This window comes from Pezoporus flaviventris, unplaced genomic scaffold (assembly GCF_033815535.1).
Source record: "Pezoporus flaviventris isolate CSIRO_AGI_PZ_B2104156 unplaced genomic scaffold, CSIRO_AGI_Pfla_v1 ptg000213l, whole genome shotgun sequence".
In the NCBI taxonomy this organism is placed as follows: domain Eukaryota; kingdom Metazoa; phylum Chordata; class Aves; order Psittaciformes; family Psittacidae; genus Pezoporus; species Pezoporus flaviventris.
This window is the reverse complement of record NW_026892761.1, coordinates 15,904,558-16,044,174: the sequence shown is the minus strand read 5'-3', so window position 1 is coordinate 16,044,174 and position 139,617 is coordinate 15,904,558. Positions and strand designations below refer to the sequence as shown.

General features: G+C 48.5%; 6 protein-coding genes across 18 annotated transcripts in view; all 6 read right to left on the bottom strand.

Annotated features, from left to right (window-relative positions):
• LOC133262569 (E3 ubiquitin-protein ligase RBBP6-like) overlaps nucleotides 1–14,078 on the bottom strand; it is a 15,200-nt gene extending 1,122 nt beyond the window's left edge. For 2 of the 3 annotated variants that reach the window (XM_061441861.1, XM_061441860.1), the window contains exons 1-10: nucleotides 9,412–9,903; nucleotides 8,157–8,253; nucleotides 6,741–6,782; nucleotides 6,053–6,089; nucleotides 5,351–5,431; nucleotides 3,300–3,388; nucleotides 3,090–3,186; nucleotides 1,913–2,052; nucleotides 1,185–1,354; nucleotides 344–447 (exon numbers count right to left, since the gene is read on the bottom strand). In XM_061441861.1, coding sequence (XP_061297845.1) covers nucleotides 344–447; nucleotides 1,185–1,354; nucleotides 1,913–2,052; nucleotides 3,090–3,186; nucleotides 3,300–3,388; nucleotides 5,351–5,431; nucleotides 6,053–6,089; nucleotides 6,741–6,782; nucleotides 8,157–8,253; nucleotides 9,412–9,577 — 1,023 coding nt within the window. In that variant the 5' untranslated portion in view covers nucleotides 9,578–9,903. Of the gene's footprint in view, nucleotides 1–343; nucleotides 448–1,184; nucleotides 1,355–1,912; nucleotides 2,053–3,089; nucleotides 3,187–3,299; nucleotides 3,389–5,350; nucleotides 5,432–6,052; nucleotides 6,090–6,740; nucleotides 6,783–8,156; nucleotides 8,254–9,411; nucleotides 9,904–13,976 lie in introns of those variants that run through there. The other variant, XM_061441862.1, reaches the window with a different exon arrangement.
• Nucleotides 14,079–30,987: 16,909 nt separating this feature from the next.
• LOC133262568 (E3 ubiquitin-protein ligase RBBP6-like) lies at nucleotides 30,988–46,187 on the bottom strand. Of its 3 annotated transcripts, none has more exons than XM_061441859.1 (14): nucleotides 46,086–46,187; nucleotides 40,266–40,362; nucleotides 38,850–38,891; nucleotides 38,162–38,198; nucleotides 37,460–37,540; nucleotides 35,409–35,497; nucleotides 35,199–35,295; nucleotides 34,022–34,161; nucleotides 33,294–33,463; nucleotides 32,453–32,556; nucleotides 31,842–32,027; nucleotides 31,683–31,761; nucleotides 31,538–31,595; nucleotides 30,988–31,346 (listed from the first exon to the last, which is right to left on the bottom strand). In XM_061441859.1, exons 5-14 carry the CDS (start codon nucleotides 37,505–37,507, stop codon nucleotides 31,256–31,258), a joined length of 1,062 nt encoding a protein of 353 aa, XP_061297843.1. In that variant the 5' UTR covers nucleotides 37,508–37,540; nucleotides 38,162–38,198; nucleotides 38,850–38,891; nucleotides 40,266–40,362; nucleotides 46,086–46,187; the 3' UTR covers nucleotides 30,988–31,255. The 3 variants fall into 3 exon arrangements, with proteins under 3 accessions (XP_061297843.1, XP_061297840.1, XP_061297841.1); XM_061441856.1 differs by lacking the exon at nucleotides 46,086–46,187 and adding an exon at nucleotides 41,521–42,012; XM_061441857.1 differs by lacking the exon at nucleotides 46,086–46,187 and adding an exon at nucleotides 41,521–42,012 and having other exon boundaries at nucleotides 30,988–31,595.
• A 5,875-nt stretch (nucleotides 46,188–52,062) lies between these two features.
• MYBL2 (MYB proto-oncogene like 2) lies at nucleotides 52,063–69,930 on the bottom strand. Of its 2 annotated transcripts, none has more exons than XM_061441393.1 (14): nucleotides 69,823–69,930; nucleotides 69,052–69,145; nucleotides 67,873–67,944; nucleotides 67,434–67,526; nucleotides 65,176–65,396; nucleotides 64,860–65,016; nucleotides 63,833–64,102; nucleotides 62,206–62,592; nucleotides 59,917–60,056; nucleotides 58,832–58,931; nucleotides 58,101–58,214; nucleotides 57,448–57,564; nucleotides 56,877–57,023; nucleotides 52,063–52,199 (listed from the first exon to the last, which is right to left on the bottom strand). In XM_061441393.1, exons 1-14 carry the CDS (start codon nucleotides 69,924–69,926, stop codon nucleotides 52,179–52,181), a joined length of 2,037 nt encoding a protein of 678 aa, XP_061297377.1. In that variant the 5' UTR covers nucleotides 69,927–69,930; the 3' UTR covers nucleotides 52,063–52,178. The 2 variants fall into 2 exon arrangements, with proteins under 2 accessions (XP_061297377.1, XP_061297376.1); XM_061441392.1 differs by lacking the exon at nucleotides 52,063–52,199 and adding an exon at nucleotides 54,362–55,099.
• Nucleotides 69,931–75,159: 5,229 nt separating this feature from the next.
• On the bottom strand, nucleotides 75,160–88,463 carry IFT52 (intraflagellar transport 52). Of its 3 annotated transcripts, XM_061442007.1 has the most exons (13): nucleotides 88,283–88,463; nucleotides 86,761–86,848; nucleotides 86,386–86,515; nucleotides 85,371–85,446; nucleotides 85,217–85,288; nucleotides 84,269–84,395; nucleotides 81,588–81,674; nucleotides 80,755–80,823; nucleotides 79,938–80,092; nucleotides 78,886–78,973; nucleotides 77,411–77,519; nucleotides 76,735–76,880; nucleotides 75,160–76,205 (listed from the first exon to the last, which is right to left on the bottom strand). In XM_061442007.1, exons 1-13 carry the CDS (start codon nucleotides 88,399–88,401, stop codon nucleotides 76,122–76,124), a joined length of 1,350 nt encoding a protein of 449 aa, XP_061297991.1. In that variant the 5' UTR covers nucleotides 88,402–88,463; the 3' UTR covers nucleotides 75,160–76,121. The 3 variants fall into 3 exon arrangements, with proteins under 3 accessions (XP_061297991.1, XP_061297994.1, XP_061297992.1); XM_061442010.1 differs by lacking the exon at nucleotides 86,761–86,848 and having other exon boundaries at nucleotides 88,283–88,416; XM_061442008.1 differs by lacking the exon at nucleotides 76,735–76,880 and having other exon boundaries at nucleotides 76,121–76,205.
• A 1,064-nt stretch (nucleotides 88,464–89,527) lies between these two features.
• SGK2 (serum/glucocorticoid regulated kinase 2) lies at nucleotides 89,528–111,182 on the bottom strand. 6 transcript variants are annotated; one of them, XM_061442016.1, is made up of 14 exons: nucleotides 111,145–111,182; nucleotides 99,834–99,903; nucleotides 98,606–98,663; nucleotides 97,718–97,767; nucleotides 97,069–97,126; nucleotides 96,387–96,470; nucleotides 95,965–96,096; nucleotides 94,447–94,559; nucleotides 93,879–93,915; nucleotides 93,233–93,319; nucleotides 91,469–91,564; nucleotides 90,948–91,103; nucleotides 90,478–90,567; nucleotides 89,528–90,304 (listed from the first exon to the last, which is right to left on the bottom strand). In XM_061442016.1, exons 3-14 carry the CDS (start codon nucleotides 98,639–98,641, stop codon nucleotides 90,149–90,151), a joined length of 1,095 nt encoding a protein of 364 aa, XP_061298000.1. In that variant the 5' UTR covers nucleotides 98,642–98,663; nucleotides 99,834–99,903; nucleotides 111,145–111,182; the 3' UTR covers nucleotides 89,528–90,148. The 6 variants fall into 6 exon arrangements, with proteins under 6 accessions (XP_061298000.1, XP_061297995.1, XP_061297999.1 ...); XM_061442011.1 differs by lacking the exon at nucleotides 111,145–111,182 and adding an exon at nucleotides 104,083–104,227; XM_061442015.1 differs by lacking the exon at nucleotides 111,145–111,182 and adding an exon at nucleotides 102,661–102,711.
• A 4,295-nt stretch (nucleotides 111,183–115,477) lies between these two features.
• SLC32A1 (solute carrier family 32 member 1) lies at nucleotides 115,478–119,151 on the bottom strand. Its single transcript, XM_061441629.1, has 2 exons — nucleotides 118,329–119,151; nucleotides 115,478–117,780 (listed from the first exon to the last, which is right to left on the bottom strand). Exons 1-2 carry the CDS (start codon nucleotides 118,704–118,706, stop codon nucleotides 116,593–116,595), a joined length of 1,566 nt encoding a protein of 521 aa, XP_061297613.1. The 5' UTR covers nucleotides 118,707–119,151; the 3' UTR covers nucleotides 115,478–116,592.
• Between the last annotated feature and the right edge of the window lie 20,466 nt (nucleotides 119,152–139,617).

Here is a 139,617-nt window from a genome sequence, read left to right as displayed (position 1 = left end):
TGTGTATTCCTGGAAATGCAATCCAAGGCATTCAACCACAGCTACATAAACACACCACATTAAACACTCATGTCAATCATGGTTAACTCAGGGTATCTGTATTTAAAATACTTCAGTGTTAACACCGAATTTGAAAGTGAGGTGACTGTGTTAAACAGAAGTGTGGCCTGAATTTGCCAGATGGTCTCTAAAGAGCTGTCAGAGATAAATGTGCTTGAAAAGTACATTTAGCCTTTTTCAATTTGGCCTTGCTTAAGGCTAAATTAATATTACAGTAATATTGTCTTCTCTCTCAGCTCCTTACAAGCTCTTTGTACGACTGATGTAAAAGTCATCACACTACCTGGCGTAGGCTCTGGTTGGCAACTAAAGCATCAGGAGAAACATCTGTCTGATGACACGCTGGGCATGTGTATTCCTCAGACTCCAGCAACGCCGTTCTAATACCTGTGCATAATTAGTATAATCACAATACAACAGTTTTCAGCCAAACTAAGGAAAGTTGTTGGGTCTAATCAAAACACGTATATGATTCATGGGTGAATGTGGTCTTGAGTGTATAGCATGAAGCTACAAATGTTCAAGAGTGTAAAAGATTTCTAGTACGCAGCAAATAGTTACACAGTTTTGACATTTCACTGTTGTAATATTTGAAGATGGAGTGTAGGCTGTGTCTTCATGATTCAACTCATCCTTTTTCCACTGTCCACTACAGCAAGAAGTCATTGACCCCAAAGTTAATGAACAAAGTGCATCTCAAAAACAAGCGTTGGTAGGCCTGAGTTCTGAAGGTTTGAACCAGCTCTCCCGTGGAGAAGAATGCGGATTAAATGCCTAACTATCCGTTTGTTGCAGACCACAGTCAGTCACCAGAGGTGGCTGTATAATTTTGTATGAGAGAAAGGGCTGTGGACAAATATTTGATAGCTAATACTGTAATCACCTGCACAGCTAGGCACTCCTCTGCATGTAAAGAGGATGCAACCGGATCTGTAGAAAGAGAAGCAAGTTTTCTGCCTTTTGGTTTTTGTTTTTTTACTTTATACGAGATGAGTCCTTTCCTAGTCAGGGTATACTTAGGTTTTCATTAGAACAGGTAACAAAGCAATTTTGTTATCTGCTGTTTTTGCTTTCAGAAGATCAGATGTGATGTTTTCAATTAACAACATGGGAATAACACTTACATTCGTCACAATAACTGCTTCCACAGCAGGGAAGAATAGCTGCATCAGTCATTATATCTTTACAAATGAGACATAACAGCTCATCCGGAGCAGGACCGTCAGAAGAGGAGGAGGATGGCTCCTTTGGTAAAAATGGAGGTCTTTCCCTCTTTCCTCTAGCATAAGCTTCCCTGAAGGACGTGTGGGGAAGGAAAAAGAACAAATTTAAAGATGGGTAAAGGAATACTTTTCCAAGCCTTGCATTTTATCAAAAGAAGATACTAGACAGAATTCTTCTCATTCCACACTAGCCTTCTGAACTGTAGGCACTGACCTGAAACTACTTTCCTATAGCCGTAACTCTGTAAAATAAAAACTCGGAGGCGGATGAAATCTCAATCCAACAGCTGTTGGTTAAATTTTTGTAAGAAACGTTTGAAACATAAACCAGAAGCAAAATGACCTCTCAAAGAGAACGAGTCCCCTGTCACCACTACTGAAGCTTTTTGCAGAAATACAGATCCTTGGTGCACCACAACCTGAACCAGCTTCCAGGGGCATGACAAATATGAATGACCACCCTCTTTTCAGATGAGCAAGTATCACAGGTTTTAAGGTTAAAATGCAATGACTGCGCTTCCTCTCCCGTAATTACAGATGCAGTCCAACTTGGTTGCATGGCCACTCAGATGTTTACGCATGCTTTCTCTCATTCGCTTTTTGGTCAGTCCAATTAATTCCATACTTACGCATTAATAATCGGTATTGCATATTTTCCAGTGTTTGTCAGCATTGCACCCTTTGTGTTGGGATCTTTCACCTCTATCATGAAACTCCTTGGAATTCCTGTGCTCCTTTTCAGTCTGGGAACAGACTCAACATTTTTGTCCTGTTAAGCACAGAAATGCAGACATACCTCATCTTAAGACCTACACTTAAAATGACAGTTCAGTGATGACTGTAAGAAGCAAAAGCCTTTAAATCCTCTCCTTCTACCCAGCGTGAAGGTTGTTCAACTGAAACACTTCTTTTCCTAGGGTGTTCCTAGGTCACCTATCGTTCCTAAGTCACCTATCGTTCCTAAGAAGCTAAGAAGCTTCTCAGGGAAGTGGTGGAATCACTGTTCCCTGAAGTGTTCAAAAGAACACGTACGTGAGGCCCTTAGTGACATGGTTCGTGATGGATTTGGCAGTCCTGAAGTATCAGTTGGACTTGATGCATCCCTTCCAACCTAGGTGGTTCTCTGATTCTGTGAAAGCCTTAAGCAGAGTTTTGATCTGAGTCGACATTCTTTGGCTTAACAACAGGTTTCTTAAGGGTGAAATATCCCTTACCTCATGATGCACTGGGAGAAGAGACACAAACCTGCCTCCCTCCCCCCCTAAAGCACAGTTCAGAGGGAAAGCTTAAGTCAGGGTCAGCCACTGGAGAAACATCTATTCACCAGCTATAGATGAAGCTTGAATTCATACCTCACGCGTATACATTCAGTGACCAATGTTAAAGGGCATGAACACTCAACCAGAGACTTGTGTCAGTAAAACACACAAATATTCAATAGATGGGGTCAACAGAAACATCTTGGTTTCGTACAAAATCCTGAAAACGTGAACTGTCATTAAAAGAGTTAAAACAGAAACATTTCCAGGAATATTGAAATACACCAAAATATGCATGTAAATTCACAGACAAAAAGATCTATGGACTTATTTCAGGTCTGTGGCTTAGAAAAAAGAAAAAATTACATTTATAATCCCGGCTTTCCCTTGAACTTTGAAGGGCTTTTCAGCATTGCCATGTAACCTCTGTATTTCACCTCGAGAGAAACAGTTCTTAATACGATTATTCCTCTGTTTGTTACTTGACTCCCAAGGTCAGAAATTAAACAAGGTCAGAAAGTAACCCCGGAAGCCCCCAAAATCTTACCCCATTTCTTGGGCAGTCCTTTCTATAGTGGCCAGGTTTTCCGCAGCAAAAGCAAACATATGATGGTGGAGGTGTACCCAAGGGCTTCTTTGTGTGACTAGAAAGGTTTCAGGAAGAAAAAGGTATGCATGTGTCTCTCCTGTTAAAACAAACATCTACACAATTTTTCCATAATCATCAAAGAACTGATTTGACATTATCAACACTTACTTGACTGGACCATATTCACGGAAAGACTGTATCATCATGGCTTTTATTTTATCTTCTTCAGAAGCATTGGCTTCAGCCAGGTTGGCAGTCTGTTTAACACGGAATTATTTGACACACACGTTAGAAACACAGGCAAGCTCACCCAGGCAAAGACAACACCACTTGCTCAACCCTGTAAAGCGCACCACAATGCTAGCTGATGTTGCCTGAAAACACATGCTTCTATAAAACAAACACAGTTGTCCTGAGAGCGCGCTGGGGAGACTTTGTGCTTGTACGTGACGCTTATGTGCCTGCTAGCCTACTTGAAAAGAGCATTCTTGGGCACTCAAAACCTTAGGCTTGACATAGACTTGTGTAACCGATCCACTTTTCTTCCAAGTGGATTCAGCCAAGTGGTGAGTAAAAGAAATGACACTAGCAGCAGTTTTCAACTGGTTTTGAAGCTCCAGCCCATTTGAAGGAGAAGACAGCTACTGTGCATTTAATTGAGAAAGATTTCTGCAAGTTATATTATTTACACTTTGCAGCACTAAAAAGAACACACAATGTTAGTGTCAGGCCTGTAGTTTTTGCTTGCTGAAATTCAGCATCAGACACAAAAGCACTGAAAGGAATCTTCCTGATCCCTCAGCAAGACACAAGGTTCTTTTCAGTAGAAATGTGACCATCGTGTCCTGTAGGCAATCCAAACTGCATTTCCCCCCCCCTACTCACTTCTTCCTACTGAGGGACTTAACTACAGAGAGCACAACCTGCAGACTTTTCCAGGGGACTGTGTCCTTTTAATGGACATATTGTAATACCACCCATGTGCAGAACTAGATCTTGAAGCCAGCTGATTTTTCTGATGTTTTTATTACACACTAGTCCATATACAAGAAAGGTCTAAGGGAGTGACTGTAAATGATCTGGACCAAAATTCAACTATGGCATTTACTGCACTGTAATAATAAAACCAAAAATATTTCACAGCACACTGCCCCTGTGCTAAGCCAGCCTGAACAATGTGTTTCGAGTAAGTAACAGGTTTGAGCTGCTTTTATGTGTTGTTCACGCGTTTCTCAAAAGATTCAATGTGCGCACCACTTGGACAGTTTTTCACATTTGAGAGTAAAACTTCACATGGGTTTACAGAACAAAGGACACATGCAGGGACAGCCAAAGGCACAAAATCTCATTCCTTCAGTGAGAGAGGGAAGATGCTGCCGGTGGGAAGCCCTCTCGTTCTTAGAAATGAACTCCTGCCTCTCTTCTTAGGAGAAAGAACTAGCTCCCATCTTTTTCATTTAATTGCCTAGCACTACGCTTTTTCACAAAGGGCAGTCATTAGTGTCTTGCCAAAGTTACACAGTGTTGAGCCAAAAGAGCAAGCAGTTCCATCCCAAAACAGGCCATTGCAACATTTTCAGGTGGTCACATCTGCTAACACACCGTAGATACACACTGGTGTATTCCTCTAAACAATCAAGTACACAATTTACACTACTGACAGTCTGCATTCAAACAAATTTGACTGTGTTCTCCACTGTCCAGAGGCTGGAATTTACGAGACTGTGCAGTATTCAAAGAATGCTTCTAGGCCTCTAATGACTAGAAATTCTAAACCAGCCATGCCATTGCCCAAGTTCCAGAAACACTTCTACTTCAGCTGTTGCAAACTGCCCTGAAATGTCCATACCATACAGCCAATCCAATTCTTTTGTAAAAATGCTGTTAGATTCCAACACAAAATTAATGAAACATAGGAAACAGCTTCTGAGGTACTGCTGCTTTATGTCCTGAAGATGAGTAACGCTGCGATGCTATATTGAGGCTGAGAAGGTACTCCCATTCTGTCTTCCCAAACTGGCAAGTACTCCTTACAGCACAGTATCGAATTAGACATACTTTTTAAAGTTAAACTAAATACTTTATTAAAAATTAAAGTTTTGTTCACATTACAACTGTTATCCATCCACAGACTGCAAGTAAGGCTTAAAAGTATGAAGGAAACACTTATTTTTAAGTATTTTACAACTATATATATATATATATATATATACACACACCTTTGAAAGCTGGGCCAGAGAAACAGATGCAGAAGACTCATCCTTCATTTGTTCAGCAAAAAATAAATGCGTATTCAAGTTCTATAATCAAAACATAGCAAGAGTTAACCTCTACTGCAGTCTGAAAATCTGCACTATATCCTCTGCGTGTCATTGAAAGAGGCATTTCCAACCTACTGTAATTTGTATTTGTTCAGAATAAAGTCCAAACCTGTGACAGCTGAAAAGTGCCTATATGTGGTTAATAAGACGAAACTAAACTAACCAACTCGCTTGAGATGGACTTACTGCTCCAGAATATCTCAGAGAGGGGCCCTTGTGAAAAATGCTGAAGTTTATTTGAGAAGGAAGCATCACTACAGGAAGCTTGCTTGCAGTGTAGTTTGTAAGTTAGTCAGTTAATGTCTCATCATTTCAACATGCACTTACACAGTTATGCTTTGATGAACACAGTAGCTGCCTGTCAAGATAAAAAGCAGCCCTGAAACATGAACTCTGCCCTTCTTCTCAAAAACTGCAAAGATGCCAAACTCACCATACCCCACCAAACCCAAACACCAATCTGAACATCTGAATTACAGTCTGGACTATGTTTTACTGGAAGATAGATGAAGTTAATGTTTGGAAAATTAATACAAGGCTACACTGTTTAGAATTCAGCGCAGTGTGTAGAAAAAAGGGTGAGATTGGGTTTTTACATACTGCTTCTGATGTTCTGCTCGCTGGCTCAGTTCCGCTTCTAGGAGGAGACAGAAAGGTGATCAGAACTTCAAATAAAGCACTTGCACCCAACAGAAAGCACCGAAAATCAACTATAAAACCCGAACATCAAAACATTATGTTCCGACAGTACAGTGAATATGGAAATTTATTTGTATACACAAACTGTTATCTCTTGGTCATTCAGTGCAACTAAAAAAACCTCCAAAATCCCATTTCTACTTTGTCAGAAGTCAGCCTTACAGATACAGAACACAACAGTGCAAGAGAAAGTCCTCAGATATTTTCTCTGCCACATAAGTATCAAATATATCAAGTCTGTACTACAGCTTTGTGTTCTTAAATAATCAACCCTCAAACTATCAACGTAACTTCAGGCAATCTGTACATCCCTAGGATTACAAACAGGTGTCACATACAGTACTTTAGTTTCTATGGCAGAACAGTGATAGTCCCAACACTTCAAAGGCAAGTTTACTTCAGTGAAAACAAATCAGTCATCTGACAAAGAAATAACAAAACTGTCAGCAGCTTAGTCTTTAGAACAGTGTTTCTTTGTGGAAGCCCAAGCACTGTGTTCAGGTATCTACCATGCTTAGCCGTGGAAGTGCCAAAGTACTAGACATGTTACATATGCTTTATTGACTAAAAATAGTAGTAGAAATGTCACCTGAAAGAAGCTGCTCCTGGGATTTTGCGTGACTGAGGAGCCCTGTGACCCAAAAAAAAGTCTTAGCTGCCAGAATTTGCTTTACAATAATGCTGCAGTATTTTAAGAAATACTTATTCCATCTGAAAACTTGCTGCAATTCCACATACTCACTGACCTGCATCTATCTATCATGAGTCAGAGATGCAACCTTGATACAGTTAACAAACAATTCACACATCATCCAAAGTGTCCCAGGAGCAGAGGCAATTCAAAGGCTGCTCTGGAATTCAGGTACAAACAGTAAGGCTCCTGTTTACATCCACCTACTTCCCAAAGGGAAGTAAGTACTTTAGATTGGGACACAATGGTTGTTTCATCCATTTACCTTGAAGAACAGACTACAAGGCAAGTAACAAGGCAAGTTTTTAAATGCCTCTCCACCATTCCATCAGACTTTCAACTTGCCCAGGCATTAAGCACTCTACCAGCGGTCTCTGCGCTGTTTCCAGCTGAAGGAATAGAAAGCTGATCTGCCTGATACATTTTCAGTGCTAGAAGAGCAGTGCCGTTCTTTCCTTAGCCCCACATACAGGTATGTATTTGATCTTTGGTGCTAGCAGCATCTAGCCTCTCCTTTTACGGCAGCACTACAATATGAGGAAAGGGTGCCATCCACACGCCTATCAGCTTAGGGTAAAAACAGCCTTAGGAGGATAGCTACCAACTTTTGGTAATGTGCTAAGTTGCTTATTGGGTTTCAGGTTTGGAAAGGATTACCTATTCCTTCATTGTACTTGCACAAGAGGCAATACACTTTATGAGACTGTTCTTTTTCTCTTGCCCAAAACAGATACCGGCTTTGGGAAACTTAATAGGAATCACTTTTGAATGGAACTTCTTGTTTGCATGCTTTGCCAGCTGGCAAGCGTCGGTCTTTCCTCCATGGCTAGTATGCAAACCCCACGCATCTGGGGCATGAGAATACCTGACGTATCCTGTCCCTCTCCCCCAAGTGCAACAAAAAGTCAAACACTAAGAATCAGACTCTTCAGAGACAGGAGCAGGTTTTAAGTTTACACTACACTGCAGAACTGTTTTCGCTATAAAAGCCATAAAAGCAAACACATATAACAAGGAATCTCTCCACGCAGACAAAACAGGACCTACAACTTGGCTCTCAGAAAAATTAACCCCAAGAACAAACCCTATAGAATCATTTTAAAAGTTTCCATTGTTGGAGTTTGAACCCCATATCCCAGCAGGCCTAAAAGCGTAAGTCTGCTTTGGGACCGACACATTAAAAATCTACTCAGTGACAACAAAAACTAACGGAACCTTTAACAAGAAAGAAACAATCTGAATGCCTCATATGCATTGAAACAGTTCACACACTGAAACCAACAGCCAAGAATGCAATGCTGTGTGGACACTTACGTGACATCTGTTTTGCTGCCAGCTTTAACTCCTCCGGCAGGGATTCTTTTAACAATTACCAATGAGTTTTTAGGAATCAGGGCGTCTTCTGTGTATTCTGAAACCAACAGAAGTACAGAAAAAGACATTCAAAAGGACATGTATTAATACATACTTAACTACACAGCGCTTCAGAGAAGGCCTTTACAGATACAGAAGCCAAATTTTGTATGTAACGTCGTGCTTTCATTGCCTGAACACACTAACAGTACCTTTCAAGACATTCTCAGGTTTGATAACGGAACACCAGCAGCTAAATCTTTTTCCTTTTTTGAAAACAGTTTGAATGCCAACAGCAAAATGGTCGCAGAGGTCACTACAGGACAGCCTGCTAAGACAGTTAGCAGGCTAACTAACTGAAGTTGCTTTTGCTTCGATTAGGCTACAAAACTGATAGATCGCTGGAGAAAAACAAACCACTACAAAGTCTCACCTGCATAAACCAGGTTCGAAGGTCTGCCTAGCTTGCTCTGAAACAAGCCAGGCATTAGTGAAAGCATGAAAATTCAGATCCACTGCTTTCGCCACTGTTAACTGAGTCACTTCTGCTGCTGGTGCTCCAGAGTGAAAGAATGCAGAAGAGAGCCCGCCACCTTTGTCTGTTTCTTGGAGCTTAATCCACCCAAAGCCACACTTCTCATCTGCTCAGTGCTTTACATTTGCTTGATCAAGTCTGATACTAAGACTAGATCCAGCCACACCTAGGCTCCATCAGGAGTTTACAAAGCCAGGGGGTCCACTCTGAACTTTGTGTCTCAGTGGGAGGGTCTCCTTTTTTTCATCTTTGGTTTCTATGCAAATCATTTTAGCTTGATTCTACCTTGATTTTCTTTTCTGACACTCCATTAGACATAAACCACTGACCAAGCCGGAGACTAAGGCTAGATCTAGCTTCACCTAGGCTCCCCTCAGGGCTTTAGAAAGCTCGGGGCTCTCTTCTGGACACCGTGACTCCGTGCACACATTTGGCAAACTGGTGTAGCCAGCAGGATGCTAAATCAGATTTCATGACACCACCCCACTTAATCCCTGGCACTGCTTACCCTCTTGGTGCTCCTGCCACCTGGTGGGATGGGCCCCAGGCTCACTCGTGCTATGTGGCGATGAGCCACAGAAGGCAGGATGCGGCTTCTGCTGGCTGCGGCCATCATGGGGTGGTCTGCAACGCTGCCAGCCAGGACATCCCCAAAGCCCTGCCCATGCTGCGAACACGTACCTTCTTTGGTCTGGGCATTGCTGATCTGCAGATCACAGTTGGCTGCCTTCAGCTTCTCCTTGCGCATGATCTTGCACTTGAGGTCGCAAAGGGAGATGTCGAGGCCACTGAAGGTGACCATATCATAGTTCAGCTTGGAGAAGAACTTGTAGTGGATGCAAGACATGGTCGGGGCCAGGCAGTGCCTGCTCCACTACCGGGTCTAGCTCGGCAAATGACAGATAGAGGCCTTGCAGCCTCTACCAAGGTGAGGGCACGCGGCAAAGCCCACCGAGGGGACTGGGCTGAGCAGCACGGGCTGAGCTTGCGCTGGCCAACGGCGTTCAGAGCCTGCAGCACTCTGCCACAGCCAGGCCCTGACACATCAGGCAGCCTCTGCGGACAGAGCCTCAGGCCTCCATCGTGGCGTAGTGAGGCCCTGGCTTTGCCACCTTAACAGCTCCAGGCTATGGCCCTCAGCAAGTGAGCTGTGCCGTGATGTCGGCACCTGCCCCCGTCCTCCTCAAAGCCCTAGCTTGGCCTCAGTGTCCTCTCCCGCATGCAGCACTCTGAGGCCTGACCAACCTCTATGGCGACTCAAGCACCTCTGCCCCAGCCTTCACCAGGTGCGACAACACAGCGCACCCAGGCAACCCAGCGCATTGTGACAAAAGGCCCGTGTCACGTGCAGGTCCAAGAACCCCAAGGGGAGGGGGACCCATCACACCTGGGCCGGTCACCGCCCTGAGCTGCTCCTGTCCCTGCTGTCACCCCAGCCTGACCTCAGACAGTGACCATCCTGTCATCCCCACGCTGTCACTATGGCGACCCTCCCGTCAACATCCAGCCAGGGTGAAACATCCTGGGGCGGATGCAGCCCCACTGTGGTGCTCAGCTGCCCGTGCCACAGAGCCAGCAAAGGGAGGGGACATAACGAGCTGTTTGAGTGCATCTTGAAGAATCACAGACTTCAGTCAAAGCAGCCAGTGACCATTTATGTTTATTGCCATCAACCAACGGACTTCCCCAGTGTCCCACATCCACAGTTGCTTGAACTCTGGCGAAAAGGACTAAAAAGTAACAAAGGAACCATCGGCACTTGGGAGAGGCTCCAGGTTAGAATCAGTATCTCTTCTGATCCATCACTCTTAACTACTGATAGCTACAGGAAAGAGTGTTGCAGCCCTCTGGCAGAATGTAGCTCTAAATTCCCCCTAGCTTTTGTATCACAGCTAGGGGTTGCAAAACTAGAACAAGCTATATAGCAAACACGTCAGGGCAACTAGAAGAAGCCATTCCTGAAAGCGCAAACAGCATTACAGCCCTACAGGAAGAAACCAAATCATTATCACAAATGGTAATACGGAATCAATCAGCTCTAGATCACCTTTTAGAACTCCAGGACAGAGTATGTGCATTACAGAGAATGTGCAGTATTGACTAATAGCCACTGGGGGTTTTATGTGAATCAGTACCAGAAAAACAAAACTGGCAGAAACAAGATAAAGACTCATTTAAAAATATTCCATGAAGTAAGGCAGGGATTTCCACTACACCTATCTGGGTGGCTAACTTCCTGACTCCTGACAAAGGTAGAGGGCTGTGAACTGAAAGGAGCTGAGTTGTTGTAGTCCCTCTCTTGTTTTGCTTTGTAACGATGCATGTCTGTTCTCAGGGTTGCGTGACCTTATGAACTCAACTTATGCCTTGAACAGTGAATAGTACAGTGTGACCCTGATGGTCAAAAGAAAAGGAGGGACTGCCAGGAAAGTATCTCCCTAACTATTGTAGCAATTGGTCTTTAGAGTATGAAGCTGTATGAACTTTCTTCAGGTATATATACTTGACGTTGTAAACTGCATAGCTGTGGTTCCGTCAGCACAACTGAAGAACCCCAGCTCACTGCAAGGGGGAGAAGAACAGCCCCAACTCTGAAGAAGAAAGGATACCTCTGCACTACCCAGAACAGAGCAGCAGCCCAACCCCTCTGACATCTCAGTGAAACCTCCCCTCACCTCGCAGCAGAGATAAGGTACGGCAGCAAGACCAGTTGCAGGGATGTCCCGGTCAAGAAAGAAGCAGATGGATGACAACGCCACACAATTAGAGCTGCTTTGCAAAACAGCAGTATATGTGTGTGTTGAGTAGGCACTGGTCAAACCACTGAACACTTGAAAGGCTGTATTTTGTGTCCTAGCCTCAGTGCTACCCAGTGGCAGGATGAGGAGCAGTGGCCATAAACTACAGCACAACAAGTTCCGTCTCAACATGAGGAAGAACTTCTTTACACTGAGGGGGTCAGAGCACTGGACCAGGCTGCCCAGGGGGGGCTGTGGAGTCCCCCTCTCCGGAGACATTCCAAAACCACCCAGACACATTCCTGTGTAACTTGCTCTGGGTGGCCCTGCCTTGGCAAGGGGTTGGACTGCAAGATCTCCAGAGTTCACTTCCAACCCTAACAATTCTATGATTCTGTAAAGCCACATTCAGGATGCCCCAATTTGACTGGTACACCTCATGGCCACGAACAGAGAATTACTCTCAAAATTCTGTATTTTGTGTCCTAGCCTCTCTCCTTGGACAGCACATGCCAGTTGAAGAATTTTTAGACGCTACTCCTCTCCCCATTCTGAAAGGTGTCCTCCAAGGCACTGCCCCTGTGGAGGCCCAGAAGCCTTCCGCTCATGGGGTACACTTTACCTCCATCATCGCACTATCCTCCCGGGAAATGATCACTCCGGAAGGACTCTCACTGAAAACATAACTTGAATAGGACTGCTGCGTGATGTGGGTCAGGTTGGCTATGGGGACTGGGCGAGCCATTCTGTGGTGAACTGGAGACAGTGGGGGGAAGTCCAGGGTACTCAGCTGCCAGTGCTGGGGCTCAGCAGGCTGCAGGACACGCAGAAATTCCCAGCTGCTCACCAGTGCTGCTGACAGACATCAGGGTTTCTTGAGCTCCCACTGCTGGTCAGAAGGCTACATGCAGCCAAACATCTGCCCGCGTGATGACGCCTAAAGCAGAAAAACACGGTTAACAAAAGCATCGACGTGCGCAAGGGAACCCTCCGGCTTCTCCCCAGAAAAATCAACTGCATCCTTAGATGCATGATTTCAGGAGACAGAGGCTTCAGCAACAAGCCCAAGAACTTCTGACTTGTGCACCTGGCCACCTATTTTCAGTGCATGTTGCAAATGCTCTAAGGCAGCTCACTACCCTGATTCAGGTTTGAGAAAGCTGCACAACTACAAACCTCCTCCACTTACGCCCTGAGCCACAGAAAAGCACACACAGGGCAAGGGGGATATGCTGACACCCTGATTAAGCCATTCACTGCTCACTGGGCTGCTCCAGGGAGTTGCACTGGCATGAAAGGGCACACTGTACTGGGGGACAGGAAGGCAAGGGGCAAAAGGGAACACCAAACTCCTTAAACCAGCAGTGCCACCACAGTCCCTGCATCATGCAGCATCTTTTCTGAGATCTCGAAGAAGCAGCCGTGGCTAATATGCCTCCTGGGACAGTGTGCACAAAAACCCTCTACCGGAGCAGAAAACAGGATCCTTACGGGGCTCTCAGTGAAAGCCCCCACGTCTCCAGGCTGCTGGGATATCAGCAGCACATCCGCCCCTTTGATGGTCGGGGTCCACTACAAAGATGGTTTCCATTCTGTCACATCCTCTGAGCTTTAACAGCCGGCAGAGCTGGCTCACCCAGGCTCTCGGTACCACCCAGGCACATCACCTGCAGTCCAGCAGTACCGCTGAAAAGACCCCCATGGCCTGCGTTAACACACTGGCACACAGCTGGGATGTAAATACCGCCAAATCATCTCTCAGTTGTAACAGAGTACCAAATTTAGCAAAATTAACCTTACTTCTGAGGAAGCTTTCCTTACAGACAGCTCATCTTCCTTGTTTATAAACTACAGTATCGACCTGTTCTAGCATGAAGACTCGAACCCTGCCTGCAGTGAAGCAGCCGTTCAGACAGCCTGCACTATTTTTTCCCCTCATTCCTCCTTCCTTCACAGAAATCAATCCCTACCAAAAGTACCAAAAACTCTGCACAAAGACTGCGTAGAAAAGCCAACTGCAAGTGCCTTTACCTGCTACTATTTTATCAGGCAGCGTTCTAGGAAGAAACTAGCTTTTCACGCTAGTTTTGCTACAGCTTCACTACCTTTGAAGACAACGCCTGTTACATTTACCTAGCCAAGGCAACCTCATAGCTCAGCAAAATCATACTTCCTGTAAGAAACCTTCACCATAAGGTGAAGACAGACACGCTATAGGAACAAGTTACTCTCAAGAGACTCTTTCAACCGCTCTTCCCTTTGCTTACCAAAGTTCACAGAGCATTAGAGAACATCAACAAAAAAAGCAGGGCTCTCTCTCTCTCATTTGACAGAGCCCATTATACCACGCGTTCGGTCCAACTCCAGTGTGAACCCCAGAATAAGAAATGCAGCCTTCAAGTTTCTGGAAAAAAAGGAAGAGCTTTGAAGCGGCAAGACCAGAGAATGTTCATGAAAGCACCAGCACCCAAGTACACGTGCCTTACCACAGACCACCCGCCCCATTACCAAAGTGAGTGATGCCGTCAATATACTTGCAGCTCAGGGTCTCATGATCATTACTGCCAGCAAAGTCAGCTGGAATTGGAGACGGGAAGAAAACCAGATGCAATCAGTCTGATTTCATGCAAGCTCAGGTAAGTTCAATTTCACATTGACTGGGATTCACAGCAGGTCCCAGGCAAACCTCCAGATCCCAACACCACCCGGGCCGGGGGATGGAGAGGGAAAGATGAGGAAAGGGAGCGGGACACAGATTCTCCAAGAAAAGCACAGGCAGCAGGACAGGTGAGAGAGAGGGAAAAAGGGACAGGAAGGCAGGAAAAAGGGAAAGACAGGCAAAAATGGGGGGGACAGGGCAAAGACAGGGATTCAGGACAGAAACAGAGAGAAAATGAGAGGGACGGAGCAGGGCAGAGGTGGAGAAAGAAGAGAAAGGCAGCAGAACTAAGGGAAGGAGAGACAAGAGCACGGACTGAATGCAAGACAAAGTGACGGAACAGAAAATCCTGATGGGCTTCAGGCTCAAGATGAAGGAATGAAAAAAATGGGAAGAGAGAGCAGGCCAGAATGACAGAGAGAGAAGGAAGAGAGAGCAGGGCAGCACTGGAGGACAAAACCAGCTGCTGGGCATCAGGACAAGAGAGAGGAAAGAAAAATTCCAGAGCAAGAGTGAAAGAAGGCACAGCCAGCTGGACAGAGAGGCTTAGCAAGAAAGGATGGGACAGGGAATGGGACAGAGAGAAAGACAGGAAAAAGGGAAAGAAGGACATGAGAGGGAAAAAAAGGGTAGGGATCTGCACAGAGATGGAAAAAGAAGCAGTAGGGAAAGAGGAAGAGAGGCAAACAGAGGGAGAGGGAGCAGGGCAGAGAGAAGTAAGGACTACGGGATTGACAGAGATCACCACAAGATGTGGTGGGTAGAGGAAAGGCGAGTGGGTAAATAGGGGCAGGGAGAGCTTGCTAGAAACACCAAGCTGCGTGGTTTGGTCAATACGCTGGAGGGAAGGAATGCCATCCAGAGGGACCTTGACACGCCTGAGAGCTGGCCAATGCCAACCTCATGAAGTTCAACCAAGCCAAATGCGAGCTCCTGCACCTGGGACGGAGCAACCCCAGGCACAGCTACAGGTTGAGCAGAGAAGAGATTCAGAGCAGCCCAAGGAGAAGGACTTGGGGGTGTTGGTCGATGAGAAAACGAACATGAGCCGGCTTCAGTGTGCGCTCGCAGCCCACAGAGCCAACTGTATCCTGGGCTGCATCTGAAGGAGCCTGACCAGCAGGGCGAAGGAGCTGATCCTGCCCCTCTACTCTGCTCCTGTGAGACCCCACTTTCAGCACTGTGTGCAGTTCTGGTGTCCCCAACATAAAAAGGACATGGAACTGTTGGAACAAGTCCAGAGGAGGCCACGAGGATGATGAGGGGCTGAAGCACCTCCCGTATGGAGACACGCTGAGAACACTGGGGCTGCTCAGCCTGGAGAAGAGAAGGCTGCGGGGAGACCTCAGAGCAGCTTCCAGCGTCTGAAGAGAGGCTACAAGGACGCTGGAGAGCAACTCTTCATCAGGGACTGGAGTGATAGGACAAGGGGTGACAGGTTCAAACTGAAACAGGGGAAGTTTAGGTTAGATATAAGGCAGAAGCTCTTCCCTGTGAGGGTGCTGAGGCGCTGGCACAGGGTGCCAAAGGAACTTGTGAATGCTCCACCCCGGAGGTGTTCAAGGCCAGCCTGGACAGAGCCTTGGGTGACATGGTTTAATGTGAGGTGTTCCTGCCCATGGCAGGGGGGTTGGAACTAGATGATTTTAAGGCCCTTTCCAACCCTAACTATTCTGTGATTCTAAAACCAGAGCAACAAACAAGAATAACATCTAAGAGAAAGAGAAGTGCAGGAGCAACGAGCAGCTCAGAGGGATGCAGAAAGAAAGAGAAGTATCAGAAGGCCTGCAGAGCGATGGAGGAAGGGTCTGGGAGCAGCAGACACAGCCAGCAAGAGGAGAAGCATGCAGGGAGAAAGAGAGGGACAGTGGGATACAGAATGACCTGCAAGAACGAGAAGGGGCTGGTCGAGTGAGAGAGAAAGAAAGACCTGAAGAACAGAGGGACGTGGAGGACAGCACAGTAATAGAAGAGAGGTATGGGGAAGAGAAACAAACGACAGCAAGGGAAAAGGGAGCGGGGAGCTTGGAGAGATGAGAGGCAGATGATGCAGAGGGCTGACCAATGTACAAGGGGGTTGTACAAGGGGGTTAGAGCAATCTGCTTGCTTAAACAGAAGTATTGCCTGTTGTAAATACCTATCATGCCTACTAAGCAGAACAAAGACACCTGGTTCTATTGATAAGGGAAAGCAGACACCCGGTTCTATCGACAAGGAAAAGCAGACGCCTGATTCTACGGATAAGCAGCTATTGATAAGGAAAAGCAGATGCCTGAATCTACTGATAAGGGGGAGAAGCAGATGGTTTATGGCTGGGACACCGACCAAACCCTAAGGCCACACGTGAAGACTAAAAGGTGAAAAGTTTAAGAAGAGGAAGACTCATTTACTTCATCTTGAAGGCCCCTACTCACAGGAGGAAGACTCAGTTACTCCATCTTGAGACCCCTGCCCACGACCAGAGGGGGCACTGCGCAGCCCCTTCTAGCTCATTATAATACGAAGCGGGGATAGGACATGATAGGGGTATTGTGCAACCTTATGAATATATATAACTTTAGAGAATAAATGTAGAGGGAAACAACACTGAGGCACGCGTGACTTTGAGGAATTATCCCCGTGCGTCTCAGCGCGGAGTGAAAAGCATACCTGCTTTACGACTTTCACCGAGTTGTGGAGTCAATCCGCGTCTCACAGACACGGCCCCAAGGGCCGGGCACTCACCACAGCTCCCGCTCTCCGTCCTGCCAGGGAAACTCTTCAGCCCAGGCCCTTCTTTCTCTGCCTCTCTGTGCTCTCCCCTTTCCTCCTGGGCAGGCCCAGGGCCAGCTGCAAGGCGCAGGCCGGGCGGGGGCAGCTCGGGGGGCTCTGGCAGTCGGGGTGCCCGGTGCCTGTGCCCACAGCGGGACTGTCTCCATCTCCCCGGGGGCTCGCTCGCCTCAGCGCTGGTCCTGGCCCTGGCCCCGGCCCTCCCCTGAGCTGGGCCGCAGCCCCAGCAGACGCTGCAACACCCAACACCAACATGGCCGCCGGCAGCCCCTGCCCTAGCACTACAACTCCCAGCATGCCCCGGGGCGCTCCTCCTGCTTCCAGGCCCTGCTGGGCCACCGTCCCCTGGGCATAGGCCAGAGGGAGCCGGAAGAGCGGGTGGGAGAGGCCGCGGGAAGTGAGTACGGGGAGGAGCAGGGCAGGAGCGAGCCGGAGAGGCAGCAGCAGCAGTGTGGGTCGGGGGGAGGAGGCGGAGAGGGAGAGAGCAGCGAAGGCCTCCAGGGTAGAAGAGCTCAAAGGGCGGCGAGCAGGATGGAGCGCAGAGGGAAGCACGGCCTGGCGAGGAGGGAATCCAGGGGGAACGGGGGAGGCAGGCTGCGAGACAGGAAGGGAAAGCAAGGCTTGAAAGAGGAGAAGGGAGCGGGAGAGAGAGATTTGGAGAAGGGGGGAATAGCAACAGGCTACACAACACGTAGGGGGGAATCAGAAACTAAAGGCAGGGAGTCAGGCAGGGGAGGAGAGGAACAGCGAGGGGCACTGCTGGGTGTGGGAGGACTCTGGCCGAGAGCTGGTGACTGCCGGAGGACTGTGTCCTGGAGTCTGCAGACTCCCACATCCATGCTCATTGCTGCCTTGTGGAAGAGCCGTGTACTGTAACCAGAGGCTCTGCTGGGGAGGAAGTCTCCAGTCCCCTTCATGCTGTTTCCATGTTCATGAGAAGAGTCTGGCAAGAGTTTTTGGCCCTAAGGTGATGGCAGTTTCTCTTCCAATGACCCTTCTGCTGACAGTGTGCACGTTGTCCCGGCCCTACCCTTCCAGTTCCCCTCTTCCTGGGTCCTTGACCCATGCCTCACGCCATTTCAGGGAGTCTGCACTAAAGTGCTGGTAGTTGGGTTACGGTAAGTCTTCCAAAGCAATAGTAAAGGGACCACGGCATCGTTGCCTACAGCTTGCCTCAGAGGAATGGTAAGTGTCCTCGCTGTCCACAGTGTCAGGACTGGCAGGGGGGATGATGTCCTCCATGGCTGCCCTGTTCTTGCTGGAGGCCACCTCCTGTCCAGGGGCACAGGGTCACTCTCTGCTTTCGTAACCAAATGAGCAGGCGTTTGCCCTCCCCTGCGTGATGCTGTGGCGAGTCCTTCTCTTCTGCCTTTCCCATCACTCCCAGAGGAAGTAGCTGCTGTGAGGAAGGAAGAGGACTGGGATGCTTCGGCCTCATCCCGGCCCACAGCCAGCTCTCTGGTGTAGCAACGCTCCCTGCACGGTGGCACGAGCTGAGAATAAGCCTTCAGACCAGAAATAGCTAATAGGGACAAAATGATCTCCTGGGTCAACATGGGTCCAGCGTGTAAATCTGGGTGTTAATGCAGTTGCGTTCCCCCAGCGTGGTGCTTACCAAAGCCTTCTGGAAAAAGATGCCTGACATCAAGAGAAGGGTGATAAAAGATTTTCCTCCGTGTGAGGGAAGGATGCCAAGTGCTCCCTGAAGGCAGAGTAGGGTTGGTTCTGCAGGAGGGGTTCAAGCTGCAGCCCAGCAGCCCCATGCCTAGGGGTAGGGCAGGTTTCACCCCTTCCCTCTGCCTCCATCTCCCTGGGCACCCTGTGCCAGTGTTTTACCACCCTCATTGTACAAAATTTGTTCCTCACGTCCAGCCTGAATCTCCCTCTTTTAGTTTCAAACCATTACCCCTCGTCCTATCACAACAGGCCCTGCTGGAAAGTCTCTCCCCATCGTTCTTATGGGCCCATTTTAAGAACTGAAAGGCTGCAATAACTATTCTATGATTAATAAGGTCTCCCTGGTGTCTTCTTCAGGCTGAACAACCCCAACTCTCTCAGCCTTTCCTCACAAGAGAGGGTTTCCAGCCCTCTGATCATTTCTGTGGCTCTAATGCTCTGCAATTTACTTAGTACCTAATCAAATGGCAGAAGTACTGCACATTTGCAAGGTCAATGGGGCAAGTCTGGGCTGCGCAGAATCAGTGCTCACCGTGCACCTGGCCAGCACTGAGCCCTTTCACAGAAGCAGGCCCAGCACCTGCTTTACCAGAGCTGGTTTTGAGGGTACATCACTGCAGTTGCCTCTCTCTTATTTCCTGTTTCTTATTTCTTTCTAGTTATAGGACATACCCAAAGTAGGAAAAAACACTTTATTCACCATTTGCATTGCTCTGCAGCTGCGCACAGGGGAACCTCATGGGTGCTGTGCCAAGAAGCCACCTGGAGCAACCTGCTGTTTGTCCCCTGCTCCAGCAGCATTTGCTGTGAAAACAAGACAAAAAGGCTGTGAAATCCCTCCAAGAAACACAGCAGCTCCCGCTGCCGGCCACTGACACTCAGCACCACCCTGCCCCATCAGGCAGCCATCCTGAAGGAAGCCTGTCAATAAAAAACCCTTGGGGTCCTCTCTTTTTCTCATTTCCCCGGTATTTTTGTTGTCCCCAGTTTTTTCTAAGGCTTGTCCCAGCTGGAATCAACATCCTTGCCAGCAGCCGGGGCACTGCCATGACCCAGGAGCTCCAGGTCTGTTGTTCCCCTTCCATCCCTGATTAAAAATGAATAAATAAAATCAGTCCTTTCCCATGTCTGGATTCACAAAAAGCAACGCCTCTGTTGGAGGAATGCAAGGGAACGAAAGCAAATAAAGTGTAAAATAAAACAGCAACCCAGGGTTTCTGCAGCTTCTCAGCGAGGCAGGGCATTGGGAGGGGGTTCCTCTCCCAAGTGGCAGAGGGTCCTGGGACTCTTTCATCCATGTCCTTTGTTGAAAGCCAAATTAAATGTCCAGATTTCTCCTTGTGAACAAAAGTACAGCCCAAGAGGGCTGCTCCTGCAGAGGCTTCAGAGGGACCACAGCCAGGGACATGGAGCTCCATATGGAGAGGAGTCTCCAGCAAAACTCCCTCCCGGGGTCTGCAGCTCCAGCCATGGGCTCTACAGCCAGCAGGAAGTTCAGCCTCTGAGAGGCTTGTACTGGAAACAAAGCAGAGAATTCAAATGAACATGAAAGTGAAGCGAGTGGGGCTTTTCCCCACCTTGTGGTGCCTATTATTCATGAGCCCCAGGACAGCCAGGCTGGGCTGGTAACACCAACACCAGCAGCTCCATTTCCAATTATAAGCTAATTGTCCTTTTACTCATCAACTCTGCTAGGACTTGCTCATTTTCCTTGGTATTTTTCTGCCCCTCAATCTTTCTTAAGAAGTGCTCTGCAACACAGGACACTGGGTGCTGCCTGTATTTACAGCATCAGAGCAGCAGTTAATGCTTCCCAGACTCAAAATCCTTTAGTTCAGGGGCAGCTTCCAAGCATCTGTGCTGGTCTCACACATCAACTTCTTCTCCAGCAGACCCGGCCTGCTCAGGGCTCCCAGGTCCTGTCGGCTCCAGGAAGAAAATGCAATTCTGGGCTTACTTTTGTAAAGTCACCCAGGGCAAGAACGGCCCAGCCTGCTAAAGGCCAAACAGGGGATGGGTTTATGATGATTTCTCTTAAAATAACCAGATAGGAGCTGCTGAAGCCAGGCTTTCAGCCCAGTGGTCCCAGCCCTCTTCCCAAAGCAAACATTACAGCACTGAGAAACAGAAAGGAAAATTACTTCATGGATTTGCCAGGGCCCTAAGCTCGTAGAAATTATAAATGAGCTGGGCTTCCAAAACTTCCTCATTTCCCAGGATCACAGGCTTATTAACAAGTTTCTCAGCAAGGATTTCTTTTTACTCTACATCCAACATAAGCCACAACCTGAAGTGACATTCATATAGCCCTGTTCTGTTTTCCCACCCTCAAAAGGACTGGGGACAGCAACCCCAGTAAGAAGCACAGGCTTGAACAGGCACCCATGGCAGACGTGCCATGGCTGCCTTCAAACAACAGCATAGCACAGTGGTGTGAGATTGCACCAGCTTTTGCAATAAGCCTGGCTAGAGGAGAGCTCAAGCCCTTCTCTCTGCTGCCAGCACAGCTGAGAACATGAGCAGGGAACTGACCCACCTGAAAGCTGCTGCCTGTGCATAGGGCAGTTTTTTTCCTATTTACAGAAGGTTAGTTTCCCAGTTCAGTTCATAGCACAGCTGCTGCTCCCACACACAGAGGGGACAAAGAAGCTGGGAGTAGCTCTGGGGACAGATGAATGAAGTGACTGTCACCTAACACCAAACCATAGTCTTTGGCACATCAGCACAGCTGGACACACTGGACGCAGGGCTGAGCTGAAAGCAGATTAAAAATAACGAGACCGATTCAGAGATCACCTGCTTCACAGCTCAACCCTACCAACAGCCAAAGTACCATTCAAGCAGGCCCCCAAGGACGCCCACATGGGCCATTAAGCCTTGGGAAAGGACTCTCAGTCCTCCTGTACAAATGCAAAACGGATCCTTCAGAGATAATCAGCTCATAAGCTCCTTAGGCAGGCTGGGTGCTTCAGAGGCATCTTCCCTCTGAAGGCAGCAAAGTGCTCTGTTGGTTCTAGCCAGCCTCTCATCCTGGCATGCCTGTCACCCTAGGGACCTCCAGCACTGCTTGACTGGCCCATAATAACTAGTTTCAGTAAAGCTACCTCCATTGAAATCAAATGGTGTCTTCATCCCAGTGTCTGTCCTGCACACTACAAGTAGACCTGGCCCACTCCCAGTCTGTCCTGTCCTATCTCATATCCCATAAGAGGAAAAGTAAAGCCAAGAAGCACAGGCCTGAACCCTTAGGAAAGGGAGAGCTGGGGACACTGCCTGATAAAGGAGGGTTGAGATCAGGTTTACCAGCATCTACAGCCTCCCACGCCAGCAGAGCCCACGCACAAGGACATCAGCCTAGGAGAATTTGCAAGCCCAGAGCAATACTCACAGAGCTGGAAAGGCCTAATCTAGCCCTAGCAAAGAGACAGGGCTCACAGCACACAGTGGGAACCCACAAGCCAGTGACAGACCCAGTCATCCTCAGGATGCCTATGGTGATGAGCAAGGGGAAAGGATGAGATTTGGTCTCTCAACATTGCCTGGAAAAGCACGGATTGTTACTTACAGATTCAATCATGTCCAGAGCTTCACTGAAGGCTGGTCCAGATGCTGGGTACAAATAGTTGGCAGCTTCAACAACCCATTTGTACGGTGATGTGACAAGTGAAGAGGCATCCTCAGGCACCACATCATCCGGGGTCCCCTCAGCGTTATGCTCTGCTAGTTCCGTGGCTGGCAGCTTTGAATGCAGCTCCTGTACACCTGCCACTTCCTCGTCACTGACATCCTCTTCCTTTATGTCAGAGATATTGACTGGCCAGTTGGGCAGGATGCTCTTTGCACATACAACAAAGAAGTCCAACCTTTAGTACAAACTAAGAGAATAAACGTCCTAGGGACAAAGACTGGGTCCCTGGACACATTCTGCTCCACCTGCTTTCCCACCAGCCATTCAGTTGGTTTCCCATTCCTATTCTTCCTCACTGCTCTGTCCCACACACCGTTCAAACAGAAGTCCATAAAGGATAAACATGTTTAATTAAAGATTTTACTTAACAGCATCCCAGGAGAAAGTTAAACATAGGCTAAGCAGGCAGCACCAGTTCTGCACTTCCTAATTACCAAGAGCCTGCCTTGGAAAACTACATTTTTTCTTCATGAAAAAGGTTCACTTTCCCTGCTTCACTTTTTTTAGTGGAAAGGAACAAAACACCTCTTCATCAAACCTCCCCCATTGTCTGGGGCAGCCTCCTTCTTCCACCAGTGACAGCACTACAGGGCCAAAACAAAAATAATCTGTCTCTGAGACAGATCTGGTACTGGAGTTGGCAAGATACCAGCACTTGCAGACTGCTGTTCTCCACCTGAATAACACACTCAGGCTCACATTACACCTCTGGCTCCTGGAGGGAGAGATCTCCCAAGAGCCAGTCTCTTGGAAAAGGCTGGGAGAAGGCACAGACTCTTTCTGAAGACACCAGGCTGTGCCAAAGGCAACGTGAGAGGCAGGAGGGTGGATGAACAGCTCTGACCTACATTGGCAGAGCAGGGGACTGGCCCAGGCACATGCTGCATAGGTGCTGGTGCAGTACCTGGCTCCCAGCTTTTGTTTGGCTTTGGCTTTCCTTCTCATCCACCTCCACAAGCAAGTAGAGTGACCTGGACTCCTTAGTTTCATTGAGGAAGCCTCCTGTGTCTACCTGTCGCTTGATGGTGGAGTTCCAGTGATTTTTCACAGCATTGTCAGTCCTGCCAAGAGATCATAAGGAAAAAGAAGTCGCCATTTACAGCAGCTTTAAAGCACAGCTAACAGCTCCTACATGCTCTCCAGCACCGTCCTTGAGCTCAACACAGGGGTTTCCACAGGCCACCCAGCTGCGAAGGCACCAGTGAACAAAGAAGTCCTACAAGAAGGGCTACAAGAGGCTCCTGCTTTTATACCCTTAGAAACACAAGGGGCTTTATGCCAGCTCTGTCACTGTTTACTGGTGGGGCCGTGCAGTTTCTCATCATCTCAGTGCTGGTTGCACTGAGAGCGTTGGCCAGGCACCCCGGCGTGCCCAAGTGGGAAGCTCATAGAAGAGCTGCACCCTCATGATTTCCTGCCTCTTTCTGACAACAGTCACCATGAACATACACACATGGACTCTGCCAAATTTTGGTTCCCTGGGTTCATTTTGGGGGGGGGGGGGGGGGGGGGGGGGGGGCGGCTGTGGTGATGGTGGGCTGAGGATCACTTTGGGGGTGCTACGGGCAGCGCAGATGGGCTGCAGCTAAGGGGTGACCTAGGCAGAAGTAAGAAGGGAGCAGAGAACAACACAACCTCCTTGGACAGGGGATGCCCTGCTTGCAATGACAGCAATGACAAAGCCCCGGTCCCTGCCCACAGGGTTCCTGGGTGAGAAACTCAGGTCCCAGCATGACCATGCCACCTCAGCCAGCACAGAGCCTCTTCCCACATCGCTCCTCACATGCAGCACCCACTGCAGTGGCCAAAAAGCCAGGGCAAGAGCCAGGCCTAGCGCTCACCTGCCAGCGAGCCCATGGCAGTGCTTGCCAGCATCATGGGCTGCCACCTGGCAGTGCTGGGGACTTGAGGATGCCACAGAAGCACGCAATGGTTTGGGGTGGGAGGAACCTTAAAGCTCATCCAGCTCCAATCCTGGCCATAGGCAGGGACACCTTCCCCTAGAGCAGCTTGCTCCAAGCCCCTGTGTCCACCAATGGAGCAGCCACAGCTACTCTGGGCACCCTGTGCCAGTGTCCAACCACCCTCACAGGGAAGAACTTCTAAGATCCCATCTCAGTCTCCCCCCTCTGTCAGGTTAAAGACATTGTCTTGTCCCATCCCCACAGGCCCTTGTTCTCCCCACAAGAAATGTGGGCATGTGTTCTCAGAAGCCCCAACAGAAGGTGGGGATGCTCAAAGGCTGGTAGTTGTAAAGCAGAGCAGGAGAGGTGGGCAGGCTGCCTTACCTTTCCTGGGCGGTAGTCTGCCTGCCCCAGCTTTGCTGTTTTCTCTCCTCCAAGGCTGCTTTTAATTCCATCGTGTACATGGGAGGCCCTTTTTTGTAGACGTCCAGTTCCGCCTTGGGGAAAGCAGCAGGACCTGGTGTCTGTAAGAGAGGCAGGGAGGTTGCTGGGTACACAAGTGTTCTTCTGACAGGCAGGGTACTCAACAAAACAATCACACACTAGCTGTATAGCATGCACAGTGTATTAAACAAGCACACTAAAGCAAAAAAGCACAGTAAAGTGGGCAAATAATTCTATACAGTAAATAAGTACAAGAGAAGAAATTATGTACACGTATATAAGTGAAGTACAGAGGACAATTAGCAATGCATCAAATCAATACTGCATAGAGAGAACAGAGATCAAGAAACACATCACCAGTCATCATCGAACCATTCTCCAGGCACATGCTTCAGCTGGGAAGCCCCGTTGCAGCCAATGCTGGGAGTCTCAGGTAATTGGGAAAGCTCCTGCACTGCACATCCACCCACAGCTGAGGCATCGAATTGGGCTACAAGAGGCTCCTGCTTTAATACCCTTAGAAACACAAGGGGCTTTATGCCAGCTCTGTCACTGTTTACTAGTGGGGCCGTGCAGTTTCTCATCATCTCAGTGCTGGTTGCACTGAGAGCGTTGGCCAGGCACCCCGGCGTGCCCAAGTGGGAAGCTCATAGAAGAGCTGCACCCTCATGATTTCCTGCCTCTTTCTGACAAACAGTCACCATGAACACACACACATGGACTCTGCCAAATACACTGTGACAAAACCATACTGTGTTACGTTTCTCAGTCATGGGAGGGAATCGGCTCTCAGCTAGGTTCCCAACCATTACATTGGTTTAGCACCTTCCCAGCAGGCAGGCTGCCAATTTGTTGATTAACCCATAATTTCCATAAATTTGGAGTACCCTGACCTGTCCTGCTTTCTTTCAAGTGACCACTGCCTCAGGAGTTCCCAGAAGGGCTGTCCAGTTCTGCAGCCCTTGGAATATTCCTGTCATGGGCTCCACCATTCAACACTAAGCCTAGATTCTTTGGTCCCCCAAGTGCTGCATTTTCCCTCCTCCTTTTTTTTTTTCTTTTTTTTTTTTGTTGCTCTCATGGATATAAGGAAGCTGTTCTTCCTTATAAGGAAATAAGTGTAAAAAACATCAGAAGAGAAGGGGACAATGAAGGATACCCCAATTCTGAGTCGTTAGAAGGTTTGAGAAAACCAAGAGAGCCAGTTGCAGCAGCACACATTGAAATGGACTCTGGGCTCATGCTCCCAAGCAGAAATGATGCCACCCACCCCTGTGAGAGAAGAGCCTATGGAAGCAGATTCTGTTGCTTTCAAAACAGTATCTGAAATGGAGAAAAAAGAGAAGGATAAGATGAAAGTAAAAATTGACAAGAGGAAAGTAGAAGTGGCTGTTAATCCCAAGAAAGACAGTATACTAAAACCAGCTAAAGCTTAAAAAGGTGTTATGTTTAAAGCCCAGCTGGTTACTCAGCACCACACAGCCATTTGCTCATTCCCCTCCCCTTTCCCTTTCCAGGCAGGATGGGTAAGACAACTGAAAGAATGTAAACCCCATGAGTTAAGAACAATCCAGTAACTAAAATACAATATACTATTACTACTACTAATAATAATGATACAGGAAATAACAAGAGGAGAGAATATAAAACTGAAAAGAAAAGAAAATCAAACGACTAAGCAGCAGTGATGCCCAATACAATTGCTCAGCACCCACCAGCTGATACCCAGCCCGACCCAAGCAGCGATCTGGGCCTTCCGGGTGACCCCCCCAGTTTCTATACTGGACATGGTGTCCTATTGTATGGAATACCCATTTGGTTAGTTTGGGTCAGGTGTCCTGTCTCGGCTTCCTTGTGACTTCCCCTCCTCCCTGGCAGAGCATGAGGGACTGAAAAGTCCTTGAGCAGGGTACTGAGCAGCAACTAAAACATCAGTGTGTTACCAGCATTATTGTCAGGCTAAAGCCAAACAGCACTGCTCCAGCTGCTAGGAAGGAGAAAAAATAACTGTTACAGCTGAAACCAGGACAAAAGGGAAGGAGGAGCTGCCAAAGACAGACAATGTTAAAACATCTTCCACTTAAAAGGATGAGAATATTTTGATACTGTCATGTAAATAGTTGTCAGTATGGGAAGACAGGAATGCCTTCGCAGCCTCAATGTAATGTGGCGGTAGTAATTAACTTCCAAGACAAAAAAAAAAAGAGCATTATTTCATTTGATGTTTACTGTTTTTCAGAAGTTTCATTAATTGTGCACTGGAAGCTAACACTAATTTTACAGAAGAATTTAACTGGTTGCAATTTATGTAATTGCCAGGGGGGTTGCAACAGGTGAAATAGAAGCATTTCTGGAACATGGACAGTGGCATGGCTGGTTTTGAATTTCTAGTCATTAGAGCCACAGAAGCATTCCTTGAATCCTGCACAGTTTTGTAAGTTGTAGTATACGTATAGATAGTGGACAACAGAATTGGATTTGTCTGAATGCAGACTGTGTGTACGTGTGTGGCTTAAAGTACAGCAGTGAATGCACACATTTTTCACAACTCAGCAAATACTTGCAGTGCAAACCATTTTCGTTGCAGTAAGGTGGAAAAAGAGCAAGTCTTATTACAGTGCAGTATCAAACATAAAGACCATTTATCTTGAAGGCAGTAAAGATAAGTTTTAAAATGACAGCTTAGACTACAACATGTTTGGTAATTAGTACAAGATGCAAAATATTTGTACTGCAATCCTACATACAGGACTGTTTAATCAACACTTCTACCAGATGTCCCAGCAAAATTTTGCACGTACCTCTACTTCGAATCAATGACAGAAACTGCAGTTCAAGAAAAGTCATATTTAAAACTTGTAAACTCAGCTTCCACTAATACAGCTCAAAGCCATTACTGTAGGAAAGATACTGGCAGCGTTCAGATTCCTGCCCAAGTAATTTTTCAGCATAGAAATCATCAACTATCCTGAGAGATTTCTTCACAAGCTTATTAAGTCTTAAAGAACCTGTCCTGGTATTGGCTGGAATGGAGTTACTTCCTATTTCACATTATTCCGCATATGCTCATTAGCACCTTTCCTCTTCTCAAAGATCTTCAGCAGTTTAAGATTTCCTTACAAACAAGTCTGATCCTAACCCCTGTGACACATCTTGGAACCCCTCCCAGCATTTTCTGGCATCACAGATCAATAACTCAGGAAGGACTGACTCCAGGGATCAGTAGGCAAGCAGCGAGAACGCTGAAAACCTAGAGTTGCTTTGCAAAGTTTACAGGGATTAGTAATTTGTAGTGTGGGTGCTGGTGATTAGGCAAGTCATCTTGTACCTGAATGATTGAAGGGCGTAAGGACTCTCTGTAGAGGCACATTTATGTGCTCCAATGGGGCTGGGGCATGACACGCGCATGAAAAAATATTTGTTCTTGTAATTCTATACTTTGCATCCTAGCCTCTTGCCTTGGTCTTCATGGGTCAGTTTGATTTTTTTGTGACACAGGCTTGGGGCTCACCTGTGGGCTGGGGCTTTTGCTGGGTGACGCCAAGGCAGCGTTGGATGAGGCCATAAAAGGATGGAGCAAGCTGGGCAGCCACTGCAGCGCCAGCTCTGGAAAATCAGTGCGTGAGCCCCAGCCAGCAATTCTCACCCACCAGCCAGGTAGGTGTGAGCTGAGTTTCCCATGCTCAGCCAGTCTCTGCCTGGCACCTGGGGCAGCCGTGGTTCCTTCCCAGGGCCGGATCCAGCCCGCCGCAGTGGTGCTGGTACTGGGGCAGCGATGGAGGTCTCTATCCTCCTGGCATTGACACTGATCAATGTGGTTTCTCCCATGGCTTCACACCACCCGGAGCAACGCCCCAACTACCCATCCTCTCGGTGGCCATCCCCGTCCCAGCTCAGCCTCCTGCAGGGTGGGCAGGGGCTGCATTAACCCCCTCCCCACTTCCCTCTGTGCAAATGACTGCAGGCAGAGAGAGGTGCTGTGAAGCGAACACCCAGACCTTTTAATGAATTAAACAAGAAACAGGGATGGGGGAGAGGGCTGGGGCAGGTCCTTCACCATCAATGGTGTCTTCTTTCTAGGGGTGACCTTGACCTTGAACAGTGATGACCATGTGACCTTCTCCTGGAAAAACAGTCACGACTCTTCCTTCTGCTGCCTCCTGGATACCGTGGTGATGCCAAGCTGGAATGTGAATGGGAACAACTGCATGATCCGGAGTAGAGACTCCCACTCAGCAAGAAAGCGCATGTGTAATTCAAATGCAGATATTAGAATTGGTTTCTGGGAATCTCGTGAATATGTAAATAACCTCCTGGGAAAACCGTAAATATGCATGAGTATGCTAAATACAGAGCTGCTGCCGCCTGCAAGGAACGGGCACGCTCACCTTTGAGTGTGCGCCCAGCGCTGCAATAAAGAACGCTGCTTTCTGAAACTCCAAATTGAGCCTTGGAGAGTTTCTCCAACGGACTTTTGCGGTCAAAACTTTGGTGCCCGAACACGGACCCTCTGCCGTGCTTCCTGCTGATCTGGGGAGTCTCTGGGACCTTCACGCCAGTGTTGGGGATTTCCCTGAAAGGAACCACAGATCCCCGGACCAACTCGGGACCTTGGTCAGGCCCTGATTTTATTTCTTTAAAAAGGCGTTCTTTTTGGTAACTTGTCCACGTGAGTCACAGGAGATGCCCTGTGCAGTGGGTAAGGATTTGTTTGGTTGTCTGGACGTTGTATTTGGAGGGAGGTCAGGACCACTGCCTCCAAAGGGAGGATTTTGAAGAAATCCCCATTGGGTTGCATTTTGCAACACTGAAAAGAAATTGGTGGACCCCCAGGTGGGCTCAGTCACTCAGGAGACTTTGATAAAAGTATTGTAATCAATGGTGGCCATTGTACAAGCTGGAGTCTTCGGCGAAGTGGCCTGTGAACCCTACAATTCATTATAATTGATTGATTGATGCTGGCTTGCCGAAGGGAGGCGAAGTGGGATGAGTTACGGTATATTGATTTATTCTTTGATTGGCAGAATAATTCGGACTTGTGAAAGGGGTGTATGCATATACCTAAAGATCTCCATTAGCACTGGAGAAGGATAATAACAAACCGCTCAGGAGTTGATGTTCTGCGTGTAGTATTGGTAAGTGGTGTGTTAGATGTAGGTAGGAAAAAGAGGATGTGGAATTATTAGTTGGACCACAAATTAAAACAAGGAACGAGCGGGGCGGGGCGGGGGGGTCAGGTTTGGATGCAGGTGGGAAAAGAGCTCTAGCCCCATCATGAGGTGAACAACGAAAGGTGCTCTCCGAGGTATACAAGCTCCTTACGCCAGGGAGCAGGAGTGGAGGGACTGGTGACTATCAAGGTGTCGTTTTCTGTGTCAGATTTATGAGCCTGGAAAAAGTTAGCCAGACCCTATAGGGAAGATCCTGAAAAAGTAACTAAAGTGATGGAGACGATTATTAGAACACAAGATCCAGACTGGAATGTTTTACAAGTAGTACTGGATACTTTGGTAACGTACGATCATAAAGTATAGTGCTGGCAAAAGCAAGGGAGGAGGCAGAAAAGATCCATATGCAGGGGGCACAGGGCAGTGCCAGTGGCTGACCACTTTCCCTCCGCAGACCCTACATGGGATCCAAGTGTTCTGCCTGAGCAGGATCTATTAACCAAATATCAGCGGTTGGTTTTGTTTGGAATGAAACGTAAGTACACAGGTAAGGACCCTGAAAAAGGTGCAGCACAGTTATCTTATCTTTTTATTGGTCCATCAGACCCAGGTATTAAATGCAAGCTGCAAAAACTGGGAGGGACAGACTCTCGGTCACTCAGTAAATCACTGCAAACAGTCTGGAGAATATACAGTAACAGAGAAGTCGAAAGGGAGAAGGAAATAATAGGGAGAAAAAAAATGTTGCTCTCACCCAGGAAAGCAGGAAAGGGGGGAGCGACCTGGGAGGAAAGGGTCAGAAAGAAGGATTACATGGAAAGGCTTGTGAACAGACTGCACGGGTTGCACTTGGAGAATGATCAGAGTGCAGTCTGTAAGCAGAGGGAGCGCTGGAAGAGAGAATGATCAGAGTGTAGTCTGTAAGCAGAGGGAGCACTGGCAGAGAGAATGCCCTCAGAGACAAAATAAACACCGGAGATTTAGTGGAATGTCAGGGCCTGCCCTGACATACTTTAGATGAAGATTGAGGAGGAGCGGGGGAAGATTCGAAACCCTCCCCAGCAGAGCCCCTGGCTACAGTTAGGTTGGGGAACGATAAAGTAAAATTTCTTGTAGAAACAAAAGCTACTTATTCTGTTATAAATTCTTGTGAAGTGCAAGTTATCTATATAGAAGTTTCTATATAGAAAAGCTATCTATAACAATCTACACCAAACGGAAGGACTAACATGACACAGAAACAGGCTCTTCTCTCTCCACCTGAGAGAAAGCAGCTTGGCCGTTTGAGATGCCTCAGTGGAAAAAATTCAGAATTGTCATAAAACGACAGCACTGATTTTCCCAATAACTGCCTCAATCAGTATCAACTATGTTGTTAAAACAAGAATGTTGGACGATGATTTCTACTGAAAACCCCATTTCTTCAGCCCTACTCAGCCAGTAATCCAAAGCTTTCCATCTGATTCTTTAATCGTGTTTAATTTTTATATGTACTTATGGTTTTCTCAAAAAGCATCCTTCTTTCAGTCTTCCTTTTAATCATGTACCAGAGTTTTAGTTGAAATAATCTTACTGCAAGCACGCAGTATCCCCTTTCTTACAGCCAATTCAAACTGAGCCATTTAAAAATCAGTTACCAATTGTATTCCCCGCAGCTCTCTGTGCATGCTTATTTGATTATCGATCAGCTGTTGTGTAAGTCATACCTTACAGCCTAGGTTGCAAGTAGTTATGTACTGAATTTCTATAGCGTACTTACAGTCCACAGCTTGTTCTGGCACCTGGTGAGCGGATGGTACTGTCTGCCCTCGGAGGACCTTTTGGAGAGGGGAGAAGAAAAAAAGCCCATTCAGCTTATCTGAAGGTAATTTTTTAACAGAAGTTCTAAAGCTGTCATTACTTACCAGTTGTGGGTACTGATTGCCCTTGGCAGCCCAGAAGACTTGGTAGTGCTAGTTGTCTTCGTACAGGAACTTGACAGCCCTTGTGAATAAATGCAAACAGCTGGAAAACAAGCTCTACTGAAATCCTGGAGTCACTGCACATGTGGAAATAAAGCTTACCTTCTCTTCCAACAACCTGCTGATTGACAGAGAGGAAGATTGAGGCAGTTCAGCGGCAGTCACCAAAGCAGCAGGAGGGATACCTGTCGTGAGTGGTGCTGGAGGTGGTGGCTCCGGCTGCTGCTGCTGAATCTGCTTACGGAGCCTTTTTGTGTAGCCAGCTCCATTTCTGAAGGTGTTCACAGCCTAGAGGCAGAGGAACATTTTATAAAGGTAATCTGAAACTTCAGCAGATACACCAACAAAACCTCCACGGAGTAAAATTACTTGTGTATTCCTGGAAATGCAATCCAAGGCATTCAACCACAGCTACATAAACACACCACATTAAACACTCATGTCAATCATGGTTAACTCAGGGTATCTGTATTTAAAATACTTCAGTGTTAACACCGAATTTGAAAGTGAGGTGACTGTGTTAAACAGAAGTGTGGCCTGAATTTGCCAGATGGTCTCTAAAGAGCTGTCAGAGATAAATGTGCTTGAAAAGTACATTTAGCCTTTTTCAATTTGGCCTTGCTTAAGGCTAAATTAATATTACAGTAATATTGTCTTCTCTCTCAGCTCCTTACAAGCTCTTTGTACGACTGATGTAAAAGTCATCACACTACCTGGCGTAGGCTCTGGTTGGCAACTAAAGCATCAGGAGAAACATCTGTCTGATGACACGCTGGGCATGTGTATTCCTCAGACTCCAGCAACGCCGTTCTAATACCTGTGCATAATTAGTATAATCACAATACAACAGTTTTCAGCCAAACTAAGGAAAGTTGTTGGGTCTAATCAAAACACGTATATGATTCATGGGTGAATGTGGTCTTGAGTGTATAGCATGAAGCTACAAATGTTCAAGAGTGTAAAAGATTTCTAGTACGCAGCAAATAGTTACACAGTTTTGACATTTCACTGTTGTAATATTTGAAGATGGAGTGTAGGCTGTGTCTTCATGATTCAACTCATCCTTTTTCCACTGTCCACTACAGCAAGAAGTCATTGACCCCAAAGTTAATGAACAAAGTGCATCTCAAAAACAAGCGTTGGTAGGCCTGAGTTCTGAAGGTTTGAACCAGCTCTCCCGTGGAGAAGAATGCGGATTAAATGCCTAACTATCCGTTTGTTGCAGACCACAGTCAGTCACCAGAGGTGGCTGTATAATTTTGTATGAGAGAAAGGGCTGTGGACAAATATTTGATAGCTAATACTGTAATCACCTGCACAGCTAGGCACTCCTCTGCATGTAAAGAGGATGCAACCGGATCTGTAGAAAGAGAAGCAAGTTTTCTGCCTTTTGGTTTTTGTTTTTTTACTTTATACGAGATGAGTCCTTTCCTAGTCAGGGTATACTTAGGTTTTCATTAGAACAGGTAACAAAGCAATTTTGTTATCTGCTGTTTTTGCTTTCAGAAGATCAGATGTGATGTTTTCAATTAACAACATGGGAATAACACTTACATTCGTCACAATAACTGCTTCCACAGCAGGGAAGAATAGCTGCATCAGTCATTATATCTTTACAAATGAGACATAACAGCTCATCCGGAGCAGGACCGTCAGAAGAGGAGGAGGATGGCTCCTTTGGTAAAAATGGAGGTCTTTCCCTCTTTCCTCTAGCATAAGCTTCCCTGAAGGACGTGTGGGGAAGGAAAAAGAACAAATTTAAAGATGGGTAAAGGAATACTTTTCCAAGCCTTGCATTTTATCAAAAGAAGATACTAGACAGAATTCTTCTCATTCCACACTAGCCTTCTGAACTGTAGGCACTGACCTGAAACTACTTTCCTATAGCCGTAACTCTGTAAAATAAAAACTCGGAGGCGGATGAAATCTCAATCCAACAGCTGTTGGTTAAATTTTTGTAAGAAACGTTTGAAACATAAACCAGAAGCAAAATGACCTCTCAAAGAGAACGAGTCCCCTGTCACCACTACTGAAGCTTTTTGCAGAAATACAGATCCTTGGTGCACCACAACCTGAACCAGCTTCCAGGGGCATGACAAATATGAATGACCACCCTCTTTTCAGATGAGCAAGTATCACAGGTTTTAAGGTTAAAATGCAATGACTGCGCTTCCTCTCCCGTAATTACAGATGCAGTCCAACTTGGTTGCATGGCCACTCAGATGTTTACGCATGCTTTCTCTCATTCGCTTTTTGGTCAGTCCAATTAATTCCATACTTACGCATTAATAATCGGTATTGCATATTTTCCAGTGTTTGTCAGCATTGCACCCTTTGTGTTGGGATCTTTCACCTCTATCATGAAACTCCTTGGAATTCCTGTGCTCCTTTTCAGTCTGGGAACAGACTCAACATTTTTGTCCTGTTAAGCACAGAAATGCAGACATACCTCATCTTAAGACCTACACTTAAAATGACAGTTCAGTGATGACTGTAAGAAGCAAAAGCCTTTAAATCCTCTCCTTCTACCCAGCGTGAAGGTTGTTCAACTGAAACACTTCTTTTCCTAGGGTGTTCCTAGGTCACCTATCGTTCCTAAGTCACCTATCGTTCCTAAGAAGCTAAGAAGCTTCTCAGGGAAGTGGTGGAATCACTGTTCCCTGAAGTGTTCAAAAGAACACGTACGTGAGGCCCTTAGTGACATGGTTCGTGATGGATTTGGCAGTCCTGAAGTATCAGTTGGACTTGATGCATCCCTTCCAACCTAGGTGGTTCTCTGATTCTGTGAAAGCCTTAAGCAGAGTTTTGATCTGAGTCGACATTCTTTGGCTTAACAACAGGTTTCTTAAGGGTGAAATATCCCTTACCTCATGATGCACTGGGAGAAGAGACACAAACCTGCCTCCCTCCCCCCCTAAAGCACAGTTCAGAGGGAAAGCTTAAGTCAGGGTCAGCCACTGGAGAAACATCTATTCACCAGCTATAGATGAAGCTTGAATTCATACCTCACGCGTATACATTCAGTGACCAATGTTAAAGGGCATGAACACTCAACCAGAGACTTGTGTCAGTAAAACACACAAATATTCAATAGATGGGGTCAACAGAAACATCTTGGTTTCGTACAAAATCCTGAAAACGTGAACTGTCATTAAAAGAGTTAAAACAGAAACATTTCCAGGAATATTGAAATACACCAAAATATGCATGTAAATTCACAGACAAAAAGATCTATGGACTTATTTCAGGTCTGTGGCTTAGAAAAAAGAAAAAATTACATTTATAATCCCGGCTTTCCCTTGAACTTTGAAGGGCTTTTCAGCATTGCCATGTAACCTCTGTATTTCACCTCGAGAGAAACAGTTCTTAATACGATTATTCCTCTATTTGTTACTTGACTCCCAAGGTCAGAAATTAAACAAGGTCAGAAAGTAACCCCGGAAGCCCCCAAAATCTTACCCCATTTCTTGGGCAGTCCTTTCTATAGTGGCCAGGTTTTCCGCAGCAAAAGCAAACATATGATGGTGGAGGTGTACCCAAGGGCTTCTTTGTGTGACTAGAAAGGTTTCAGGAAGAAAAAGGTATGCATGTGTCTCTCCTGTTAAAACAAACATCTACACAATTTTTCCATAATCATCAAAGAACTGATTTGACATTATCAACACTTACTTGACTGGACCATATTCACGGAAAGACTGTATCATCATGGCTTTTATTTTATCTTCTTCAGAAGCATTGGCTTCAGCCAGGTTGGCAGTCTGTTTAACACGGAATTATTTGACACACACGTTAGAAACACAGGCAAGCTCACCCAGGCAAAGACAACACCACTTGCTCAACCCTGTAAAGCGCACCACAATGCTAGCTGATGTTGCCTGAAAACACATGCTTCTATAAAACAAACACAGTTGTCCTGAGAGCGCGCTGGGGAGACTTTGTGCTTGTACGTGACGCTTATGTGCCTGCTAGCCTACTTGAAAAGAGCATTCTTGGGCACTCAAAACCTTAGGCTTGACATAGACTTGTGTAACCGATCCACTTTTCTTCCAAGTGGATTCAGCCAAGTGGTGAGTAAAAGAAATGACACTAGCAGCAGTTTTCAACTGGTTTTGAAGCTCCAGCCCATTTGAAGGAGAAGACAGCTACTGTGCATTTAATTGAGAAAGATTTCTGCAAGTTATATTATTTACACTTTGCAGCACTAAAAAGAACACACAATGTTAGTGTCAGGCCTGTAGTTTTTGCTTGCTGAAATTCAGCATCAGACACAAAAGCACTGAAAGGAATCTTCCTGATCCCTCAGCAAGACACAAGGTTCTTTTCAGTAGAAATGTGACCATCGTGTCCTGTAGGCAATCCAAACTGCATTTCCCCCCCCCTACTCACTTCTTCCTACTGAGGGACTTAACTACAGAGAGCACAACCTGCAGACTTTTCCAGGGGACTGTGTCCTTTTAATGGACATATTGTAATACCACCCATGTGCAGAACTAGATCTTGAAGCCAGCTGATTTTTCTGATGTTTTTATTACACACTAGTCCATATACAAGAAAGGTCTAAGGGAGTGACTGTAAATGATCTGGACCAAAATTCAACTATGGCATTTACTGCACTGTAATAATAAAACCAAAAATATTTCACAGCACACTGCCCCTGTGCTAAGCCAGCCTGAACAATGTGTTTCGAGTAAGTAACAGGTTTGAGCTGCTTTTATGTGTTGTTCACGCGTTTCTCAAAAGATTCAATGTGCGCACCACTTGGACAGTTTTTCACATTTGAGAGTAAAACTTCACATGGGTTTACAGAACAAAGGACACATGCAGGGACAGCCAAAGGCACAAAATCTCATTCCTTCAGTGAGAGAGGGAAGATGCTGCCGGTGGGAAGCCCTCTCGTTCTTAGAAATGAACTCCTGCCTCTCTTCTTAGGAGAAAGAACTAGCTCCCATCTTTTTCATTTAATTGCCTAGCACTACGCTTTTTCACAAAGGGCAGTCATTAGTGTCTTGCCAAAGTTACACAGTGTTGAGCCAAAAGAGCAAGCAGTTCCATCCCAAAACAGGCCATTGCAACATTTTCAGGTGGTCACATCTGCTAACACACCGTAGATACACACTGGTGTATTCCTCTAAACAATCAAGTACACAATTTACACTACTGACAGTCTGCATTCAAACAAATTTGACTGTGTTCTCCACTGTCCAGAGGCTGGAATTTACGAGACTGTGCAGTATTCAAAGAATGCTTCTAGGCCTCTAATGACTAGAAATTCTAAACCAGCCATGCCATTGCCCAAGTTCCAGAAACACTTCTACTTCAGCTGTTGCAAACTGCCCTGAAATGTCCATACCATACAGCCAATCCAATTCTTTTGTAAAAATGCTGTTAGATTCCAACACAAAATTAATGAAACATAGGAAACAGCTTCTGAGGTACTGCTGCTTTATGTCCTGAAGATGAGTAACGCTGCGATGCTATATTGAGGCTGAGAAGGTACTCCCATTCTGTCTTCCCAAACTGGCAAGTACTCCTTACAGCACAGTATCGAATTAGACATACTTTTTAAAGTTAAACTAAATACTTTATTAAAAATTAAAGTTTTGTTCACATTACAACTGTTATCCATCCACAGACTGCAAGTAAGGCTTAAAAGTATGAAGGAAACACTTATTTTTAAGTATTTTACAACTATATATATATATATATATATATACACACACCTTTGAAAGCTGGGCCAGAGAAACAGATGCAGAAGACTCATCCTTCATTTGTTCAGCAAAAAATAAATGCGTATTCAAGTTCTATAATCAAAACATAGCAAGAGTTAACCTCTACTGCAGTCTGAAAATCTGCACTATATCCTCTGCGTGTCACTGAAAGAGGCATTTCCAACCTACTGTAATTTGTATTTGTTCAGAATAAAGTCCAAACCTGTGACAGCTGAAAAGTGCCTATATGTGGTTAATAAGACGAAACTAAACTAACCAACTCGCTTGAGATGGACTTACTGCTCCAGAATATCTCAGAGAGGGGCCCTTGTGAAAAATGCTGAAGTTTATTTGAGAAGGAAGCATCACTACAGGAAGCTTGCTTGCAGTGTAGTTTGTAAGTTAGTCAGTTAATGTCTCATCATTTCAACATGCACTTACACAGTTATGCTTTGATGAACACAGTAGCTGCCTGTCAAGATAAAAAGCAGCCCTGAAACATGAACTCTGCCCTTCTTCTCAAAAACTGCAAAGATGCCAAACTCACCATACCCCACCAAACCCAAACACCAATCTGAACATCTGAATTACAGTCTGGACTATGTTTTACTGGAAGATAGATGAAGTTAATGTTTGGAAAATTAATACAAGGCTACACTGTTTAGAATTCAGCGCAGTGTGTAGAAAAAAGGGTGAGATTGGGTTTTTACATACTGCTTCTGATGTTCTGCTCGCTGGCTCAGTTCCGCTTCTAGGAGGAGACAGAAAGGTGATCAGAACTTCAAATAAAGCACTTGCACCCAACAGAAAGCACCGAAAATCAACTATAAAACCCGAACATCAAAACATTATGTTCCGACAGTACAGTGAATATGGAAATTTATTTGTATACACAAACTGTTATCTCTTGGTCATTCAGTGCAACTAAAAAAACCTCCAAAATCCCATTTCTACTTTGTCAGAAGTCAGCCTTACAGATACAGAACACAACAGTGCAAGAGAAAGTCCTCAGATATTTTCTCTGCCACATAAGTATCAAATATATCAAGTCTGTACTACAGCTTTGTGTTCTTAAATAATCAACCCTCAAACTATCAACGTAACTTCAGGCAATCTGTACATCCCTAGGATTACAAACAGGTGTCACATACAGTACTTTAGTTTCTATGGCAGAACAGTGATAGTCCCAACACTTCAAAGGCAAGTTTACTTCAGTGAAAACAAATCAGTCATCTGACAAAGAAATAACAAAACTGTCAGCAGCTTAGTCTTTAGAACAGTGTTTCTTTGTGGAAGCCCAAGCACTGTGTTCAGGTATCTACCATGCTTAGCCGTGGAAGTGCCAAAGTACTAGACATGTTACATATGCTTTATTGACTAAAAATAGTAGTAGAAATGTCACCTGAAAGAAGCTGCTCCTGGGATTTTGCGTGACTGAGGAGCCCTGTGACCCAAAAAAAAGTCTTAGCTGCCAGAATTTGCTTTACAATAATGCTGCAGTATTTTAAGAAATACTTATTCCATCTGAAAACTTGCTGCAATTCCACATACTCACTGACCTGCATCTATCTATCATGAGTCAGAGATGCAACCTTGATACAGTTAACAAACAATTCACACATCATCCAAAGTGTCCCAGGAGCAGAGGCAATTCAAAGGCTGCTCTGGAATTCAGGTACAAACAGTAAGGCTCCTGTTTACATCCACCTACTTCCCAAAGGGAAGTAAGTACTTTAGATTGGGACACAATGGTTGTTTCATCCATTTACCTTGAAGAACAGACTACAAGGCAAGTAACAAGGCAAGTTTTTAAATGCCTCTCCACCATTCCATCAGACTTTCAACTTGCCCAGGCATTAAGCACTCTACCAGCGGTCTCTGCGCTGTTTCCAGCTGAAGGAATAGAAAGCTGATCTGCCTGATACATTTTCAGTGCTAGAAGAGCAGTGCCGTTCTTTCCTTAGCCCCACATACAGGTATGTATTTGATCTTTGGTGCTAGCAGCATCTAGCCTCTCCTTTTACGGCAGCACTACAATATGAGGAAAGGGTGCCATCCACACGCCTATCAGCTTAGGGTAAAAACAGCCTTAGGAGGATAGCTACCAACTTTTGGTAATGTGCTAAGTTGCTTATTGGGTTTCAGGTTTGGAAAGGATTACCTATTCCTTCATTGTACTTGCACAAGAGGCAATACACTTTATGAGACTGTTCTTTTTCTCTTGCCCAAAACAGATACCGGCTTTGGGAAACTTAATAGGAATCACTTTTGAATGGAACTTCTTGTTTGCATGCTTTGCCAGCTGGCAAGCGTCGGTCTTTCCTCCATGGCTAGTATGCAAACCCCACGCATCTGGGGCATGAGAATACCTGACGTATCCTGTCCCTCTCCCCCAAGTGCAACAAAAAGTCAAACACTAAGAATCAGACTCTTCAGAGACAGGAGCAGGTTTTAAGTTTACACTACACTGCAGAACTGTTTTCGCTATAAAAGCCATAAAAGCAAACACATATAACAAGGAATCTCTCCACGCAGACAAAACAGGACCTACAACTTGGCTCTCAGAAAAATTAACCCCAAGAACAAACCCTATAGAATCATTTTAAAAGTTTCCATTGTTGGAGTTTGAACCCCATATCCCAGCAGGCCTAAAAGCGTAAGTCTGCTTTGGGACCGACACATTAAAAATCTACTCAGTGACAACAAAAACTAACGGAACCTTTAACAAGAAAGAAACAATCTGAATGCCTCATATGCATTGAAACAGTTCACACACTGAAACCAACAGCCAAGAATGCAATGCTGTGTGGACACTTACGTGACATCTGTTTTGCTGCCAGCTTTAACTCCTCCGGCAGGGATTCTTTTAACAATTACCAATGAGTTTTTAGGAATCAGGGCGTCTTCTGTGTATTCTGAAACCAACAGAAGTACAGAAAAAGACATTCAAAAGGACATGTATTAATACATACTTAACTACACAGCGCTTCAGAGAAGGCCTTTACAGATACAGAAGCCAAATTTTGTATGTAACGTCGTGCTTTCATTGCCTGAACACACTAACAGTACCTTTCAAGACATTCTCAGGTTTGATAACGGAACACCAGCAGCTAAATCTTTTTCCTTTTTTGAAAACAGTTTGAATGCCAACAGCAAAATGGTCGCAGAGGTCACTACAGGACAGCCTGCTAAGACAGTTAGCAGGCTAACTAACTGAAGTTGCTTTTGCTTCGATTAGGCTACAAAACTGATAGATCGCTGGAGAAAAACAAACCACTACAAAGTCTCACCTGCATAAACCAGGTTCGAAGGTCTGCCTAGCTTGCTCTGAAACAAGCCAGGCATTAGTGAAAGCATGAAAATTCAGATCCACTGCTTTCGCCACTGTTAACTGAGTCACTTCTGCTGCTGGTGCTCCAGAGTGAAAGAATGCAGAAGAGAGCCCGCCACCTTTGTCTGTTTCTTGGAGCTTAATCCACCCAAAGCCACACTTCTCATCTGCTCAGTGCTTTACATTTGCTTGATCAAGTCTGATACTAAGACTAGATCCAGCCACACCTAGGCTCCATCAGGAGTTTACAAAGCCAGGGGGTCCACTCTGAACTTTGTGTCTCAGTGGGAGGGTCTCCTTTTTTTCATCTTTGGTTTCTATGCAAATCATTTTAGCTTGATTCTACCTTGATTTTCTTTTCTGACACTCCATTAGACATAAACCACTGACCAAGCCGGAGACTAAGGCTAGATCTAGCTTCACCTAGGCTCCCCTCAGGGCTTTAGAAAGCTCGGGGCTCTCTTCTGGACACCGTGACTCCGTGCACACATTTGGCAAACTGGTGTAGCCAGCAGGATGCTAAATCAGATTTCATGACACCACCCCACTTAATCCCTGGCACTGCTTACCCTCTTGGTGCTCCTGCCACCTGGTGGGATGGGCCCCAGGCTCACTCGTGCTATGTGGCGATGAGCCACAGAAGGCAGGATGCGGCTTCTGCTGGCTGCGGCCATCATGGGGTGGTCTGCAACGCTGCCAGCCAGGACATCCCCAAAGCCCTGCCCATGCTGCGAACACGTACCTTCTTTGGTCTGGGCATTGCTGATCTGCAGATCACAGTTGGCTGCCTTCAGCTTCTCCTTGCGCATGATCTTGCACTTGAGGTCGCAAAGGGAGATGTCGAGGCCACTGAAGGTGACCATATCATAGTTCAGCTTGGAGAAGAACTTGTAGTGGATGCAAGACATGGTCGGGGCCAGGCAGTGCCTGCTCCACTACCGGGTCTAGCTCGGCAAATGACAGATAGAGGCCTTGCAGCCTCTACCAAGGTGAGGGCACGCGGCAAAGCCCACCGAGGGGACTGGGCTGAGCAGCACGGGCTGAGCTTGCGCTGGCCAACGGCGTTCAGAGCCTGCAGCACTCTGCCACAGCCAGGCCCTGACACATCAGGCAGCCTCTGCGGACAGAGCCTCAGGCCTCCATCGTGGCGTAGTGAGGCCCTGGCTTTGCCACCTTAACAGCTCCAGGCTATGGCCCTCAGCAAGTGAGCTGTGCCGTGATGTCGGCACCTGCCCCCGTCCTCCTCAAAGCCCTAGCTTGGCCTCAGTGTCCTCTCCCGCATGCAGCACTCTGAGGCCTGACCAACCTCTATGGCGACTCAAGCACCTCTGCCCCAGCCTTCACCAGGTGCGACAACACAGCGCACCCAGGCAACCCAGCGCATTGTGACAAAAGGCCCGTGTCACGTGCAGGTCCAAGAACCCCAAGGGGAGGGGGACCCATCACACCTGGGCCGGTCACCGCCCTGAGCTGCTCCTGTCCCTGCTGTCACCCCAGCCTGACCTCAGACAGTGACCATCCTGTCATCCCCACGCTGTCACTATGGCGACCCTCCCGTCAACATCCAGCCAGGGTGAAACATCCTGGGGCGGATGCAGCCCCACTGTGGTGCTCAGCTGCCCGTGCCACAGAGCCAGCAAAGGGAGGGGACATAACGAGCTGTTTGAGTGCATCTTGAAGAATCACAGACTTCAGTCAAAGCAGCCAGTGACCATTTATGTTTATTGCCATCAACCAACGGACTTCCCCAGTGTCCCACATCCACAGTTGCTTGAACTCTGGCGAAAAGGACTAAAAAGTAACAAAGGAACCATCGGCACTTGGGAGAGGCTCCAGGTTAGAATCAGTATCTCTTCTGATCCATCACTCTTAACTACTGATAGCTACAGGAAAGAGTGTTGCAGCCCTCTGGCAGAATGTAGCTCTAAATTCCCCCTAGCTTTTGTATCACAGCTAGGGGTTGCAAAACTAGAACAAGCTATATAGCAAACACGTCAGGGCAACTAGAAGAAGCCATTCCTGAAAGCGCAAACAGCATTACAGCCCTACAGGAAGAAACCAAATCATTATCACAAATGGTAATACGGAATCAATCAGCTCTAGATCACCTTTTAGAACTCCAGGACAGAGTATGTGCATTACAGAGAATGTGCAGTATTGACTAATAGCCACTGGGGGTTTTATGTGAATCAGTACCAGAAAAACAAAACTGGCAGAAACAAGATAAAGACTCATTTAAAAATATTCCATGAAGTAAGGCAGGGATTTCCACTACACCTATCTGGGTGGCTAACTTCCTGACTCCTGACAAAGGTAGAGGGCTGTGAACTGAAAGGAGCTGAGTTGTTGTAGTCCCTCTCTTGTTTTGCTTTGTAACGATGCATGTCTGTTCTCAGGGTTGCGTGACCTTATGAACTCAACTTATGCCTTGAACAGTGAATAGTACAGTGTGACCCTGATGGTCAAAAGAAAAGGAGGGACTGCCAGGAAAGTATCTCCCTAACTATTGTAGCAATTGGTCTTTAGAGTATGAAGCTGTATGAACTTTCTTCAGGTATATATACTTGACGTTGTAAACTGCATAGCTGTGGTTCCGTCAGCACAACTGAAGAACCCCAGCTCACTGCAAGGGGGAGAAGAACAGCCCCAACTCTGAAGAAGAAAGGATACCTCTGCACTACCCAGAACAGAGCAGCAGCCCAACCCCTCTGACATCTCAGTGAAACCTCCCCTCACCTCGCAGCAGAGATAAGGTACGGCAGCAAGACCAGTTGCAGGGATGTCCCGGTCAAGAAAGAAGCAGATGGATGACAACGCCACACAATTAGAGCTGCTTTGCAAAACAGCAGTATATGTGTGTGTTGAGTAGGCACTGGTCAAACCACTGAACACTTGAAAGGCTGTATTTTGTGTCCTAGCCTCAGTGCTACCCAGTGGCAGGATGAGGAGCAGTGGCCATAAACTACAGCACAACAAGTTCCGTCTCAACATGAGGAAGAACTTCTTTACACTGAGGGGGTCAGAGCACTGGACCAGGCTGCCCAGGGGGGGCTGTGGAGTCCCCCTCTCCGGAGACATTCCAAAACCACCCAGACACATTCCTGTGTAACTTGCTCTGGGTGGCCCTGCCTTGGCAAGGGGTTGGACTGCAAGATCTCCAGAGTTCACTTCCAACCCTAACAATTCTATGATTCTGTAAAGCCACATTCAGGATGCCCCAATTTGACTGGTACACCTCATGGCCACGAACAGAGAATTACTCTCAAAATTCTGTATTTTGTGTCCTAGCCTCTCTCCTTGGACAGCACATGCCAGTTGAAGAATTTTTAGACGCTACTCCTCTCCCCATTCTGAAAGGTGTCCTCCAAGGCACTGCCCCTGTGGAGGCCCAGAAGCCTTCCGCTCATGGGGTACACTTTACCTCCATCATCGCACTATCCTCCCGGGAAATGATCACTCCGGAAGGACTCTCACTGAAAACATAACTTGAATAGGACTGCTGCGTGATGTGGGTCAGGTTGGCTATGGGGACTGGGCGAGCCATTCTGTGGTGAACTGGAGACAGTGGGGGGAAGTCCAGGGTACTCAGCTGCCAGTGCTGGGGCTCAGCAGGCTGCAGGACACGCAGAAATTCCCAGCTGCTCACCAGTGCTGCTGACAGACATCAGGGTTTCTTGAGCTCCCACTGCTGGTCAGAAGGCTACATGCAGCCAAACATCTGCCCGCGTGATGACGCCTAAAGCAGAAAAACACGGTTAACAAAAGCATCGACGTGCGCAAGGGAACCCTCCGGCTTCTCCCCAGAAAAATCAACTGCATCCTTAGATGCATGATTTCAGGAGACAGAGGCTTCAGCAACAAGCCCAAGAACTTCTGACTTGTGCACCTGGCCACCTATTTTCAGTGCATGTTGCAAATGCTCTAAGGCAGCTCACTACCCTGATTCAGGTTTGAGAAAGCTGCACAACTACAAACCTCCTCCACTTACGCCCTGAGCCACAGAAAAGCACACACAGGGCAAGGGGGATATGCTGACACCCTGATTAAGCCATTCACTGCTCACTGGGCTGCTCCAGGGAGTTGCACTGGCATGAAAGGGCACACTGTACTGGGGGACAGGAAGGCAAGGGGCAAAAGGGAACACCAAACTCCTTAAACCAGCAGTGCCACCACAGTCCCTGCATCATGCAGCATCTTTTCTGAGATCTCGAAGAAGCAGCCGTGGCTAATATGCCTCCTGGGACAGTGTGCACAAAAACCCTCTACCGGAGCAGAAAACAGGATCCTTACGGGGCTCTCAGTGAAAGCCCCCACGTCTCCAGGCTGCTGGGATATCAGCAGCACATCCGCCCCTTTGATGGTCGGGGTCCACTACAAAGATGGTTTCCATTCTGTCACATCCTCTGAGCTTTAACAGCCGGCAGAGCTGGCTCACCCAGGCTCTCGGTACCACCCAGGCACATCACCTGCAGTCCAGCAGTACCGCTGAAAAGACCCCCATGGCCTGCGTTAACACACTGGCACACAGCTGGGATGTAAATACCGCCAAATCATCTCTCAGTTGTAACAGAGTACCAAATTTAGCAAAATTAACCTTACTTCTGAGGAAGCTTTCCTTACAGACAGCTCATCTTCCTTGTTTATAAACTACAGTATCGACCTGTTCTAGCATGAAGACTCGAACCCTGCCTGCAGTGAAGCAGCCGTTCAGACAGCCTGCACTATTTTTTCCCCTCATTCCTCCTTCCTTCACAGAAATCAATCCCTACCAAAAGTACCAAAAACTCTGCACAAAGACTGCGTAGAAAAGCCAACTGCAAGTGCCTTTACCTGCTACTATTTTATCAGGCAGCGTTCTAGGAAGAAACTAGCTTTTCACGCTAGTTTTGCTACAGCTTCACTACCTTTGAAGACAACGCCTGTTACATTTACCTAGCCAAGGCAACCTCATAGCTCAGCAAAATCATACTTCCTGTAAGAAACCTTCACCATAAGGTGAAGACAGACACGCTATAGGAACAAGTTACTCTCAAGAGACTCTTTCAACCGCTCTTCCCTTTGCTTACCAAAGTTCACAGAGCATTAGAGAACATCAACAAAAAAAGCAGGGCTCTCTCTCTCTCATTTGACAGAGCCCATTATACCACGCGTTCGGTCCAACTCCAGTGTGAACCCCAGAATAAGAAATGCAGCCTTCAAGTTTCTGGAAAAAAAGGAAGAGCTTTGAAGCGGCAAGACCAGAGAATGTTCATGAAAGCACCAGCACCCAAGTACACGTGCCTTACCACAGACCACCCGCCCCATTACCAAAGTGAGTGATGCCGTCAATATACTTGCAGCTCAGGGTCTCATGATCATTACTGCCAGCAAAGTCAGCTGGAATTGGAGACGGGAAGAAAACCAGATGCAATCAGTCTGATTTCATGCAAGCTCAGGTAAGTTCAATTTCACATTGACTGGGATTCACAGCAGGTCCCAGGCAAACCTCCAGATCCCAACACCACCCGGGCCGGGGGATGGAGAGGGAAAGATGAGGAAAGGGAGCGGGACACAGATTCTCCAAGAAAAGCACAGGCAGCAGGACAGGTGAGAGAGAGGGAAAAAGGGACAGGAAGGCAGGAAAAAGGGAAAGACAGGCAAAAATGGGGGGGACAGGGCAAAGACAGGGATTCAGGACAGAAACAGAGAGAAAATGAGAGGGACGGAGCAGGGCAGAGGTGGAGAAAGAAGAGAAAGGCAGCAGAACTAAGGGAAGGAGAGACAAGAGCACGGACTGAATGCAAGACAAAGTGACGGAACAGAAAATCCTGATGGGCTTCAGGCTCAAGATGAAGGAATGAAAAAAATGGGAAGAGAGAGCAGGCCAGAATGACAGAGAGAGAAGGAAGAGAGAGCAGGGCAGCACTGGAGGACAAAACCAGCTGCTGGGCATCAGGACAAGAGAGAGGAAAGAAAAATTCCAGAGCAAGAGTGAAAGAAGGCACAGCCAGCTGGACAGAGAGGCTTAGCAAGAAAGGATGGGACAGGGAATGGGACAGAGAGAAAGACAGGAAAAAGGGAAAGAAGGACATGAGAGGGAAAAAAAGGGTAGGGATCTGCACAGAGATGGAAAAAGAAGCAGTAGGGAAAGAGGAAGAGAGGCAAACAGAGGGAGAGGGAGCAGGGCAGAGAGAAGTAAGGACTACGGGATTGACAGAGATCACCACAAGATGTGGTGGGTAGAGGAAAGGCGAGTGGGTAAATAGGGGCAGGGAGAGCTTGCTAGAAACACCAAGCTGCGTGGTTTGGTCAATACGCTGGAGGGAAGGAATGCCATCCAGAGGGACCTTGACACGCCTGAGAGCTGGCCAATGCCAACCTCATGAAGTTCAACCAAGCCAAATGCGAGCTCCTGCACCTGGGACGGAGCAACCCCAGGCACAGCTACAGGTTGAGCAGAGAAGAGATTCAGAGCAGCCCAAGGAGAAGGACTTGGGGGTGTTGGTCGATGAGAAAACGAACATGAGCCGGCTTCAGTGTGCGCTCGCAGCCCACAGAGCCAACTGTATCCTGGGCTGCATCTGAAGGAGCCTGACCAGCAGGGCAAAGGAGCTGATCCTGCCCCTCTACTCTGCTCCTGTGAGACCCCACTTTCAGCACTGTGTGCAGTTCTGGTGTCCCCAACATAAAAAGGACATGGAACTGTTGGAACAAGTCCAGAGGAGGCCACGAGGATGATGAGGGGCTGAAGCACCTCCCGTATGGAGACACGCTGAGAACACTGGGGCTGCTCAGCCTGGAGAAGAGAAGGCTGCGGGGAGACCTCAGAGCAGCTTCCAGCGTCTGAAGAGAGGCTACAAGGACGCTGGAGAGCAACTCTTCATCAGGGACTGGAGTGATAGGACAAGGGGTGACAGGTTCAAACTGAAACAGGGGAAGTTTAGGTTAGATATAAGGCAGAAGCTCTTCCCTGTGAGGGTGCTGAGGCGCTGGCACAGGGTGCCAAAGGAACTTGTGAATGCTCCACCCCGGAGGTGTTCAAGGCCAGCCTGGACAGAGCCTTGGGTGACATGGTTTAATGTGAGGTGTTCCTGCCCATGGCAGGGGGGTTGGAACTAGATGATTTTAAGGCCCTTTCCAACCCTAACTATTCTGTGATTCTAAAACCAGAGCAACAAACAAGAATAACATCTAAGAGAAAGAGAAGTGCAGGAGCAACGAGCAGCTCAGAGGGATGCAGAAAGAAAGAGAAGTATCAGAAGGCCTGCAGAGCGATGGAGGAAGGGTCTGGGAGCAGCAGACACAGCCAGCAAGAGGAGAAGCATGCAGGGAGAAAGAGAGGGACAGTGGGATACAGAATGACCTGCAAGAACGAGAAGGGGCTGGTCGAGTGAGAGAGAAAGAAAGACCTGAAGAACAGAGGGACGTGGAGGACAGCACAGTAATAGAAGAGAGGTATGGGGAAGAGAAACAAACGACAGCAAGGGAAAAGGGAGCGGGGAGCTTGGAGAGATGAGAGGCAGATGATGCAGAGGGCTGACCAATGTACAAGGGGGTTGTACAAGGGGGTTAGAGCAATCTGCTTGCTTAAACAGAAGTATTGCCTGTTGTAAATACCTATCATGCCTACTAAGCAGAACAAAGACACCTGGTTCTATTGATAAGGGAAAGCAGACACCCGGTTCTATCGACAAGGAAAAGCAGACGCCTGATTCTACGGATAAGCAGCTATTGATAAGGAAAAGCAGATGCCTGAATCTACTGATAAGGGGGAGAAGCAGATGGTTTATGGCTGGGACACCGACCAAACCCTAAGGCCACACGTGAAGACTAAAAGGTGAAAAGTTTAAGAAGAGGAAGACTCATTTACTTCATCTTGAAGGCCCCTACTCACAGGAGGAAGACTCAGTTACTCCATCTTGAGACCCCTGCCCACGACCAGAGGGGGCACTGCGCAGCCCCTTCTAGCTCATTATAATACGAAGCGGGGATAGGACATGATAGGGGTATTGTGCAACCTTATGAATATATATAACTTTAGAGAATAAATGTAGAGGGAAACAACACTGAGGCACGCGTGACTTTGAGGAATTATCCCCGTGCGTCTCAGCGCGGAGTGAAAAGCATACCTGCTTTACGACTTTCACCGAGTTGTGGAGTCAATCCGCGTCTCACAGACACGGCCCCAAGGGCCGGGCACTCACCACAGCTCCCGCTCTCCGTCCTGCCAGGGAAACTCTTCAGCCCAGGCCCTTCTTTCTCTGCCTCTCTGTGCTCTCCCCTTTCCTCCTGGGCAGGCCCAGGGCCAGCTGCAAGGCGCAGGCCGGGCGGGGGCAGCTCGGGGGGCTCTGGCAGTCGGGGTGCCCGGTGCCTGTGCCCACAGCGGGACTGTCTCCATCTCCCCGGGGGCTCGCTCGCCTCAGCGCTGGTCCTGGCCCTGGCCCCGGCCCTCCCCTGAGCTGGGCCGCAGCCCCAGCAGACGCTGCAACACCCAACACCAACATGGCCGCCGGCAGCCCCTGCCCTAGCACTACAACTCCCAGCATGCCCCGGGGCGCTCCTCCTGCTTCCAGGCCCTGCTGGGCCACCGTCCCCTGGGCATAGGCCAGAGGGAGCCGGAAGAGCGGGTGGGAGAGGCCGCGGGAAGTGAGTACGGGGAGGAGCAGGGCAGGAGCGAGCCGGAGAGGCAGCAGCAGCAGTGTGGGTCGGGGGGAGGAGGCGGAGAGGGAGAGAGCAGCGAAGGCCTCCAGGGTAGAAGAGCTCAAAGGGCGGCGAGCAGGATGGAGCGCAGAGGGAAGCACGGCCTGGCGAGGAGGGAATCCAGGGGGAACGGGGGAGGCAGGCTGCGAGACAGGAAGGGAAAGCAAGGCTTGAAAGAGGAGAAGGGAGCGGGAGAGAGAGATTTGGAGAAGGGGGGAATAGCAACAGGCTACACAACACGTAGGGGGGAATTAGAAACTAAAGGCAGGGAGTCAGGCAGGGGAGGAGAGGAACAGCGAGGGGCACTGCTGGGTGTGGGAGGACTCTGGCCGAGAGCTGGTGACTGCCGGAGGACTGTGTCCTGGAGTCTGCAGACTCCCACATCCATGCTCATTGCTGCCTTGTGGAAGAGCCGTGTACTGTAACCAGAGGCTCTGCTGGGGAGGAAGTCTCCAGTCCCCTTCATGCTGTTTCCATGTTCATGAGAAGAGTCTGGCAAGAGTTTTTGGCCCTAAGGTGATGGCAGTTTCTCTTCCAATGACCCTTCTGCTGACAGTGTGCACGTTGTCCCGGCCCTACCCTTCCAGTTCCCCTCTTCCTGGGTCCTTGACCCATGCCTCACGCCATTTCAGGGAGTCTGCACTAAAGTGCTGGTAGTTGGGTTACGGTAAGTCTTCCAAAGCAATAGTAAAGGGACCACGGCATCGTTGCCTACAGCTTGCCTCAGAGGAATGGTAAGTGTCCTCGCTGTCCACAGTGTCAGGACTGGCAGGGGGGATGATGTCCTCCATGGCTGCCCTGTTCTTGCTGGAGGCCACCTCCTGTCCAGGGGCACAGGGTCACTCTCTGCTTTCGTAACCAAATGAGCAGGCGTTTGCCCTCCCCTGCGTGATGCTGTGGCGAGTCCTTCTCTTCTGCCTTTCCCATCACTCCCAGAGGAAGTAGCTGCTGTGAGGAAGGAAGAGGACTGGGATGCTTCGGCCTCATCCCGGCCCACAGCCAGCTCTCTGGTGTAGCAACGCTCCCTGCACGGTGGCACGAGCTGAGAATAAGCCTTCAGACCAGAAATAGCTAATAGGGACAAAATGATCTCCTGGGTCAACATGGGTCCAGCGTGTAAATCTGGGTGTTAATGCAGTTGCGTTCCCCCAGCGTGGTGCTTACCAAAGCCTTCTGGAAAAAGATGCCTGACATCAAGAGAAGGGTGATAAAAGATTTTCCTCCGTGTGAGGGAAGGATGCCAAGTGCTCCCTGAAGGCAGAGTAGGGTTGGTTCTGCAGGAGGGGTTCAAGCTGCAGCCCAGCAGCCCCATGCCTAGGGGTAGGGCAGGTTTCACCCCTTCCCTCTGCCTCCATCTCCCTGGGCACCCTGTGCCAGTGTTTTACCACCCTCATTGTACAAAATTTGTTCCTCACGTCCAGCCTGAATCTCCCTCTTTTAGTTTCAAACCATTACCCCTCGTCCTATCACAACAGGCCCTGCTGGAAAGTCTCTCCCCATCGTTCTTATGGGCCCATTTTAAGAACTGAAAGGCTGCAATAACTATTCTATGATTAATAAGGTCTCCCTGGAGTCTTCTTCAGGCTGAACAACCCCAACTCTCTCAGCCTTTCCTCACAAGAGAGGGTTTCCAGCCCTCTGATCATTTCTGTGGCTCTAATGCTCTGCAATTTACTTAGTACCTAATCAAATGGCAGAAGTACTGCACATTTGCAAGGTCAATGGGGCAAGTCTGGGCTGCGCAGAATCAGTGCTCACCGTGCACCTGGCCAGCACTGAGCCCTTTCACAGAAGCAGGCCCAGCACCTGCTTTACCAGAGCTGGTTTTGAGGGTACATCACTGCAGTTGCCTCTCTCTTATTTCCTGTTTCTTATTTCTTTCTAGTTATAGGACATACCCAAAGTAGGAAAAAACACTTTATTCACCATTTGCATTGCTCTGCAGCTGCGCACAGGGGAACCTCATGGGTGCTGTGCCAAGAAGCCACCTGGAGCAACCTGCTGTTTGTCCCCTGCTCCAGCAGCATTTGCTGTGAAAACAAGACAAAAAGGCTGTGAAATCCCTCCAAGAAACACAGCAGCTCCCGCTGCCGGCCACTGACACTCAGCACCACCCTGCCCCATCAGGCAGCCATCCTGAAGGAAGCCTGTCAATAAAAAACCCTTGGGGTCCTCTCTTTTTCTCATTTCCCCGGTATTTTTGTTGTCCCCAGTTTTTTCTAAGGCTTGTCCCAGCTGGAATCAACATCCTTGCCAGCAGCCGGGGCACTGCCACGACCCAGGAGCTCCAGGTCTGTTGTTCCCCTTCCATCCCTGATTAAAAATGAATAAATAAAATCAGTCCTTTCCCATGTCTGGATTCACAAAAAGCAACGCCTCTGTTGGAGGAATGCAAGGGAACGAAAGCAAATAAAGTGTAAAATAAAACAGCAACCCAGGGTTTCTGCAGCTTCTCAGCGAGGCAGGGCATTGGGAGGGGGTTCCTCTCCCAAGTGGCAGAGGGTCCTGGGACTCTTTCATCCATGTCCTTTGTTGAAAGCCAAATTAAATGTCCAGATTTCTCCTTGTGAACAAAAGTACAGCCCAAGAGGGCTGCTCCTGCAGAGGCTTCAGAGGGACCACAGCCAGGGACATGGAGCTCCATATGGAGAGGAGTCTCCAGCAAAACTCCCTCCCGGGGTCTGCAGCTCCAGCCCATGGGCTCTACAGCCAGCAGGAAGTTCAGCCTCTGAGAGGCTTGTACTGGAAACAAAGCAGAGAATTCAAATGAACATGAAAGTGAAGCGAGTGGGGCTTTTCCCCACCTTGTGGTGCCTATTATTCATGAGCCCCAGGACAGCCAGGCTGGGCTGGTAACACCAACACCAGCAGCTCCATTTCCAATTATAAGCTAATTGTCCTTTTACTCATCAACTCTGCTAGGACTTGCTCATTTTCCTTGGTATTTTTCTGCCCCTCAATCTTTCTTAAGAAGTGCTCTGCAACACAGGACACTGGGTGCTGCCTGTATTTACAGCATCAGAGCAGCAGTTAATGCTTCCCAGACTCAAAATCCTTTAGTTCAGGGGCAGCTTCCAAGCATCTGTGCTGGTCTCACACATCAACTTCTTCTCCAGCAGACCCGGCCTGCTCAGGGCTCCCAGGTCCTGTCGGCTCCAGGAAGAAAATGCAATTCTGGGCTTACTTTTGTAAAGTCACCCAGGGCAAGAACGGCCCAGCCTGCTAAAGGCCAAACAGGGGATGGGTTTATGATGATTTCTCTTAAAATAACCAGATAGGAGCTGCTGAAGCCAGGCTTTCAGCCCAGTGGTCCCAGCCCTCTTCCCAAAGCAAACATTACAGCACTGAGAAACAGAAAGGAAAATTACTTCATGGATTTGCCAGGGCCCTAAGCTCGTAGAAATTATAAATGAGCTGGGCTTCCAAAACTTCCTCATTTCCCAGGATCACAGGCTTATTAACAAGTTTCTCAGCAAGGATTTCTTTTTACTCTACATCCAACATAAGCCACAACCTGAAGTGACATTCATATAGCCCTGTTCTGTTTTCCCACCCTCAAAAGGACTGGGGACAGCAACCCCAGTAAGAAGCACAGGCTTGAACAGGCATCCCCAGCAGCGGCAGACGTGCCATGGCTGCATTCAAACAACAGCATAGCACAGCCCAGCCGCAAACACAGCTCACGTGGAGACCTGTTCTGTGCCGATCGCAGGATCGGTTTGGTTAGAAGGGACCTTAAAGCTCCTCCAGCTCCAACTCCTCCCACGGGCAGGGACCCCTTCCACTCGAGCAGCTTTCTCCAAGCCCCTGTGTCCAACCTGCCCTTGAACACTGCCAGGGATGGGGCAGCCACAGCTTCTCTGGGCACCCTGTGCCAGCGCCTCAGCACCCTCACAGGGAAGAGCTTCTGCCTAAGAGCTCATCTCAGTCTCCCCTCTGGCAGGTTCAAGCCATTCCCCTTGGCCTGTCCCTGCAGGCCCTTGTCCCAAGCCCCTCTCCAGCTTTCCTGCAGCCCCTTTAGGCACTGGAGCTGCTCTCAGGTCTCCCCTTGAGGAGCCTTCTCTTGTCCAGGCTGACCCAGCCCAGCTCTCTCAGTCTGGCTCCAGAGCAGAGCTGCTCCAGCCCTCGCAGCAGCTCCGTGGCCTCCTCCGGACTCGCTCCAACATCCTCTTGTGCTGTTGCCCCAGAGCTGGATCAGGGCTGCTGGATCAGGGCTGCCGGGGGCAGGGGGGGGGGAGGCTGTCTCCCCAGAGCACAGCAGAGAGGTAGAATCCCCTTCGTCAGCCTGGTGCTCATGCTCCGGGGGTGCAGGAGCAGCACACAGGGGTTTCTGGGCTGCAAGCGCACGCCGTCAGGTCCAACAACCTGAAGCATCTAATCAGCGAGTTGCTCTTCAGTTTCCCCAGCACCTTTCCAATTGCAGACGTTGCAAACATATTGCTACAATCACCCCGTTTTATCCTTGGCTATGTCAAAAGAGGACACCACATTACAGCTGCAACTCTGGAACAGTACAAGAACGCAGTTTTGGCTTCCAAAGGAAGGGGAACAGAAGACGTTCTGCTACATCCCACATGTTTAGGGCTCCTTCCAGCCTCTCGGTCTCTGCAGCCCCCATCCACTCCTGTAGCTTTGCAGAAATCCCAGCCACACTAAGCTCAAACACAGTGGCACCTCCCCATAAAGTAACCAAAGAATTTCTAAACAGATGATTAATCCACTAAGGCTGGGGGGAACCATCCCTTTTTCCCCATACCAAGAGGCTAACACAAATACAGCAGCATGCCAGGCAAGTGATCGCACCTGTAGAACAGTGCTCTGCTGCATCTCAGCAGCCAGCACAGCACTGCCTCCTCCTCCGAGCACTGCAGGGCCCTGGCAGAGTCAGAGCCGGAGTGACAGGGTGATGTCAGCACCATCATTTATTTGAAGAGGGAGCACAGCTCTGAGGAGAGGCAACCGATACTCCCATTCTGCAGCATGCTAGGACAGAACAGCCCCACAGAGAGCAAGGGGCCACCTCCCAATGCAGGTCACCCCAAAGCACATCTTCCACAAGCACACAACACCCTCCCCCTCCTCCCGGAGGGAAGGGGGACGGCTCCATCTCCTAGGGAAAGTCAGGAGACACCACACATGCAGGAACCTTCACAAAAGCCATTCCTGAGGCACCGGCACGAGATCCAGGCAGGCTGAGAGGCCAGGCCAGGCCAGCCTCCCCTGCCTGCTGCACACACTGCTCTGAGGTGCAACGCCGCTGTCTGCTGCTGCTTCTGCCAAGGTCTTGCAGACAGAGCTCTTGCTGTTTGCTCTCCAACCCTGCCTCCTTGGTCCCCAAACTTGCATTCCACACATCAGCCAGCAGTTAGCCCCATTTATTACAATGTAGAGCTACCTGGGCACAGAAAGGAAAAAATCCACCCACACTAAGGCCTGGCAGAGGAGAGCTTTTCCCCGTGGTTCGCCCTCCACTGATGGAAAAAAAAATAAAATAAGAAAAGTAGAACAATCCTTCATTATAAGATTAAGGTCCTTGACGTGTGAGTCTGTTTCAACATGCCCAAAAACTGTCGAGCTTTCTCCTGCATGAAGAGCTGGTCTCTGGTTCCACCACAGGCTACCACTGTCCAAGCCCTGGTCATCTACAGAGGGAAAAGAAAGCAAGTGTACAACACAGCGAGGGGAGAGGACAAACATTATGTCAACTTCCTTCCTGAAAGACTGCAAAGATAAATAAACTGTTATCTGCTATCCAAGAGAAATAAAATATTTGCCTTAGGAGCACCCATCTTTCAACCGGGAGGAACTTGCACGCTGCCGGTTACTGATCTCAGCTGAGGTGGTGATTTCAAGCAAAGGAAGGTTACATTCAGGAGCTTCCCAGGCAAATGCTCCATTTCAGAACAAGTCTCGTGCCCTTTCGGGCCTTGCCCCTACCTGGCTTGAGACAAAACTCACAAAGCACAAACTAGCTAATGCTCCTTGTATGGAAGAGATTCCAGAGGGATATAAGGAATCCAAGAACAACTTTGGGGTTTATTCCTAACCAGTTAAATTCCTGCAGGAGATGGTCAGCCCAGGTCTAGATTAGTCAAAGACCATCCTTAACTGCAATTTGGTGCCTTCACTTTCAGGACAAAAGAACAGCTGAAAACCCAGGTGTGCTTCAGTCACTGCATGCAGAAAGGGCACCCATGACACGGCTTTGCACTCCAGGGAAAACCTGCAAATTACCTGATAAATGCAGCCAAGAGACACGAGGTCCTCACCTGGAAATACCCACTGACATGCACTGCAAGGTACCAGAGCTCGAGCTTCAGCGCTTGCAGTAAGAACAGCCTGTGCAGCCAACAGCATGGCTTTGGGTTCAGCCAGGGCTAGATAAGCTTCCTTAATAAATAACTGCCGCTGCTAGCAACACCAGTCCGGTACAATAAAACCCAAGAGCCCCGCAGTACCATAGACAGCTCTGCTGTTCTTGGGCAGTGGGGTTTCACTGCATACCTGTACTGTCACCACACAAGCTGCCTTACCTAGTCACCTTTAAGTCAGTCCCAAAGCTTTATTTATGCAGATACATTAGCTCTGAGAGCAAAATGACCCATAGGACAGAAGAAATGGAAGTGTTTAAGGAGGGCTCGAGAAGGGGAAGGAATTACTCTGCCTGAGGGGTACTTATCTGTCAGAAGAAAGAGCTTTCACAACAGCTCTAATCCAGGGGCAGATGCAACCCCCTCACTGCAGTGTTTCATTAAGACTGAGCCAATGCTTTTCAGTGAAGACAACACTGCATTAGAGCTCTTCCTGGGATGTGAAAACCGCCCACTCTAGCCCCTAGTTGCAGTTTTGCAGTTTCACACACACCCCCCCCCCCCCCCCCCAAGCAGAGCACACATTTCCACCCTCATTCAAGCTACAAGAGAGCCCTGATGACTTGGCCCAAGCAAACACCTGCACAATCATGGTCCAAATCCCCTTCTCTATGCTACACTGGCTAACAAAGCAAGGATACCCCCCACGCACTTGTGCACTCTGCCTGCAAATACTCCAAGTGGTGAAGATTTTAAGGAGAGCACGAGAAACCGTTTATGCCCCAGGGGGCATTGTAGGCTGCTGCGACTCTAGCTCAACCCAGACACACCTGCGTGGAACAGGGTAGCAGTAACACCCCCAATGCCAGCATAAGCCACAAGGTGGCACACTGTACTCGTCACGGGTTCAAGTCAACGGCAGGATAAAGCCAACTTGGGCTGCCTGTAGTACGCAGCCCTCACAGCAACTTAGAAACACCCTAAAAATCACAGGGGTGAGAAACACATTTTGGAGCTTCAACCCCTTGCTCCTCCTCCTGAGGAGGGGGGACAAGGGCTGCCCTAGCAGCTCACCTCTGACTGAGGCAGGAATAGCTGCAGGGCTTACCGGTGCTGGTGGTCTGAAATGGCTGGGCATTTTCCTGCAGGACATTTTCTCTGGCTGCACTTGCACAAAGGCTCTGTTGAGCAAACCACTGTCGTTCTTCCTGCTCGAGGAGGAAAGGTTTAGGGACCTCGTCAGGAAATTCACAGGCTGCAAAAAGGAAAGAAGTTAATTTGCCTGAACAGTGCTGATATGTGGCCTGGCCAGAAGATCAGCTAACAACTCCAGCCCTTCATCCACATTCACATGTGCTGCTGCTCAAAGGCAGCTCCAGGTGGCAAAAAGCTCCCACCACTCCCTTGCATAGGGCTTCCCTGTGAGGGTGCTGAGGCGCTGGCACAGGGGGCCCAGAGAAGCTGCGGCTGCCCCATCCCTGGCAGTGTTCAAGGCCAGGCTGGACACAGGGGCTTGGAGCAAGCTGCTCCAGTGGAAGGTGTCCCTGCCCGTGGCAGGAGCTGGAACTAGAGGGTCCCTTTAGCTTTCGGGTCACTTCCAGCCCAAACCAGTCTGGGATTCTACGATTCTTTGGAGCAGAAGCTAACTCTGCCCCTGCTCTGAGCACAACACCCCTCACCTGAGCTCTTTTGAAGCAGACAGTCTTGGGGAGGGCAGGCGTATTTTGTGTCATGTCTTCATCCACAATATCTAGCGCCAGAGACTTCCGGACCTTCTTGATGGGACTCCTGCGCAACTGGGGGGCATAGGAAAGCAAGTGTCAGCATGAATCAACCTCTGAACTGCCATCTTCACAGCCCAGGGTGCACACCAAGCTCATGTCAGCCCAGATCTGCACTGCTCTGACATCTTCCCACCACATGGCACAGCAACTTCCAGAGTGCCCCCTGGCACCAAGAGCCACAGATTTATAAGAGGAAGCATCTTCCGGTAGGAAAGAAAGGCCACCAGAACTGAGCCAACAGACACTCCATACATGCCCACAGCCTCCTGGGAGCCAGCTTTCCACAGATGCTCCAAGCGTGCCATGGTGTCTCCTATGGGTTAGGGACATGGGTCTCTCCTAGCATGCCCCAAGCTCAGCATAAACCAGAACAAAGCTGGCAGGATTTTAAGCAGGCCTTAGCCTCAGGCACCTCTTGCTGATTAAAAGGCAGCAGCCACAGGCCAAAAACGTTTGGGCATCAACAGCAGGATGAACAAAACCAGCAAAACACCCCTAAACAGCACAGAACAGCTCAGCCACAGGTGCTAGATGCAAAACCAGCTCACTCCTTGTTTCCTCCTCTGTTTCTCAGGTTTCACATCATCCTCTATGATAAGTTCGATGCCAGCTTCACTTCGGAGCACCTCTTTCAAGTCTTCTTCCAGGTGAGGAGTCTGGGGCTGGTGTGAAAAGGCAGAGAGAGAACATAAGACAATCAAAATCTGTATGCTGGGCAGGCCCACAAGTATTTCCCTCAAGGGTGAGGGGAGCACGCAGTGGGAGGACAAACACAACTGATTTACTTCCCAGCTGGAACGACGAGAGTCCTGCTAGCCTGACAGATTTACAGGATCTCCAAGCATGAGAGACTCTTACTAGCTCAACCCCAAAGCGCCACCGAGAGAGCAGGATGCACAAAAGGCCCGAGATGCTGGAAACTGCCGTCCCTGCAACACCCACATTAGGAGACCCAGTTCCTCTGGGATGCCTAGGTAGATTGTTTCCTTGGTTTCCCTTAAGTTCATCAGTAGTCAAGCACTGCAGCCTGATTCAAGGGCAGGTTTTGGCATTTGTAGCTGGTTTACAGAGGAGCTAAAAGTCCTGCGGCTACTTCCCATGACACGTTCACCATGACAAGGTTCCCCTCATCCCTCCCGCCTCAGCCTGGCGCTATGAAACTGCCCTGTTACGGCACAGTTAACAGCAAGCTCACAGCTCTGCTGCAACCTACCCCATGTCCCCTTTGCGTTCACTCTGCTTCTGCCATCAGCAAGTGGCAGACCCGCCCAATAATTACCAGAGGCCTGATGGGTCCATATTTCTCCAGGGCATTTTTGAAAGGTGTGGGGGTATGAGGTGTGCTGTCCACCACATACTTCTGATCTGGTGTGACAAACCTGGAAGCAGGAAAAACAAAGGATCAGACATGCTGTAACCCACACAAAATAAATCCGTCCTTCCAAGCCCTGTCACGACATGAGCCACCTGCAGAGTCTCATGTGGAAGGAGCAGCAGAAGCCATCCTGACCTGGCTGGACTGTCCCTGGGGTGCAAACAGGGCGAAACAGGAGCTTTCAGTAGGGAAAATAATCCTCCAGACATGTCAGCTCTACTGCTCCATCCTACCAGCTACGAAGCACCCTTGTCAGAAAGCAGTATACACCCTGACACAGGCAACACACAGCTCAGCAGCCCAGCCTTATTCTGCACTGCTTCTGCTGGTGGATCTGCTCAGGCCCACCCTGGGCTTGTGACAGTCAGAGCTGGACGAGCGGAATTCCTGGGTGTGAACGCACCGAGAGCAGCCCAGCCAGTTCACGTCACCTGGATGGGGAAGCTGCTCTGGGCCATGCCAACAGCAGAGTGGTTTTGCTAACACAACCAGCACCCCCTGGTTAACACTGTGCTGCTTCAGTCCACCAGCAAAGCACCACCTGTGCAGACCGTCCCTTCTCACCTGCCTGGGACAGTGCCCTGGGTAACCATCGCCCTAGAGTGCCCCTCAGGTCAGGCAAATCAGAGGGTGCAGCGCTCAAGGGATGGATCTTAACAGCTCTTGTGAAGGAAGTCAAATCCCTTCCCTGCTGGCACACGGGGAAGGAAGCAGGGCTCACAGCACAGCAGTGTTTCCCAAACGAAGGCAACACAGAAGGCAACAACCCACCCAGCAGCCAAGCACAATGGTGGTTACTGGGCTATTGCTCCAATCAGCCTGGACACTCGACCCCTGCAGCTCAGAGAAGAGCAGTCTTTGGGGGACATGCTGCTTTAAGGAAGTCCCCTGGCCCTCTCTCAGCTGTGCCAGTACAAGCCTGCTTGAACTGGACCAGACTCCTCTGTGGAAAAGGACAATGCTCAGGAGAGGAGGAGGAAAGGACTTACGCCGAGTTCTTCTGGAGCAGAGGGGTCTTGTCCCTGTGCAGAGGAGTGCTGACAATCACCTTCTGACTACACACAGGTGTGGAAGTCAGAGATGGGTTCTCCAGTTCAAGTGTATCCTGTTTGGTCCAAAAGTTTAAGAACTGCAAAGCACAGGAAAGAAAGAGAAGACACTCAGTCTCAAGCATTCCAGCATAGTATCACCAGTCATTGCTTTTTCCTAAATACGGGGAAAACTGAAACAGGGACAATCCTCCCATACTGAGTGGCACAAGACCGATCAGTCCCAGTATAAACCCCGATGACTCTTACAGTCCTGTGCACGGATACACACGTGAATGTTGCCAGACGGTGCCTCACACCTCTAAAGGTTATTCACTTCCCACAGGGGATGAACTGACGCTACTACAAACATCTAGAAGTGGCAGAGAAGTCTCTCCTTGCACTGGTCCAGAGAAGGCCAAGCAAAATGGTGAAGGAGGAGTAAACCCAGCCCACCAAAGGTCTATTCTGGCCTCAGGCTGACAAATGGGAAGGAAGACACAAGCGTGGACATAACACAACAGCGTTCAAGATAACAGATTTTGCGCTGAGCCATCTTCAGCCTGAACTGTGAGAAAACTACAAACTATCTCATCTCTGCTGGGATTTTACTTCATGGCAGCTAAAAAGTGACAATTTTACTCCCATAAGGGATGAGGCCTGTACCCAAGAACCCATCGGGAGAGAAGAGCTCTATGCGTTACATTTATTGATGGCAGAAGCTGAGCCTGCGAGGCAGGATATGCCTTTTGCCTACTCAGATTTATTTGAGGCTTTTCACACCCTACAGAGCTGCACATTTCAGGTCCTGCTATGATTTCCCAGTTCTTGCTGGCTTTGCATTTGAGGTCATAGAATCTCAGACTCATTTAGGTTGGACAGAACCTTAAAGCTCCTCCAGTTCCAACCCCTTCCACGGGCAGGGACCCCTTCCACTCGAGCAGTTTGCTCCAAGCCCCTGTGTCCAACCTGGCCTTGAACACTGCCAGGGATGGGGCAGCCACAGCTTCTCTGGGCACCCTGGGCCAGCGCCTCAGCACCCTCACAGGGAAGAGCTTCTGCCTAAGAGCTCATCTCAGTCTCCCCTCTGGCAGGTTCAAGCCATTCCCCTTGGCCTGTCCCTGCAGGCCCTTGTCCCAAGCCCCTCTCCAGCTTTCCTGCAGCCCCTTTAGGCACTGGAGCTGCTCTAAGGTCTCCCCTTGAGGAGCCTTCTCTTCTCCAGGCTGACCCAGCCCAGCTCTCTCAGCCTGGCTTCAGAGCAGAGCTGCTCCAACCAGCTCCACATGCCTCTTGTGCTGGGGGGGCTGCAGAGCTGGACACTGGACTGCAGGCGGCCTCACCCTCAGCACAGGTGTCAGACTGGCCTTTGGTACTTTCCCATGTGCTGCCCTGTGCTGCAGAAATGGCAGAAATAAAGGCACGGGTAAGCAGGGTCTGAATAACAGAGTAGCTGTGGGAACTGTGCTGAAGAACACAACAGCCTTTATTCTGTTATATGGACAGATCTCCACTATATCAGTATGTGAGACACTTGTGGGTTTGAACACCACAGTGCTCAGAGATGATGTATGTTGGGTGATCTTGAAGGTCTTTTTCAACCTGATCGATTTTGTGACTGTTCACCACATTTGTGGACACTGGAGGAGTCATAACAAAGGCTGAAAGATCAGAGTCCCTTTTGCAATGAAGACAAGACCAGGAGCATTTTCCTGATTACAGCAACACAAAGATCTGCACGAGGCACATGCTGCTGAGCCTGCCTGTTTGACTTAACTGGAAACAAACAGGGAAAGCCACTTGTCACTGTTGCCACTCTGCTACCCACAGCTAGGGCAGCAATGCCCTGGAGATAAAAGCGCCCCTGGGACAGAAGCAATCCCGCAGTGGGCAGGCATGTACATCTGCACAGTGGTGCTTCTTTATCATAGTGAGCACATGGCCTGCCCACCACTCAGGGTAGCTGAGCCTTCCTGATGCTGCAAGCACTCCCAGAGGCAGGCATAAGCTGTTGCTCCACAGGAAGGGCAGCACTTAAGACAAGCAGTGCCAGTACCCAGGCTCTACATCTTGCTTTAGCAAAGAGACATATGCTGCACACTGGCACTGGCTCAGTTCAAGGGAGGAGAAGCACAAAACTGACAGAGCTGATGGGAACACACAGTATTAAGGCAAATAAATAGAGCATTAACATGCTCACAACCAAGCCCAAGCAGAGGAGCAGCTCGACTGGGCTCTGCCATTGCGCCATACCTGAGATGGAGAGAAGGGCAGTGTCTTGACAGGGGTGCTCTTCGGCGTCATACTGTTGCAGGAGTCAAGGAAGGAAAGGCTGGTGCTGGTGACGTTCTCTGTGACTGGGGAGAGCGTGATCTTCCTCTTCTTCTGCCTCTTCAGCACAGAGGGTGGCGTGCCAAAGCTCACCTCTGCATGTGGCGAGATGGGGATGAGCTCCCCTTTGCTGCTCTTGCTGAGGTCAGAGATGGTGTGGCCATCCAGGCGGTATTCGGTCACATTGGGCAGGGACGACGTTGGTTTGCTGGGGGTTTGCCTCACCGGGCTGCTGCTGCTGCTGCTGCTGCTGGCAGAGGGTTCCTCAGGCAGGTCAAACTGGGTCAGATCACACCACCCGTCTGGGTCCTGCTCACAAGGGAAATCATCAGAAGCAGCCCAGGAAGGAAAGCTGAGCAGATGGTATAGATGCAGATACAAACTGGGAGGTGAAATAAGTGAGGTGGGGGGAGTGGTGTGAGATTGCACCAGCTTTTGCAATAAGCCTGGCTAGAGGAGAGCTCAAGCCCTTCTCTCTGCTGCCAGCACAGCTGAGAACATGAGCAGGGAACTGACCCAACTGAAAGCTGCTGCCTGTGCATAGGGCAGTTTTTTTCCTATTTACAGAAGGTTAGTTTCCCAGTTCAGTTCATAGCACAGCTGCTGCTCCCACACACAGAGGGGACAAAGAAGCTGGGAGTAGCTCTGGGGACAGATGAATGAAGTGACTGTCACCTAACACCAAACCATAGTCTTTGGCACATCAGCACAGCTGGACACACTGGACGCAGGGCTGAGCTGAAAGCAGATTAAAAATAACGAGACCGATTCAGAGATCACCTGCTTTACAGCTCAACCCTACCAACAGCCAAAGTACCATTCAAGCAGGCCCCCAAGGACGCCCACATGGGCCATTAAGCCTTGGGAAAGGACTCTCAGTCCTCCTGTACAAATGCAAAACGGATCCTTCAGAGATAATCAGCTCATAAGCTCCTTAGGCAGGCTGGGTGCCTCAGAGGCATCTTCCCTCTGAAGGCAGCAAAGTGCTCTGTTGGTTCTAGCCAGCCTCTCATCCTGGCATGCCTGTCACCCTAGGGACCTCCAGCACTGCTTGACTGGCCCATAATAACTAGTTTCAGTAAAGCTACCTCCATTGAAATCAAATGGTGTCTTCATCCCAGTGTCTGTCCTGCACACTACAAGTAGACCTGGCCCACTCCCAGTCTGTCCTGTCCTATCTCATATCCCATAAGAGGAAAAGTAAAGCCAAGAAGCACAGGCCTGAACCCTTAGGAAAGGGAGAGCTGGGGACACTGCCTGATAAAGGAGGGTTGAGATCAGGTTTACCAGCATCTACAGCCTCCCACGCCAGCAGAGCCCACGCACAAGGACATCAGCCTAGGAGAATTTGCAAGCCCAGAGCAATACTCACAGAGCTGGAAAGGCCTAATCTAGCCCTAGCAAAGAGACAGGGCTCACAGCACACAGTGGGAACCCACAAGCCAGTGACAGACCCAGTCATCCTCAGGATGCCTATGGTGATGAGCAAGGGGAAAGGATGAGATTTGGTCTCTCAACATTGCCTGGAAAAGCACGGATTGTTACTTACAGATTCAATCATGTCCAGAGCTTCACTGAAGGCTGGTCCAGATGCTGGGTACAAATAGTTGGCAGCTTCAACAACCCATTTGTACGGTGATGTGACAAGTGAAGAGGCATCCTCAGGCACCACATCATCCGGGGTCCCCTCAGCGTTATGCTCTGCTAGTTCCGTGGCTGGCAGCTTTGAATGCAGCTCCTGTACACCTGCCACTTCCTCGTCACTGACATCCTCTTCCTTTATGTCAGAGATATTGACTGGCCAGTTGGGCAGGATGCTCTTTGCACATACAACAAAGAAGTCCAACCTTTAGTACAAACTAAGAGAATAAACGTCCTAGGGACAAAGACTGGGTCCCTGGACACATTCTGCTCCACCTGCTTTCCCACCAGCCATTCAGTTGGTTTCCCATTCCTATTCTTCCTCACTGCTCTGTCCCACACACCGTTCAAACAGAAGTCCATAAAGGATAAACATGTTTAATTAAAGATTTTACTTAACAGCATCCCAGGAGAAAGTTAAACATAGGCTAAGCAGGCAGCACCAGTTCTGCACTTCCTAATTACCAAGAGCCTGCCTTGGAAAACTACATTTTTTCTTCATGAAAAAGGTTCACTTTCCCTGCTTCACTTTTTTTAGTGGAAAGGAACAAAACACCTCTTCATCAAACCTCCCCCATTGTCTGGGGCAGCCTCCTTCTTCCACCAGTGACAGCACTACAGGGCCAAAACAAAAATAATCTGTCTCTGAGACAGATCTGGTACTGGAGTTGGCAAGATACCAGCACTTGCAGACTGCTGTTCTCCACCTGAATAACACACTCAGGCTCACATTACACCTCTGGCTCCTGGAGGGAGAGATCTCCCAAGAGCCAGTCTCTTGGAAAAGGCTGGGAGAAGGCACAGACTCTTTCTGAAGACACCAGGCTGTGCCAAAGGCAACGTGAGAGGCAGGAGGGTGGATGAACAGCTCTGACCTACATTGGCAGAGCAGGGGACTGGCCCAGGCACATGCTGCATAGGTGCTGGTGCAGTACCTGGCTCCCAGCTTTTGTTTGGCTTTGGCTTTCCTTCTCATCCACCTCCACAAGCAAGTAGAGTGACCTGGACTCCTTAGTTTCATTGAGGAAGCCTCCTGTGTCTACCTTTCGCTTGATGGTGGAGTTCCAGTGATTTTTCACAGCATTGTCAGTCCTGCCAAGAGATCATAAGGAAAAAGAAGTCGCCATTTACAGCAGCTTTAAAGCACAGCTAACAGCTCCTACATGCTCTCCAGCACCATCCTTAAGGTCAACACAGGGATTTCCACAGGCCACCCAGCTGCGAAGGCACCAGTGAACAAAGAAGTCCTACCTCCCAGGCAGTAGCTTGGCAATCTCTGCCCATCGATTCCCCAGCACCTTGTGGGCCTCAAAAATGATGCGATCCTCCTCCTCTGTCCACGAGGATTTCTTCACCTCAGGGTTTAGGTGGTTATGCCAGCGTTCCCGGCACTGCTTCCCTAACCGCCCTTTCAGGTGCTTGGCTATCAGGGTCCATTGTTTGGTGCCGTACTTTTTAACCAGCTCAATTACCTTTGAAGAGAGCGGGAGGAAAATAAGGAAATGGAATAAAGGAAGGGAAATTCAACACAGCAATCTTCAAGCTTTGCTCTTCACCTCTCTCGGGATCAGGTAGAGCCAGTCAGGGAAAGGCCCCTTTGGAGAAAAAGCTGGAGGGAACCAGCACTGACAATCAAATGTACCAACACTTGAGAGAGCAACAGTTCAGCCAAATTTCTAAAAGAGGCTGTTTCCATGCAGACATTTTGCCACATGGCATGTGTGAAGGCAGAGGACTGCTCACAGAAGATGAGGTGGAGATGGGGCACCAGAGGCAGAGGGCACCGGATGTAGAAACATAAGCCCATTTCTGAGCAAGGGCCAAGTCCGATGTGCTCCAAGGCTCCTCTGCCCTCCCTCTTACCAAGGACAAGGCCACATGAAAACAGTCCCCCACCAGCTCTGCAGCCTCCCTCTAGTACAGCAAGGACATGCCAGGGCTCCAGCTCCATGCCCTGCTAGCATCAGGATGCACAGTAAGAACTCCAAAGCATAAACAAACTACATTCACATAAGAGCCATGCACTTTATCACTTCTGCTTGAGGCTCAAATGCAAATACTTCTGAACACGGAATCTGTTCTGAGCCCCTGCAATATGTCCAAAGCGCAGTCAGGATGAAACAATTTACTGTCTGCAGTGTTCTGCCCACAAAAAACATAGAACCATAGAATGGTTTGGGTTGGAAGGGACCTTAAAGCTCATCCAATTCCAACCCCTGTCACAGGCAGGGACACCTTCCACTAGAGCAGCTTGCTCCAAGCCCCATGTCCAACCTGGCCTTGAACACTGCCAGGGATGGGGCAGCCACAGCTTCTCTGGGCAACCTGTGCCACTGTCTCACCACATTCATAGAGACGAGCTTCTTCTTAATGTCTAATCTCAATCTCCCCTATGTCAGTTTGAAGTCATTCCCCTTTGTCCTGTCACTACCACCCCTTGTCAAAAGTCCCTCTTCAGATGTCTTGTAGGCCCCTTTAGGCACTGGAAGACTGTTATAAGGTCTCCCCAAACCTTAGAAAAGAGGCTGAAGAATTATCAAGGAGCATTTGTACTCTGGCCAGCCGTGCTCAACTGAAAGGTGCAGGTACAGAGGTGATGCCCACAGAGCTTTTAGCTCATAACAGATGCCCCTACTTCAGACACTTGACTATCATGCACAGAAAGATGGACCAAAGATACCAAACTGAGGCACAGGGAAAGGAGCTGGAGTGCTTGCAGGGCAAAGCAATATGCTGAGTCTGGGGAAAGTTGAAGCCTGGCCTGATCAGGATGGGTAAGGTGGCAGAGTCAAGGCATACAAAGGGAAGAGCAAAGCAGGCAGCAACAGCTCTGCTGTAGGAAGGTAGAAGGACATAATGAGAAGCTTCCCTATGATGTGCTTAAAACATAACACACAGATGGGAGGCAAGGGGGACTGTAACAGCCTGTAACAGGATCAAAAGGGAAAGAAAAAGGGGAGCAGAAGTGTTACAGAGAATCTGCCGAAGTAGGACATTTAGCAGCAAAAATAAAAAACCTTGTTAGAAGTTAGAATTCATTCCGATTTCTCCTAAGCCCATCAAGATCAGTCTGTCTGACCTGGCCCCTCTCAGCTCATTCTGGAATCAGCAGAGAAAGAGGCTCACAGAAGTCATAGTTCACCTAGCAGGCCTACTGAGGCACAGGAAATAACAGTTTTCTCTTAGATCCAACACGGCCAGGTCAGGTGGAGATCTGCCGGCAGGCAGATGAATTAATTCCCTTTTCTGCTCCCTCACTTGGTAGCCTACTGTACTAGTACTGTGTGTGAAAGGAAGATGATGTTTAGCTGAAGAGGCCTAGACTTGCTCTTGCACATTGCAGCCATGGCTGCATTAGGCTGCCCAGAACAAGTCAGTGTCGCTTTAACCGTTACCCACCCTTGGAAAAAAGTACACAGAGTTTACTAAAAGACCCAAGGGTCTTTCACCTCCTTCCTCTCCCCAGACAGTCACAGTCCAACAGTCAGATCCTCTCAGCCCTGACTTACCTTTTGGTCCTCCTCTTTGGTCCAAGGGCCCTTAACCAAGTCTGGATTCAACACTCGCAACCACCGGTACTGACACTGCTGATCACTGCGGTTCTAGGAAAAGTCACAAGAATAGCCACATGTTAGACTGGAGGCTCCATCAATGCCTACAGCAATTGCAGATTCCACACACATAAGCTGGCCCACAGAAAGCCTGCAGAAGCACATGGAGAATACATACTATGACTAGGGCACAGAAGCCTCAATTTCTCACCCCACCTCAAACAAACTTGCCTTTGAAAGGCCTCTATACAAGAAAGATGTCTCCCTGCTCTGCAGCCTAGGGCTTCAGTCACAGAGCAGAGTTGCACTGTGCAAGGTGCTCCACAGAGAACCAGCAATGAGCACAAGAAGTAACATGCAAATACTGACATTCCCATCTGAGAAAGGGATCACTTACAGGAAAGTGACTGGCCAGGAACTTCCAGTCATTCTGCCCATAATGTCTTACTAACATCTTCAGCTGCTCATCCTGCAAAGAACAAAGACATCCACTAAGGCAACACACACTGCAGGCACCCTTGGGCTGACAGCATCGAGAGAATGAGCTAGATCTTTTGAACTGTCAAGAAGGGATTTTTTTTGGCATTCTGAATTCACAGGACAAAGGTAGTTCGCACTACCCTTTAGCAGTGTTCCAGTACGTGGAACCCAACTGGAATATACTTTTTCTGGACTCTGTACTAGGGTGAGCTCATACAGTGAGTAAAACGAGATCAGCTCTGTTCCAGTACAGTCTGGTCCAAATCCTGTGACCCAGTACAACCCTGACCAGACAGCCCATTTCCCAGCTCAGCCACTGCGCTTGCCTGGCCAAGACAGCTAAATGGTTTAAGTGTACCAGCACCAGTCCAGTGGTTTACTGTCTTTCAGCACTGTGGGGCTCCACAGCATTTCTTTTACAAACCTTGTTAACAGTCCAGGTGTGGGGTACAGCTCACAAAAAGCCTGCTCTAGGTGCCTTGCCTGTGTGCTCCAGCTGGGCAAACAGAGGCATGAAATTACTCCCTGTCCCAGCATGACCCCAAGGCTTTTATCCCTGCATAAAGACCACCTTAGCTGGTGTTCATATCGCAGAAGAAACAGGACATCTTTCAGTTTTCACACAGAACAAATATGGAGGATCTGGGAGGACAGAAGAGAATATCCCAACTAATTTCAGGCTCTCAGCCAGGATGACTAAGCCATGATCCCAATAGTCTCAACACTCCCTTCTTTTGCTAGAAAAAAGGGAGAACATTTTCACATTCAGCTTGCTGGAGGTCTCAGCCATCCCCCAGAACCTCTCTGCTGACCAGAGTGCTGCAGGCAGCAGCTCCCTTGCTCAGGGCTCACAAGCTTAAGCTAAAGCAGTTGGTGCTGCTCTTGCTCTCCAGGCTACACTTCAAGCCACCCTGAATCCCCTGGCCTCATTAAGACCTCAGCTCACACCAGCAGAACAGGCACAGGGTCTTCTCCAGTAGCAAGACAGCAGGAGGTGGTGTCATGGCTGGCAGGCGAGGACTGGGGTGGAGGCACCCAAGCCCAAGATGCCATGCCAGAGGTACCTACTCTCAGCTAGTGCCAAGCTCTCACTCACCTCTTCTTGCGTCCACTTGACTTTGCACCTGCCATCCCGCTGCTCTGGCACATCCTGGTCAGTGTCCTGGTAATGCAGCTCATCCGAGTCCTCACTAGAGATAAATAAATGAGAATTATCAGTTCTGATAAAAAGGCAGCAGAGCTCCAAGAGCAACCTGCACTTCCCAAAGCAGAGCCCTGGATCTATCATCTTCCAGCACTGAGCCCCGAACAACTCACACTGACACCCAAGTTTAAAGCAGTCTGTCAGCTTTGGACTCTCAGTGCACACCAGCAGTTTTTATGCTGCCAGGAGCAGGGGAAGGCACGTTTATCTTGATTTCCTTCCCCTTCTGCCTCTCTGGAAAGGCTTTTCATCGAGGGACTGGCACCATTTCCCCTCCTTACAGCTTACAGATCTCGCGGACTGCTGCACTGAAGAGGGACAGCAGCAGTGCGCGCGCGCGCACACACACACACACCCCCACCCACCCACCCACCCCTCGCCCAAGCTCTGTCCATGGCCTGCCCTACCGCCTCAGGCCTGTCCTACCACTGCCCTGCTCCCGGGCGGTTACCGCCAGGCCCGCACTCCGCTCACAGAGCCAAGAGGAGGTTTTAGAGCGGGGCCCGGGGAATACGGAGGCCGGGGTGCGAGGCCGCGGCCCTGCTGCAGCCCGCCGGAGAGCGGGCATGGCCCGCCCGGGGCGGATGGCGGCGCTGAGCAGCGCAGGAGGCGGCCGGACACGCCCGCACCGCGGCGGAAGGGCTCCGGGACAGCGGCACTCACCCGCGGCCGCGGCGCGACATGGCGGGGCCGGGCGGCGGCGGCGGCGGCACTTTCCTATCTCGCGCCAAAGGCGCCCCCTCGCCGCGCGGGGCCGGGTCGCGCATGCGTACTGCCACCGCCCGCCCGCACAAAGAGGCGCGCACGGAAGAGCGCCTGCCCGCCCCGTGCCCGGGGAGCTCCCGGGGCCCTAGAGCCGGCCCGCCCCGCCACCGAGCACCCCAGCGCCTCTTCCAGCAGGCAGCCCTGGGCGCGCGGCAGTGGGATTCCGCACCCCCACTCCCATCCCGACAAGATCCGCAGCAGGCCTCCAGGAACGCGGTTTGAGGTGCAGAGGGAACCCCCAGGACGTGGCCTGGCTTAGCTCCGGGAAGGGGTTTGCCTCCCCATGCCGGGCCCAAATCGGACAGAAAAATAAGAATCAAGCACCTCCTGCACACTGCTCCGGCAGTACCGCGCCCTCCGGGGCCGCGCTCCGGGCTCAGCACAGGCCTAGAAGAGAGGAGAGGCACTCAGTGCAGAAAAGCTCAGCTCCGCCCTGGTCCCGCGGCCGGCAGCGGCACTGCCACCCTGTCACTGTCATCCTGGCACGCAGTGTAGGAGCAGCTCCCCGGAGACAGCCAGCCCTGAACACCCCACGGCTTCACACACCTGCATTTTGGAGTCCTGCTGCTCACATACTGCCTGGGCGCACAAAGCACACACCACAGCCAACATCCGTGTTCAGCCTGCACGCATGGATGCTCCCAGCCAGTGCTTAAGGGCAAACAAAAAAAAAAAACAAAACTTAAGAGATCATACAGTCAGAGACTTGTTTGTGTTGGAAGAAACCTTAAAGCTCATCCAGCTCCAACCCCTGCCACAGGCAGGGACACCTTCCACCAGAGCAGCTTGCTCCAAGCCTCTGTGTCCAACCTGGCCTTGAACACTGCCAGGGATGGGGCAGCCACAGCTTCTCTGGGCACCCTGGGCCAGCGCCTCAGCACCCTCACAGGGAAGAGCTTCTGCCTAAGAGCTCATCTCAGTCTCCCCTCGGGCAGGTTCAAGCCATTCCCCTTGGCCTGTCCCTACAGGCCCTTGTCCCAAGCCCCTCTCCAGCTTTCCTGCAGCCCCTTTAGGCACTGGAGCTGCTCTAAGGTCTCCCCTTGAGAAGCCTTCTCTTGTCCAGGCTGACCCAGCCCAGCTCTCTCAGCCTGGCTCCAGAGCAGAGCTGCTCCAGCCCTCGCAGCAGCTCCGTGGCCTCCTCTGGACTTGCTCCAGCAGCCCCACATCCCTCTTGTGTTGTTGGCTCCAAAGCTGGTCAGGACTGGAGGAGCGGGGGTCTCACCAGAGTGGAGTCACTTGTGGACCCTGCCTGAATGCTGGTCTAGGGAGGAAGGCTCCGTCTATCATCATTCTGCTGCTGCTGCTGCAGCAGATGACCATAGGGCATGGGCACACTCCTCTATTCTCCAGGGCTGGCCAATGATGAGCTACAATAAATCAGGCCCTTGCAGGAATCTATCCACCTCTAGCAGTTGTCCATGGCCCACCCTCATTTTTAAGCCCACCCTGGGCTTAAAAAGAAGCAAACAACCCCCCCCTCATTCTCCCATACTAGCTTAATTAGGCAATTAGCCTGTTAATGAAGTACCAGAAGTATAAAACCACTTTAAGTAACACAGGTAGCAAAGAATCAAGGTTTTGAGGAGTGTTTCTGTAGAAGCTGGGGGTAAGCAGTGCTTTTTAGCCAATTCTTTTGGTATGTAACTTTCATTTCTCTAACATTTCTCACAAACTGATTTAAGTTACTTTTAAGGGAAAAGGTACTTTAGCTTTTAAAGAAAACTTTCTTTCTGACTATACAACTCTCCTTTACAGTAAATTTAAGAGCTTTTTATTGCTTCTTTTAATGTGTTCAGTGTAAAAATGGTTTTGGACTGCAGTGGCTGTTTTCTCCACCCCTGTCCCCTTTAGTGGTGCCTGGAAGGCAACTGCTGAATGAGTTGGTGGTGAGAACCTCCATCCCTCTCAGGTAGAGGAGGAGCAGTGTATGGCAAGGGGCCTGCCTGGAGGACCTATCTAAGAGGGCCTCCCTTGGTGGCCTGTGTGGGCTGTGGGACCCCTTCAGGTCTGGGGGGGGGGGGGGATATCATGTGTGGGACTTAAGGGTAAGATGAAAGCTGCTTCTCAGCCTCTCCCATCATAACTAGAGCCTGGGTTTAGCCCCTCCCACAAAGGGACTTAAGGAATGAGGACAAAGTGCCTTAATTCTGGGGAAAACCTGCCACCTCTTAGTAACACTAACAGGTAGAGAGATTTACTGAGACTCTCTATACCCCATATAAAGCTAAAAGTAGTGGTATATAGGATGAGGCTGAATGAATACAACTCAAGGGAAGCTCAATTATGACCTTTAAGCAACAAGCAGGCTGTGGTGCAAATGATTTGCTCTACAAGACAGTGACAGGCCAGATGATCACCTACCTATCCTGGAGCCTGCTCAGCTCCTCAATCTCCAAAGCAAGACTGAGACAGAGTGGTCCCGCTACTCTAAGCGTACAATTTGTTAGTGAACAGTAATGAACAGTAACCTCTTTGTTCTGACAGGGACGTGCTGATCTCCATAAACCTGACAGTGGTGGGACTCTGCATCATGCTGTCCACCAAGAAGCATGGTACCAACATCCTGACCATAAAGGAAATCCTAGAAAATGCATTTGTGGCAGTACCTTCCAGCCATACCCATTCTTCTCCTGTCTGCACTTACTACATGGACTCCAGCAGTGCTTCCAAACCAGACGCAAGGAAGCTTCCCATGGACTTGGACAACATAACAAAAGGCAGTTCCCTGTGTGTTGTTAAGCAGTTGGAGTCTCTGAGCATCTGTGGGAAGCCTGACCTGCACAGCCTGACCCAGGGCATCTCTGACCTCAGCCTCACCTGATTCTGCAAGGCCCCCGCCCCCCCCGGCTCTCTCCTGCTCCAGGCCTAAGGCTGAGCTCTGCTGAACGCGGGCGCTGGGCCGGCTAGGGCCCTGCTGCCGGAGAGCGCAGCCGTCCCCAGTACCTTCCCCACCCGTGAGGGGAGCCCGGGCAGACCCCCGCCCGGCCCCCCTGCGCCCGAGCCTGCCGCGGGGCCGCCACGAGGCTCGGCGGCCGCTGAGGGAAGGCAGGCGTCGCGACAAGATGGCCGAGCCCCGGGCGGGCAGCCCCCGGCTGTGCTCCCGCGGCGCGGCCCCACCCGCCGTTACCTGTCAGAGGGGCCCAGGAGGTCTCGGTGACGGACGGGGACCGGAGGCCGGCGCTGACCTCCGCCGTCGGGCCATGGCGGCGCTGCCCACGGGGAGCTCGGGCAGGGAGGCGGCGCGGCTGGGGATCCCTCTTCTGGCCCACGGGGAGAAAAGCATCCTGAGCGCCGGGGACCGGCAGGGCAGCGGCACCGCACCCCCGCGCCGCTCGGCACAGGGGAGGCTGCGGCCTCCCGAGGAGCAGCCGCGGCCGCAGTCCTGCAGCGGGTCTCCCTCCGCTCGGGCTCCGCGCAGGTTCATCCTCGCCCCAGCTGCCGGCCCGGGATCGCTCTGCATCGGCCACAGCCCGGGCTGAGAGGAGGCACCGAACCCGCCCCGACCGCCCCCCACACGGTCTCTTGCTCTCCTGTCAGAGCTCCCCGCCTCGCACAGCCTCTGCCCGCCGGGCCTCTTCCCTCTCCTGCGGCTGCTTACAATGGCCACAGACCTGGGGAAATTACTTGTTAAAACCATGGCCCAGGGCCTTTATGGTTTGCTCCCTCTTCGTCTAGGGAGAGATTAAGAAAAGATTAAGAACAGAATCATCACAGAACCATAGAATGGTTTGGGGTTGGAAAGGACCTTAAAGCTCATCCAGTTCCAATCCCCTGCCACGGGCAGGGACACCTTACACTAGAGCAGCTTCCTCAAAGCCCTGTCCAGCCTGGCCTTGAATCACGTTTATCACACTCGCATGACCAAACTAAGCATTTCTGTTTACCGAATGACAGTTTAAATACTTCCAGGGGGACAAAGGGGTAACTTTGAAAGAGATGCAAGCTATTTCCTCCACATGCATTTCACACTAGAACTTCTGGTCAAAAAAAAACATCCATTCAGTGAAAAATCTCTTACTTCAGCTGTTAAGAGGCACTACAGACAAATAGCACATGGAGTTGCTTGTATTCTCTGGCTGCCCAGCTGACTTCTTTCTAAACCACGTTACAACATCAGGAACAGACAACAAATCAAGAGAGAGGGCACAGTATTTATAGCCTGAACTGCTGTCCTAGGTTCAGCTGCAAGTTATTTTTCTCCTTCCTAGTAACCGGTGCAGTGCTGTGTTTTCAACTTCAGTCTGAGAACAATGCTGGTAGCACACTGATGTTTTAGTTGTTGCTCAGCAGCGCTTACCCTGATCAAGGACTTTTCAGTCTCATGCTCTGCCAGTGAGGAGGGGCACAGGAGGCTGGGAAGAAGCAGAGACAGGACACCTGACCCAAAGTAACCAAAGGGGTATTCCATACCACATCATGTCATGTCCAGGATAGAAATAGGGGGAGTCACACAGAAGGCCCAGATCACTGCTTGGGTTTGGCTGAGTACTGATCAATTCTATCGGGCATTACTTATGCTCATTGGTTTCTTTCCCTTTCTAGTTTCATATTCTCTCTCCTTGTTATTTCCCTTATCATTATTATTAGTAGTTTTGTATTACACTCTAGTTATCAGACTGCTCTTATCTCAGCCCCTGGGGTTTACATTCTTTCCATTCTCTTCCCCATCCCTCTGGGAGCAGGGGCGAGGGAGGGAGGGAGGGAGCGAGCGAGCAGCTGCGTGGTGCCAAGTCACCGTCTGGGCTTAAACCATGACAACTATAAAAACCACAGGACAGTACAAACCAGATCCATAATGAGCAAGAGCATCACATTGTTTGGTTCAGCTACAGTGTTTGGTGTTGATACTGCAGAGGGAAAATGAAGAGTATCATGTAAATCTGTGGCTGCAATATACAAAGTATTCTGCATGACAAACAACCATGGCTTTAGAGAAAAATAAATGGAAGAAATGAAAAAATATCAAAGATGCTGCTATGAAAAAGGCATGCCTGCAGTGTAAGAAGATACAACACCTCTGCTAACCTTGTCTGAACACGTCTCCACTGGTCAGTGACTTCACTGGTGCTTTGGGACACCTCTAGAAAAACCTGCACCAAGCTGGCATATGAAGCATGAAGTAGTGTAAAATGTGGGATGAATGATGAACAGATCTCTTGCAAAAAGCAGCTTTGATGTTAAAAAACATGGCAGAAGAAGATAAAGCCCAGGTGTCATAAAGGCTACATAGAAGACTTGTGTGGGGGAGGAATTTATGTTTAACAGTTTAACTGTCAGACTGACATCCAAAATGTGGTATAAAAGTGCAATCTTACAAGTCCTTTCAACAAAGACATTCAGTATTAATGATGTTGACCAATCTTTTGTTCTCACTAATCATATGCTTGGCTCTATTTTGGCTGTGCACTGAGCTTCAACATTTCATGGTCAATAAATTGCACTTGACTTTCTGCTCTTGTGCATTACCTAGCTCAATATCTCTGGCTAGAGATCACATAACTGTAAGCAAAAATATTCCGGAGTTTCTGCACAGTACCACATTTTCTTAATAATAATCCTTTGAATCTTAAGTCTTTTTCATCCAAATGCTGTCCCCCTTCATTTCAGAACAATGTAGTTCCAGTCTTACGTGAGACAGCGATCTGCAATGATATCATTACTGCTTAATTTCAATTCTTCCCTTCCCTTCTCCTGTAACAAACACACCTCTCCTTGGTTCAGTTTGGCAGAGACAACAGGAGATGCCTCAGGGTGACAGACAGGCATTATTATCAGCAGCTTCTGTATTTATGGCTGTATTTTCTTTTGCACATTTCACCAACCAGAAGAACAATCTTTCCCCCAATTAAAAGTAATGTGTACAAACAGAACCCACAGCAAACTTTACTACAAGAAAATAAACACTAGACCAGGAAGAAGGCGCCAACCCACATTTTCTTTGTATGAGATTTTTTTTTTCCATAAATTATAAAATTATAGTTTTAATAAAGAAGTAGAAAAATAGGAAATTACTTGGAAAGTGCTTTCAAAGTACAAGTTCTTCCACAAAAGGCATTAATTATCCAAACTACTACACATAAATTATTCCAATATTCAGAGAACTACTGGGATGGTCCCAATCAATACTGAACATGGAGGTTGTAAAAAAAAAAAAAACCCACAAAAAAAACCCAAAACAAAACAAAAGTATATTTTGACTAAAATGCCTGTCTCAAACTAGGGAAAGTCACGTCTCGGTTACCATTCTGGAATCCAGCTTCACTTGTGTCAGTATCATGTTCCTTAGGAAAGGGAAAAGGAGAAAAAAATCATTAACAATAGAGTAGAAACTGATCTGATTTTTAGCTAAATTAGACTATTTGAGAAACAGGGAATACTTGTTAGTACAAACGGATGATCTGCTGATAAGCTCCAAATTTTGAAGCATCAAACTTACTAAGAATTATTTCTGCACACAGTAGCACCTGTGAGTAACACTGCTGGTTTTGCATCCACACTATAGCCCTGTGACCATTCATGAGGGCACACTGCTTTTAGTCCATGCACCACTGATGAACTGTATTTAGCTGAAATTACCAAAACTACACTTGCATGTATTAATCCTCCAATTAAAATAAATGAGAGAATTAATAAACTGAGCACCACACATGCTACACAGATCAACAGTCCACTGGTCTAATTTATTGTACAACAAACATCTTAACACCTCAGTGTACCTCTTGCCTGTGAGAAGCATAGCTGCTACAAAGATGCATCAGCCCAGTGCTGATACAATCAACTATCCACTTGTAATGCTGTTATTGAAAATACCTGGTTCAGTTTCTTAAACTCAACCACTTGTAAAAAGACGTGCTCCAGGATATGCTTGGCATCTTGCTTCTCCTTTGGGAGTTTACTTGTTACTCCTAAGATATCACCACATTTTCGTACATAAAACTCCAGGTCATCATCAGTACCTAAACAAGCATCCCAGAGAACAAGGCACTTTAATATCACAAATCTCTGTATTAACTGAGGAAAAGCTTACTACAAAGCTCTGTTTGGTGTTGGCATTCTGGGATGTTAAGTTCTATAACTAAGGTGAGTGGACTAGCCATGATGTACTCCAGCTAGTAGTACTCCAGCTAGTGGTACTCCAGTACCACTCCAGCTAGTAGTTTCTCATTTTGTTTAGACTTCAGGTGTATTTAGAATAATCTTCACATTTTAATTTCAAAGCATAAAAATTATAATCAGCAAGTGTGCACAGCAATTCATGCATGATATGGGAAACAGCAGGCAGAAACGTAACAAAATGTCATGTAAGAAACAAAGTAAAAAGGTATGGTACATAAAGTCCTATTAGCAATTTCCAATTTCACAGTTCAGAATGACAGTAGTGGATTTTCATAAACGAGGCTCATGGTTTAAAATCAGATACAGCAGTTTTTCCCCCAAAATTTGGACTTTCTATAGAAATGTATGAACAATCAGTCTTTCTGCTTACATTTGTTTGTAATCTCTGCAAGACGAGCTTTTTCAGAAGAAAACATTTCATCCAAGTCAAACAGTTCCAGAGGTGGAGGAGGCAATTCTCTGAAAGCAGGTGGAAAAACCTTGAAGAGAGGAATTCACATGGTTTATTGCCATGTATTTTTTCTACACATCTCTAAGACAACAGTCTGGGACTTAGATTGGACTTAAGAAACCTTTTGTAAAGTCAAATGCAACTCCAAAGCCCACAGTACAAAGAGACCCCTCTGTAAAATAAAAATGAATAAAATATAAATTTATAAATAAATATATATATAAATAAATATATAAAAATTCCATTTATATCTTGTAAAAATACCTGAATATTCCAAAATTGTCACAAATATGCCAGAGTCATCACCCAGCATCACAACTAGACATGCTACAATGGCAGTTTGTTTCCAGTTTTGCTCCATGAGACGCAGGTGATGGCTGAGGGAGCTGGGGTACTAGGCTCACTGTAATACCTCAATCTGGAAACATATGTCACATTTATTCTGGTAAGAGTATTTTCTTTTGCATGCAATCACCACATATGCCACAAGGCTGGATGAGGCTTTGAGCAACCTGGTCTAATGGAAGGTGCCCCTGCACCTTGGGAGGGGCTGGAACAGGGTAAGCTTTAAGGTCCTATCCAACCCAAACCATTCTATGAATCCATGAAGGTGGTCTTGTGTTTTTTAATGGCAGCACATGAGGCTAGTTGCACCCCTGCAGCTACAAGGATCTCAGTGATTACCTTCCTCAGTTGCCAAGGTAAGGAAGAACAGAGCCATGACGGCAAAACTCAAAAGGCACTTGCTTTCCCAAGTAAGTCTGACACTGCCATAGCTCATGTTGCTATTGCCAGCCCCAGTCTCTGCTGGTAAAAGTTTGGCCAGCCCTTGCCATAAAAGGCCAATACTCCACTTTTTACCTCCCCAGATGATTTGGAGATGGAAGAAGAGTGGGACAGCCTGGCTCCTCCCTTGGCAGCAGCTAGCACAACTTATACCACCACTACCTTCTGAACTACAATGTTTTTTTTCTCACAGCAAACGCTGAACCAGCACCTCACAAAACTGGAAGAAGCTGAAGGTTTATATACACAAGACATTCTGCTGTGGTACCAGGTGTTACATTTTCAAGCTCTGTTGATAAAATTAGAAGTGTAAATAAGTGCTCTTCCCTAACTTCCCTAAAATAATCATCCTGCAATGTATTCAACTCCAAAAGGATTACATATTACTACAGCATTTCTGACTCAAATGGGTTTTGGTTTGTTTTTTTTTGGGGGGACGGACTGTTGTTTTTTATGTTGTTGGGGGGGGGAGGGTGTTGGTTGGTTCTTTTTTGTGTGTATGTGTGTGGTTTGGTTTTTTGTGGTGTTTGTTTTTTTTTTTTAGAACTATGTATATGACACATGAAACAAGGGTTCTCCATGGCTGTATTAGCCAGTAGACTACTCACAGCTGGCTGGAGGACAGGTAGTGGAGTCTCAAATTGAGGTTGAATGAGTTGGAGAGGTTCATGTTTCACATTCAGCTGTTCATAAGCTCTGCAGCACAGAAAAAGACCAAGTGTGAGAGAAGAAATTACAACATCTATTTCCACTTGCAGGCTAGAGAGATGCAGTCCCTATAAGATTATGCACAGTCATAGCATAATACCTCAGGAATATCTGATTTTAGAAGGACCCCAGAGAACTTACACATGAGTAATAACTGACTTCTACAGCAAGCAAATTAGTGAAAATTACAAAGAGTAACAATAAGTTGATATGTAAGATGATAAAAAATAAAGGTACTGCACCTCTGTAGTTAAAACAACTTTTAAATGGAGGCATCAGGACAAAGTGATCCCATTGAAAAAGAGCAGACATGGGACTTCAGAAAGACTTTTCAGGAATTCCACTAGGAAAAACTATCTAAAAAATGTTACAGAATCAGGAGATCTCACTATGAACTCACATCTAGTGAAAATACAAAAAATACAGAGTAAGAAGAAAGAACGTCCGCAACAGAGTGGAATTTAATGGAATCTGTTTTAAGGCTGCTGCTACTTAATGTGTTCATACATGAGCTGGGCAACAAAGGATTTTTGAGGGACAAAGCTGCAGCAGTACAGACCTGGTAAAACAGTAGCAATCTTCAGACACAATTATTGGAAAATGCAATTCAGTAAATGCCAAGTAATTAAAAAATGGAAAAATAACCAGCTCTTGGTTATCACTCCAGAAAGTGCTCAACATCACTGCAGATAATTCTCCTAAAATATCAGTTCACTAAATCAGCAGTAGTCAGAAAAAAAGAATAAGCAATGTCAGAAACTACAGCTAAGACAAGAAGCAAGAGAAAATATCACTGTCACACTTGTACAATCAACCTTCTGGTACATCCATGTTCAGAATGCTGCCTAGAGCTCAGTCCCACCTGCTTTTAAGCACAAACAGAAAATGCATATATGGGATGGAAAAGGGAAGGGAAAGGAACAAGAATGGAAAGGAAATCACAACTACTGACTTGATAACTGAAGGAAGGGCAGTTGTATCCATCTGATAAAGGGACATATCAAACAGCTTTGTGAAGTCTCTTGGGTTCTCATCTCCTTCCTGCAGACAGACTCTCAGCTGCTCAGACAGTGCGGCTGTATCTGGGAGCATGGTATAGTCTGAAATCTGAAAACACACACACAGATACACACACTTATGGTTTAAAAAGTCCAACCCATTTACATAGTCTCTCTCTGGTTTATCTCTCACCTGAAGTCTCATTTAGAAATAATTATTTCAATTTTCACCAGGTAGGATCCTTTGCAGCACAGCTTATTAGACTAGGAATCTGCACAAATCTCTCAGCTGTAAAGCTACTTGCCACAGGGCCACTGTTAATTCTTTGGAATTAAAAGAAACAGCTCACTAGTCACCTGTGCAAGACTTGTTCTTTTTATGTACACAGAGGATACAATTTTATCCCGTATGATATTTCCAAATAAAAACAGTGTTTGCATATGTCAGTTACAAAACCCCCAACAAAACCAACTAAAATTGCCAACAGGTTGATCCCTATCCATATGCAGAAAATCTGCCTTCACTTCATGCACCTACATCTTGCCTGAGGGCTCAGAGGAAAGACTTCCACAAATGTAGTCTTGTAAAGAATAGCAACCTAAGTGTGAGAGATACAATACCATTACTTTTTATGCCTAAACTGTCTACTCAATCTTTGACCCTGAATAAAGGGTCTGCAACAACAGCCACCATGCAGCTGTGAACCATTTTCTGCTAAATACATAATTTGTGAAACTGGTGCTGCGACATCCTTATGATGGATCTCTTACCTCAGGATCGTCCTTATTCATCTGGTTCAAATGGATATCTGATGTCGTGAGCCATTGGAAAAGCACATCCTGGAGAAAGGCAAAATTTAAATTAATTTCAGGAGGGTCCAAGTAATCTTATATTATGCTTAAACATTCATATTAAATCCATTCCATAACATACTATGAAAAAGAAGGAAAAAAAGGGTACTATATCAAAGAATATCTATGGAGAAAATAAGAACTTTATTTGTATTTACATAAGGAAGCAACGATTCATGTCAATGAGCACACTCTGTACAAGGTGCATACTTTCCTCAGCAGGAAACTCCCCTTCTTACACAGCAGGTGACATGTGCCGCTTTGGAAAGAGCATTACAACCTTCAGGTATCAGGAGCCATATATGTAAAGGTTTATTATTAATCAGTGGCCATAAGGAAGTGCTAAAGAAGCTAAGAAAAAGCAGTAAAGAAAAAACTCCAACACACTACTTCAATATTAATAACTAAAGAGGTGAACAGAAGTAGGAAAAACTTTTCAAAGTCCTGTAAGGTAAATAAGAAACTCCATCTTTAAAAACCTCTTCCTGTTAGTTGTGCTGTGACAACCTCCTCAGGATGTTCGTACTGGGTTAGAATCTCCATACTGAATCCATTTCAAAGCTGTCTTGCTCTAACATGAAGCTTGTGAGTGAGCCTGTTTTGTTTTGTTTGTTTGTTGTTTTTTTTTGGGGGGGGGGGGGGGGCGGGTTTGTTTTTTTTTTACTTTTTTAAGAAAACCTTAAGGAAAAAAAAAAGAACCAAACTCCCAAACCCAGACCAACCAAAACAACAACAAAAAAAAAAAACCTTACCATAATCTTCCCATTTTCTTCTTTATCTAAATATTGATCACTGAACATGTGGGAAGAGCCCAGCGCTGCCATCTTTCCACCCTGATTCTATCAACAAAGAATACAATATAGCAAAAAAATCTTCCAGATCTTCCAAATCAGTTTTGGGAAAATTGTTAATGCTGCCTAATTAGAAAGTGATTTAAAGAAACAAAGAAATAGGAAAACTTGGAATAAGTAGTGGCGAAAGCAGTTTCAAACTTGGCAAGCTCACAGGAGCACGACACAATAGCATAAACACTTAGAATGCTGCTAAGGTTCACAGATTTATTAAAAATACTGATCTGCATTATGTAAGAGTAGACGGACAACTGACCGAGCCTTAAGAAGATACTCATGAGACATCTTTGGAATTCTTCTCTAAGATTACTCTTAATCCTTCCAGGAAGACATACACAAGAAACCGTAAGTTTTCAAGAGGTCAAGGAACCCTGCAATGCTCCTGCACCGACTATGAAACTCATCCCATGATATAACCATACATACTGCTGTAACAAATTTGAAGATACCTGAAACAAAGCTCCAGTTTGTTCAAAAAATGTTTCATGTTTTGTACTCCTTGTTTTGCAAGGTTTTAACCCAAGTTCCACATGCCTTATCCACGATAGCACTTTCAGTTGCTATTCTTTACTGGATCTCTTTTTCATTTTGAGATCTTGTTTTCCTTCTACCAAGTTTCTCTGCTCTGCCTGAGAACTTCTGTCTCTGCCTTCATCTTCCACCCTTGTGCCTAAAATTTCCTTGAGGCAGAAAGGAAAAATGATGCCACCTATTTGACATTCATGTCACAGTACTAGATCAAAGGAAGAACACTTCAGTAATCAACTCATGAACTACACATTATATAGATTTCACTTGCAGCATAATGTAGTTGTTATAATTCTTATAAGAGAGCATGCCCCTCCATACCCACTAGGTGAGGCACATGAGGCCCCACATAAACAGGCAGTCTTGAAATAAGAATGTCAACCAGCAAGGCTATAATCCCAGTAGAGTTCTCACACAGAATCATGGAATGGTTTGGGTTGGAATGGACCTTAAATATTATTCAGTTCCAATCCCCTGCCATGGGCAGCAGCACCTTCCACTGGACCAGGCTGCCCAAAGCCCCATTCAACCTGGCTTTGAACCCATCCAATCTGGCCAAATCCCATCCAACCTGGCCTTGAGTTAAGGCCTTTGCAGAACTTAGATGACTTATCTTGCAAAAAGACAATTTCATCATTAATGCACATAATCTCAGATTATCATGGGTTCAAAACTAGACATGAGTCTGGGGAGTCCATTGGATCTATGTGCAAATACTGTGTGCATGAAGGGATTTTATTATATCTTACTCCGACAGCTGCAGACAAAATGCAAACAGTAAGTGTACTCATACATTCACTTCATGCTGCTGTATTGTGTTTATGGACTTTATTCAGCCACAACATGGGGGGGATGAACTTGGGCATCCTTAGATGCCCAACTAACAAAGATATCAAAAAACCATAGTAGGTTAGAAACTCATCTACATAGCAAAAAATGTGTTCATGTGTTTACCTTTGTCAACAATATTAATCCTTTGTTTGCACTTATTAACTACTACTAGATTTATGGTTGGGTTTATAAGTTAACAGGGCTGGATGGGTTACACTACATACAACATCTACTGGTCCCAAGGTGACAGATCTCTTCCTTAACACAATATGATGTATTGATCAAGCTAATTATAATCTTACTTAATAAATGACCATTAAAGGAGGGGGGGGGGGGAGAAACAACAAATTTCAAAGAAGAACTAAAAATATCCATCTATCAACCAAAGAACATAATCTTTGCTGACTACCAAACTATCCTCTGAATCCCATGCAAAGAAGTTTACCATAAAAGAAGACAGGCTCATCAGGAGTTTGCAGATACATCAAAACCAGAATCATAGACTCAGATGGATTGGAAAAGACCTTTAAGATCATCAAGTCCAATTGTTCTTCAGCACTGCCAAGGCCACCACTAACCTGTATCACTGAGGGCCTCATCTACACGGTTAGTGAACACTTCCAGGGACGGTGACTCCAGCCCTGCCCTGGGCAGCCTGTTCCAATGCCTGAGCACCCTTTTGAGGAAGGAATTGTTCCTCATCTCCACCTAAACCTCTCCTGGCACAGCTTGAGGCCATTTCTTCTTGTCCTGTCACTTGTTTCTTGGGAGCAGAGACCAGCCCCCTGCTGGCTCCATCCTCCTGCCAGGCAGCTGTAGAGAGCAATAAGGTCCCCCCCAGAGCCTTCTCTTCTCCAGACTAAACTCCCCCAAGTCCCCATCACACTTGTGCTCCAGACCCTTCATCAGCTCCATTGCTCTTCTCTGGCCCTGCTCCAGCACGTCAATGTCTGTCTTGTAGTGATGGGCTCAGAGCTGAACACAGGATTCCGCATGTGGCCTCACCAGTGCCCAGTACAGGGGGACAATCACTGCCCTGGTCCTGCTGGCCACACTTAACGCTGATACAGGCCAGGATACTGTTGGCCTTCCTGGCTACCTGGTCACACTGCAGGCTCATGTTCAGACAGCAAGAACTCGGTCTGTAAGTACTCCCAGAAGACACACTAACAATTTCCGCGGGGGGTAGGAGAATGCATGCTTTGTTACATGCAGAATCATACCTCATGCTGATAGAAAGCAAGAATAGGCCTGTTGAGTGGGAAGCAGACAGATCCTGTTGACAGAATAGCCACTGCTGGCTTCATCACATTCAGTGTGGCACCAAATGGATACACAAAAGTGAGAGCTCTGCAGAAAATACAGGAACTCTGTAAGTATCTGGTATGGATCTGTACCTGTATGGATCAGGTAGGCATAAAACTCAGTGTGTCTGCCTGAAGTACACACCGATTTGTCTTCAGTAAGGAAAAAGGAACACTTGATTTCTGCTAGCACATTCTTGTACCTGAGGGATATTTAACTCACAGATGAATATATATTCTGGAACAAAATAAAAAAAACAACCCACAACAAAACAAAACAAAAAAACCAAAACCCCAAAACCAGCCCCAAATGGTTTTACATTTACATTTTTCCTTGCAGTCAACCACATGGTCATTTATTAGTTCTAGGAAATAACTAGCAACACAGAATACAAACATTTATAGTTACAGAAAAGCTGTATTCTTCTCAATGCCTCTTCTCTCCTCTGTAGCACAAAGGGATGGAAAAGTAGAAAACTGCAAGAAATGTTTATCTTACCCTGGCTTAAGCCTCTTCAAAAACATGTAGGTCTGCTCATGCCTGTAGCCAGACCACCCCCTATTGAGAGGTTACTCTTATTTACATTGTTTAATCAAATTCAATTCCACAGAATAGGGACAAAAAGATCCAGTTGCGAGAGTAGTAATTCCCTTCAAAATCTATCACTCCTGTTCCTTTGCTGGTTATCAAGCGCTACTAAACAGATCTTCCTTTCCAGATAAACCCTTGAGGAACAAGAAGCTGAGAGAGAAATATATTGGAAAACCTCAACACAAGTACAATATACTCCTGCTAGGTTACAAACTGGGTAATTCTGAGTTATTCACAGTATTTTCACATCAGCTTTCTCAAGGGAAAACACTTACTGTGAGTCACGTCTGCTCCCATCTTCATCTGTTGTCTCAAGCACTGTTTTTCTTGCAGATTCACTGATTCCCCTACAAGATGTTGAAGAGCAAAACTTACTGAAAACAATACGGACTGTAAGAGTTTAAAGATTTATATACCCCAAATATTTACCTATTCAAAACTCCATCAGAGATTAGTGCTTCTTTTGGGTGGTAGTACTTGTAATATACATTTCGTACTACAGCATCTTGAAGAAAGAAAAAAATTAAGAAATTTACACCTTAGCTGATCAGTGTACTAGATACACCAATGAAACATGAGTTTAGCTCTTGGATTTCCCGAGTGTTTGCTTCTAACACCAGAAAGTTGACGCATGGCTCTCAAAAGGACCCAAATCAGCCTTCACTACTGTTTCCTTTTGGACATCCAGATTTAGAACAAGAATGTATCTGCAAGTTCAAATAAAAATGTGAAAAATAAGCACATCTCCTGCGTCTTCTGCAAAGCAGAAGAGGCAAAAGGATTCAGTAAAGAGTATGTATCAAGTTTTACAAGCAGCAGGGTGCTGGAACTAGATGATCTTGAAGGTCCCTTCTAATCCAAACCACTCTATGATTCTAAGTTAATTCTTTTTTTATACATCTTCCAAAAGCATGATGAATCAAACACTGTTGATGCAAAAAAAGGCTTACTCTAGAAATGCCACCAAAGACCCTGAAAATACTTTATGTACACTGAGATATAGTTGCTTTGTTTGGGTATTTTTCCATATTGGCAGTGGAAAAACTAATGAGTGGCATTCTATTGGTCTCCTAAAGAAAAGAGCCACTGTTTTTTCAGTGTGAGTGATTCAATCCAATAAAACAGATGGAAAAATATTTGAAATGAGAGGCTTTTTATCCAAGAAATGTCACTATAATTAATTTTTGTTAGTAAATACCATTAAATCTACAACTAGAACAAAGGAAGGAAGATGGCTATGTTATTAAGGCATTCTGCCCATGGAAAGCCCTTAGTGTGCTCCAGTATTACACTGCCAGGTATATCTAGATTTCAAGAAAAAGAATCTTAGACCAACAGGTACTTTGTGAGAGGGATCTGCCTGGCTTTCATCTACAAAGGCTGAACCTGCTCTTTAGATTTTGCTGAGGACAGATGAGCAAGAGCTATCAGTGAGCCCCATTACCATTATTGAAAACAATCCCATACTCTTCTAGCAGAAAGTTAATATTTGTGCCATATCGGGACTCGCCACCTTCTCTCAGCATCACCAGGATGGCTCCACCATCCTCCAGGAATTTCTTCAGAACAGAAAACTGGAAAACAGCAAAGAACAAACATGAAAAGCTACACAAAAGACTGCAGGAAGTTACAAGGAGAGGAGGGAAGGTGAATGATTCTGACGGCTTGCATTTCACTTATCCTGTGAGAAATTCATATTTCAGTTGGTGTAAATTCATTTAAAGCAGTACAGTGCAAATTCTTCTGGGTTGTTCTTTCTATTTTGCATTAAGCAAATCTTAAAACATACTTAATTTGCAGACAACTACTGACTTCTTACCTCAGCAGCACTGAACTTTAATCTTGGGCCTGCTGTAATCCACAATTTTACCCCAAACAGTTTCTCAGATGTGATCTCATCTTTTAAGCTGTGAATAAAGACATGCATTATTCTTGGATCTAATCCTGGACTGCATCTTTTCTGTCTTTATATAGCTGGTTTTTTTTTAAAGGACTGCCAAACACAAAGCAAATCATTTCAGTCACTTTGCACCTTTTTTTAAAGTTGACAAGCAAAACCAATCCTTACAAATTTCAACCCACTAAAAGGTAAAGCTTCTCTAACAAGGTACAGTGGCAGATCCAGTACTGGCATAAACTGCCACATCTGCTATTAAACCTGCCACCTAATGAGCTTCCTCTTATTTTTTATTTTTTGCTCTGGACACATTTTGTAGTGGACAGATAGGCAATATCATATGTACAAGGGCTGCTATGTTTTTATCTCAAAACCCCAAATCAAGATAGGCTTAAAACTTGTATCAGAAGTTGCACCCTTATAATTTACACTCCATCTCTTCCACAGATCATAGAATCCCAGCCTGGTTTGTGTTGGAAGGGACCTTAAAGCTTGTCCAGTTCCAACCCCTGCCATGGGCAGGGACCCCTTCCACTAGAGCAGCTTGCTCCAAGCCCCTGTGTCCAACCTGCCCTTGAACACTGCCAGGGATGGGGCAGCCACAGCTTCTCTGGGCACCCTGTGCCAGCGCCTCAGCACCCTCACAGGGAAGAGCTTCTGCCTAAGAGCTCATCTCAGTCTCCCCTCTGGCAGGTTCAAGCCACTCCCCTTGGCCTGTCCCTGCAGGCCCTTGTCCCAAGCCCCTCTCCAGCTTTCCTGCAGCCCCTTCAGGCACTGAAGCTGCTCTAAGGTCTCCCCTTGAGAAGCCTTCTCTTGTCCAGGCTGACCCAGCCCAGCTCTCTCAGCCTGGCTCCAGAGCAGAGCTGCCCCAGCCCTCTCAGCAGCTCCGTGGCTTCCTCTGGACTCGCTCCAGCAGCTCCACATCCCTCTTGTGCTGCTGCCCCAGAGCTGGATCAGGACTGCAGGGGGGGATTTCCCAAGAGAATAGCGGGGAAGAATCCCCTCCCAGAGATGCTGCTCACACTCTGGGGGTGCAGCCCAGAAGAGGGGGGCTTCTAGGCTCAAGCGCACAGTGAAGCCAGGTCATGGGGAGCTTGTTATTGACCAACACCCCCAAGTCCTTCTCCTCAGTGCGGCTCCATTCAGTGTTCCGCAGCGTTTGTCTGTGCTTGGGACTCACCCAACTCGGGGGCAGGACCAGATACGATAGCTGGAAGCTCCAAACTCATCTATGCACAAGGGAATTGCAGCTAATGCCAGAGAGCGCAATCACTGCAAAACCCGATCTTTGCTTATGACGCAACCCGAAACTATTCGGGCACCCAAAAACCATCACATACATCTTGGGATCTCTGCCGGTAAACTAGGCCGGTGGGGTGAGGCGCCCAACCCCTTGCCTCAGGTGCAGCCCATCAGCTGAGCTGGTCACGACACTGCCCCTCACCTCTGAACCTTCCAGTTACCGCGAAGCCTTTTCCGCAGGGATTTGTAGCCGCTGGCGAGAGTGAAAGCCTCCCCTTTGGACGCATTGAAGACGATGGCGTTCCGGAGGCCCCCCTCCATGTGGCGACCCGGGGCTACCACAGGGTGCACCGAAGGACGGCAGCTCCGGCCACGTGAAGTGAAGGGAAGTGAAGGGAAGGGAACCCAACCCGAGCCCCCGAGCCCGCGCTCCAGACGCGGGCAGCGCACACCCGCCACCCCCAACCACCGCGCTCCACCCGGCAACGCGGGACAGCGGAGGCGCATGCGCCGAGTGCATCACCCCGAACGCGGGAGCGCTACCTCGGATTGCTCCATTCCCCGGCGGGGGGGGGGGCGGGACGGTACCACTGCGGCAGGCTGGGAGGGAAGCGGGCCTCCGCGCACCGCCCCGCGGGGCCGGGCACTTGCCCCAGGTGCCCCCCGCCTCTAGGTACCGTCAGGCTGATCCCGGCTCCGGGAAGGGCGGAGCGCTGGCCGCTGAGCGCTTGGGGTCAGCTCCCGAGCAGCCGGCCCCTAACCCCTCAAGCAGCTGCGCCCTCCAGCAGCAAGCTGCTGGGCCACAGTACCAGCCAAGCCCCGTGCTGAGAGCCTGAAATGGGGATGCTTCAGACATTTAAGCTGAACAAGGCCCCGCGACTCCGCGTGCAGGCACGGGTCAGGCTACAGCCGCGCTACAGCACAGCGGGAATCCCACCGCTGCCCTCAGCCCTTCCTTACACGCGAGCAGCGGAAGGACAGGCGTGTGTGCGCTTTAATACAAACCACAGCGTGGTGCAGGTGCCTGCAGAAGGTACAAGGTAACCGGTAAAACAAACGACTGCTGCAGCACAAGCTTAACAGCATGAGCATCGCACAGCTTGTAGGAAACCCTGTGCTTGGGCTCATGATGCCATGAGCAGCTTACAGCTGATGGAGCTCATGAGCTTCTCCAACCCACAGCAACAGAACACCTTAAAAAAAAAAAAAGGTCAAAAGTGACATTGAGTGAGTACACCAGCATTTAAATTAAGGAAAAATAAATAACGTGTTTGTTCTGCATCAGTGGCATGTTCAGATGGGCACCAGAGTGTGCAGGGTCTCATCAACATGCGCTGTCCTCTGCTCCACCATGCTTCAGGTCATGCTTGTTGCAGTAGTGGTTGTGTGCCTCAGGCCTGTCTGCTGTGAAAGAAGTCCCCATCCCAAGCCACGTTTGGCCACAAGGTTATTTCTGTTTTTTTTTTTCTAAGCAGCTCCGCCCTTTCCTCATCTGGGCTTTTTCTCCCACCAACTGGCTTCTACTTAACAGCCTCATGGTTGCTTCTGCACAGTCCACTTAAAGGAAAGAAGCCAGAGCTCTTGGTAGCGTGAAGAGTTTTCCTCAACTGCTGGGGAGGAGAGGGGGAACTCCTCTGACACAGGTTAGTGCCACACAAAAGATTAAAAAAAAAGTTAAGAGTGGCCAGTTTCAGGCACACGGCTGTTATGTGAGTGATGGCACATACCCCTACCAGAAATACAACCACAGAATGAATACAGTTCTGCCAACTAGCACAAGACAGTCTAGGGGGAAATTATACTAACCAGTGTCTCTCTTTCCCTACCAGGGAGGAAACATTCAGAGAGAAATTCAAACAGCAAAAGTTAAGAGTTAACAGTTCCATCCCAGCCAGTTAGTGTGTTAGTCCCAATTTCCTTAACCATGAGCAAAAGGACAGTACCAAAACCAAGAAAAGCCACACCCACAACCCCCCCCAACCCACAAACAAAACCAACACCCCCCACACATAAAACCCATTCAGTTAAAAAAAAAAAAAAATCTGACTTCTCAAAGCCTTTGTAAAACCTAGATGCCCTCTTCAGCTGGTGCATAAGAAAATCCTAAAAACGCATCTGAGGCACTGGAGGTGCTGGCTGCTAAGTCAGGCGTGTGGGTGATGGAGGTGGAGATGGCTTCTTGGGTGAATTCTGGATCGAAGTGTCGCAGATCAGCTGGACCAGCCTAAGCCAAGGAACAGACACACACAGTCACTTCAAGTGTGCAGACCCCAACCAGCCACTTGTATTCAGTCTAACACAGCTGCTCTTCCAAGGGAGTCAGCACCTCTGCATCTACAGTTCCCAACCTGGGATTCCTTTTGTACTACTATAACAAATACCAAAAGAAATACTCACCACATTGGGGTTGAATGGAGGAGTTATCCTCTTGTGGCACAAGTCATCCCAGTTTATTGGGCTGAAGAATACATGATTCTTTATCTCAAGCTGCATATAAAGTAAAGGGTGAAAAGTCAGTCTTCTGCCAACCCTTCTTTTTCAGCACCTGCTAGCTGGTTTCATAGGATTAAGTGGTTGAAGCTACTACATATCTGCATAAGGACCATATAGCAAATTCTTAACACATAAGGGTCGTGGTCCAGTAATCCCTTGAAGGGAGATGACCATCACACATAGGTGTCATAGTTTGCAACCATATCTTTCCCTTTGGAAATCCAAGTCAAGCCCATACATTCTTCAGAGGCTGAAGAGATATCAAACTGCATGGAACGCTTTTTCCAAGGTAGTGCTGTTGTCATGAAAGAAAGGCTCAGAATAGAAAGGTTTCCTACCCATCCTCCCTCCTGATCATAATGGAGGCCACCTACGAAATCTGACTTGGCACCCAGCCTCCTCTTCTGGTCCTTGTGGAGAAGTCCCTGGAGAATGTCACAAGCTGCCACAGTCTTACTTCCTTGGATCTGGAGTGGCTTGTGCAGAATGTTGTCATACATCTGAGACACATCCCGGCTGTAAAAAGGAGGCTAATTTGACAGAGATGAGAAGCAGCCATGCGAAACATGAGCTACTGTAATGAATGGCAGGTCAAAGCAAGTCCTGCAGCAAGCAGATGAGGGAGACCTGCCATACCACTGTTCAGAGGGGCAATGGTGTGCTGAACTATGCCATCTAACTCTGGATTCAGTTGTCTGTGACAGGTACCATGTGAACATCAGACCAACCTCGCACCACTACTTTCAAAATTAATTTCTCCACCATAGAGAAATTCTCACCAGGGGGATTCCCAGCCCATGGCAGGGGGTTGGAACTGGATGATCTTAAGGTCCCTTCCAACCCTAACCGTTCTATGACTCTATGTAAAGTAAAAACAGATTGCTTCCAAACTTACCAATCCAAACAGCATTTCATAGAGGACAGCTCCTAGGCACCACCAGTCTACTGTCCTGTCATACGGCTGCTTCTTTAGCACCTCAGGAGCCAGGTACTAAGAAGAGTCGGCAGCAAATATTTTAGTCAGCTTACAAAGGAGGGGATTTGTCCTCGTAAGTATGCAAACCTGACTGCAGTTCAAGCTCAGCAAATGCATTAGGAAATACACAGATCCATATACTGCTATGCTTTGATATATTCTCCACTTGCTTCGGAGCAGAGTTTGAAAGCTACCTACCAAACCCCGCAAAGTTTTTATGGGTTACAGAAGGTTTTTTTCCTGTAGAGGATTTGTACAAGGATTTGCCGCGCACCACAACTAACCATCAAACCCATCCTGCACTAGCACGTTACACCTTTAGGAGGCTCCCGTGGTTTTGAGAAGGCTGCAGTTTGCAGTCCCCTTAAGACTGTCGAAAGCAGCAAAACTGCCAGCAACCACTACCAAGAGCAACAGACAAAAACTGAAGCAGCACGTTGAGCCTCGTCTCCCACAGGATTATCTTTGTATACTAATCAGGCTCCCACCAAAAAACACATCCCTCCCACCCCCCCAAAAAAAACACAACGAAAAAACCAACAACCCCCCAAAACCAAGCCAAACAAACCCCCCACATGACAAACAAAGGAATGCAGGGCCAGGCCAAAGGGAATGGCTTGAACCTGCCAGAGGGGAGACTGAGATGAGCTCTTAGGCAGAAGCTCTTCCCTAGGAGGGTGCTGAGACACTGGCACAGGGTACCCAGAGAAGCTGTGGCTGCCCCATCCCTGGCAGTGCTCCAGGCCAGGTTGGACACAGGGGCTTGGAGCAAGCTGCTCTGCTGGAAAGGGTCCCTGCCCATGGCAGGAGTTGGAACTGGAGGAGCTTTAAGGTCCCTTCCAACACAAACCAGTCTCCAATTCTGTATGATTTTATTGAAACAGTCCTGCTTGGTTCAGGCCTTGCTATTGTACAAGTGGGTCCATACTGAAAGCCAAGGGCTACCACCAGGAGATTCCTGCCCATTCTACTCAGCTTGAATACTGGAAGGTACCTTGTTTACAGACCCTTCTTTATGCTGTCTGAGGAAGTACAGCATAACAGCTATATTACCTAGGCCAAAACACTACCAAAATCCCCAGCTCAGTAAACAGCAGGAAAAAAAAAAAAAAAAACTCACAAGAAGCCAAATCTGAGATAGGTTTTAGCAAACCCTAACTGAGGTGTGTTGGAGAAAAGGCATTTCCTCCCCTCCTCTCTGAGCAGTGTCCACATTCCAGATAAGAGCCTGGTACTCTCCTCTGCACAGGGTGTTTTGCAGCTCCTGCATACCAATGACAAACAGGAGAGCACAACAAGGTCCTATGTGTGCCAGTACCAACCGGCTCCCTGTTCTGCAGCTCCAGGGTATCAGATCAAGTAAACAGCCGGCTTACAGGCTTGCTCATGGGCTCCCAGGGTCAAGGCTGTCTCCGCAGCCACCTCAAACACCCCCAGTTTCACAAGACTGGCCCTTTCCAATGCAGGGTGCCCTACCCCGACAGCACAGTTGTCACAGGTAAAACTGCTGAGGCCTTATCTGAACTCCAGCTTCAGGCTGACAACCTCAAAGAGCCCACAATAGTCTAATTCACAGAGCCCATATTTTGTGATGCTGAGCACCCATGCAAGTCAGACCCAGAGCAGCAAGTCTCTGAAGGCTTTCAGCCCCAGGTCACAGAGAAACCCCAGCACATGCTGTACCTCAGGAGTGCCACAAAAAGTAGAAGTTGTCTCCTCTTGCTCCATTCCTTCTTTACAGAGTCCAAAGTCTGTCAATACTATGTGTCCCTAGAAAAGAGAGAGGTATTTTGGCTTGGCCTTCTCTAGAGAAGAGACAGGATTGCCACACATTTGCCTTCACGTTGCATTTCATGTATGTTTTGATTCCCCACTGCTCATCTGCTTCCCCTCCCTCACCTTCTCGACATCTTGTAACACAAGTATGGCAGTTGACAGAGAAAGTTGAACCTAGATTAATTTATTTGTCTACAACTGTATAGCTACGAGGAGATCCAGCACTGCAGTGCTTTGCCCCTGCTTTATCCCAGAGCCAGTTTGTATAGCAATCACCACCAGCATAGCAGCAGTGACATGCTCTTAGCATCCCAATCCTTGCCCACAAGTCAGGCCCCAGCTTTTGGGAGTAAGCTGTGGGCCCTGGGTGCACAGTTCTGTGGAGCGGAGGCTCACCCCCTTCTGCAGGACCTGCACAGAAGGGCAGTGGTGCATGCATACAGAATACATGCAGTGAAGTGAGCTACAGCCCAGCTTGCAGGACCATGCTCATCTGTTTATAGTCCTGATGGTTTTAAAGCCAGAAGGCCGGCAGCACAATCTGTGAATATACCTGGCAATCCAGGAGAATGTTCTCAGGTTTTAAGTCCCTGCAAGACAAAAAAATGCTGTTTGAGCAGATTTGTCCAGATATTTAAAGAAGCCAGATCTGAAACAGCATCAGCTAAGAACAGGAGCTAACAAAACTCCCCAGTCCAGTTCACCACAGTGTTCCCCAAGTATGGACTCCCATCACTGCTAGGTATCAATACAGACACATGCAAACATAGCAAGACCCTGTCATACAGGATCAGGTTTTAGCCTGTATTATCTATGCATAAATTGTTACAGTGACAAATTCTTGCTTATTGAGCCAGGTTTATTCTAGATCTCTACACTTCACTGTTCTCTCTCCTTTTCACTATCAGGCTAGAAATATTTATTGCCCATCAGACCCATGCAGGCAGCACCCCTCTTGCAGGATAAAGTGCCAACAGCACTATCTTGTCAGGATAGTTGATTTTCCAGCAGTTCCAGTCCTGCATTTTGCAGGGCCGTAGTGACTCCTTTTTCCTCCCTAGCACTGCACACAGCTGGGCTGAGCAGAGTTGGTGCCCATGTTCTCCCTGGCAGCACCTTACCTGTAAATGATGTTTAAGGAATGCAGGTATCCAATTGCACTAGCAACTTCTGCAGCATAGAATCGGGCCCGGGGTTCACGGAAACAGCGCTCCCTTTGCAAGTGGAAGAAAAGCTACAGGCAGATGAGAGAGTGGATCATTTCTTCTCTAAAAAACCTGAACAATACCTGGAGCAAGCCTGAAACCCAGCTACTCAAGTGAAAACTGATTTGCAGCAAGTAGCACATGAACAGCACCAAATAAGCCCAAACCAAGTGACTTTAAGCAATCTAAACACCCTTCTAGAAATTGCTTCATTTGTCTTCTTCTCAATTAAGAGCTCATTCCCCCACAAACAGTCATCTGCTGATTTAATTAAGCTTCCTAGCAGCCACAGGCTGATTATAGTGCTAGTATGGCCATGAGAAGTGGTGCATGCACAGAACTAAATCTGTTAAGATCCTCCATACAAGTTATCTTTGGGCAAGACATCTGTGTTAACATTATCTCACAGCCAGTTTCAGGTATCACAAGGAAAAAAAAAAAACCCTGAAAAAAAGTTTTTACAGGACAAAAAAAGAAATTTAGCAAACTGCAGTGGCATCACCCAAGCATTAGACTAGGATCCAGAGCTGGCCCACAAGTGGATTTTGCCTGGAGCTCATCAGCATCAGTATTTTCCATATTCTCCATAGGATTTTAAAGCATCCCTAACAGTCTCTTTTCTCAGTATCCTTTATCCTTGCCTTGGATTCAGGTCATAGGCAGCAAGATACCACACAATTTACAAGTGAGATAGTGTCCAGGGTTTAGCTGTAAGTTATTTTTCTCCTTCCTAGTAACTGGTGCAGTGCTGTGTTTTCAACTTCAGTCTGAGAACAATGCTGGTAGCACACTGATGTTTTAGTTGTTGCTCAGTAGCGCTTACCCTGATCAAGGACTTTTCAGTCTCATGCTCTGCCAGTGAGAACGGGCATGGGAAGCCAGAAGGAAGCAGACGCAGGACAGCTGACCCAAACTAGCCAAAGCCATATTCTATACCACAGCACGTCATGTCCAGGACAGAAATGGGGGCGAGTTACCCGGAAGGCCCAGATCACTGCTAGAGTCGGTCTGGGTATTGGTTGGCGGGTGCTGAGCAATTGTATTGGGCATCACTTGTGTTTATTCTTTTCCCCTTTTAGTTTCATATTCTCTCCCCTTGTTATTTCCCTTATTATTGGTTGTGTTATACCTTAGTTACCGGTCTGTGCTTATCTCAACCCGTGGGAGTTACATTCTTTCCATTCTCCTCTCTATCCCTCTGGGAGCAGGGGGAAAGAAGGGGGAGAGTGAGCGAGCGGCTGCATAGTTCTGAGTTACTGTCTGGGCTTCAACCAAGACAGATAGCATACCACTACTCCTGGCTTGTTCTTGGTAGCAGTTAAAGGAACACTGTACTTTAATATCATTATCTTGTGACAAGAAACAGTTTTAGGCAATATAGCAGCATGTTTGGGAAGGATCAAGGATTGAAATAAAGCCTGTAAGTGCACTCACCTCTCCTCCATTTACATAGTCAAGCACAAAGTAAAGCTTCTCCGAGGTCTGGAAAGAGTAATGGAGTCCCACAAGGAAGGGGTGCTTGACATTTTTCAGGAGCACATTGCGTTCTGCCATGATGTGGGTTTGCTATCAAAAAGCAGGCATGGCATTAGAGTTTCAGGCAAGGGTCCAGTCTGCCATAGGGGCTCACTGCTGTTTTCAAAACATGGAAGTTTCAGCCCCAGGAAAGGAACTGCTCTCTGCTGTCTGACCTGCATCATCTCAGTTCTTTCCATGATCCCGTGGCACAGAGAAATGCATGTTTAGCCTGTGAGTTGTCTACATGAATACCAGCCACAAGATACCTCAGTTGCATTACCAGGATGGCTCATATCCTGACCACTATTTACAGAAGTAGCCAAGGAGAGCTGACATACCTCCTTTTTCTTTAGGATGGTTTTCTTATGCAAGACTTTCACTGCATAAAAAGTCCCATCACACTTGCGTTTCGCCAGAAGAACCTGCAACAGAAGGTCCTGTTAATAGATTTCAGTCTCACCTTCTGTTGGGTTAGTGCTTCCTCATTAGCTCCCCACTTGTGTGAGTGACTATACACAGAATACAGCTTCAGAGGGTCAAGTACAAAGTTTTAAAGACATAGCTCCAGTCCTCCAATTTCCCAGCACTTTCTCACTGCCAGAAGAGAGTTCATGACACATCCACATACACCTTTTACTTATCTAGTAGAAAATAGTTTTGGAGCATCTGCAGACAGCCCTATTTAAAATGAATCCTTGCTATCTCAAAGTACAGATTTGCCTGGAGAATTTTTGCTAGCTGAGCAAGTTTGAAGCTTATTTTGAATCAAGTACTGCTCCTTGCCATCACCACCCTGAGCATAAGATACCTCACACTTGTGTCCTTATGGAGGTTGCAGGACAGCACAAAGAATGGACTATGAAGACTCTTATCTCCAGTCTCTTTTGTTCCCAGTCCCACTCAGAACAAGCTCTTCAGGAGAGGTACAAGCAAAGGACACAGCTAGAAACTCCTTCAGCAAGAAAGTTCTTTCTAAATCACCTCTAAAGAGCTCCAGCCCACCTGTACAAACCCACTTACTTTTCCAAAGCTTCCTTTGCCAATAACCTTCAGGAAGTCAAAGTCTGTTGGTTTGGCACTGTCGGTCAAGAAAGAAACGAGTTAATGTTTCTGGGAGAGAAATATGCAACAGCAACACTGCCATCAGGGCAGAGTTCCTTTTAGGAACCACCAGTGTTTGTGGAAGGGATTAAAGGGCACCAGATGGGCGACCCTAATCTGCGGCCAGCACTGGATTCACACTGCCTATATCAGTGCAGCCAGCAGAGGGTGAGCAACCCCTCAACCTGCTGCTGAGCACTGCAGGAGAGAAAAGCACCTGTGGGACCAAGTGACACCTCTACAGGGGACAGAGTTTATCCCTGTTTCTAGAGAAATGTAGTCATGGAGCCAGCAGGGGTGAGGAAGATCTTCCCTTACTACCTCTGAAGAGATACAGAACAAGGGGCTGCAGACTTGGACAAGACAATTATGATAACAGAGACCAGCTATAGCTGAATGTCTTGAAAGCTAATGCATTGCTGATACACATGGTATTAAAAGCCAAGTAATGCAATTGTTAAGATTTTGCAGACACCACCCATGCAAGACGCAGGGGCCAACTACATTCCCCTGCCAGATCTCTTCACTGCATGCCCCACACCCTACCTGGCTTTCGCAGGGAGCTTACTTTGGGTTAGCGGAAGGTCCAAGGTTGATGTTGTCAGTTGGTGTTGGAGGCTAGAGAGGATAACAATAATATTAGTCACAAGGACAATGCAGCAGGTTGTGCTTTCCTTCCCTCAAAACAGTATCACTTGCAAAGTTATTAAATACCCATTAGCAAGAGGCACAGCGGATGCTTTGGCAACTGAAGTGAGGGGGAAGGGAGAACAAAGCTATGTGCTAAAGCTGTATCATTCCCAAGCTGGAAGCTTTACTAAGCTAGAGTATGTGCTGAAGTCCTCATCCCATACTTGCACAAATAAAAGCTACTAAGCAACTGCTTGGCCCCAACTTCAGGTTTTTAGGACCTGTTGTGCTGTGACAGAGGAAAGCCACTGTGGGTCTCGGCTGCTCACCACAGCACTGAGACTACAAGCCATTCCCTACTGGCTGGGCTAAGCAAGAAGTCCTCTGCACAGCTCATAGAGGAACACTCCTGCATCAGGACATGAGCATTGCCTTCAGACCCTGCAGCCCTCTGCCCACTCCTGCTGAGCCCCAAAACTGCCAGGTCTGGAGCCTTGGAAGTGGCATTATGCACACCTAGCACCACACAGATGCAGCCTCTCTCTTCCCAGTGAGAACAGTACATACACACATGGTCTTCCTCCTCTCCCTGCCCCCCAGGAATCTTCCCCTCCCCAGACTCTGGGAGCATTTTTCCTTGTCCAAAAGGCTATATAGGTCCTCTCTGCTCTCATTTTACCTCCACCCAGCATAATCCACAGGGACTAGGCAGCAGCAAGACTCTTGGCAGGCTAACACAGGCTCTCCTCCTTGCTTTTCTCCTACAGTCACTAACCCCTCTGCATCCCCAAGGTGAAGACTTGCGGGCTCAGAGCTATGATCTCACCTGGGTGCTTTTATCTGGGCTCCGGGAGCGATCCATTAAAAAGGCAACTCTTTCAGCACTTGGGAAAAGAAGAGCAAGCCAATATTGAAAACAAAATCCAAGAGAGAAACTGCTCCCCTCCATCACAGGATACCTCAGTAGAGACCCCCAGCTACCCCTGTGGTAGCACTGCTGCTCCTAAGGGGTGAGGATGCACATGCTCTGGGGGAGACAGGGAACAGTGGATACACACATGCTGACAGGAGGCTGGAGTGTGAACAAGCAAAAGCATATTAGATGCCACAGTTAGTCCTTGATTTGCAATAGCAGAAACTGGTCAGAGAGCTAACACATGAAAAGCAGCACAGCCCCAGGGCCAGAGAAGGTTGTAGCTCTCCTGGATGGGACAGGCCCCTCTCGAGGCAGATGCAGCCCCTGTCCCAGTGCACAGAGATCCCGCTGCTCCCAGCCCTGCCACCCAGTGAGTGTCCCACAGGGCATTCAGGGGGATCCAGCCAGGTCCGACCACCGCACCCCCAGGCTGGCAGCAGCTGGGGGCCATTCCCCCACCCAGGGCAGACCACGTCTGGCTGGGGCTGTTGACAGCCCAGAGAAGAGGCGCTGGCCATACCGGTGGAGGCATTAAAGCACAGTGCTCTCATCTACCCAGTGCAGCTGCTGCTGGAGCAGTTGGACTGGAACAACACTTGGCAGTTCAGATTTGACCTGCTCCAGCATCAGTGAGGAGAGGTGGGTCCTGCCACCCCAGGGCTTCCTCCCTTTAAGGGCTCCCCCCCAACTCCTTGCAAAAGCCAGGATTAGAGGTGACGGGGGGGGGGGGGGGGGGGGGTGTCCAGGGAAAGAAAACCCCACACACTGCTCCCTTCTCCCCTGCCCCAGAGCTTTGTCCATTGTCCCTCAGCCACACAAAGCTCCCATACACAGCAGGGATACTCTGAAAGCTCACACTCCTCTGTCTGCCCCCTCCAAAAAGGGGTCCTGAAGATGCCACCAGCCTCCCCTCATCTCACCTGTGGGTGCTCCCTCTCTGCACCCCCATGCACAGACCCCAGGCCATCCCAGAGCCCCCTCGTTGGTGGCCAGGCTGGCAGCAGGCACTGGCAGCTGTCCCCAGGCACTGCCCACATCTGCCTTGTGCCAGGCAGCTCCATCCACCGCCAAGCCAGCGCAGGGGCTATCGGGCTGAGCTTTTAAAGGGCTCTCATCCCTGGAAGGCTTTCGTACTCACTATGAGCAGAGCCTGGAGCCGGAGGCCTTGATGGTTTGTCCTATCCTCTCCCGGCCGTGCTTGATGAGTTCTGTAAGGAAAGTTGGAGCACCAACTCCGGTTAGCTGGCAGCGCAATCACAAGTGCACAGAGACACGTTTGTTCTTCACTGACCTTGCTTTTCTCTTCACAGCTACCCTCCTCCCCCTTCCACTAAAGTACCAAAATAACCAGGAAATTATAGGAACCAGGACAGCTCCCCTCCCAGCCCCACCAGGAGCCCTCAATAGCTCGCAGGATGGGGATCAGTGCCGCAAAACAGTCTCTCCTGTGGCAGAGGGAACTTGGGCTAAAGGGCCACTGCTGCCTCCCTGAGCCACCTCGGGTCTCCCGGGGGGACAAGGAGAGTGCTCACAAGGATCATGTACCAGGCTAGTCACACACTTGGCACATCCCCTGCCCCTTTCATTCAGGACTCTGGGAGTAATTAGGGACATGAACGAAACCTTTCAGGGCCCTGCAGGAGGTAAGCCAGCACACACACACCACAACAAGGAACTGACTTGCCCGAGGGCACATAGCCAGAGGCAGAAGCTGGGATTCCCACCGTAGAGCATCTCTTCTGCTCAGATGTGCAGGCAGTTGCCACCAACCATTGTCATCATCACCACTGCCTCCTTCAGAGAGAGTCAAAGTCCTGATCCTGCTCCCGACTGCACAGGCTGAGCAAGAGAGAAGCTTGAGAAGTGCAGCCTGTACAGGGGGGTTCCTGGGTTTGGTTGGAACTAGATAAAAAACGCCAAGACTCATTTTCACTCCCTGGCTCTGCCCTAGTTTTGCTACTGGAAGGAAAGAATCAAAACATTCACAGAAATAGGAAACATGCTCCCCACCTTCATCCCCCTAAAAAAAAAAGCGGGGGGTGGGGGTGGGGCCTTTACACACAAGTTGTAATCCTGCAGTAGCTCTTCTACAGACCAAGGAACCGCAGGCACCAACTGCCAGACCCTATCTCCCCAGGCAAGGGGCTCGTAGAACAAGAAGTTTCCAGGTGAACACAAGCCCATTTACAGAGCTCTTCCTGTTCCTAGGATCTGCAAGATGGAGGGACCTGCACTCCAGAGAGCCACTAAGCCAGGCAGCACCAGCAGCTTCAGGATCTGTGTGCAGATCTGACAAGGAGCCAAAAAACAGGCTGTAGGTTTAGAGTTTCTGAATGGACATGAAAGGGAAAGCAGGAATTCAAAGAAAAGCCACAAAGCATTCAGTGAGAGTTTATAATATCAGGCTTGTCTGAGATCCTGCCTTTGCCCTGCAGCAGATATAGAAACTTGCCCTAGCAGGGACACATGCAGGCAGCGCCCAGACAGACCAACTCCATCTCCTCCCATTGGGTATAGTCCTTATTTCCCTGAGAGTCTGGCTCACTGGCTGAAGGTCATCCAGTGCCTGCCTTGGGGCTGTAGGTATCCCACAGGCTGCTGGGCAGGCTGGCCACAACCATGGTCACCGCAGAGAGACATCAGCCATGCTTCCCAAAGCAGGCAGCACTCACTCAAGGCTCAGTGCTGGGCAGGAGGGTGGCACAAGCGATGGCCAGGGGTACACAGGGACATGTGGAACAACACCCAAGGTGCAAGTGGCAGCACCATTTAGAGGGGTGAGGGCTCCCACCCCTGCCCAAGGCCATCTCTGCTTAGCAGCCCAACCAAGCCTGCACAGTTCAACACTTCATCTCACTCCATACATGCAGCTCCATCAGCTAATGCAGCCTGTTCACTCCAAATCTGAACTCCCACAAGCTCAGCTTTAGCTTGCTGCTACTGACACTGTTCTGCTCCTAGATTCAGGGAAAATAATGGCTTGGGCACAGGTGGATATCTTGGGCAGGATGTGGACAAGCCAAAAAAACACATCAATCTGTGCTCAGTGCAGAATGCAGGACAAGTCCCAACTTGCTCTGAGGGGCTTGGACCAGCAAGCTTGGGCCTGCAGCCCCACAGGGGCTTTTCCCAGTACCGCAGCCTAGCAGCCCATCCATGCTTCCCTCCAGCAGCCCCATTCTGCTCCATTCTTGGTCCCTGCTGCCCAAGAGCAGCATTTTCCAACAAATGCTATTTCATTAAATGTACTTGCTCTGGGGTGAGAGTCTCTTTCTGTACCAAGCACATTTTTAGGATATGTATGTCCCCATCCCTTATCATTTTCTATTCAGGCCCAGAGCCTCCTTCCCCAGCCTGAGTCCACCTTCAAAGCCAAGTAAGTTTCTGGTTTAAATCTCCCAAGCAATCGAATAAGCTTTTCCTTATCACTAACAAACGGTACTCTCTAAATACAAAGATTTCCCGAGTGCACACACACTGAACAACAGAATCAGAAATAGGTCATGAATATACGCTGGAATCCTTGGTTATCCATGCCTGGCTGCATCCCTCCTTGTGCTTGCTGGGGTGGCAGGGATGCTCCAAGCATGACCAGGGCCACAGAGAGCATCAGCGAGTGTGTCTAGGAGTTCTCTGATATGAGGTAACTGTTACACACCAGGAACACAAACTATCACATCCCACACCCCCTCCTCAAAGACCATTTCACTCCCAACACCTTGACCAGAGGCATCTCCCCAGCAGCAGGCAACCACTCACACAATATAAAGCAGCTACTTACAAGTTGGAGCAATTACTGCAGCTAAAATCTTCCCCACACCAAACATCCCTCAGTAACATACATTTTCTTCCCAGCACAGCACAAGCAGCTCCCTCTTCCTTCAACAATTCTGCCAGTGGTGACCCACATTCCCATGCCAGCCCAGCACTATTTGCTGCAAACACATTACTAATGCAGTGCGTACCTTGCACGGAGAGGCAACCTCATAGACTCGTCATCTGCAAGCTGCCTCCCACCCTCCTCCCTGATGTCACTGCTCTCAGCATCGTTTCCTACCTAACCTAGACTGCAAACCCCTCCAAGCAAGTGCCTCATCCTCTCCCACTCTGGGAAGGGCTAGTTACCAGCATGGAGAGGCAAGGAGACCAGGCAGACTGTCACTGGGACAGCAAGTAATGCTTTGGAGGAAGCACAGGTTTTGGAATGGCAAGATTGAGAGAGAAGCACTAAGGCAGCCCACAGCTTTCATCCAGCCCAGGGGCTGCAGGCAGCATATAGGGGAGACACCCCAGTTCCAGCTCAGATGAGGAGCACAAGGGAAGGTGGAAAAGAGGACTTATATACACAGGCTTTTACTGGCCAAAAATACCCCCAAAACTCAAGCTTTTCCTTGCTAAAGATCTAAGGGGTAACTCCAGGCCCACTCAACTCCATTTTCATAGAGCCCTGGAATAGCTTGTGTTGGAAGGGACCTTAAAGCTCATCCAGCTCCAACTCCTCCCACGGGCAGGGACACCTTCCACCAGAGCAGCTTGCTCCAAGCCCCTGTGTCCAACCTGCCCTTGAACACTGCCAGGGATGGGGCAGCCACAGCTTCTCTGGGCACCCTGGGCCAGCGCCTCAGCACCCTCACAGGGAAGAGCTTCTGCCTAAGAGCTCATCTCAGTCTCCCCTCTGGCAGGTTAAAGCCATTCCCCTTGGCCTGTCCCTACAGGCCCTTGTCCCAAGCCCCTCTCCAGCTTTCCTGCAGCCCCTTTAGGCACTGGAGCTGCTCTGAGGTCTCCCCTTGAGGAGCCTTCTCTTCTCCAGGCTGCCCCAGCCCAGCTCTCTCAGCCTGGCTCCAGAGCAGAGCTGCTCCAGCTCTCACAGCAGCTCCATGGCCTCCTCTGGCCTTGCTCCAACATTTTTGTATCCACTGGGACACTACAGCACACAGCAAGTCAATAAAAAGTCAGGAAAGATTTTAAAGAGCTTCTCCACTTGTGGAAGCTTTCTTAGCTGCCCCCCACAGAGCTCTTGGCTCATCCCATTTTCTCATGGAGATCTTTTCCCCTATACCCCAAGGGCTCTGCAAACCCCAGACTACCAGCCCCAGCAATAGCCAAGCTGGAGCTCACAAACAACTAACCCTCCAGATTTCAGAGAAGAACCCCATGCAGAGCTGGAAGACGGCAGCAGGTGGGTAAAGCTCACAACACATCGCAGAAAAGTAACCCCATGAAAACAGAAAAGAAAGCATCAAACACACCTGGGAGCACATCCACCAGCAAACACTGTGTCCTGAAGCATGGGAAGCAGTGCACAGCCAGTGAGCACAGGGACCCCTCCTCCCCAACACTGCCCATCCTTGCACCGGCCCACCCTGCTGCCGACAGCCTTGACACACCAGGAACCCAAGGCTCTTTCCTGACTCTCAGAGGGGAATAGCTTTGCTTCCTGCAGCACTTCATTTAGTCCACAGCACTCCCTCAAACACACAATACCACTGCTGCTGGCTCATGGCAGCCCTTTAAAGAGAGCAGGAAAAGCACATCAGCTGTGGAAAAAGAAGAGACACCTGCTAGATACACCCAAGGAGTGACAATTGGAGGGAGGGAGGAAGGAATGGTTTTGGATGAGGAGGGAAGGGTGCAGGTGGTGGGAAGGAGCAGGCACCTCAGGGGTGCAGGACAATTTCTGACATGTCAGTAAGCTGGAAATTTTTCCCGTCCTGTGGTTTGGAGGAAGGTCAGAACTGTTTCTTGGTTCAGGTCAAACCCAGAAGAAGCTGCTCCTTCCAGTGTCCTTCACCGACCCAGGAAGACAGCAGCCCAGGGTAGACAGGCTGGTGCATATTAAATGCAAACATAAACATGGGTGGAAGGGAAAACCTGATGCTGGAGGCATGCGGTGGTTTGAGAGAACAGAGACTAAGCTTCGAGCAAAAGGAGGTGTCCGAGAAAGGCTGGTGTCTTCTCCCTCCTTGTTAAAAGTAAAGCAGTTGCTTTTTGGTTCCATTGTTGTTTCCTGTAAATTCCGCCTGCACACAGGTGCAGCGGGGGAAAGCTTGTGGAGTGAGTGCAGTGGGAGGTGCGAGTGGGGAAGGCAGAGGTGTGGGCAGCCCTCCCTGCCATAGCACAGGTCCTTGACCCAGGACTGCAGCTGGCAGGAGAAAACTATCTCAAACACTTGATGTGCTCATTGCCATGCATAATAAGGGAGAGGAAGCAGCAAGTTGCTTGAAATGTCATTCTCTCTCAGGTTAAAGCCTGAGGTTTTTCCTCAGCCAAAAAACTCAAGCTATGAGGATCATCAGCTTTTAAAAATATCTCCTATTATGTTTTTATTTTCTCTAGTTTTGCCTCTACTTCAAAATGGTCAAGTTTCAGAATACTTTCAGCAGCTACCTTGCATTTTTAACTCAGTATCTTCTGCTTTTGTTTCTTTCAATAAAACCCCTTTGTATTATTGACAAAATCTACTTGATTTTATTTTTCCACAGAAAGGTATCTTTAATTAAAATCCCATTTTCTATCCAAAGAAGAGGAAGCAGAATAATCCTGGAAAGAAAATTTTTACCCTCTAGAATCGTAGAACTGTAGAATCACAGACTGTTTTGGATTGGTAGGAACATTAAAGCTCATCCAGTTCCAACCCCCTGCCATGGGCAGGGACACCTTCTACTAGACCAGGTTGCTCCAACCTGGCTTTGAATGCATAAAATCTCTACTCTGGAGTGTCGCCTGTAATGGTGATAGATACTGGTGTACAAAGCAATGGTTGGGTTGGTTTTGGCCATGCTGCCCCCTCCATTAGTGAGGCTTGCTGACACTCAGGGCTGTGCACACCCTGGGTATAGCTCTGCACCAGGGGTGCAATGCAGAGCCACCACCTCCATCACACTCAAATCACTGCCTGGGCCTCCTGGAGGTCCTGTGGGAGCTCAGTGACACCAGACCAGCCAGGAGCATTACCCTTTGTTCTCCCCAGGGTGGAGGAGGGTTCCATCCAGGCCATGTTCATAAAGCCAGCCAAAATCGTCCCTTCTCCTTATGGCTGGGGAAGGAGCTCAGCTGCCAGCACCGGGCATCCTCAGGAAGCAGAGCATGCAGGTGTCTCTCTGGCTGCAAAGGTGAAGGGCACAGGAGTAAGAGTAGGAAGAGGCTGCTGGGTGCAGTGCTGGCTGCTGCCAGCCAGAAGTGCAAACATACACATGGGCTGGAACATGGAACATGGGCTGGCTCCATCACCCTCCCAGTGCTCAGCCTGGTGGGACAGCACCCACCCAGTGCTCAGCCTGGTGGATACCATCCGTGCTTCACCATTGCCCCGGTGCCCCTCTCCTTGCACTCATCTGGAAAGTGCTTTGGGATGGAGGGCACTGGGAGAGGACTGTGTGGCACTGGCTGGTTGTTTGACTTCTGTGCAGCTGAAGAAATTTACAACTGTTGAATTCACAGATTTCTGCTCTCGGAAAAGGATTGGGGGTTTTGATGCTTTTGAGGACCTGAGACCCAGTTCATCCTCCCTGTACCCAGAGTGACTGCCCTAGCACCAGGGGCTCCCTGGCACAGAAGACATTCTCTGGAAGCACAGGAAGACATGGGCCACCAGTAAATCCCCAGCGTAGGGCAGTTCTTCACCTGGACATTTAATATCAGATGCCACCAGATGCCTGGGGCAGCTGCAGAAGGCTGTGCCTTGGAGATCTCTATAACTGCCTGGAGAGGTGTCCTGGGCAAGCAGTTTTCCCTGTGATGGAGGACCTGAGTGGGACAGGTTGAATCATGCAGAATCATAGAATGGTTTGGATTGGAAGGGACCTTAAAGCTCGTCCAGTTCCAACCCCTGCCATGGGCAGGGACCCCTTCCACCAGAGCAGCTTGCTCCAAGCCCCTGTGTCCAACCTGGCCTTGAACACTGCCAGGGATGGGGCAGCCACAGCTTCTCTGGGCACCCTGGGCCAGTGCCTCAGCACCCTCACAGGGAAGAGCTTCTGCCTAAGAGCTCATCTCAGTCTCCCCTTTGGCAGGTTCAAGCCATTCCCCTTGGCCTGTCCCTACAGGCCCTTGTCCCAAGCCCCTCTCCAGCTTTCCTGCAGCCCCTTTAGGCACTGGAGCTGCTCTCAGGTCTCCCCTTGAGGAGCCTTCTCTTGTCCAGGCTGACCCAGCCCAGCTCTCTCAGCCTGGCTCCAGAGCAGAGCTGCTCCAGCCCTCGCAGCAGCTCTGTGGTGATCAGGGTTAGCCTCCAGCATGCTGCCCATCTGAGCAGCCCTCCCCACATGCAAGAGGTGAGGCCTTTCCTCTCACCTAGCCCCTGTGCACCCACGGCCATGGCCAGCAGCAGCCTGCAGCCACTCTTGTCCCTTGCCCGCAGCGGGACACATCAGTGCCAGCACAAGGGGCTGCTGGCAGTGGGAGTGCTTGCAGGGCACATGCATTATACAGGCATGCAGGCACACGTTCCTATCTGTGCACCCTACCACCAGGACTGGCCCTGGTCCATTTTCCTGCCCAGCTGCACGATCCTTAGCAAAACTAAACAACTCCAGTGAAACCAGAGACCTGCTGGTCTTGTTGGTCTTATGTGCAGGAAGGTGTCCCCTGCACTCCAGAGGACATGTCTATGCCAGGAAAACCTCTGCTGGCCCTGGGTTCAGCAGTGATGAGCAGCTCTCAGGCAATATAAGCCCTTCTGTGCAGGTGTTCTGCCTGTGCTGGACTTGATCAGGTCATGGTGAGAGCAAGGCTACAGAAAGGTGATTTTTTCAGCTGAACTGTCGCAGCTCAGAGCCGCCAGCTGTGGCCTGTGCTTGGAAACATTTTCCTTTTCCCCTCAAGGGAGGAAAGCTGTCTTCACTGCTCCAAGCTCTGCAAGAGGTGGAGAGCTCTGTGATCCCCACCACGTGAGCCTGGTCCCTCCCTGAGCCTGGGCCAGTGCCACTCACCCTGGGGAAGCCACATACGCAGCTTCTCCAGGGCAGGACACATCCAGTGTCAACAGGTCCACCGTCTCTACATGCAGAGAGGCACCCTTCTCTCTCTATTATAATCCTTTATATGCTATGCAAATATACTGTTTTACAGGGAAAGGAGTACTATCTTAATCTCCTTATCTAGGAATACCCATAACCATAATCATAAAATATCACTGAAGTGGAATCACACAGTCCTGAGCAATTGAATTGCAGTGAAAGGTCCAAATAAGATGAAAACAAATATTTCTCTAGAGAGGACAAAGCAAATTTCCATCAACCTGCAGTGAAAGGTGACCTGAAATGTTTGGTTACTCAGTTATCTCTGCTGGGTAAAGAACAGGATAGGATAAGGGTTAGGATATTCTTTAGAGGTCAGAGCCTATTTCTTCACCTTAAGAGGGTTCATGAAAGACTAAACAGACTGTTGGTGACCTCGGGGGTTCTTTGAAGTTTTTTTTTATTTTCCATAGAATCACAGAATAGTCAGGGTTGGAAAGGACCTTAAGATCATCCAGTTCCAAAGCCCCTGCCATGGGCAGGGACACCTCACACTAAACCATGGCACCCAAGGCTCTGTCCAACCAGGCCTTGAGCATTGCCAGGGATGGAGCATTCACAGCTTCCCTGGGCAACCCATTCCAGTGCCTCACCACCCTCACAGTAAAGAAAGTCTTCCTTATATCCAATCTAAACTTCCCCTGTTTCAGTTTGAACCCATTACCCCTTGTCCTGTCACTACAGTCCCTAATGAAGAGTCCCTTTCCAGCATCCTTATAGGCCCCCTTCAGACACTGGAAGCTGCTCTGAGGTCTCCACGCAGCTTCTCTTCTCCAGGCTGAGCAGCCCCAGTGTTCTCAGCGTGTCTCCATACTGGAGGTGCTTCAGCCCCTCATCATCCTCGTGGCCTCCTCTGGACTTGTTCCAACAGTTCCATGTCCTTTTTATGTTGAGGACACCAGAACTGCACACAATGCTCCAGGTGAGGTCTCACAAGAGCAGAGAGAGGGGCAGGATCACCTCCTTCGCCCTGCTAGTCACGCTCCTTTTGATGCAGCCCAGGATACGGTTGCTTTCTGGGCTGTGAGCGCACACTGAAGCCGGCTCATGTTCGTTTTCTCATCGACCAACACCCCCAAGTCCTTCTCCTTGGGCTGCTCTGAATCTCTTCTCTGCCCAACCTGTAGCTGTGCCTGGGATTGCTCCCACCCAGGTGTAGGAGCTCGCATTTGGCTTGGTTGAACTCCATAAGGTTGGCATCAGCCCACCTCACAAGCGCGTCAAGGTCCCTCTGGATGGCATTCCTTCCTTCCACCATATCAACCGAACCTCACAGCTTGGTGTCATTGGCAAAGTTGCTGAGGGCACACTCAATCCCACTGTCCATGGCAGCGACGAAGATGTTAAACAAGACCGGTCCCAACACCGATCCCTGAGGGACACCACTCGTTACAGGTCTCCAGCTGGACATTGAGCCATTGACCACAACTCTTTGTGTGCAGCCATCCAGCCAGTTTTTTATCCACTGAGTGGTCCACCTATCAAATTGATGTCTCTTTTTCCTTTTCCTTCTTTTTTTTTCTTCTACATTTTGCTCTCCGTTTCCCAAGGCCTTGGCTGGGCTTTGCCTCAGGCGCTGCCCTTCATTTTGCCAAAGAGCTCCACAGGGGTACCAGGAAGTTTCCCATGTTTTGGTAAAAAGAGCCAAGAGGAAGCTGCTGGGGATCAGGTTTGTATTCTGAAGAATCTAAAGTGGGCTTGAGAAATTCTTGCAACTTTCTGTGCCTCTGTTTCTACAAATATGAATGTGGAAGAATATTACCACTCTTTTGTAAAGCCTTCATGTCTTCAGAGGAATAAATGCCTGATATTACTGCCATTAAATTAGTTGACTGAGACTTTCTTGCTTCTGTGTGTTTTTTATGTGTAAGCACAGTCTCAGTGAATAAATAACACACAGTTGGAAGCAGCCTGACCCTAAGGGACACTTCCTCTGCTGCCTGACCAGCCTTGTGCTTGGGGAAGATGCAGTTCTCCTGCTTCCTCCCCTCTCCTGGACATATCACAGACTATGATTTAGAGCCCTTTTTAAAAACCCAACTGTTTTTTGGAGATGAGCACCTCTTTCCTCCTGCAGCGCTGGTCAGTCTGATGCAGGGTGCATGCTCAGGGACACCACCCACAGCTTAAGCCCTGGACGTGACCAGGCTGGTGGGGACAAAGATGGAGGTGATTTCCTGGATGGATTGAACAGGGCTTAGCAACTCAGAGACGGCTGGGAGAGCTGCACTGAAACCAGGCCCCTCACTGCTGGCACAGTGCTGGGTTTGTTAGGAAAGCTGGTGGGCAAAGTGTCTTGGGAATGCCTCCCCTGTGCACCACTCCATCCACATCCCATCCCATTGAAACCAGCTGGCTCCAGCTCCACTGCACAGCATGCATGTTTTCAACCCTCTTTATCCTCATTGCAAAACCTGGAACTGGTGTGACTGCCTCCAGCTGAGCTACATATACTGGATCCAGTGAGCATCCCAGTCCAAAATGGGCCAAACACCACTCAAGGTATTGTCAGGACCCATCAGTCCCTGTGCAAGAGCAGCAGATCTGTGCTGGAATCTGCTGAGCCCATCTCTGTTCTCATACTCTGGCACTGAGCAGGAGCAGCCTAGTTAGAGGGATGCCGGGTACAGTACCCCTCAGTTTCACCAGGCCCACAGTGACCGCAAGGATGGAGCCAGGGACACACAACACAGCCAAAGCAACCTGAAATTCCTCAAAGCGAACCTTCCTATGTGCTGTCAGCAAAAGCCCACTGCTGCCTAGAGCTGCTCCCCAGTAAGCCTATGTGGGGCTGCAGGCACAAGCAGGGTGATGGAAGCTCCTTTGATGGAAACTGTGCCTGGGGAGGCACAATTACTGCAAGGAAACTTTCCACCAATAATAGTATTTCCAGGGGGAGCAAGAAAGCTGCTGATCTCCTCTTTGGATTCCTCCACAGCTGTGAAACAAACCCACAGCTGAGTGAACCCAATGCCTCCCAGTCCCTGACCCAGGATCCCTGGGAACAACATTCCTGTGGGCCAGATGGCTCCCTGGCAGCAAGGAATGCATCATAGAATCCCAGACTGGTTGAATTGAAGGGACCTTAAAGTTCATCCAGTTCCAACCCCTGACACGGGCAGGGACCCCTTCCACTAGAGCAGCTTGCTCCAAGCCCCTGTGTCCAACCTGCCCTTGAACACTGCCAGGGATGGGGCAGCCACAGCTTCTCTGGGCACCCTGTGCCAGCGCCTCAGCACCCTCACAGGGAAGAGCTTCTGCCTAAGAGCTCATCTCAGTCTCCCCTCTGGCAGGTTCAAGCCATTCCCCTTGGCCTGTCCCTACATCCTTTACAAAAACTCTGCTTCTCTCAGAGGGGCTCAGGAAATCCCTGAGAGAAGGTAAAGTCACAAAAAGTCACTGAAAGATCATCGAGAGAAAGCAAACCAGCATTACCTGCAGGGAGCGAGACGTGAGGAGACACTCCTGGGCTGTGGCGGGCACTGCCACGCTCTAGCTCGGGAAGCAGTGGGTACCAGCACCCTCTCCCCCCTCTTGTTTTTATTTTGGCTATTCAGTCTGAAGGTCGAAGGAGGAGTCCGCAGGAGTGGTTTGTGGCAGGAAGTAAATGATTACCCTGCCGGTGCTTGCTGAGGGGACCAAGGCACAGGGAGCTGGGGTGGGACAGGAAAATCCCTTCCTGGGGGGAGATTAGAGGGCAGCTAGCTAGTGGGGAAGTGCAACGGGTCAGAACAAAGTGCTCAGTTCACTGGAGGCTGTGCCAGGTCACATGCCAAGTCCTAGCAGAGGTAATGAGTCATGGGTCCCATCCCAAATGCCAGCAACACCTCCTGGATGTGGACATGACCCAGTGCTGATCCACCAGCAATCTGCAGAGCTCAGCAACGAAGGAAGGAGCTGGGTGAGGTGGAGACTTGTCCCCACTGCATCTGGGGCAGATCCAGTGACTTCATAAGGCTGGAGCAGCTCTGCTCTGGAGCCAGGCTGAGAGAGCTGGGCTGGGTCAGCCTGGACAAGCGAAGGCTCCTCAAGGGGAGACCTGAGAGCAGCTCCAGTGCCTAAAGGGGCTGCAGGAAAGCTGGAGAGGGGCTTGGGACAAGGGCCTGCAGGGACAGGCCAAGGGGAATGGCTTTAACCTGCCAGAGGGGAGACTGAGATGAGCTCTTAGGCAGAAGCTCTTCCCTGTGAGGGTGCTGAGGCACTGGCACAGGGTGCCCAGAGAAGCTGTGGCTGCCCCATCCCTGGCAGTGTTCAAGGCCAGGTTGGACACAGGGGCTTGGAGCAAGCTGCTCTAGTGGAAGGGGTCCCTGCCTGTGGCAGGGGTTGGAGCTGGAGGAGCTTTAAGGTCCCTTCCAACACAAACCAATCTGGGATTCTATGATTGAAGCTGTGTCCTGGGTTCAGCAGTAGCAGTCATTTTTCTCCTTCTTAGTAGCTGGTGCACTGCTGTGTTTTTGACTTTTGGTCTGGGAACAGCGCTGATAACGCCAATGGTTTTAGTTACTGCTCAAATGTTTAGTCTGAGCAAGGACTTTGTGAGCCTCATGCTCTGCCAGGGACGAGGGGAACCTAGGAGGAAGCAGAGACAGGACCCCTGACCCAAACTAGCCAGAGAGGTATTCTGTACCACAGCATGTCATGCCCAGGATGTAAAACTGGGGGCAGTTACTCAGAAGGGTTAGATCACTGCCTGGATCTGGCTGGGTATCGGTCAGCAGGTGGTGAGCGGTTGTATTCTCTTCCCTTGTTATTTCCCTTATCATTATTGGTGGTAGCAGTAGTGATTTGTGTTATACCTTAGTTACTGGGCTGTTCTGATCTCAACCCATGGGAGTTACATTCTTCTGATTCTCCTCCCCAACCTTCCGGGAGCAGGGGGAGGGGGGTGTGGGTGGTGGGGAGGGGGGGAGTGAGAGAGAGACTGCGTGGTCTGATTTACAGCTGGGCTTAAACCATGACATGGTGCCATCAACATAAAATTTTCTGACACATTTTGGAATACATGATTTGGAGCATTCAAGGTTCATGAAGCCAAGACAGCCAACTGCCACCACAACCAAGGTTTCTGGCTCCATGTGTGTGGGAAGAAGGCAGAACCATACCTGTCCCTCTGTGAACCCCATTCCCAGTGACAGCACGCAGAGAGGAGCTGGCTCAGACCTCCCCTTGCTCCAGCTTGTACTGTCAGTCCGACTGGGTGGCACAGCCGTGCGGGTGCGTGAGGATAACAGAGATTGGATATTACCCTCATGTCTTGGGGAATGAGCACAAACAGAGGTTCGTAAAGACATGGAGAGATAAACAAATCTGTTCACTGCTAGTGCGGAGAGGGCCTTTGTTTGTCTTGGTTTCAGAATGAGAAGGTTTAGAGGATTGCTGCAGCACATGACCAGGAGCTACAAAGCTGCAGACAAAAGCCATTTAGAACTGAGATCAGACTTCAGACTGCTTTGTGCAAATTAAACCTGCTGTTATTTTGGGATTTATTTTGTTCCCTCTGCTGCATCCCCCACTTTAACGGCTGCCCATCTCCCACAGCACTAGGTTCATGTAGGCTTTCAGTGGCATCAGCACAGCATCCAAACACTGCTGCAGCAGGCTGAAGGGGCTGCCTGTATTTCAAGCCCAAGTCACAAGGGTTGCACCAACAGGCGCGGACAAATTTGGAGGACGAAGCATCAGCCTATTGCTCTGGCTTGCTGAGCAGGCCGGTTTTACAAGCTTGTCCCACGTCAGCTGTGAGTATGCGTTGTCACCCAGCAGGAACACAGAGGGAAGCACTTTAGCAGAGCTGACAGCAAGACAAAGCCCGCTAGAGCTCTCTGGGTAATCGCTGGCTTTACCGCAGCTCCAGTGAGGCAGGCACTGGGACGCTCTGTTTCATCCTTGGGACCCACGCAGCTGGCTGCCAGGCATCACAGGGGAGGCAGAAATGCCTCGCAGAGCCCCTCCAGCCAGGCAGCATTGCTGCTTCCTGGGAAACAGGGGCTGGGCTGTGCCTGGGCAGGACTTGGAGATTTGGGGTGCCCTTGCTGGGGCTGAGGGCACCCCTGCTCTGCACCTGAGGGACAGGAGCAAGGAGCCCTTGACAGCCCTGACTTTCCCCCACTGTCACAACAAAAGGCACAAATCACCTTACAGCCCCCAATACACTCCAAGCAGGAAGCCGGTTCTGTTCACAGAGGGAAAAGTGTTGAACTAGGTTTAAAACCTCTGCCAAATTACAGCTTCGTAAAACAGTTTCCATTACCATGTGCCTTGAACCAGAGAACCTTCAGTCCCTGAAAAGCATGAAGACAAGGGTCAGGTTGGTCTGTGAGCATCCCGCATCCTCGCACAGGCAGCTGCCTAGGAGGAGAGGCGAGCAGAGCTGTGCTACAATGCGGCATGGCAGCAGGAATGCAGCCCGAGTGGGGAGCACGGAGAGGACAGGACCCTACAACCACTGCATGCAAAGCAGCTGGGAACCACAGATGTGCAGAGACATGTGGTAACCTGCCTGAGCTCCCCAGCTCTCTGCTTACTCCCAGGATCTGAGGGGTTATCTCGGGGAGAAGGGGCACTGGGTGTCCTCCCATGCTGGTCCTTTCCCAGCACCCGCTGGAGAAAACAGAGCTAGAGCAGAGAGCAGAGGCTCGGGGAAAAGCAGCGGCACCAGTGAGGAAGCCGCCCCTGCCGCAGCTCCCCCTTCCGCGCTGTGGGCTGGCTCCTTGGACGGGCCGCGCCGTCGGGTGAGGGCGCTGGCCCCCGCCGCGGGCGGAACCCCCGGGCAGCGCTGGCTCGGCTGCGGGTAACCCCGACGCCGGGCAGGATCAAGGTGAGGATGGGGAGAGGGGTGGGCATGGGGGTAGGGATAGGAGTGGGGGTGGGGATGAGGATGATGAGGATGTGGCACAACTGGATACCCCAAGAAAGGGAGCCGGCAAGGAGGGAAATACGGCTAACCCATCCCGATGCCGCCCACACCCACCCGTGGTTCCAACACGTCCTTGTCCTCACATGGAATAAACCCCGCAGTTCTCCTGCGCTTCCCTTCCGGAGGCTGCCCAGGAAACCGCCCAAAATGCTGTTTTTTCTTCTGGAAGGGACATCCCCCCGCTTGGACACCCTCTGCTGCCAACATCCCCACACCCCAGTACTGCAATGCAGAGCTGTTTTGGGGGCGGAAGCGGGGGGGGGAGCAGACACGGACCATGCAGATTGTATTGGGGCTCAATATGATTTGGGACAGTAAGAAGAGACCCACAGGGCCTTGGCTTTGCCTGGGCTGCAGTAGGAGGGCCATGGGTACCCCTGCCTTCATCCCTGTTGGGCAGCAGCAGTGGGTGGGCAACAAATTAATGGTTGTGGCTTTTAAATTGGTGTAAATCGGGGTGGTTTTGATCACAGAGTGAGTTTAGTTCAAGGCAGGATGTACCCCAGCTTGTTATTTCATTGATCCCACCCTTCCCCATTGCATTTGTTTGGTTTTGGTGGGTCCCTCTTTCACAAGAACAAAAATCTTGAGGTACAGCTGCAAACTCCATCTATCCCTGGGAGTGTCAGCTACCAGGTAAAGCAAAGCTGGGGGGAGAGAGGGAGGGGCTGAAAACAGCTCCCTATCTTTAGGACCACCTCTTCCCAGAATGTACACGTCCTACCTCTTGCAAACAGCTTAATCTCACCATCAGTGCCCCTCAGGTGTCACCAATGTGAGTGGGTGAGGAGGCTGAATCTTCTCTGCCCTGCCCATCTCCCCAGGCCCCATGAACCAGGCCAGCCTCACAGGCTATGTCTGCTCTTTATTGTTCCATATATTTATGTACCACATTATATGTTAAAGATAGATTTGTTGGTTTTTTTTTTTCTGCTATACATTTTTCATCTTATTTACCACAATGACACCACACATACATTGGAAACAGCTCCACAGATCTGGTAGATCGCACAGAATGAATTGGTTTGTTCCTGTATCCTGAACAATGTCAAATCCAACAATATAGCTATATATTTTTTAACTTTTCTAATTTAGAAATGAAATTGTTAAAACAAAATGAAACAAAAGTCACCAAGAAGTGGACTCCAAGATTTCAGCCAGAGGCAAAACATTGTAATTGATGGGAAGCGCCGTTCCTTGAGGTGGATTTGGATGGAAGAATTAAGCAGTCCTGACATCCATGTAACTATGCTGTAAACAAGGCAGGTTAACTGACACTGCTGCTCAGCAGCTGCTGCTTGGGCTTGTTGGGCTGGTCAGACCATCTAGCTCTCACCTACATCCATCTCACACCCTGTAGAATGAAGGTCTCTGCTCCCAGCACCCATGCTGGTTTACTTCCATCTGTGAGTGCAGTAACCCAATCCCATCGGGTTGGCACCTGTGTTTCAGCTCCTGAAACACTGAATTGCATATCTGTAAGTATTGAAAGCTGCAGCTGTTTCCCAACAGGTCCTTTGGGGGTGGCCAAGCTTCAGGCAATGAGTGAGGAGATGGGGGTGGGGAACCAGATAATTCCCTTCCAAAAAATCCTAAATAACAAAAAATATATCTAAATCTTAGCTTATTTAAAAATACAGAAGGGCAAATACTTTCATAGAATCATAGAATAGTTGAGGTTGGAAAGGACCTTAAGATCATCTAGTTCCAACCCCCCTGCCATGGGCAGGGACACCTCACCCTAGACCATGTTGCCCAAGGCTCTGTCCAGGCTGGCCTTGAACACTGCCAGAAATGGAGCATTTACCATGTGTTCTTATTTCCTTTAATTTGCAGATTCTATAACATAGAATTTGTTGGATGCATGTAACGAAAATAATGACTCTTTCCATTAAAGGGATGCAGAATTATTTGACTATGCAGATGTTCGATGAGATTCTCTTACAGCAACCAACTCTGGCCCCTCTTTAGTCTTCAGTGTTGGTTCTGAAGGCCTCTATGAGGCCTTCCAAGGAGTGGATGAACCCAGAGACACTGCAGATACCACCTATAACAAAGATGGCAACATCAAAGAAGACATGGTGCCACAAAAGCTTCCTCCACAAGAGTTTGAGGTGGAAAAGACTGGGGAGCAGGAAACAGAGCCCTGCACCTGTGAGGCTCCCAGTAAGACCCATCAAGAGGGCAAAATGTGGGACATAGATAGCCATGAGCAGGGTGAATACTACCAGGGCACATCTGAGGGTGAGTCCCCAGGATTTGAGCCGCCCATCACCCCCATAGCAGTTGGGAAAAAATGCCCTGTTTCCATCTTGGAAAAGGGATCTCTCCAGGACTTCCACAGCAGCAAAGAATGGCAAGGGGTATGAGAGCAAAGCTTTGGCCACCAAGAAAATATTGACTACTGCCCTTATAGTGGATGGCAAGTTGTCTGTAATGACTTCCTTGGTCTCATCAGCCCAGGTCAGATAGGCAACCAAGGCAAAGAGTCCCTTAAGGATGCAAGCTGCTATGTGAGTCCAGTTCATCATGCAGTGAAACTCCTTGGGGTTCTGCATGTTCCCCTCCAAGGAAGGCAGAAAGATCTGAGAGGTGTAGCTGAAGACAATAATGCCAATGGAGATGGGAAACTTCTTTACATCAATGTAAAACTTGACTTTGTCCCAGGCCCAGTCGCGTGCCCTGGAGAGGCAGTAGGCAATCACCAAGATGTTGATCACAAAGTGGGCCAATGTGCAGAGCAAGCTGAACTTGGAGACTGCCTTGAGGTTCTTCAAGAATGCACAAGGCAGGAGTACTGCTGTGGCAATGATGGACCATGACTTCTGGGAGACCGGCAGGTTAGGAAAGCTGTTGTACATCAGGTTGCCACTGACCACCACATAGAGAATGCAGGTCATAACCAGTTCAATGATCTGAGCCACGTTTACAATCCTGCCTCCAAGGGTGGGGAAGCGGGGTGCACAGCATGCGTTTGCTATGTCCACATAGGAGTCTCTCACCCTGACTATCTCTCCATCCTCATTCTCTTCATAAAGACAGGCAATAAGGATTTTCCCTGTGTAGCAGCAAACCACTGCAGCGAAAATGATCAGAAAGAGTCCCAGGTATCCACCATGAAGGATGGCATAGGGCAGGCCCAGCACAAACATCCCCTAAAAAGAGACAAAATGGAAACCGTGTTGCTCATCTTGCGGAGGGCATTGGGCACACACAGTGGCACAGTTGCAGTCGCACACATCATCGTTGTCTCGCTTCACCATCACACCCACGCAGCTGGTCACACAGTCACACCATGCACTGATGGCCACACACCATTGCAGGCCCCCCTTCTCTCTGATGTAGCACCTGCACCGTCCTACCTGCACAATCCCGCCCTGGAGCACAGTTTTGGTACCCTGGCTTCACCCCAATCTCTACCCTCTCAGTGCACCAAGAGCCCAAAGCCAGGGACGCACAGAGGGGCCAGACCTGAGCCCACCCCTGTGCAGTTCCACACCCACCTGGGGTTGGGGGTTTCCCTTTCCTTTTCCTTTTATCTTTTTAATACCCTGGTTTTTCCCCCTTTTCCCTCAGGCAGGTTTGCCATCAGCCCGGCGCGGGAGGGGGGGGGGGGGGGAGGGAGGCGGACAGGGAGGGGTGGAAAGAGGAAGGAGATGGCAGAAGTGGGAACGGGAGCTCTCTGCGGTGCCCGTGGTTGTACCTGGATGGCGTTGGTGACATTCCATCCCGCCTCCCAAGCCGTGATCTTGGGCTTGCCCTGCCCGGAGAGCTCTGGGCAGCCATCCACCTCCTTCATGGCGGAGGGCGGTGGGGGCCCCGTGCCGTCCCGCTGGTAGTGGATGTCCCCTTCCAAGGGCGGCTCGGCGCCCTCCTCGCCGCTGTCGGACTTGAGGATGTCCATTTGCAGCCCCTGCCGATGCTCCATGTCCAGATCGTCGCAGTGGGCGAACCCCACCGCCTCCTCGTCGGTGGCCGCCTGGAAGCCCATCCTCGCGAACATACCACTCATCTTCGCCTGGGACTTGTTGGACACAGAGGTGGCCACGTTGGAAAGCTTGCTGCGGAGGAGGGTGGCCATGGTGGCCTGTCGGACCACGCCGCTGTTCGATGAAGGACAGACTCGACGGGGCTGGCGAGCGGCGGCCCGGCAGAAGGGGCCTCAGCGTCCGGCGAGGGGCGGCGGCAGCGGGGACTGCTGAGAGCAGCTACCCCCGCGTACCGGTGTGGTGCGAGCCGTGCCCCTCCGGGCTGCCCAGGGGCATGACACCGCGGCCGGCAGCTGCGGGTCCGCCCCGCGCCCCTCCGCGCTGCTCCGCGCCGCTCCGCAGGGCCCCGCGGCGGGATCGGGGGGTCGAGCCGGGCCCGGATGGGATGGGGGGGGGGGGGGGGTGTCTGTCAGCAGCCGGCGGCTGTCACCAGACGGGCAGCGCAAGCCCCTGGCAGAGCGCGCAGCATCTCCATCGCAGTGCGCCCACCTCGCGGAGAGGAGAGGGAGAGGGGGGAGAATTGCTGCATTTCTGGGGGAGGTACCAGCGCCCCGGCCAAGCCCGGCCCCCCCGCACCCTCCTCCCCCGCCGGGCCAGCCGCGCCGCAGCGCAGACCCCCCTCTCCTGCGCCTCAGCTCCTGCGCTGCCCTCCCTTGCCCCACGCTTAGCCCTACACCCCACGACAGCGTCGCGAGCCCCTTCCCCACGGCGAAACAAAGGGTCCCCATTAACGAGGCGGACAGACGGCTCGGCTCCGGTTCCTAACGAAATTTCCACCCTCACACCCCCTCCCCTTTTTTCTCCCCGCCAAAACCCGCGGCCCCTTCGGAGCTTGGCCATAGTCCTGGGCACTGTGTCCTGCCGCGGCTGCGGAGCCTGGGGAAATTCGCAGGCAGCGAGCAGGGCTCAGCTCCCGAGAACGATTCGTTTGATCGAGGGCTCCGATAGCGGGTTCCCACTCCCGTTCGGTCCTCGCAGCAGGGCGGCTCTGCCCGCGGACCCGCACCGGCGGGGCTGCGCTGCTGCCTTCAAACGGCGCTCCCACCTCACGTAGAGAGTCTCCTTCCTTTAAAATAAATACCGCTATTTTCGTTTCTCTCACAAACACCCATAGGTTTTTTTTTTTGTTTTTTTTTTTTTGTGAGGAAAAAGCCTGACAGTATTTTCTCTTTATTTAAAATATTTCCGAGGTGAGCAGACAACAGAGCGAACAATGGCAACGAGAAATCCCCGTCCTGTGCTGTGACAACGATCAGCACATGGTAGCCGGTGGAGCATTGGCATTTTGGGGTACTGTATGTGACAGCCCGGCCCCCTCTGCTGCGGGGAGACCGTGTGATTCGTTATTTAGAATAAAAAACAAATAGATGTTCATTGGGGTGGGGGAATCTGTGTTTCTTTTGCTGCTTTGCAAGGCAAAAAAAAAATATATTTTTAAGCTACAGATGAGCGGAAAAAACAGAGCTGAATTATTGTGAATGCCGTTGTTTGGAGGACTGGGGAGGGAGCGCTGGGGCTGGAGCTGGAGCTGGGGCTGGGGCTGCACCTGGTGCAGGGGCTGGGGATGCGGATGTGGGTGAGGGGGGGGTCTACGGAATCGCACGGAGGTGGGGAGCGAACCCCCGATGTTGGGAAAAAATCCTTCAACATCCCTTTTAATTTCTTGCCAGAATCCAAAAGGAAATCGGGTGCAAAGCGACTGAAAAGCATTTAAAAAAAAAGACAAAAAAAAAAGTTTATATAATACATATAATACATTTGTATGTAGAATGTATATTAATATATGCTATCTATTATACATAATATACAAATATATTAGAATACGTATTACTTTATTAGATTTTTATCTATATAAATAATACCCACGATGACGGCTTCTTTATCCCGAGGGGCTGCCGGCTCCCGACGTGGCAGGGGCAGACTCTCCCCACAAAACGGGGCTATTATATAGGAACGACTCCGGTGCGGGGGGGGGGGGGGCGGGAAGGGCCGCAGAGGGAGGCGCACCCCTTTCTTCCTGGAGGGATTATCTCATGTCAGTGCACAAATAGGTCGGGAACGCCGAGCGGGACCCGCTTTCGGCCTGGGGCTCTCAGCATCCTGCCCACGACGGGGCCCCAACATGCAGTGGTTAACGGGGACATTAAATCCAACCGGGAAGGATGCTGGGCTCGGGCCGCAGCCGCCGTTTCGCTTCCTTACAGCCCTGGAAAACGACTGCTCCGATGGATACCTCTGGGGGAATTCAACTGTTCCTTTTATTTTATTTTATTTTATTTTATTTTATTCCCAGTTTAGCCCAAGCCAAGTTCATTGTTATCGAAGACGTGGAAGAGACCTATTGCTGGAGGCTGCAGAGAGCATGGGGAAAGGAAGGATGAAAATTCCCCCGGTGCCGAGGAGAGGACGGGGGAACCACCACCAGCATCGCGCCGAGGGCGGAGGAGACGGACTTTGGGCTGGTGGTTGAGCATCCGGCGTGTTCGAGATGTGCCAGGAGACAGTTCTAGCGGAAATAATAACTAACATACCAATCAGCCAAAGAAATAAATAAAAAACAACAAAACCAAAACAACCCGACTGTGTAAAAATAATAAAAGAAAACAATCAAAATTAAAATAAAATGATACAATTAATATAATAATTAGAAAACAACACAAAAATAGTAAAACGAACCAAAGCCCAAACCCCACCACACACAAAACCCCCCAAATACAACCCCTCCCCGAACCAAAACCATAAACCAAAATAGAACAAAAAAGGAAAAAAAAGAAAACCCCGGTCCCCGCAGGGAGCGTGACCGTAAGCCCAGGGATCCCGGCACCTCAGCACCCCGCAAGGCACCGGCTGACACCGAAGCGAACGGGAAACTGGGGGGTTCGGAGGGGATGCTCAGTGATGCCGGAGGGATGGCAAGGTCCGAGGGGTTCAGAAGCCGGCGAGTGGGGTGTCGAGGGTGCCTCTGTGCCCACGCGGTGAACCCCATGCACGGTTCTAACAGCGGGAGGCCGAGCCCGCTCCCGCCCCCGGCAGCCGGTGCCTCACTGCCCTGGTGGAAACACCCCCCCGGGCATCGCCTGCCCCGGGACGGGTACCGAGAACGAGACTTCGTGCGGCGGCGGCGGCTGGAAGGAAAAGGAATCCCCGAACTTGTAGCGGCGGCTAAACCCGGGAAGAAACTCACAGCAAGGCGGGAGGGTTGAGGAGACGGGCAGAGGAACAGGGCAAAGTGGCGTAGAGACGGAGAGAGGGGTCGGGGCATTTACCTCTGCTGCCCTCCCCATCGCCGTGCCGGACGGACGGAGGGACGGACGGGGGCAGCCGCGTGTCTCCTGGGCTTCCCGAGCTCGTTAACCTGAGCAGGATAACGGTGCTAAACCCTCCTCTAAAGGTTAGAGGCTCTCAGGGGGGAGTTTGAGCTGCAAATCGTTTCGGATGAAGCTAAAAGTAGAGGGCGAGACTGCAGCGAGCCGGGGCCCTCCTGCTGCCTGGGGGGGCTTCTGCACCAAGTGCTCCCACCGGAGCAGCTCCCCTGGGCGGGCTGAGGGTCTGTCCCCACCCTGGAAGCGCCGCTCCGGTGGGGGCTCGGCTCGCCCGAGCCCCCCGCCCCAGGCACTACAGGTCCAGCTGGAGGAGTGACTCCGCCTTACCTCCGCAAAGCAGGCTCGACGGGTGGGAGGTTGTGGCTGGGTCTTCTGATTAATAAACTGAGGGAAAAGAGCTATACATGCTCAAAAGTCATTTCAGGAGAGCAGGAAAGAACAGCCCCGGCTGCGCTGCCTTCCTACAGCCCCTTTCCAGGCTGTTGGGTGGCACAGGGCAGCGGCAGTTGCATGAAGGTGCAATCATTTGGAAGCAGGAGAAGCATCACTCCCAGTTCACTGCTCAGTCAGGCTCCCAAAACCCAAAGGGTTTGATTCTCATGGGTTTCAGTGGGCTGTGAACTGCCTCAGACAAATCTTCTCTGTATGAAAAAGGGGACTTGCAATTCCAATGTGCTCAGCTTCATCTTCTTCTGTAATACTGGAAGCCTGGGTGTTCAACTGCAGGCATGTGACCCCATGATTCCTGCTTAGCATCCTTTATGCCACAGAATTTCCCCACGCCCCAAACTCTGCAGAGACAAGGCCGGGAGGCACCTTCAGCCGAACCAGACGAGAACATTTCCCAGGCTGCGTCTGCCCAAAGACCAGCCTGCCCAGAGCAGACCTAGTGCAGTTCAATACAGACGCTTGCTCTTGGAGAAGCAGCCGCCCCTCCCAGACACATACACGTGTACCTAGAGCTGTGATTGCAGGAGTCCGAAGTGGTTCACTGTGTCCCCGGCAGCTGCTAAAAGCATCTCCTGGGTTTATTGCCTAGGCTGTCACCATCTCCACAGCATCAGGGATGCCCAAACTCACTCTCTGCTCCCGAGCACGAATGGCTGTGCTGCAGCAAGCTTCATCTCAGCTCTGCCCCCTGTCCCCCTCGGGCACCACGCAGGGGGCTCTGACAGGGTAATAAAGAGTCGCACAATATACTATAAAAAGGCAATTAGATAAACTGCTGGATTGGGACCAGCTCCTGTGACCTAGTTAATAGCTCTGTGTATTTCAGGAGGGTAGGGAAGGAAAAGGCATTGGTGTCAGTGCGTGATGCAGAGCAAGCGGGTTTTGGAGGGGACGAAGGGCTACAGCGTGCAATGTGGTGCTCAGAAATAGCCTGAGAAAGCAGCCCTAGAACCACACAGTGAACATCCCTGCCTTGGGTCCCACCTTCTCCTCCTCGCCCATGTTTAGAGCACACGTCAGTGTTTAGGTTGTAAAGTGGAAAGGCTGGATGTAGAATCACACAAGCTGCTGTTCGGCACTGGATACTGAGGCTGAATTAACTCAGTGTGGTGTTCAAGACAAAGATGATTTTAGCCAGAATGACAGATACTTTGCTGAAAGATAACTGCAACAGAGTGAAAGCCAAAAGCAAAGTCTCCAGGAGAAAACCCGCAATGGATGTCTTTTCTTTATTTACTTTTTTTACTGAACACAAAATGGCTGCCTAAATTATAGAGACATAAGCCAAAGACAGCAGATAAAGGTCTGGGAATATCATAATTTTAGATTAACAAGTCTTACAATAAGAAAATTCACCTGGAACTATGTAAAAACTAAATAAAGGCTTCTTGATTTAACTGCACTATTTGCAAAATAGACAATTCCTGCTCTGCAATTCGGGAGACAGTTTGTACATGAATTTCTGTGATTTTCATTTCCCAGAAGAAAAAAGCCCCGATAAACAATTATCACATATAAGCTAAAAATTCATTTGCAATTTGAGCACAACATGTTCTCAAAGACACTTCAATAAGTTGGAATTAATTTTAACTCATAGTTTGTTTTTATTGTTGACATAAAAATTAAGAGATAGACATTGGTCACTTGCCATGGCAAATTCCCAGCTAATTACGTTCCCACAAGCTTAACAGCATTTTCATTTTATATATAAAGCTTCATCACTGTCAAATTAAATATTCATATATGTACATGCTCTTGTATTTCATAAGAAATTATTATGAACTAGCAAAGTGAGTACTTTGTAGGTGCTGATGTTTTTAACTACATCTCCTTGCATTTTACCCTGTTACATGGCCTCCCAGCAAGGCTGGTTCTGCCCGAGGCTGGGTCGCTGGCTGCTGCACAAGCCAGTGTCTCGAGAGCTACTAGTGCGCATGCAGAGGGCTCTCAAACAGTATGAGTTGAGGTTTTCTGTGTCACCCTCTTCAGCAGCTGACTCAGTAGCACTGGAAGCGTTGCTTCCAGGAGCTGAGCTGTGTTTCCCTCTGGATCAAGCAATGTCATACCTTGCTTTGCTTGTTGGCTTTCCTTACGCCACAGCAATCCCTTCCTGCGCTGTTTCTCAGCTCAGGTTTTGCCTGTGTCCTTTACGTGGCTTTTATTTTTTGCCTCTGACAAAAAAAAAAAAAAAAAATAACAAAGTCCCAAATGAAGTGGTGCTGTCTGCACATGGAGGCTGCACATCCAATTCCTGCCTCTGTGTGTGAGGCTCCACCCAGCGAAGCGAGGGCCAGGTAGCACCACTTCCTGGCTTAGGCATACCTGATTTTCTCACCCCAAAACACTGAGCAAGGTCCTGTTAAAGAAAGACACACACAAGCCTGTGCCTGCTGCCCTCCCCTGTTAGTCTTGGCTGAATTGCCTGGAATATCTCAAAGCAGGGGCCACATTTTCCCAGTATGCTGGTATTGGCTTTTGGATGGGGCTGGGAGATGTTTGCAAGAGGTGTGATTGTCTGTCTGTGTTTTTGACCTGCCTTTATTGAAAATGGACATAAATGGAGAAGGAAAATGGACAGACGGGGGATGGAGCTGGCAGAGACTGAGTCCTCCTAGCATGAAACACCCCAAAGGCAAAGCCAGCTGCCGGTGCTGCCCCTCTGCTCTGAGAGGCCCCCACAGCCTGAATAATTGAATGAAAGCAAGAAAAAAGAATATTGGTTTGGTTTTTTTTTTGAAAGACAGAGAAAGCATAATGAAAAAAAAAAAGAAAAAAACATAAAAATCCTCTCCAGTACTGGGGCTTCATCTGACAACAGGCTACTTAGGGAGGGGAGATATAAATGAGCTCTTAGGCAGAAGCTCTTCCCTGTGAGGGTGCTGAGGCGCTGGCACAGGGTGCCCAGAGAAGCTGTGGCTGCCCCATCCCTGGCAGTGTTCAAGGCCAGGTTGGACACAGGGCTTGGAGCAAGCTGTTCTGGTGGAAGGTGTCCCTGCCTGTGGCAGGGGTTAGAACTGGAGGAGCTTTAAGGTCCCTTCCAACACAAACCATTCCATGCTTCTGTGGTCCTTTTTTGTTGCATTGACCCTACTTTAGTCTTAAAAACCTATTGCAGTAACCAGCCCACCAAAGTGGTCACAAAGTACGCTGGAGTACTTTCTGTGCACTAATGCAGCATTTATGCTTGCTCTCTCCATCCTTGCTAGCCAGCTCAGGCTGGAAGTTCAGTGATGCTCATGGTGGTGGTGAGGCCCCTGCCCCTCTCTGCTGAGTTCTGCAGATGCATACCAGAATATAAGTTTCACAGGGGAGTCTTCAGCATGCTCAAAGCTTTTAAATTTTGAGAAGATAGGAGCCTGTAAACTCAAAGTATTACTATTAAACGGACACTTCTCATAATCAACCTTTTGGCATCATAACACTATTTTCTTTTAATAGAAAAGCACTTCTTAAGCAATCTAGTTAATTGATTTACAACAAAAGGAATTTGGAGAGTGTAAAACCTCAGGAAAAGAACAGCAGGGAAGGTCGCTCTGTGATTATCTTCCCCTGTACACATGTAAACTGCGGCTGAGAAAAATTAATAATGAGACTTAAATTTGCTACTTCTCCCTGAAGCATGTCAGAAAACTGAGTGAAAGAGGTCTGAAAGCCTGGGAGAGGAGAGGGATGGGTTGTTTGAGAGCAGGACTGTGATTTAGAAACACTCTTCTGATACTAAACCACCTAATCTTACGATTAACTTATTAGTGCAACGTGTTTTGGTAATTGTACTGATGGAAGATCCATAGGACTTGTTCTTCAAGGCCTCTAAATGGCATTCAGTTGACCAGTTTGAGCAGAGCACATGCACAGTCTTTTCAGGAGGAGCCAGCATCCTCCTTGCCTGGCCAGAGGTCTTTGGCTGATAAAGCTGGAGGTTTGTTTTGCCAAAACCTCCCTTACATGGGACATGATGGGAAATGAGAAGCTTAGGATCCCAGACTTGTGTAATCCCAGCTTGTGCAGGAAAGCAGAGTTTAAACCTTCTTGTTCCCATTTCAGTCACTGAAGCTTTGTCACTGTAGATAAATCATTTAAGCTCCATTCAGCTCATATCCTAACTGATAATAGGGCACAAGTGCCTGGAGGTAAAGTTAAACTAAAGGGATTCACTTTGCATGGTCTCTCTAGTTTGAATTCTTTCTACAAACCAGGATGCCATTCTGGTCACCTGATGCCAAATTTCCCTCTGATATTCCTAACACCTTGCTGCTGCTATCCCAGCAGAGCCTTCTGCAGGGATCCCCTCTTCACTCAATGGCTCTGCCTGGCCCCACAAGTCAGCCGTGCTGAAGGTTTGTGCACATCCTGGTTCATCCTCCCCACTTCTGCTGTTCCCTCTCTTCTGCCACAGGAGGTGTGATTCATGATGTCCTAACCCAGGCAAGGTGACCTCCATCATCACCCATGGTTTCTCAGTTGTGTTTGAACCCAACCATCAATCTTTCTGAGGAAATTCAGTCTTTAAATGATATTTCTGTTAACCTTCACCATAGAAAGCCACCTGAAAGAGCAGTGGAAGTCATCTTTGAAACCAGCTCTCAGAGCAACCAAACAGCTGCTATGTGGCATCTCTGGGGCAACATGAGAGGCTAGGGCAGCCAAAAAATGACCATGACTTCGGGACACTTCTTGAAAGCACAGTTCGAAAGCAGGGAGGAGTTTGGAGCAGTTAACCCCATGTCCCCAGGAGCTCAGATGGTGCCCCACAAGGAGACAAGAGTGTCTGCAGAACCAGCATTAGAGCTGAAGGCAGGGAAATAAGTCAATAACTTCGTAATCAGCGGCATCTTACTTTTTTTAAATGAACCTGTAGGATGAGGATTTCCCCCCAGCACTCCCCTCTCCTCTTCCCAGACCTCATCTTTCACTTTGCCATGCAATTCCCAGCTGGCCAGTCCCCGCCTGCCTCACTCCCTTTTCCATTACACACTTGGCTGAGCTGAAGATGAAAGGGCCCCTGGATTCCAGTGGGAAGGTAATTAATTGACTTTCTGCTCTCGTTGCTATGCGGCAAAGGTGGAAGCCGCAGAAGCTACAGTTCATTTTTAATCCTGTAAGATTAGTCACAAATGGCATCATTACAGATATGATCAGCTGCCCGCAATAAAGACACCAGCTTAGCTAAGGGGTGCTCTCAGGACAGGAGGCTGCGATGAGGAGACCAGGAGCTGTAACACGCACCCTGTTAGTCCATCAGCCAGGTATTAGAATTTGCAGCTCCTCTCTTGGGGATCTATCTCATTTTCAACTTAAACCTGTCTGACCCCCCAGGATGGCCAGAGATCAGAGCCAGCACTGCTCTGGTGGCTGATGTCAGCCCCAGCTGTGCCCTCCAGGTAGGAGCGAAAAAACAAAAGGGACTTTCTGGAGTTGTGGGTAAAATAAACGGCTGACAGGCTGCACCTCCAGAGCATGAGCAGCAGCTCAGGGAGGGGATCCTGCCCCTCTGCTGCTCTCTGGGGAGACCCCCCTGCAGTCCTGATCCAGCTCTGGGGCAGCAGCATAAGAGGGATGTGGAGCTGCTGGAGAGAGGCCAGAGGAGGCCATGGAGCTGCTGCGAGGGCTGGAGCAGCTCTGCTCTGGAGCCAGGCTGAGAGAGCTGGGCTGGGTCAGCCTGGACAAGAGAAGGCTCCTGAAGGGGAGACCTGAGAGCAGCTCCAGTGCCTGAAGGGGCTGCAGGAAAGCTGGAGAGGGGCTTGGGACAAGGGCCTGCAGGGACAGGCCAAGGGGAATGGCTTTAACCTGCCCGAGGGGAGACTGAGATGAGCTCTTAGGCAGAAGCTCTTCCCTGTGAGGGTGCTGAGGCGCTGGCACAGGGTGCCCAGAGAAGCTGTGGCTGCCCCATCCCTGGCAGTGTTGAAGGCCAGGTTGGACACAGGGGCTTGGAGCAAGCTGCTCTGGTGGAAGGGGTCCCTGCCCGTGGCAGGGGCTGGGGCTGGATGAGCTTTAAGGTCCCTTCCAACTCCTGGGATTCTGCACTGTGTCCAGCTTAGGTGTCTTTCTCTGGTGTGACACCAGTGCCATGCTCCAGGAGGCACAGACATTGCCAAGATCAGCTTTGTAATGCGATGGAATGGTGATGTCTACCAAAATTTGTCAGACAATTTTTCAGCTCAAAATACTAAAAGCTATTCTGTAGCTGAGACAGGACCACCCACATGCAGAAAATTACACCTGTGCTGAAATACATATTTGAATTTCAACTCTAGACTTATACTGGAAGTGAATTCCTCTCTCTTCAGCAGCAGAGAAACTGCAAAAATAAACCCATTTTGCTACTGGAAGAAAGACTATTAACCCAGGGGGGTGGTTCCATTTTAAGCTTTGTAAAGTTTATAGTAAATCAAGGTAAAAACAATTGTTTTGTTAATTATGCTAAAGAGATTCTTACTCTTCAAGAGTTATGTGTTTGCCTGATGATTTTCAGCCAAGCTGCTCTTCCCTACCTGCTTAGTTGCTGTTTAAGCACTTCCTCACTCATTGTGTTCCAGATTTAAAGCAAATTGGCAAAGAAAAGCTCTCCTGGGGCCGGGGACTCGGGGCACTCCGGTATCACACACACAGCTGCCCAAAACTGCTCCTCATGGTGCCTGGAACCTGTGCCAGTGCCTCCACTCCCGCAGCCAGCAGCAGCTGAGGAAAGGGTGGGCTTCTGTGGATAGACTGGACTCTTCAATCCAAGGCGGTTATTTGGGCGTGTTCATCCAGACCCAGCTTCTTGCTGCACTGGAATTTGGGGAATCCATCACGGCTCCCCTGAGCATTCAGCTGCTTCTCTGCAGCTCTCTCGCTTTCAGTGATTTCTCACTTCCCCATCGCACGACGCCTCCAGCCCCAAGGGCCTGATGTGCTATTTGCCTGAGAAGGTCAGCAGCAGAACAAATAATAATTGTCCCTCCTCTGTCTTACGCAAGGCTTTTAAGAATTAAAGTTTTATTTTATGATCAAATCTGTATCTTGTTTTTTGGGGGTTGTTTTTTCTTCTTTTTCCCTGATGCCCTGTTCCTCTGGGACCATTTCCTTTAATTTTTGCTACTTTGTGAACACACACGCACAAACCCCAGTGAGGTCTAAATCTATGGCTTACTGAAAACATTGTTTTAACCTGAGATATCTGAATGTCAGCATCAGCCTAAGATTTGAGCCCTTTACACAACTTTTATGGCTTGAAATAAAAGCAAAACTTCTTTATAGGTGCTCCATGGTGGAGGGGTACAAGACAATGCCAATGTTACAAATAAGGAGTGAGGGGTGTCAGGCTATGGACAGACAGTTACAGCAAGTGGGTTACTGCAGCAGAGGAAGTTACTACACATCACCCCAGCTGCAGCAGTCAGCTGTGTAGATATTCCTAGCCTCTTCCTCTTGTACCACAAAACTTGTTGGCTTTAGACATTGCCACTGAAGAACCGATGGTTCAAAAGCACCTGCAGGTGCCTTCAAGCCACTCCATATGATCCTCTGCAAGGAGATTCTGACATGGGGCCAGACCCCATACTTGCATCCATAACCACAGAAGGGAGTTTTCCACTTGTCTTGTCCTCCACACCAGGTTCAGCCTCTTTCACTCATCGGTGTCCTGAGGCAGACTCACCCATGTAGGAGGACTGATTTCCGGTCAGCCACAGCAGCACTGCATGAGGAATGCACAAGGTCTTGTGAGACATGTGGAGGAAGGATGGAGGAAGGGCCTGCTAGCCACAGGGTGAAATCCCTCATTGGAAACAGGCAGAGATCCTCTTGCTTCTGGTCAGGGCCCTCAGCTGGAAAGGCACAAGGCCCAGTCCCCAGCCAGTGTGCCATGAGAGAAATCCCATTTCACTGAGGTGGCAACTGCTCTGCCACATGGACCTGAGCACAGGCATCACCTGCAGGGAGCTGTGGGAGGCTCTCAGCTGCAGCAACACCAGGAGTTGTTAAAGACATCAATTTACAGCATGCAGCTGGGTTGAGGTAGAGATTCATATTCTCCTTTCACTGTGTTTTGAGGGCTGTGAACTGCCTTTATCACTATGTGGTATTTACTCTGAAACTTAATGAAGGTGACCTGTATGCCCACGTTATTTGCAAACAGCTGTTTTTCTGTGACTCTCACAAGCCATGTGGCTGCATAATCAGTGATAAAGCATCATGAAAGTGTGCAGACAGTAGCAGCATCCCAGGAAGCTACTTTCAGATATTTCCTCTTTCTATCACTGTGTCCAAGGGATTTCTGCTTGTGCCATAAATAGCACCAATATACTTACCTGGAGAATAGCAGTGCTTCCCCCTTCTCCTCCCTAGCTGTCTACTATCAGAAACTAATACAGACCGGGGGTGCTCTCTTGAGTGCTGTTGAAAAAAATGCAAAGATAAAATGTGTTTTACTGTTTGAACATTTAACACCTCTCACAGACTTCATCAGCTTTGAATTTATGGCCCACGGTACATTTCCTATGTTTGAACAGGCATGCAGAGTGTCACAGTGTGCACCCAGCTGCACAGCCCAGCACTTTCTTATGCCTGTGGAGGAGATGGGGGAGCTGCTGCACAATGCCTCTAATGTGCAATTTGCACCAGCAAAAAAAACCTAGAAATGAACGCCTGAGGTTGTAAAGAGGCAGTTCTGAATGGGCACACACCATTTGGTGGCAAAATGCACGGGTATGCCCTGCACGTGGACGGAACTGCTGTATGTACAAATACAGTGGCCACAGTAAGTTGTCTTCTTTCCCATGGATTTACAGCAGGGTGTGATACGTTTCATTTCTCTTACGCCTTTAGATGCTCCCCAGGGCACTTTTCTGGAGGTTACTTGGCAGGTGCTGAAGGTACAGACACTCATCAACATCCATCCGTGCTGGCTCTGGTTGTCTCTTTGCTCAGGGAATTACATTGCTCTTTGGGGGCCAATACTGGAGGAACAGTCAGCTCCAGCTCATGCCTTTCACAACAGTAGATTCAGAGCAATGAACCCAGAACATTTTGCTGTGCTGCTGATAGGCTGCTGGGGTATTGTTGCAGGGGACAGCCACAAGCTCAGCATACACAGACCAAGAGGCTGCGATCATGTAGATAGCAGCAGGAGGCAATGGGGAATTATTCCTTGCCTTATCTCCTTCATTCAGCATGCGTCATCATTTCTGCCATACCCCGTTTCGGCAGGTCCCAAAGGGATGCATTTGCCAGTGCTGTTCACCTGATAAGGAGCTCCATCACATACAGTTGTACAGTTTCTTTCCTTGCATACTTTACATAGCCACAACTGTTATTCTTATTTCTTAGATGGAAGAAGATATGGAAGAAAGCACATGCAACTAAATCTAATTAAAATGCATGTAGTGGCTGCTGGTGTCACAGCACTCAGAGTGGAGACCAGAGCTGGAGGCCTGTTACGCTGTAACATGCCAATTTATGATGAATGCCATGATCATAGGATCATAGAATCACAGAATCATTTGGGTTGGAAAGGACCTTAAGATCATTTAGTTCCAGTCCCCCCACCATCGGCAAGGACACCTCACATTAGATCATGTCACCCAAGCCCCATCCAACCTGGCCTTGGACACTGCCAGGAATGAAGCAGTCACTGGCTCCTTTGGCACCCTGTGCCAGCGCCTCACCACCCTCACAGGGAAGAACGTCTTCCTTATATTCAATATTAGAACTTCCCCTGTTTCAGTTTGAACCTTTCACCCCTTGTCCTATTGCTACAGTCCCTGATGAAGAGTCCCTCCCCAGCATCCTTGTAGCCCCCTTTCAGATGCTGGAAGCTGCTCTGAGATCTCCATGCAGCTTCTCTTCTCCAGGCTGAACAGCCCAAACTTAGCCTGGCTCCATACAGTATTTGGTGGGAAGCAATATGGCAGTTACCCCAGAAAAATTTCCTGCACAAAAAGGCATGGTGCACATCTCCCTCCCTCTCTCTCCCTTCCCCGAATTTAATAACAGACTTAGTGTAGGCATTTTGAGGTGCTACATATAGAGCAGTCCAACCCTAAGAGCACTGGTTTCTCTACCCTACCTGCAACACAGCCCAGTCTGAGCTGAAACCTCTGGCTTCCTCCTGTAATGGCATTACACTGGAAATAAATAGCAGAATAATTAGGGGACTGTAACCTCTTCTCTTGCACATTCCTGTGGCAAACATGATCTTCATCACCACAGACTCAGACATCAAAAATGAAAAAGCAAGCTAAGAAGAGGAAGGTCAAGTCTTTATAGCTATGGGCATATAGAAACCTTACTCTATACACATACACATGGGAATATTTACTTGCTTACCCAGGATATTTACTTTCCTAGGACCATCAAAATATCCACTGAGGTGGAGGATCTGCTGGTAAACACTCTCAGCTAGTGCGGGTTGTGACTGGACCCAGTGGAGGTGCCTGCCTTGCATCACTTGGGATCTATTTCTAAGAGTCCCTGTTTCCCACTTAGCTACAGAACATCAAAGAAAACAAAGGGTCAGTCTGTGATATCTTCTCAGCTGGAAATGAGAGAGATTAGCAAAGGAGTTTCCGTCAGCTCAATTAGTGGCCAATGTCTGATTCACAAGTGTGGCCCTTCTTGGGCTGAAGCCCCTGGTTAGCAAATGTGTATGTATCAAAGTCAGCGCATGCAGTGTTAGGAGACAGCCCTCAGCTTTTGGCTTGTTTAAAAAACAGAGCCCAGGTTGAAATGACAATGTTATGGAAAGTTAGAGGTCCAAGTCTCATTTGAAATAGAGCTGATGGCTGGGAAAATGCACACCAGGTAACAGTGGGATACTTTCTGCCTTCCAAAGCTCTCCTCTTTATTGGAAATAGAATAAAAGCAACTTCTAGACATCAAGTTAGGAAAGGAAAAGCTCTGGACAAATAAGATGTGCCTACTTATTCATAGATAAGAAAAAGTCCTTTTTTGTTCTCACTAAAAAACATGGCTAAACACCCAACATCTCTGTCTCAGCCTGCCTGTTTAAGAAACAGCAACACTAAACCTTATTTACTCACAGGTTTTGGGGAAGTTAAATATTTTCATCTCTACCTCCAAATCACTGTGCCCTCAGTATTTCTTCCTATGCACTCTGATACTATTGCAAGAGGTAGGAGAATTTCTATTGCTTTCAGGGCGAGACGGATCAAGCCCATTGGGAATTCTGGACCTTGTCTCTTGTCTGTTTCAGGCTTGTGTGTTTAAGAATTGGCTTATCATCCAGCCTGCTAATGTTTTCAATTATGCGAAGCCCGATTCAATATCTCTACCTGATTGGGAGGCAGCAGGAGTTGGCTTTTTGTGTTCTCTGACCTAGAGCTGACTCCATTTGCTGCCTATCTGACTAACTAGTGAAGCAGAAAATGCACACAATACAGCACAATTAATGACAGACTCTGAAAAACACACCAGATCCCAGTGGAAAGGAAGAAATAAGGCTGTTGAACAGTGAAAGAGTTTGTTGATGATGTTTTTCTATTTATAACATCATAAAGAGCAGGGGGATGAGTCAAGCTTAGTGGAAAAATCTGAGTAGTCACTTTTTTTCTAAAATTGGCTTTTTTTGTTACAAATTGAAGATTGTGATATTGAAGTTCTTACCAGCTCTGGGGCCCTGAGGAGTGCCAAGTGGGAGTGGGCTTCTCTAGCCTCTAACAATCTGTCTTGGCAAATATGGCAAAGTGTTTAAATCTACATAAAGAGGAAAGTACTCTTTGAAAATACTAGTCAAGTGATATAACCTGCTCCTCTACTTTGCTATATACCACCATTTAACAAGATTTTATGGCACAGATTTATATGAAATACATCATAGTTTGACCCTTTGCTTTCTTTTGCCCAACCAAACTAAACCAGAATTATAAAGTCACATCTTCTTTCATCCTAAACACTGTGTTTATTGCACCATATTGGAGTCTGCCAACTGTTTATTATTATATACCCCAGAAAAATGTCAAACCTGGTGCTATGTTTGTTCTGTTACATATGTGCAGCCAAACCCTTGGCCCAATAGAAGAAGAGACATAGGCAATAGCTACCTCCCATCACTACCACTTCAGCTACAACTCGGTCTGTACACACCTCTACAGGAAAATACTAACACTGTGTTAGTAGTCACTAGTTTCATTAAGCTCACTAATGGGATGGGTCTTTTTAATCTCTTGGTCTTAAGCTCTTCCCTATGAGGTGCTTTCTGACACTGTACGGAAAGAACCAGTATGAGCAGCATAAGCTCATCAGTGTGATGATATTAGAGTGAACAGGACCCAAGGTATCAAATGAGGTATAATGGGAAAGAATAGACATATAGAGCAATCTCAAGACATCATCTTTGTAAATCGTAGAATCACAGAACCACAGGATGGTTTGGGTTGGAAGGGACCTTAAAGCTCATCCAGCTCCAACCCCTGCCACGGGCAGGGACACCTTCCACTAGAGCAGCTTGCTCCAAGCCCCTGTGTCCAACCTGGCCTTGAACACTGCCAGGGATGGGGCAGCCACAGCTTCTCTGGGCACCCTGTGCCAGCACCTCAGCACCCTCCCAGGGAAGAGCTTCTGCCTAATGTCTGATCTAAATCTAATCTCTTTCGACTTGAAGCCATCCCATATTGTCCTGTCTCTACATGTCTTTGAAAACAATGAATGTATTGATGTATTTACACTGCCCTTCTTTTCAGGCTACTTTATGAAGTGCAAATCCCACTGCTGCATATTTCAGTGGGACATAGATAGCCCTTACTAATTTCTTTTAAACACTAGCTGCCACATTTAGAAATTCAATCAAGATTTTTTGCTTCATTTTACCTCTTCTCCCTGGAAAGCTGCCATATTCTGTGTATTCTTCCATGGCAAGGATTATTTTAGCTGGGCTGTTTCCATCTTCCCTTGTCCTCATCCATCACCTGTAGCACCTTAGCATAGCACACAACATTTAGAGGCCCCACAGATAGCATGGGATACTGTGAGTTGCAGTAGTATCTAATCTCTGCTCCTGTTGGCTTGTGTAACAGCAGGATCCTCTCTGCAGCATCTTCATCAATTGTCCCAAGGGGCAAAGATGTATTCAGACATCCACGGCATTCATTTTACTTCTTAAAATAGAAATGCTTTTAAAAAAACTATACCTCATTGAAGTTATATAGAGCCAAGAACTCACGGAGTATTAGGATTATTAAATAGTAGCAATGCTGCCTCCTGAACAAAGATACCTGCACACTTTTACAAGGGAAGTGTGCACAGACCATATCCCCAGATGCTGGTGACCACTGCAAAATGGACCATGCAGGAGACTGAAAGCATCAGAGTTGAACTTATTTCTGCAGCCTTGATTTAGCATCTTTAAGCAGATCCAAAATTCAGCCTTCCAATCAACACACTTCTTTAGGGTCCTGCTTCACATTGCACTTGGAAAGGGTAAGACTCCACAAGAGAAGAAATAGCAACATTTTCATTCATCTTCCCTGCTCACTCTGAGGCCACAAGCGTCATTCATTGCACAGAGGTAGACACTATTCTGAATGTATGAGTGTTTGTTACCCCACAGGCCATTTTTCATGGCTAATAGAGCAATCAGATTTTTCAAGCACTAATAAATATATCTGCACAACAATTCAGTAGGACAAAGCAGCATTATTCTCACCTTACCTATGAAGTACAGTGCTTGATTGTATAGTCAGCTTGAAATGCATGGGGTATCCTTTTTTTCCAGTGGAATTTAATACTCTTTAGCAACCTGTGCCCTTCAAAATCCAAACCGTATTGGCTTTAACTGCAGACTGGAGGAGGTGGACAACTGAAAATCAGGTCTCAGAGCACCAAATGGTGAAATATTACCATAGGTCCGCACATACTCTTCAATGAGTAGTTTGTGAAAAATAAATATTCTTTAGCTTGATGAGGCTTATTTTAATACCAACTTATTTTGTTAATCCCCTCTGGGGAACAGGCGGTGCAAGCACTCAGCAGTGTGCCATGCCAGGCTGAGATGAGCAGGAATGTGCTATTTCTCCTCTTCAAACTTCATATCACTTGCACATTTTGGCAGTGACTTTCTATTTCTCTCCTTTCTAAAAGACCAATAGAAATCTGGGGGGGTTGTGTTTGTTTCTTTTTTGTGTGTGGGTTTGGTTTGGTTTGATTTTTGGTGGTTTGGGGTTTTCTTTTTGTTGATTGGTTTGTTTGTTTGTGGTGTTTGAGTTGCTTTAAGCTGCTAATTTAGTAATTGATTATTTTAGCACTCCACAAAATTGAAAGTTTTTCAGAAATTCCAGTTCCTCTACTGCTTTTCTGCACTTTCCAGCTGTTTATTAGATAAACATCTCACTGGATCCAAGTGGTAACACAGGACCTCAAGAGTGCTTGCAAATGGATTCTAAATTGATGTTTAAAAGCCTTCTTTTTTCTAAATAGGAGAGGCTAATGAGTTTTAATTCCTTGGAAGGTCAGCTACTTCAATATAAAAGCATTTTTCTATTACTACCAAGTCATTTATTTTGGAGGCTGATTTATGTATCTATGTATGTCCCAACCAGAAAGCATTCGATTAAGGCTGTATTTTGTCATAAAGAAAAACAAAAATGATAAGAAATACAGCTTAACCAGGTTTTACGTTGTAAACATTCAAAAGGAAGGACAGGTGGGATGGAATAAATATAATAGCTGAAGGGTAAAATTTGAGCGTTCCTTCGTAACACCCTGATGTATAAGCAATTTTCATATGCTCAGAGCACTAAAAACCCCAAGGAGTGGTTTAGGAACTACAAGTACAGCAGCGGGGTCTTGGTCCCACACTAAAGCCAGGAATAAAATTTCAGATTTCAATACACAACTTGGGTCCTTTGCCTGACATTAACCTTCAGCTCAGTCAAGATTTTGCTCTAAATGATTCCAGTGGACATCACTAGGTAAGGGATGACCAGAGGAGAAGGCAATCCCAGGGGGACAAGACACAGAGCCCTGTTCTAATTCTCCCTGACCATTTAACAGTAGGAAAGTCCCATTCTTTATTGCTTAAAAAAGTGAAGCCAGAAAAATTAATGTCCCCACCAACATTTCACTAGGCAAAGAGATACCTGATGCACACAAGGAGATGCTTTTAACAGCTGTTTTTTGCGTGGAGATCTTGCAGCCACTGCAAATCACTTGCTGTTCTGCCCCAAAATAAAAAGGTGGTAGCATAGCTTGGAGGAATGATGCAGCTGTCTTTGGTCATACTGCAGATGGAGGAGAACAAGTTGTTTCACTAGTTTCCTTCTCCCAGTCTGGAGAGGATTGATTTTCCTAACCAAGGCCCTGCTCTTTATAGAAAATGATCCCCAAAACAGAGAACTTTTTCAGTTTCAAGAACAGGAAGGATGACACTGCAATACAGATTGCTGGTCTGGACAGCCTTCAGCTGCTGATAGAGCACAGGAAAGCCACAAAGAGCACTGTGAGTGGGAACTGAAGCCCTCGATAGCATAGCAGCAGAAGCAGAAAACAAGGATAGACTTGAGGGAAGGATGATCACTTGAGCTGGAGCCCATGAACCTTAGGACTGTCCCCCACTAGAACTCTCTCATAATAAATGTGGTATTAATGTGGTCGACTCAAGGCATAGAATCATAGAAACAGAGCCATGGAATGGTTTGTGTTGGAAGGGACCTCAAACCTCCTCCAGCTCCAACCCCTGCCGTGGGCAGGGACCCCTTCCACCAGAGCAGCTTGCTCCAAGCCCCTGTGTCCAACCTGCCCTTGAACACTGCCAGGGATGGGGCAGCCACAGCTTCTCTGGGCACCCTGTGCCAGCGCCTCAGCACCCTCACAGGGAAGAGCTTCTGCCTAAGAGCTCATCTCAGTCTCCCCTCTGGCAGGTTCAAGCCATTCCCCTTGGCCTGTCCCTACAGGCCCTAGACAAAAGTCCCCTTCCAGATTTCTTGTAGGCCCCCTTTAAGTATAGGAAAGCTGTTACAAGGTGTCCCCTGAGCCTTCTCAAAAGAGCTTTTTCAATGCCTTTTTCAAAGGTATCAAAGATTTGGCTTTCCTTCCCAGGCACACTATGGCTCATTGCCAGCAAGACTGGGATGAGACAAGACCTTTTGCTTTCTGGTCTCTGCAGGAAATGCTCCAGCAATAGCTGAGCACAGGTAAAGGCAACACAAAGCTGGAAGAGATTGGCTGTGGAGTGATGATGTGGCACACTTCTCCCACTGTTGCTCACTGTGCGACTGCTGCACTCAGCATCTCATGGCCATGGCAAGGACCCTTCATGTGGGCACAAAAGGGTCTGCTGGGTGCCATCCCCTTCCTTGCATAACTGAGGAGCTGCATGGGAGAAAACCAAAACTAGGAGCCTCAGGAGTGAGATTTATTGCTTGGTTAATAGCATCCTTCCCTTCCCAATAACCTCAGTGAAGAAAGAGGGCTGAGTGGCTTTATCTTTATTCAGTGCCGTGGTCCTTCTGGGACACTTGAATGTGATTGCATCATTTTCAGTGTCAGACTTGATAAGACCCTGACTGTGTTTCCGTGTTTCTCCATGGTGGAGGACTCCCCTGGCAGCCTGGATGCTTAATAGGAACTGACTGGCTCTCCGCTCACCAGTGCTGTTCCCTTTGGCTTCCTGCAGTAGCACATTAACACAACAATTTAACATTGTAATTGCCTTTTAACTATTTATCAGTGTGGAAAGGGGTGTGGGGGAATAAATAGAAAAGGCAACTACCCAAGAGATAGCTCAGGAAGGTCTCTGCACCTCCCTTTATTTCTTTTTGTAACCAGCCATTAAGTTATACTTATAAACAGCCAGCCCCAAAATATGGCGAATTCCTTGCTCCAGCACAGGAAAAGCACAGTTGAATATATTCAACTTACTCAACTCACAGGACCGATGTGACTGCTGCTAAACCACAGCGATCTGATAGCAGCTTCAGCAACTCTCGGTTCAATCTATTCACACAGCAAAGTCACAACAAGAGCATGTACATTTGGCATATATATATATGTAAATTATGCACAAGATAAATAAAACAAGGAAACTCAAATGAAATACCCAGTATCAATGACTCAGACTCCATCAATTATTTTGGCAAAGGACAATTCACTGTGGTTTATAAACTGATTCATCTGTGAGAAAACAGCCCTTTTAACCAAATAGGAGCATAATATATCTGTCACCAATTTATCCAGAGTAATTGTGTCAAGAATAGCATTTATTGTCACTCTGTCTCACATACAACTCGTTGTTATG

Excerpts from the sequence above, each read along its gene's own strand:
- LOC133262568 (XM_061441856.1), bottom strand. The coding sequence starts at position 41,686 with ATGTCTTGCATCCACTACAAGTTCTTCTCCAAGCTGAACTATGATATG. Across the intron at positions 34,162-35,198 it reads AGGACTGCCCAAGAAATGGG|GACAAAAATGTTGAGTCTGT; the intron begins GTAAGATTTTGG and ends TGTGCTTAACAG. Across the intron at positions 31,762-31,841 it reads GCAGGTTGTTGGAAGAGAAG|GGCTGTCAAGTTCCTGTACG; the intron begins GTAAGCTTTATT and ends TTTATTCACAAG.
- MYBL2 (XM_061441392.1), bottom strand. The coding sequence starts at position 69,926 with ATGCGCGACCCGGCCCCGCGCGGCGAGGGGGCGCCTTTGGCGCGAGAT. Across the intron at positions 65,017-65,175 it reads GCCAAGCTACTGCCTGGGAG|GACTGACAATGCTGTGAAAA; the intron begins GTAGGACTTCTT and ends ATCTCTTGGCAG. Across the intron at positions 62,593-63,832 it reads CTCTGGACATGATTGAATCT|GACCCAGACGGGTGGTGTGA; the intron begins GTAAGTAACAAT and ends CCTTGTGAGCAG.
- IFT52 (XM_061442007.1), bottom strand. The coding sequence starts at position 88,401 with ATGGAGGGGGGCCTCCGGAACGCCATCGTCTTCAATGCGTCCAAAGGG. Across the intron at positions 86,516-86,760 it reads TAAAGTTCAGTGCTGCTGAG|TTTTCTGTTCTGAAGAAATT; the intron begins GTAAGAAGTCAG and ends GCTGTTTTCCAG. Across the intron at positions 77,520-78,885 it reads TACCTGTCCTCCAGCCAGCT|GTTTTTCCACCTGCTTTCAG; the intron begins GTGAGTAGTCTA and ends CCTCTCTTCAAG.
- SGK2 (XM_061442011.1), bottom strand. The coding sequence starts at position 104,146 with ATGAAGTGCTGCAGGAAGCAAAGCTATTCCCCTCTGAGAGTCAGGAAA. Across the intron at positions 97,768-98,605 it reads GCCCAGATAAAAGCACCCAG|CCTCCAACACCAACTGACAA; the intron begins GTGAGATCATAG and ends TATCCTCTCTAG. Across the intron at positions 96,097-96,386 it reads CCATCCTAAAGAAAAAGGAG|CAAACCCACATCATGGCAGA; the intron begins GTATGTCAGCTC and ends GCTTTTTGATAG.
- SLC32A1 (XM_061441629.1), bottom strand. The coding sequence starts at position 118,706 with ATGGCCACCCTCCTCCGCAGCAAGCTTTCCAACGTGGCCACCTCTGTG. Across the intron at positions 117,781-118,328 it reads ATGTCACCAACGCCATCCAG|GGGATGTTTGTGCTGGGCCT; the intron begins GTACAACCACGG and ends GTCTCTTTTTAG.